Source organism: Streptopelia decaocto (assembly GCF_964273445.1).
Source record: "Streptopelia decaocto genome assembly, chromosome: Z".
Taxonomy (NCBI): Eukaryota; Metazoa; Chordata; class Aves; order Columbiformes; family Columbidae; genus Streptopelia; species Streptopelia decaocto.
In genome coordinates this window covers 58,791,507-58,922,332 of record NC_138657.1, presented here as the reverse complement: position 1 = coordinate 58,922,332, position 130,826 = coordinate 58,791,507, and the positions used below count along the sequence as shown (strand labels likewise).

Sequence of the window (130,826 nt, the reverse complement as noted above, 5' to 3'; positions counted from 1 at the left end):
GCTTGCAGACAGACTTTAGGCTCCTGCTGTTTGCTCTCCATACTGCACACATTAGTGGAAGGGCATTTCAGAGAGGTGTCAAGGGTTAGTCATCTTTACAGCTTACAGGATGAGATATCAGCCTCTCAGATTTTCTGACAAGACGGGTGTTTTTGTTGTTTAAAGAACAGCTTCCTCCACCTCTCCTTGCCTGCACATATGTAAAGGCTTTTAATAATACAATAAAAATATTTAAGTGTTTTATTTGTGTATTTAAGTGTTTTATTTGTGGAAGAAGGTCACCAACATTAATGACACAAGAAGTGTCATGAGTATAATTGAAAAGCTCTGCCTTGCAAGGTTGAATCAGGCTCATTATCTTTTGTCTTTGAAATTATTAATGGTGTTGCTGGATTTTATGTTTTCTATTGCCCAAGGGCTCCCATGGCTGAACATGTCTCCAATAGGGAATGATCTCCTGCAGATTTTTTCCTGCTTGCTAATACCATCTTGAAAATAAAAAGTCACTGAGCCTTAAAAAAAGAGATCATATGTCAATAATTTTTATGACAAATATTAACATTTTGGTGTTTGATTTCTTCTGCTCTAGCACAGAAATATATCTTGTGAAAGGGACTCCCTCCACCAGCTCAAGGACAAGCAAAGGTATGTGTCTCAGGGATTTATCTAGGATATGAGGGTCTCAGGACCAAACCCCTGCTTCACAGTGAGCACAGCAAGGACGCCTGTGTCCCAGTCCATGAGATAATCTGGGAGAAATGGCAAGACAGTCTTCTTCCTATTTGTTTTGGTTAATTTGTGTTTCCTAGCCTGTCAATCATGCTGTTCCTTAAGTAATCGTTTAGCTTAGGAGCGCAAGAGTCATAGAGCATGAAAAAAAAAAAAAATAGAAGCAGGAGAATCAATTTCAGTTCCTATAAGCAGGAGATGAGAAATCTCTTTAAAACTGTCTGGTAAGCAAGAAGGATGTGTGCTCTGCTCCCTACAAGAGTGCTCACTGAGTGCCGGGGTAACAGACGCCAGCAGAGCTGGAGCAGGGAGCTGGAGCAATGAGCTGGAGCAGGGAGCTGGAACAGGGAGCTGGAGCAATGAGCTAGAGCAGGGAGCTGGAACAGGGAGCTGGAGCAATGAGCTGGAGCAGGGAGCTGGAACAGGGAGCTGGAGCAATGAGCTGGAGCAGGGAGCTGGAACAGGGAGCTGGAGCAATGAGCTGGAGCGGTGAGCTGGAACAGAGAGCTGGAGCAATGAGCTAGAGCAGGGAGCTGGAACAGGGAGCTGGAGCAATGAGCTGGAGCAGGGAGCTGGAACAGAGAGCTGGAGCAATGAGCTAGAGCAGGGAGCTGGAACAGGGAGCTGGAGCAATGAGCTGGAGCAGGGAGCTGGAACAGGGAGCTGGAGCAGGGAGCTGGAGCAATGAGCTAGAGCAGGGAGCTGGAGCAGGGAGCTGGAGCAACGACCTGGAGCAATGAGCTGGAGCAGGGAGCTGGAGCAGGGAGCTGGAGCAATGAGCTGGAGCAGTGAGCTAGAGCAGGGAGCTGGAGCAGCGCGCTGGAGCAATGAGCTGGAGCAATGAGCTGGAGTGGTGAGCTAGAGCAGGGAGCTGGAGCAGCACGCTGGAGTAATGAGCTGGAGCAGTGCACTGGAGCAATGAGCTGGAGCAGGGAGCTGGAGCAGGGAGCTGGAGCAATGAGCTAGAGCAGGGAGCTGGAGCAGGGAGCTGGAGCAATGACCTGGAGCAATGAGCTGGAGCAGGGAGCTGAAGCAGGGAGCTGGAGCAATGAGCTGGAGCAGTGAGCTAGAGCAGGGAGCTGGAGCAGCGCGCTGGGGCAATGAGCTGGAGCAGGGAGCTGGAATAGGGAGCTGGAGCAGCGAGCTGGAGCAATGAGCTGGAGCAATGAGCTGGAGTGGTGAGCTACAGCAGGGAGCTGGAGCAGCGCGCTGGAGTAATGAGCTGGAGCAGTGCACTGGAGCAATGAGCTGGAGCAGGGAGCTGGAGCAGGGAGCTGGAGCAATGAGCTGGAGCAGCTTGCCAGGCAGCTGGAGTCCCCAAAGACCAGCCACACCATCCACTGCAGCGTGCAGGGTCTGAAAAGACAACAGAGCCACGGGATTTCACATCCAGAGGGAAAGTGGAAGAAAGCAGCTGGGCCGGCAGTTGCCTCCTCAGCAACCCAGCGAGGAGGACTACAAATAATCATATGGCGCAGGAGGATTAATTAAGTGTTGAACGTTACCTGTATTATTTCCCTGTTGCCCTTTGCTTTTCTCTCTTTGACAGCGTACTGCTTGTGAGGCCAATTATTAATAATTGTTGTTTGCAAGTGGGAGTTCAGCTCACTGAGCACCACTAAGTTTAATTTTTTCTGGGCGCTCAAGACAGTGTGGGTGACACTAAAGTATGATCTTCTGTTGTCACCAGTCAGCTCCTGGCAGAAGGATTACGTGGGATAAAAACTCAAGGAAAGGTAATCATAACTTGAACTTTATCTGAGGTTGCCAGCTCTGCTTTTTGGAGAGGTCTAGTCCTGTGCTTCTTTGGGGTCTACTAAACTAAAATAGTTGACAAGGCCAGCACTCCCATGGAATGGCTGGATATTACAGAAGGTCTCAGGGTGAGCCAGCTGTCTCCTGAACTCTTCCTCACCTGGTTACTCAGGTATCTGGCTACCACCTCTTGCTTTCATCCAACTTCACCTACTCAGAAACGTCACTTCCTCTAATTGTCAGATCTCAGCCACCTGTACTGCACTTTATAGTGAGATGTAGTGCACTATGTTAGCCAGTTGTTCACTTTATGACTGAAAATTAAGAAATATTGATATACTTTTATAGCTTTATAAAGAAATATATCCACAAACTCATATAAGGAAAATAAAGCAAAATTCTTGATGCATCCAGGTGGCTTTATGAATATCACACTGGCCACTCTCGACAGACTGTCCTTTTACAGGGAACTTAGCCAACAGGAATCGCATCTTTCTGAAACTTGTTTATAATTGCACTTTTAGACAGCACTTCTGTAACTAGAGTAGCAGTTTTAGAGTGAATTCAATTACCTGACACTCGGTTAATCTTTGGAGCATTAAGCCACTGACATCTAATTCATGCAGCTATACAAAAATCTGTGCCTCCCAGCATGAGAACATGCAACAGACTGCATGTGAAACTGGTGAATACACCAACAGAAAGCAGATTGAAATTTTGTTTAAATGTGAGTAAGGTGGTGCTTAAGATTTTGCTAAAGAGGCAAAAGCATTTCTTATGGAGTTTGAGAGCCTGCTAGTAACTTTTTATTTGATGCATGTGCCTGGAGAGGGTCTCTTGCTTTCACAGATTTGTATGGGTGTTTGCCTTGAGGAATTCTGATCTGCACTGTTTTTTTGCCCAAAAAAAGCTGTCACTTTTAAATATTGTTCTTGTTGTTATGTGCATGAAAGTACATCTACAATACGGAAAATATAAATTATCTTTGAATCACAGATGAATACACGGCATCAGGGTCCTTTTTGTCAGACAATATGAAAGTGTCATCAGCAACTTGTTTACAGAGGTACTTGTGAGAACTGGTACCTTTTTACATGGGAGTCAGTTTTAAAAGTTGTGGTGTTTTGTTTGTTGGTTGATTTGGTTTGCTTTGTGTTTTTGTTTGTTTGGTTTGGTTTTTTTTGTTTGTTTGTTTCCTTCAGTTCCTGAGTGTGAAGAACAATTGGAGCAGTGAGCCAGGGAATTCCTGTATTTCCCTAGAGCCCCTGGAGAGGGGATGCTGCTCTCCCGGAGCACTGAGCCATCCTGCCCACTCCATTGCCCAGTCCGTTATTACAGCACAAAAAACAGTTCTGGTGGAACAAGACCTTTGTGAGTACTGTTCATTATATATGTCGTTATGCTTCTGTTGATCAGCATCAAGTCTCTTTAATGGATGAAAGTTTATTTTTTCCGATTACTGTCTCCTACCTGGCCAAACTCAGTCCACAGAAACTTCTCTCATCCTTTCTGCTTTACTTTTTTCATTGTCCTTCTCAAACTTGAGAGGCTGAGAAAGCTGAGGAAGGCTGTGTCATCTAGGGTTCAGGCAAGAAATATTAAAAGCAATTATTGGTGCCTGCTCAGGTTCTGAGGCAACAAAGAACCTGTCCCTCTTTTTTTCAGTGTCAAGCAGATGTTCTCAGGTTTACCTGCCTATTTAGGGAAACTGCAGTGCCTGATGAAGAGCCGTTCTGTGGCACACAGCAGCAGCAGCCCGTGGCTGCTCTGCCGCTCTCTGGCTGTGGTTTTTAGGCAGGTAGGACTAGGTTAATATCTTGATATGGGCAGGGCAGACCACTGGTAAGAAGCAACACAGCAGTTCAGCCAGGCTTTTCTGTAGAAAATTCAATGTGACAGTGCAGCTCTTTTCCTCCTGGAGGGGGGCCAGATGGAGAAAAAAGGGGAGATGAAGCCTCATGGAAATGGTTGGTGAGTGATGGTGCCATTTCCCACAACCCTGTGCTTGCTCTTAACTACGTTTGGTGTAATTTTTGCCTGTTTGACTAAACACAAGAGGAAAAGCTGGGTTCCAGGTGACAACAGTGGGAAAGGCACTTTTGGTCCCTTTCTCTCTGCTCCAGAGCCAGCCCAGCTGCCTTAGGCAGGCCTTGCACAGCCCTTTTCCTGACAGCTGTCACTCCAGCAGTCAGTGTGTTGACCCAGCCCTTGGTGGTCCCTCCAGAATCCCACTGGCAGCACAGAGGAGCCTGTCAGTACTGCTGGCAGAGCACTTGGTTGACCTTCATGAACTGGATGTGACCCATGAGCTGCTGAACTAAAGGCCATGCTGTAGACATTATACGTAACCAAAAGACTCCTAGAAAGATAGTTCTTGCACTTACACAAACTAAGGGAGCCCAGCAAAGATACATATGGTCATTAAGCAGAATGGGTTCCCCCAAAGCACTGCACGATTGGAGGGACAGCTTCTCCTGCACAGTGAGATCCACCAGCCTGAGGCACTTTCTCTGTCTACGCTGAAATGTGAGACCAGCTGCTAAAGTGCCTTGAGTTCAGCATGAACTGATGCTGCTCTGCACTGGTTGCACAACTTTGGCACACCTGGGGCTATTAGCAGCAGGCATTAGTGTTTCCTAATGGAACTATTTGGTGGTTACAAAGTAGGCTCTGTACATTTGGGGGAAAAAAAACAAAACAAAAGAAAACAAAAACAACACAGAAACACCCACAAACCTTTGCATCGATTAATCGGATTAATGTTTTGCTTAGTCAGAACACAATATGTACTGAACTGCTCTGGTCTCAATACAGCAATTTCCATAGGTAAGTTTCAGCTCTTAATCTGGTGTTGCTGGCTTATGGACACAGAATCCAGGCTCTGTCCTTGGAAGGAAATTTACTATCACATCACCTATGCTTTAAGTTAGCTACTGTAAAGCAGCTCATGTAGTACTCATTCGCTCACGAAGCTGCCAGAAAATGTTCGTTTCACCTAAAAAATTCTTGAGGCTATTTTAAGAGTTCAATACCTCAAAGCAGGTCTGTTCCACCTAACCTACAGCAAATCAATAACTATTTTGTTAGGCAGAAGGCTCTGATCTTGGTTGACAGGTGAACAAAGCAGGATGATAGAATCAAAGAATAACAGAATGTTAGGGATTGGAAGGGACCTCAAAAGATCATCCAGTCCAATCCTCCTGTCGGAGCAGGAACACCCAGATGAGGCTACACAGGAATGTGTCCAGGCGGGTTTTGAATGTCTCCAGAGAAGGAGAATCCACAACCCCCCTGGGCAGCCTGTTCCAGTGTCTGTCACCCTCACTGAGAAGAAGTTTTTTCTCAAATTTAAGTGGAACCTCTTGTGTTCCAGTTTGAACCCATTACCCCTTGTCCTATCATTGGTTGTCACCAAGAAGAGCCTGGCTCTATCCTCCTGACACTCACTCTTTATATACTTATAAATATTAATAAGGTCACCCCTCAGTCTCCTCGTCTCCAAATAAAGAGACCCAGCTCCCTCAGCCTTTCCTCATAAGGGAGATGCTCCACTCCCTTCATCATCTTTGTTGCCCTGTGCTGGACTCTCTCCAGCAGTTCCCTGTCCTTCTGGAACTGAGGGGCCCAGAACTGGACACAATATTCCAGATGCTGTTTCACCGGGGCACAGTAGAGGTGAAGAACCTCTCTCGATCTACTAACCACCCCCCTTCTAATACACCCCGGGATGCCATTGGCCTTCCTGGTCACAAGGGCACAGTGCTGGCTCATGGTCATCCTGTTGTCCACCAGGCCCCCCAGGTCCCTTTCCCCTACGCTGCTCTCTAACAGGTCATTCCTCAACTTATACAGGAACCTGGGGTTGTTCCTACCCAGATGCAAGACTCTATACTTGCCCGTCCTCGGCAAATGTAACATAGCTGTACTCTGTAAAAACAAGGAGGTTGCTTAATAGCTGGAGATGAGAGGGAAAGTCAAATACTGAAAAATGCCCTAATGCATCTTGCTATTTTAACTGCATGGCAATATACAGAGTTAAAGCATAATTCTGAGAAAGAGACAAACAAAAGATAGAAGGGATTGTAAGCTATAGCTGCTGAAGTGGTGGAAATAACCATAAATAAAGTATAAATCGTAATATATAAATCATATAATGTAGTTTTGTGGCCAAGAATAAATACGAATGAAGATATGCAGTGATGCTTTTCCTGCTCTGCTCTGAGGACGGCTGTTAATAGGGACATTTTCAAGGCTGGAAAGCTGACTGGAGATGAACAGATTAGTATGTCATATAGGTCATGATTTTAAAATGAGTCTTTGTCCATCAAATCACTAGCACTAGTTTGCGAGATGTCTGTACCCATGCATCATCCTTGATGCTCCGGCCTACAGAGTATCAACAAAATGCAGGATGAAAACTGGCAAAACAGAGTGGTGTGGTCAAACAAACACTGGCATCCAGTACCTTATCAGTGCCTTATCAGAAGGTGAAATTTCTGCTGTTCCTAGCAAAACCAAACCAGATAATGTCCTATACGCTAAGATGCAAAAAGCAGCTGTCATGAACACACAACTATTTTTTTTTATATATAAAGCAATACTATTTGGTAAGAGGGAACTCATATCCCACACCGCACAGATCATCCTAACTCTGACCAGACCAGTGTTACTGGAATAATTTCACTAGGATAACTCTAGCTAACTCCTTTGGGAGGACCCGAAGAGTCTTATTTAGTTGTTATTCCTACCCTGTACATTTAACACTTGTTTTGGATGTTTTTACTGTATAGGTATTACCAAATTTCTCTCTTCATATCTTCAAGATGGAATATATGCAGGAGCTTCTGAAAGAGAACTTCAGCCTTCTCAAACTAAAACTCAAACCAACCACCTTTCAAATAAGTTCCCTTGTCCAACCTGCTGCATACTTTGTCATGTGGAGCTGCCCACTTCACTGCAGGTGTGGCAGCACCTGGCACCCTGTAAATCCCTGGCACTCAGATGATGGAAGAACGCCAGAAGTTTTTAAAGTAAAATTGCAAAAAACTTCTTTTGCATTATATTACTTAAAACCAAACCAAACCAAAACATCACCACCACCAAGAAGCAAAACAAAACCCAAACCCAAAAAATAAACCAACCACATAACAACTGTGTCACACACTACAAAATAATCTCGATCTCCTCATTTGCTGGCACTGCTTGGGAGGGCCGTGTCCCTGCCTGTGGCTGGCTGTACTTTTGGCCGTCAGATGGCTTTCTTGGCTTCTGCCAACAGCTACCAATTCACATCCACAAGCAAAGGAAACTTCTGCAAGTTTGCATGTAGCAGCCCAAACCTTACTTTTATATCTGTACCATGACCCTGAAATAAATGGATGCATAATGGCCAGCCTAAGAAGCCTAACCCTAGTCAGGGTTAACCCTAAATCTGGTTCAGATCAGAGCAGGGTGTGCCTGTATCCAGAAAGCCACATTCAGTTCTGTCCATTTTCATTGTGGGTTCTTCTGTTTGAGTATTTTTGCTAAGTATGGAGCACGTTTGCACGAGGAAAGTTGGGTGATAAGGGTATTTCCCCTTTGCCAGATCGTGTAGTGTAAGAAAACATGTTCTAAGAGAACCTTTACTTTGACCTGTGCGTGTACGTGCCAGTCCTATTATGCAAGACCTTGCCGACTGGCCAGATCATAAATCTAATAGAACACTTGCAGAGCATTCCCATGTCAGCAGGTGCAGTGGTCATTTTAACAGGATAAAATTTTAAGGCAGATTTCGTCCACATTTTCTAAACCCTCAAGGAGCTCCACAATTCCTAGTCCTACGGAAGTCAATGGATCTTCAGAAAGGACTATCTCAAAGGCTGAAGTCTCCAAAACTTGAACTATCTTTTCTGTGAACACAGCTTATTTTACACTAGAAAATTACAAAGAAGAAGTAAGAGTTCAAGCACAGCATTGGCTGATTTCTTCTGAAAATTTTTCTATTTTGGTGAAAATGCAACAAGACAAAAGCAAGTGTTATTAGATCTTTCAAATCTTCGAGACATGCTTCACTGAATGTGGAACAAAGCTGCATGCAAAACTGCTTTTCTGTAGAGACAAGTCAGTTACCTGAAGTTTGTCATAAAAAGTTTTTTAAATCATTGCCATCCAGGGCAATTTAACTTTAAAGGAAAAAGACCAAGCGATTTTTTAAACATATTACCTCTTGAGAAGGTTGGAAAGGAGAAAATTGCAGCTGAACGAGAGAGATTCCTTTAAACAAACAGTGAAATTTTATTAGGTGTTCCCTCAGGAAATCACTGCTTTGAAGTCTTACGCTTCCAGCAGTTAAAAATCTCTCAGCTACGATGTTTTTGATAATGTTTGCTATGACAACCCACTTGGCTTTTGCTTGCTTAAGCCATCTTACAGAATCAAAGTCCCCACATCCGTTGTGGAAACGTCAAGGAAATTCTCAGGTGAAGCTCCTACTTCAATGAAACAAATACCAATTGTTCTGTGCAGTTTAAGACAGCCAGGTTTCACTGCTTAAATCTTCCCATGCTACAGCACAGACCTGCAAACTATCGTCTGTTGTCCCGTATAGAGCTGCAAAGACTCAAGCAGACACAGTTCCAGGTAGACACTCTCTCTGTCTTCTTTTTTTTTTTTTAGGTGAATAAAGTATATAAATAGACAAAGGACAATTTTACTTACTCTCAGACGTCTGACTAGCCACAAGTGCTAGAACAGCCAAAACAGTGACCAGTTTCACATCCATTCCTCCCAGATCTGCAGGCGCACAGCCACGCAGCAGCAACGAGCTGCAGGATCTGACGCCTCACGTTACCTCCCGTCTGCTGGGATGAAGGTGACTCGAAGCCCCACCCTGCGTCCCGTGTGGCACTGTGGACTTCAGGAGGGTTCTTCTTCTTCTCTGTAGACGCGTGGCTAAGTGTTTTGCCAGATGGGAAAAGAGGCTATTTTTCACTTAGTGCCCCAAGACGGTACAGCCTTACAGCCGCCTCCCAGCCCTCCTCGCTGATGAGGCTCTTCAACAACAGAAATGCTGAGAGTAGAAATACTTCAGAAACAAATATTTGTGGGATTAAAGTAAAAGAAAAAACCCCTCCCCTGTGATTAAGTATCATCTCCATGAAAGCTAAGCACGTGAAGTCGTGGGCCAAACCTGCTGCAGTATGAACAGGCACGACCTCAGGAAGAGCCAAGCCATGCTCTCACCATGCATTTGGCCTGTGTGTTTTCAGTCTGTAAAGACCCCGAGCAAGGGCCGTATTATTCAGCACGTCTTGGTCCCTTACTCCCTTTTTGCCCACTGGTAATGCAGGAGCCATGTTGCTCATGAAAGAGCGTCTGCAATGTTTTTGGTGAAAAGCAGCTGGAGAGAAACTGCAGCTGGTGTATCTCCCTCCATTTTTTTTTTCCTGATTCTTTTTTCTGCAGCCTGTTTCAATAATTTCTTCTGTTATCAAAGGAACGTTTGATTTGAACAAACATGTAACTTTCAGTTGGGGGGGGTGGGAAATGCATATTTGGAGGCTGATAACACTTCTGTGAGCGACATAAAAAAAAGTCTTTTTCTGACTCATGTAGGAGATGGGGAAAACTGTCTCTGGGGAAAACAGCTGCTCCCATTTCCTGCTACACTTGACTATGTCACTGGTTCAAATCTCCTACGCCCCAAGAAGATAACTTGGGTAACATGCAGTTACTCCAGCACTGCCACTGCAGTGCAGGCTGTCTGCTTTGACCTTTTCCAGGGCTGACCTAGAGAAATCTGTCTGAGAAGACCCTAAACTCTTCAACCACCCTCACCTTTGCTCTGGCTCATTACAGCCATTTTTACCATTCCTAAATTTCCAGAACATGAGACAGCAGAACTTGCTAACCTCAGGGACTTTAATCTACATTCACACTGTCCCAACACCAGTTTTGCAATTCCATCTAATAATAAACTAATACAGTGCAATCAAACTTCCTGGCTATCACAGTTTTACTTCATAGCTGTTGGTTGCTGCTTGGCAGTGTTATCTATCAGGATAAGAGAATGAGGCAAATACAGAGTACTACATCTTTGAATGGAAGTCTACTGTTAAGAGGATAAAAAGTAGTAGATTATTATATATGCTGTTTAAAGTATGATTTCAGGGAAGTCATTTATGTTGAAATCAATCTGCTGATTCATTGTCACCATTTAGTTACAGTTTTATAGGCCAGATACAGATTACCAAAGTCTCACTGCAGCAAGAGTATGGAGTACGGGGAGCTGTGGCAGTGATCGGGATGGGGGGAGAAACCAAGCACTCCAATTTTTAAGACTGGTTCCTGCAGTGACAAGTCCAAAGTGTTCCCAGGTGGTTATTCAGACACACACATTCTGTGCTCTCAGAAACACAGACCCAAACCAGATATCCACAGGTGTTAATTTCTCTGCTGCTGTCAACCAACTACAGCATGCTGAATAAAACTTCTTCAGTCACATTACTCAGTTTGAGTTGAAGTTTTACATTGTGAGTTCCCTCAGAGTTCATTATATCGTTTATAGGTCCAAAATAAAATAAATGTCAACTTGTTTCAGTGGGAAAGTGTAGTAAGGAAGCTATGATTATGTCAGACCTGGAACATGCTTTCTACTTTATGATGGCTATATAATGTGTCAACACTTTAAAATGCTAAACCTATTAGAACAGGACAAAGCGTAAACTGAGGAAACAATTCTGTTTTATGAGACTGAGAAATTAAAAATAAAAACAAAGCCAGGGAACAACAGCAAATATTGTGCTGTAGCTCCACATGAATGTGCAGGCAGTCATCCAGCTTACAAAGGAAGAACAAGTTAGACAGAAATTATTTTCCAAGAATTGCACTGACATAGTTGACAGTGGCATTAATTACAAGTACAGCTAAAGGAAAGTGAAGTTTTATTGACATATTGACTTGGATTGCATTCAAAATGAAAGTGCAAACCTGCAGGCAGAAAGTGTTGCAAATGCGAAGGTAGTCATTCTTCTACCTTGAGAAACAAAGCAAATCCTTGTTTTAATCCTTTTTGAAGTTCTACTGTTTATTTGTGAATGTGGGACTGCTGGAAAGGCTAAAACTGACAGCTCTTCTAACATAAGCTTTCAATTTTTGAGCAGAGGTTATGGTTGCAACTTCTACATTCAGATGCATTGTAATCTAATGCCTTCAGTTATACATATAGTTTTCCAGTTAGTCAACCAGAAGCTTGAGTAAACTGTCCTCCTTTAACCCCCTCCTTGCCCTCAGACAATCTTCTTTTGCGAGAGCAGTGCTGATTACTGAAGATGACTAAAACTACTGGCTAAATTTGTTAAAGCAGGATAGTTCATGTTAAAACAATATGGGATCATTTTTGTCTCCAGCAGGACTTGATTTGACAAAGGCTTATGACATACTGATAGATGCAATAGACTTATCTGTTACTTCAGTACTTCCTATTATTCTATAAATGATCATAATAATCAACTTGCAATAAGAGATATATATATTTTCCTAGACTGGCTTAAATCATGAATGGACAGAGGACATAATTTACAATTATACTTTGGGCTTCCTAGAAGTGTCTCCAATTGTTTGTGCAGGTATCAAAATCCCAAACTGTGACCTCTTCAGATGTCCCCTATTCTAGCCTGCATCAGCTGGCCTTGTGCCTACAACTCCAATACATTAAAGTTCTCAGCACAACTCTCATTCAGCTTTCTGCATACCAGAAATTTATCTGCAGGTAGTTTCCTTTGGGGAAAAAAAAAAAAAAAAAAAAAAAAAAATCAGATGAAAAATTTGAGCTGTGAACGTTTTAAATGGTTAATGCACTTGACATGAAGCAAGCCAGCTAGACTCAGTCCTCTGCCTGAGTGGGAGGGCATAGATACACCCACTTCTCAGAAAAGCTCCCCTGACAGACAGCCAAGGCATCAGCGGGGTATATTCTACATTTGGTACTAAATCTTATTGATATATAAAACAGAGAAGAAACTTGAGGAGGGACGGGACTGCCCTTTTCACTCCCATCAGGTGAATGTCCCCACAAGCAAATAAAGCTGTCACGCTCCTGCAGTGCTCAGCCTCCCCAAGAGCTGAAAGGCTTGTCCCAGCCTGAGCCTCCTGGCACCTGGGGCTTGTAGGGCACGGACTTCTCACTCCCTGACCATTAAATTATGATAGAATAGGCTGAAAGTTGAGTTGTCTGGAAGAATGCTGGTTTTTATCTCGAAGAAGAGGCTTTACACACGAAGAAAACAAAGGTGCCAGCTCTGGCTGCAGTGCCAAAATTGGAGAGAAATACCTAGTATTTTCTACTGGCCATTTCAACAAAATTTTCATTACAGGTATTTTGAATTCCATTTGAAGAAGCTGACTCCCTCCCGGCACCCCTCTCCGCCCCCCACTACCTAAGAGCCAGGCATTTTACCTGGAGGCGCATTTACTGCATTTTAGCTGTTGCGGTAGTAGTAGCTATCATCACCAATGGAAACAGCATGGAGAAAGCCACCAACACTAGTACACAGCAAAATGGATCATTCCTCACACGGCAGCACTTCAGAGGCCAGACCACAAGAGGGACAGGTGTGAGCACAGACGAGAAGCTGACTGGCATTCAAAAGAGAAGTGAAAATCTCTCTGATGTGAGAACGAAGTGGAAGATTTAGGCTGATAAGTTCTGTGATTCTGTTCCTCTGTGAAGGCAAGAAACAGAGACTGCAGGAAAGATGGGCATGAAAATTCTGCTGGCTAGAGAACAAGAGGCAGACACACAGAAATCTATTACTGAGGAAGCAAGGAGTACCATTTGATAGAAGCCATGCTAGCAACATGTTGCAGATTTTGAACTGTTGTGGGAAGTAATCTCTGAGCAGAGCCCCAGGATTCACCTCAACAGCTTTCTTTGAGATTGTCATGGAGCACATCCTTGCTGATAAACTGGAACGCTTGTCTTCCAATGGCATGTTCCTATCATTTGAGATAGCCAAACTATAACCCCTTCCCTATCTCCAATACAACATTTAAAAGTTGACATAATGTAGCATCAGGAAAAGGACCTCATTGATTGCGCAAGTGAGCAAAAGGAGAAAATGAAGAACCTTCCCTTCTCAATCTCTGTTTTTAAAAAGTTAATCACAATTTAGAGAAGGACCACAAGAGGTGTGTTGAGAGGATCTGCAGGTGCTGAAGCGAAAAAGTGGCAGACGTCTTCCATGGCTGGCTTGCTCAGGAGAAAACCTCATGCTGAGATATACGAGTGGGAAATAAGTACATTGGGATTTCTAGAACAAAGGCCACTAATTCTGCATGCTTCCTTATTATCTAGAAAATAAAAATATTTTCTTGACTACATAGCTTAGTCATTCTTGCAGACCATGTAAAAAATGTGATGTCCCTTCTACTCTGCCCTGGTGGGACCACATCTGGAATATTGTGTCCAGTTCTGGGCCCCTCAGTTCCAGAAGGACAGGGAACTGCTGGAGAGAGTCCAGCACAGAGCAACGAAGATGATTAAGGGAGTGGAGCATCTCCCTTATGAAGAAAGGCTGAGGGAGCTGGGTCTCTTTAGCTTGGAGAAGAGGAGACTGAGGGGTGACCTCATTAATGTTTATAAATATATAAAGGGCGAGTGTCATGAGGATGGAGCCAGGCTCTTCTTGGTGACAACCAACGATAGGACAAGGGGTAACGGGTTCAAACTGGAACACAAGACGTTCCACTTAAATTTGAGAAGAATCTTCTTCTCAGTAAGGGTAACAGAGCACTGGAACAGGCTGCCCAGGGAGGTTGTGGAGTCTCCTACTCTGGAGACATTCAAAACCCACCTGGACACATTCTTGTGTAACCTCATCTAGGTGTTCCTGCTCCAGCAGGGGGATTGGACTGGATGATCTTTTGAGGTCCCTTCCAATCCCTGACATTATGTGATTCTGTGATTCTGTAATTGTCCAAACAGCCTCTTCCCAATTCTGTAATTGTCCACACAGCCTCTTCCCAATTGTGTCTCCCAAAAGACTTCTCATGACAGAGCTGAGTGCCAAAGATCATGTTCCCCTAAGATTTGGAGTCTTTTTTTGTCCTAGGCCTTAACTGACTTTTTGAATGAGGAAGTGAGTCTGTTATTTTTATTCCAAAAGACAAAAAAGTGAAATGAGGACAGAAGGTCTATTCATAAACACGTAGTCAGTGAAAGCTCATGCCCTACAGAGGCAATATCTGACTAGAGAGATCAGTGGTCTGGTTCAGCATGATGCTTTTCTTCTAACATGCTTCTCCACACTCCTAAAAAGCTTGATGTTCACATGTATTCCAAGCATCACTTTGGATCTTTCTGTCTTTTAAAAATCAACATTGTATGTATGGAGCGATAACAAAAGTGACAAGTGTTCAATGGAAACTCATTAAGTCAAGATTAAAAAGAAGGTTGGTGCTCTTTTCTTCCAACACAAATAAATACATAAATGTTCTTGTCTTACGCTTTGGCTGAAAACATGTTTATGGTCACAAGAGACTTACGCAGGGATGAGTGCAAACATAACCAGTGAACGAGGTTATACTAACACAAGGCTGCGTGGAGCACATGCAGCATGTTACGTCAGCGCGTGAGGATCAACAGTCTTGCACCAATTTTACAGGGAACAAATGTCATTCTCTCTCTTTCCTGACCCAAATTCACTGACTGTTGCAGTGGTTTGTGAAGTCATTATTAACCCTGAACTATGATCTCTTGCAGCCCTTATTTACACCACGAAATTAAATTTTGCCTTATAAACCATCCTCCCCATGTTACATTTTCATTATTTAGCCAGCACTGAGATTTTTATACAACTTCACAGGATCTCACGTCTGCCAGGTAACAGGTATCCCCCCTCACAGCTCTGAGGCTGATGTACTCTTTAGTCTCATGTAGTATACTCAGTTTTTTATTCAGAGAGTTGAATTCAAACTTTCTTTATGCCCAACGTAGGTGTGAAAGGTGGGGAAGAGGAAAAAGAGCTCCAAGATTTCTTTTATGCTTCTCATAGCCTGGGCTAAGAAATAAGAGGGTAGCTCTAATGAAGGATCTTCCCTTTCTGAGTGGACCCTATGGCCCGCTGACTGCAAAACAAGAGCAGTGTGTTTTTACCCCAAGTCCTTGCATAAATTTTCTATCAATGTCCATTCTGGACATCCTGGGGAACAAGATGCTGGAAACAGAGAGGGAGCTGGGGGTTGCGGTCAACAGCAAGTTGAACATGAGCCAACAGTGTGTCCTGGCAGGCAAGAGGGTCAACCGTGTTCTGGGTGCATCCATCACAGCATTGCCAGCTGGGCAGGGAGGTGATTGTCCCACTCTGCTCTGCACTGGTGCGGCCTCACCTGGAGCACTGTGTGCAGTTCTGGGAGCCACAGGATAAAAAGGACATAAAGCTACTGGAGAGTGTCCAGAAGAGGGCTATGAAGTTGGTGAAGGGTTTGGAGGAGAAGCCGTATGAGGAGAGGCTAAAGTCACTTGGTTTGTTCAGCCTGGAGGACACTGAGGGGAAACTTCATCATGGTCTACAGCTTCCTCACAAGGGGAGGAGGAGGAGCAGGAGCTGATCTCTTCTCTTTAGTGACCAATGACAGAACCTGAGGGAATGGCAGGAAGATGTGCCAGGGGAGGTTTAGGTTGGACATTAGGAAAAGGTTCTTCCCCCAGAAGGTGGTGGAGCACTGGAACAGGCTCCCCAGGGAGGTGTCACAGCTTGACAGTGTTCAAGAAGTGACTGGACAACACCCTCAGACATGTGGTGTGAACTGTGGGGTCGTCCTGTGCAGGGACATGAGTTGGACTTGATGATCCTTGTGGGTCCCTTCCAACTCAGGACATTCTTTGATTCTATGATCCTGTTTCAGGAGCTGCCAGGTAGTTTGGCAGATGTGGGGAAACTCACCGTGTAAGGAGTGTTCACCGAAAAAAGCTTCTTCCCTGTGCCTTTTTGATTTTTTTGGTTCTTTTTTTCCCAGAAGGGAAAAAAAGAATGTCAACATATAACTCCGTTATATGTTACGATGAAACACTACTGCAACTGGGTTAATTTCTACTGCCTCGTTTGTACAAAATCCAATATGCCCTGCTTCTGAAAAAGGCTACACTTTAACAACAATGGGAGACATATATAGTAAATTTCTGAACAGTAAAATGATTCGTGAGTTGGCTATAGATCCCCCTTCTCCTCCTCCATGGTGTCACTGTCTGTGGACAATCTACTTGAGAATTTAAAGAGAAAAAAAAAAAAAGTGTGGGGCTATTCCTGGCAGTTCTTTTTGGAATACCAGATGTATGAGCTTCACAAGACCAAGGAGTATGGGAAATGTCAACATTTTGAAAAAAGGAGTAGTAATTTGCACTTATTACTTCTAATTTGCATTTATAAAGTCCATTACTTGAAGCTAAACAAGATCAGAATCACTTCCTCTATTTTCATCTTCTTGTAGTTAAATGTTATCTACATGATATAAATCAGATTATTTATACTGTAAGACTACCTGGGCAAGGACTGTCTTACTGTTACACAACAGCTAACACAAGGGGTGACTGAAAACTTCCTGGAATACGCAGAACAAATATATTATTAATAAATTTGCCTGCTTCTGCAGCTCTCACTCATACCAGGAAGGGCTTTGATTGCTGGATTTGGCCTGCTTTTCTTCTGAATTCCACTAAAAGTAATGCGATCACCAAACATTCCTGATTTGCAATAAAGGTTACACTATGAAACTTGCTCGTTGAACCAAGCTAATCTCTCTTCTAACAACTGGAGGCTGCACAGGTGTAACAGGGTAAAATTTGATCCAGTAAAATTCACAGGAACAATTCTGCATTCAAATCTCCTTCAGGTGATGCTAACCACCTGAAGTTGGGCAAGTAAATACTCTCTTTAATTTAATCTGTCTTCAGGTACCACTGGTATGTTGCCAGTTAAAGATGGGCCACCCTGATTTGTCCACTGCTTCAGAGATCCAGCCTTTGGGTTGCAGAAAGAAACAGACAGGAACAAAAGAAAAATCTTCGCAGTAAGTGCTGACTGTCCTTCCCAGGGGTGGTTCTGTGCCCTCCAGGGGACATTATACACACTCTCTCCCTGTCATTTCTTTCACTGCCTTTTTTTTCAAGTTATCCAGTAGTTTCCAGTCCATCAAATATTTGGATGGAAGATGAGTCCTGCACATTTGTATTTGTTGGCTAACTTGGGGCAGGGAGATGATTTACTTTGGCAAGTGAACATGGTACCTTAGTTCCTCAGCACTATTCCAAAGCCTGTTTCCTGGCATTGGAAAGATGCTTGCAATGCTCTCTTTTTGTAGTTTTAAAACCTGAACTATTTCATCACTCTAGCTCAGCTAGCAGGAAGTGACTGATAGATATCATTTAACCACGAACCTGCAACCTATTATAGTAATTACAGAATTTGAAACAAGCTCCTCTCTGTAGCAGTCTTTTTGTTGAAAAACTGCATTTCATCCTAACATTCCCCAGCCAGCTCTCCTTCTTTGGCTTTGAAAAATTTATCTTTGAACACACTTATCTGGCCCAGCTTCCCCACTTGTTCTCATAAGACAATAAACCCTTTCTTTTTTTTCCCTGCCATAAACTAATTAGGGACCTAGTGAGATTGTGTAATGCTTATAAAGCACTTTGGAAATAAACACAAAATGCTACCACCAGGAGAGTCATGGAGATAGGAATACTAGAGGGAAGAAAACAAATGTCAGTTAAGAAATTTTATGTCAATAAATTATGAAGGGATATAACATTTGATAGCATTAAAATGTATTTTATGCATGTCATAGAACACTTCTGTTCAACTGTACTGATTTTGAAAGCCAGCAGTTACCTCCTTGGGAAGACTGTGCTTTCCTTCTCCATAAAGGATGCTATTCAATTATTTCTAAAGGCCTGCAAGTATGGGTTACTTTGGGATAGAAGGTAAGTAGAAATAGTAAATACCCTTTGTAAATGTGACAGGAGAGTGTTTTCAAACAATGCCTACAACACAAAGTATTCTGCTGCATTTTTTTTTTCAAGTCTGGATACAGTGCATACTTGGAAAATTTTAGCAGAAGCTGTTCTAACTGCACAGAGAAATGTTTGTTACCTCCGTGGATGTAATTATGTCAGTGTCCCAAACAAGCTGGAATCTCAACTGAAAACCAAAGGTTTTACCTCCATCAACAAAGTAACTCCTGCCAGGGAAACTGGAGTGATACTCTGGCATAAGGAAACAACACCACTGCCAGGGAAATAAGCGTTCTCTATCTTCAATCAATACTACTCCTTTTAAGAGATGCTTCCTGCTCCATTGGTATCACATATCAAGAATAAGCCAGGAACAGAGCAACTCACCTTCACCTGTGAAACCTTTGAAACCTTTCGTCTTTCATGTAAGCCTGGAGTACGTGTACAGGATGTGGCAACACAAACAAACTCGCTGGAACACCAGTCCTTCTGCAAGCTACACAGGTAGAATAACTGGCTGAAGAAAAAAACTGGAGCAAAGGAACTCTGTCTTCAATGCTTTGTTTTTCATTAGCCTATTTTATGACATCAGTTACCTTCTTCCAGAGGAGATGCATCTACAGCCTGTTGTGTAGGCAGTCGGGATGGATTCTGATTAAATACTCAGTGTATGCCTAGTCCAAAGCATTTTCCATATTTTGTTGAATACCTTTCATAACCATGATAGGTGAATGTGAATGTGTGCCAAAGGCAAAAAAGTCGTATTCAATGTTTCCAAACCTTTTTTTTGTTAGCTATAAAGGGGGAAAATGCTCACGCTCTTGATGACGAAGAAGATATTGCCTTCTTTTGCAGAGCTAATTCATGCAACAAAGCAGCAAAGAAACGTGTCAACATCCATCCCATTGAAATAGACAGCAAGAATATACTTTCTTGTAAACCAATCATGGCCTAGCTGATTTTCTCATCTGAAATGAGTTTTCAAGAAACTTGATTGTTCAACAAGACTTTCAGTGGCAGAAGTCCATTGGGGGAAAACTTCTTTTGAAACTCAGCATTTTCTTTTTCACGGAAGCAGCTTTTAACACCCGTGGAAACTGCTGAAGCATGGAGCCCCGTACACCCCATACTCAAGACATGGCTTTCCCTAACACTGCAGCACTCCTCCTTTGCACCGAGCATGCACATGGCAGCAGCAAGTACAACCCACATCTCCTTGGTAGCACTGGAGAGTTATATCAGAGGTTTCTAACTGCAATAAACATTTATCATTACAACAACAGGTGGTCAGCTTTTATATGTTGCCATTCAGAGAGACTGATAGTACCTAGTCCAAGCTCTGCTGTGGGATACACAAGCAGAGCCTCTTGTAAGTCAAATTTCAAGGGAGAAAGACATGCAATCCTTGAACAAATTTTACATCTCTAGACGTGGAGCTAGAGCAATTTTTTTTTTTTTCGAATAAACGTAAACTGAAGGAAAGATTTAGCACTGAAAATTTCAGACATGATAAATACGCTAACTGCAATTGTTAAATCGTTTAAAGAGAAACTCCTGGCTTTGGACAGATTTTTATTTTGAGAGAAAAAATAGTCTAATTTTACAATGAATGTTTGTTCTGCATTTTAAAATTACAATTCATTTTTAAAAGCTGATCACTGCTCTACTGAAATCCATCAGTCTTGAAGTGGTGTTAAGTGCTTTGTGAGGACTGCCTTTAGTTGTTCCATTTTTTCATGTTTTGCTACATGTCACAGAATCTCATTGAAGAGATTGCTTCCTTCTCCAGAAATAGGAAATCATGATGAATGCTAAGAAGACAAGTCCAACCTACAATCCCAATTTTAGTCAGCTGCCATCTAGTTAGTCCAACCTATGGTGACTAGAATGCAACTGCGTGCACCAGAAGAAGACATCTTTTTCAGGAAGAGGTAAATCACATTTTAAGCACCACTGAACAGACTCACTAGCTGCACACTGAATATAAAGGGACTCTGTGATGCTTTGCTGTGAGACAGTCGTGCCATTCAGCCTGCTGAACCCAGCTGAGGCATCTGTGTCAGGTACGTTGATGCAGAATCATTCTTTTCATCCAACCTGATGTAAGTTAAGCACCAGAAGGGTGCAGAAAACACTGCTGATTTCTGTAGCCATATAAAATTACCAGCAATACCACCTGGTCAACATTTACATGGATATGTAAATGTAAGATGCATGATCCAAGATGTACAAGCACGTTAAATTGGTTTTACTTTGGGAAAAAATTTATAAATAAATCATGTTCATACGTTTTTATGGTATGGAGCTCTAAGTGCATTTGCTTTGCTTATTTATGTTTGATGTACAAGGACAGAGAACATTCAGTCAAAAGATGCGGCAAACTACTAGAACTTGCACATTAACAACACACGTCTAGAAGAAGGGAAGATTTCTCTCTCTCGAGGGACTAATGAAACAAAAATTACTTGTGCTAGAAGTTTTTCCTAGCTAGAGTATTCTGTATCAAAACTCCCCAAGCCCCAACCATGCTTCCACAGCAAGACTAGGAAATAACAGATCGCTTGTGTCAATATCTCATATACAGTTAAATGGACAAAGACACAGATGGCTTTGTTGAAAATATATTGATAAAGTAAATTACTACTTGACCCTTGCAGTAATAATTTGGCCCAGAAACACTTCATATTTTTAGTGCAGTCATTACAAAATTTGCTTCTAAGTTGTTGCCAGTACTATATAAAGTTGGTTTTGTTTGACTATCAATAATTTAAATTGAAATGTAAAAGTGAAACTAGCAGCCTTACAACCCTGTAAATTCCTTATGCTACTGTTATGTCTGCTATATTTGGTTAAATTTCTTTCCCATAGTTCCTGTACCAGAACTCAGACCTACCAGCTTATTCAGTTCATCTGTAAAAATTGTTGTAGAGGAGTGGATAGCAGATAAGGAAACTGCCCCACACCAGTTCAGGAACCCTTGGCCAATGTTATGCAATTTTTAATGGAAAAACTACTAAGATCAAAGTAAGACTGAATTCCTTTGTCAACATGAGGAAGGCTCCGGGGACATCAGTAACATTCCTCGAACAAAAGAATTGTTTTTGTGGTGGATATGGCAACAGTATATGGTCTGACTTGGTCAACTACCCATACAAAAGTTTCAGCATACAAATCCATTTTCACACAGATTGTTAACCCATATTTACTAATACAAATGTTTACAGTCAATTCATTTTGATTAAACAAATCTGTTTTTACAAGCTGCCTAGAAATCTACTTAACATTTCCATCAAAAGGAATACAACATAATTTCTTTTCTGGTTTTCAATATTCTGAAGATTTCCCTAACATGGCATTACAACATTTTGCTAAGTAGTAGCATACTTGGTTTTCCTAGTCATTGAGACAAAGACTCCCTTCCCCTGGAAAATTCAATACAAAATTAGGTTAAGCAAATGGAAAATGAGTATATAAACATCAAAGGAAATATCAGTGTGTGATATAAATGAGTACTATTTATCTTTAATAGCGGGCTTATAAGTAATATAAACCAGTTCTACAATACAGCTTTGAAGCTGTAATTCAATGTAGAGGATGTAAAATTTGGGGAATTTGAATAAATGACTGAAGGCACCAATTTATTATTCTGAGGAAAAGTGTTACTACTGTTTGGGTTGGGTTTTTGTTTGTTTGTGGCTTTTGTTTGTTTTTGTGGGGTTTTTGTTTTGTTTTGTTTTTTTTGTAATGAATGCAAAGGGTACTTTAATCTGACAGCTCTTGCGTTGCTTCAATGCAAGGTCTGCCTGTAGCAGGGAAAAATACCCTAACTTGTGGACTCAAAATTACCAAATGATCAAAGCCCGTGCTGTGTAACACAACACAAAAATTCTTCTGCCCTTAATAAATTTGCAAAACTGATGGAATTTAGATTGGCTCAGTTACTTAACAAACAATGTACTCTTCTGATGCATTTCATCATTTAGCTTCATACTGACAGTGGCTGATGGAATAAAAATACATGAGTTCAAAATTCAGTATGTAGCATCATTTCCTTTGGACTGAATTTTAACCTCTTCCCTCTCTCTCTCTCTCTTCCTGTAACTTTACTTACATTAGTAGAGGAAATGTTCTTCTGATAATAAGCTAATACCAATGGCCTGGTTGTTAAAATTATTTCAGTTTAATTCAAATTCACCAGCATTTTCCTTGAAGCATGGCATAAATTAGGAATAACCAATTAAAGGCACATGATACCATATACTGTAGAAAAAAGTGGTACCAGTAGTCATGTGAAAATGCAGATTACATTTTAAATGTCTGAAAACCCCTACGCTTTCTTCAACTTTGTAAGTACAACTTGAAAACAGATGGAAAAAGTTTAGATTAGCATAGTAAATGAACCACTGAAATAAATAATATTTAAGTGATACGTATCACACATTGTGCACAAAATTATTAGCTTGAGTTTGTTAACCATTTTTTGTGTAATTCACATGCTTTTCATACTTCACATTTACTATTTATTGTAATGCATGCAGTAAAGCACAAATTCATTACGTTTTCAGTATCTTGGTTTATTTTTGCCATGGTTCTGCTACACATGGCAGGTATCAGTGCATAGCTGGAAATACCAATGAATTTGAAATGTACATGAAATAGTGGTAAGGAATTGTCAGGCAATTCATTCTAATAGGGAGGTGTATCTTGTAGATCACATGGGCTGAAAAAAATCCTTAACTTCTCCCTTGTTCTCTCATCTGGCTACCCACAAATTACAGCATTATGTGCAACATGTCCGTTTACCTTGAAGAGTTGTCAATGGCCTGAGCTAAAGTTGCTTAAATCTCAGGATGAAGCATGAGACTGCTATGTCTGTTTGGAGGGAGAGAGAAAGAAGTCATGTCCCAAGTGCTTGCTACTTTCCTTAACACATTTCTAAGTGGTGTTGACATATTGCTGTGGTAGAACGGGTAAAATTACCAGAAAAATATTACTTTGAAATATAGCTGAAAATTATTGTAAAACAGTCCTCAAAAATGCTAGAAATGCAGAGAAAGAAAATACATGTTTTTAAACTACTGACGATGTACCCACTAACTGATCCTTAAGCATAACTAGAACAGTACAGTACCAATTGTAAGGACTGTTGGTGGACATACAGCTACCAAAAATGATACAGCTACAGTATAAAAATGAGACAGTGCAATTCTCCACGTGTTCCTATATACATTTCCCTTTGCAGAAAATCTGGATAAAGGACAAAAAATATAAAAAGAAACAAGAATACTGAAAATTTTCTACATAGATTTAAGTGTTCCCTTATTGCACAAAACATATTCACTATTGGCATTTCATTATCTATAGCTTAAAACACAGGTTAGAAGTAAATGAACGAGCAATGCTCCTTCTCTACTAAACCATCACGTCTTTGGGTAAAAGCCAGTTCCTGCTCTGAGGGCTCTAAAGCAAGGTATTTCTGATGTAGTTTCTGGGAAACTTTTACGTACTGTAACAGACAGAAATCCATGCTATGAGGATAATCCTTTAAGGAATGTTCTGCACTTCCAATCTTCTTTCCAAGAAAAAACCTTTTATTAATTTTATAACAAAAGCTATATAGGTCCAGTGTACTGTCAGACAAGTTTCCATAGGCATACACTTCTAACATAAAGAACAAACAGGTCAGAGACTACTCTTGTTGTGGCAAGGCACATTTTTAAAAGGGTGAAACACATCCCCAAATTAGCTTACTGTGCTGCAGAGACCTATTAGTACTTTGCAGCTGCAGAAGGTCTCTGGTACGCATTAATCCAGTCATCTCAGTTAATATTTTCTGTAATTTTTTTGTACTTTATACTAATATACATTTACTAATGTCAATGTAGTATGAACACTTCCCCTAATCTTTGTACCCTTCGGTAACTTAAGTTCAGCACATGCTACTCTATACATGCTCTTCCATAAAAATAATCCCCTTTAACAGCGATTCATCACAAACTGGAATAGTTAAGGCCCCATCTCCTTCATGGGCAATGGAGTTCAATGAATACAAAATTAACAATTATTAATAGACATTTCTCAGCTTGTATACTGAACTAGACAAGAGCTGAAATTACTATGTTATGAACCTGCAACATAGTAACATTTTTCCTTAAGCAACTTATTTATGAGGAAATTTCTATTTCTGTATACTCATAACAATGCATTTCATTTTATAATAAGGATGATATTGCACTTAATGGAAAATGCTGCTTACGATTACAGTAGTAAGGTCTTTAAGCAAACTCACATCTGGAGGAATATTGATTTTCTTATATCTTCCTGAATCTTCCCTAAAGCTTATGTTTTACTGTAATAAGCACGTTTGCCTTTACACAATCCTTAAATATTTGCTAAAATTCCTTAGTTCCACATTAAATAATATTCAGAATTAGTATATTTTTTAAATTAAACAATTTGGCCAACACACATAATACTGTAACCAAACTATTTTCTCCCTTCTAACTATTTTCTCCTTTCTTATCTGCAAATTGAGTATCAAGCAACTCTAGAGAAGTAGAATTTAGTGGAAACACTATATGATAGCAGTGTTAAAAGAGGTGCAGATACACAGTTCCACATTGTGAAATACAAACAGCATTTCTTTTAAAACAGTTGAATACAAGAGTCCAGCAGGAAAACAAGAGAATGGTGATCAGATGAACACCACCATGACAGCAGAATGTAATGTAATTACTACAGAGAGAGACTAAGTACTTTATAAATCAGCTAGCTATGCATGAACTAAAATGGAAGACCATGTATTTTACAAGGGGAATGTACAGATACAAAATTATTACCATTCATTAAATAGGTTTCTGTGACCACAAAGAAGTGACACAGGAGCTATAACTGGCTCCACGGGCTTAAGATGCATACCTTGGAAACATAAGGAAAACACTTCAGTGATAAACAGACAGCTTATTTCAAGTGCCAATACAAACAACCTTTAAGAGCCATAATTCTTATACATCAATGTGGATTCCATGCTTTATAGACATTAACTCCCTAGTACCTGTTAAATACATAATAAATGAACATAGATGAGGTAAAGATGCTGTAATTGCCACATACAGCCAATATGGCAAAGGAGGAGTTTTTCCAAATGGGCAGATCCAGAGGCCATGACGAATCCCGTCACGGACATGATGAGAAGTCCAGGATATGAACAACATCCAGGGAAGAAAGCACCATGAATCCTTAAGCCTGAAAAGGTGCATAATAAACTTTAATGTCAGAGCCACAACAGGAATCACAGTAGAACAATGAAGAAGTGGTCTCTGTGGAAGAGTCAGAGCAGCCTGCAGGAAAGAAAAATAAAATTGGCAATGGCTACAATCATGACGAGAAAATAAATGTTTAATGGATGTTTACAGTGCACTATCATGTGGCTAAGCAGAAGGACAAAGGCAAACAAACTGTTCTTTTCCAGTGTAGTAGGTCAAAATCAACAATATGATTATTTAGATGTATGAGAGCTGTGTGCTGCCCTGTCTCTACATTGTGTGATATGAGCCATGCATCCTATATGCATTACCGATGGCAAAACAGGGAGGGAGAGGGATGAGGCAGCTATTTGTCATATTGTCATGTGGCATACAGGAACTTGTATAGTCTGCTGCACTGATTATATTTAATTTCAATATAATGAAATTGAAAACAACCATACAATACACCTGAAATATTTAATATGCTTTACTTGAAATATTTCATGTTTTAATGGCATTTATTTTCAAAAATACGTCTGGTGTTATCCTACAGTTAGCAGCCGTGAAGTTGTTTTAGTTGGACAGTATTGAAAATAGAACACTAATTTCCAATACAACAAAAATATTATCTAAGTTACATGTATTGTGGTTGCCTTGATGAAGTATTCTTTATGGACAGGCAAAAGACAAGTTCAGAAACCAACACCTGAATTATTTGTCACTTGCGCTTTTATATCCACAACTTGTTCAACATTAACCCAGTGAAAGCCTGATATTTGGTTTTAATTACGGTGAATGTCTAGGCAGTGACATTAAATTTAGCTGTCTTAGTATGTTAAAATTATCAATTTAATATGTATACTTGGACATATATTCCTGATGTACCTACTAACAACAGCTAGAACTATCTCCACAAATTCAAAGATAATAAAGAAGTTAAATAATAATATTCTGGATTTCTAAACAACAAAAGTACATTCTTGTTTCTGTAAGCACAGGAGAAATGATAGCACATTACAAAAGCATCTATACAGGTGGTAATGTAATATCAACTGGCTCAATTCAAATACCGGTTAACATTTGAAAAGACTGCAAAAGGCACCAGAGATGCACTCTCGGCACTTGATAGTGCATCTGATTGTTATGCTGAACACATCCCTCACTCCCCCTACTGCAGGAAGCAAACAAAGCATCACCACAAGACACCAGCCAGTAACCCGTTAATACTTCAGTTGTGTTAATTGTTGCAGGGTTCCATAGTTACGCTGACAGTGAGACTCTGTAATAGCTTCAGCACGTTTTCACGGATAATTTAGATTCCTTCTTGGAACTCTATCTTCTCTGTAAGAAACTCTGGTGTAGCCTTAGCCTGAGATGGAAACTGTGCTTTAAACGAAAGCCAACATAAAAAGGGCTGCAGTAAGCTTTGCTCTGTTAGCTTCCCACCATATGCTTGTCCATGACTCCTTCAATTGGGTGACAGGATTGAAGAAGCTCACAAAATGTCTCAACAACTTCTAACTCAACTCCCTACAGTTGGTGCAAATGGTACATTTTCTACAACGTCGTTTCTGTTTCATATAAGCAGATTGTTCACAGATTGAAATAGAAAAATCTTGTGATGGTGGAACTGTTTATCACCTACCGTACCAAGACAGATTTTTGTTACTGTCAGCGAGAGCCTAGAAAGTCCATATTAGACTAATTTTGAAAACCATTTTGGCAGATATCCTATTACCTGGTTACCATTTGTGCACTTTGAAAAAATCAGCGACAAAGTCTGAGCAAGTCTCTTCCCTCTGCCCTATGGAGGTTAGGTGCCAACAGGAACACAATGAGTAAAGAGAATTTGAATGGAATTTATCAGTATTCGTGCCAATTTTCATCCAGTTTCAGGGAGGTGATGTGTATTTTTTTTCATACAGAATTTTAGATGGCAGGCTTGTGCATACAACAAACCTGAGAGCTAAATTTTAGCAAAAGAAAACCCTATTTTGTAATTGCAGTAGTCGTTAGGCTTCTGAAATGCTGTTACCCAAGTTCTCAGAGAAGAATAGTCTGTTTTCTCTTTTACATTCTGTAACTAGAAGAATATTTACATCTTTGAGTTGCCAAGCCCAAGAGTAAGTAGTTCTATTTGGCAATATAAACTGTTGTCCTCTTTCTCCTAACAAGCAAACTTGTTTGCCTTCAGAAATCACTAGATATAAAAAACAAACAAACAAACAAACCAACCAAACCAAAATAGTACAAGCCTCTTCCGCATTAAACCTCCTGGAAAAAGATGATCGTGGTTTGGGTAGATTTAGGGGGATGTCCACCATAAGAGATCAGGCTGCACTTGCAAGCAGAATTTATTCATAATACAAATTAACTTTCCATTTGCCTACATGTTCAATTAGGTGCAAGATCATCTTGAAGATCCTGCTCCCCCAGCCCCTCTCATAGACTACAGTGAGCAGCTGGAGACAGGAGACAACAATCACATGCAAAAGAACCCAAGTAAACTCTGCTATAATGCTCAAAGTGACACCACAGAATTTATGTAAAAACATGGCTTCCCTCACTCATGTTCTGTGATGCCTAAAAAGCCTGAGGTCCTTAGTTCTGAGGCTGATATATAAATTCAATGTTAAATTAATTATGTGTGTGCAAAGCTTATTCTCCAATTCCAGAAACACTCCAGTGCATCCCAGGTCAGTCACCAGCGGCACATTAACCAGTGATGTTACATGTTTGCTAGCACAATCTTGTTTGCCACCGACTGCATTCTCAACATTTTTAGAAGTTGCTGACTCTTAGGTAGCAAGCTAGCAATTTCTGCATGTCTGTTCTGCAACATGAGTGTTTGGGCTATAACCCTGGGGGACACTGGGAGCAGCCCATCACACTGTTCTTGTTTATCAGCAACACTGAGTATGATGGCAGGCTGCAGTAACTTTCACCTTTAGCGCTAGTCAGTGAGACAGATTATTCAAACACTGATTCTTAGATTCCTCTACACTTGTGTGTATATAATACACAGTAAAAACCACATGGAATACAAAGAACTAGAAATCCTAAGTGGCAAGGTCTTTGTAGACTTTATACTTGTTGCAAAAATTATGTGGGCAAAAGGGCAGATCACATGCTACTCGGTACACAGGTATTTATCAGCGTAAACACATAAATACCAGAGGTGACTATTTACCCTGAATACTCCAGAAAAAATAATGATGACACTGTTAAAAACAGCCCAATAGCCAAATAATCCAAGCAGCAAGCTGTGTCAGCAGGAACAGGAGTAGATGACTGGAATAGTGCGAAGGTCAAAACTGGAGGTAGAAGGCAATACTGCTTCAAAAAAGTAACCCATCATCAGATTTAAGAGTGATGATGAAGAGCTTTACAGAAAATTGTGTAGAGTCATGTGAAAAATACTGTTGTTACAAATTAGTAATAGTTGTATGATTAAGTAATTAGATTTCCTAACTTATTGGTTACTTAGTAATGTGTGGCATAAGCAGTAAACATTGTAGCCTCTTAAATCAGTTTATCTCAATTCCGCAATCTAAAGAGGAAGATTGGGGCTGGAACTAATAAACACATAGTAAAAAAGTACCCCATGAAGCAACAAATTACATAGACAACAGCATCAACTTAGGAAACAAAACTGGAAGGCGTATCACATTACACTGAGGAAAGAAAAATCAGACATTAAAATCAAGTCTAGCTAGCCAGGTAACAATGCATTAGAAAAGCTTATGGGGATTACATTTTATCACAAACTAGAAAGACTCTGATGGCATTGCAAGAAGATATAAAACAGTTGGGTTTTTTTCCTTTTTAAAAAGGCAGAAGTGTTGTATGCATGTGACATTAAAAGGAATTAATCTAAGCTATTTGGCTCAAATGAAGTCTCACCTAGAATACCATATACAGTTTAGGACAGGACTCTCTAAAGATAATTTAGGCAAAAAGCAATCCAGAGGAGATGAGAAAAAAATAGTAAGAGGTTTAGAAAACATAAATCCACACCCTTCACATTTTTTTTTCTGCAAGTTATTTAGTTAAGAAGAAACTTTTTATACAGCGTAAGGGGTTTCCAAATTGTAAAAGTAACACTGTTACTGCTGTAAGGGTCAAGAGACATAAACAGGATGTGATTTACAGGGAAACAACCTTTATTAGCCCAGTTAATATATTGAAGGGAGGTGAGTTTGCAGGCAAACAACTATGAAAAAGCCTTTGTGAATCTTGCCTTCTCCTCACCTCAGCTAAGTAAATCTGTCTACTAAAGGGCTATTCTACCTGCAAGATCTTTTCTTTCTGATTTGAAAAACGTTTTTGGGGAGAGCACAGCAGTCAGCTGCCTTTCACAGAAGGATGTCAAAGCGGTCCTAAAATTACACTCGGCCCTTTGAAGGCAATTGCGAGGCTGATGTGGCCCCCGGTGAAAATTAGTTTGACACCCCTGCCCTAAAGAATAAGAAAAGCAAGATCTAACTGTCAACAATAATACTTCAAGCTGGATATTAAAAAAAAACAATTGCTAGCTGCTTGGGAACTGAAACAACACAGGAATAAGTTAAGTCATGAAATTGCAATAATTTACTTTGTTTGGGATACTAGGGACAGGCTACACAAACATTCTCCATCATGGAAAGTGTAAGCATATTTAATCTTGCCTCATGGAAGGCAGTAAAAAGAGGTTACCTGCCAGTTCTACGATACAACACTATATTCGACTTTCTAAACATACACTGGCGAGGAGTGTCATCTAGTGGTCATAATCATGAAAAAAAAATGGTAATTATCTCAAATGCAAGAAAAAGTAGCAAAAAATTTTAACAATACTTTCTAAAAACTAGACATTCATTACTTCCATTTACCTATTTTAAAATGAGAAAATACACATGAGCATAATTATAAATTGAAGTGCCATACCAAAAAGTTGACATTATAGGATACATTAATCACCCAACTATAATAACTTCTCTTTATATAGTTTAATAATTTTACAGTATTTACATATGCAAAAAGTAAAGAAAAGGGGAGAACTAGAGACTACATAGGGAAGAACAATGCCAGGCACCAGTACATGATGGAGGCTGACTGGTTGGAAAGCAGTTTTGAGCCAGCAACATGATCCTGTGGCAAAGAAGGCCAGTGGTATCCTGGGCTGCATTAGGGGTGTTGCCAGCAGGTTGAGGAGGTGACCCTTCCCTTTTTCCTCCTCAGTGCTGGTGAAGCCACCTCTGCAGCAGCACGTCCAGTTCTGGCCTACCCACTACAAAAGAGACATGGAGCTACTGGAGATTTAGTCCAGAGAAGGGCCACTAAGATCAGGAAGGGACTGGAGCCTCTTGCATATGAGGATGGCCTTCCAACTACAACTATTCTGTGGTTCTGTTAAATGCCCTCTTTCTTGTAGACAAAGATAAAGGGGAAACTAACCAAATGCATAAATAGGCAAAGGTCTTTTTTCTCCAAGTGATACTGTATGTAAACAAAAGCCATTTCCCCATCTGAAGTCCGACTTTTACATCTCAACTACAAGCAATAATGATTCTTGCATTTAGCTGTCCCTTACATAATTAAAAAAAAAAAAAAGGTAAACGATTTTATATTGTTCTTCTTTAATCCAAGGAATACAAAGAATGGCAATTTTCCATCCACCTCCTTCCAGTGCTTCCTAGGAGCCATTTCCTCTGTCATCATATGAAGAGTGTAACACCATTATGTTACATAGACACAGGGAGTCAAACAACTAAGTTACACTTCAGCTGAATGGATAAAGGTTGGTATATTCCCCTTATGTGCAGGGCCATCTGTAGGTGGGGGTGTACATTTTTGGGGATGGAGGACTAAGTACAGTATATGTATAAGTATGCTAGCAACAAATACTAGCATGATCGAACTGTGAGGAGTTGTGTTGCTGAGCAGACCAAATTCCTGACAAGGAGAGAGACGGGGTTCTAGCTATGGGGACCAGGGCTGGCTGGAGCCTGAGGTGTAAGATCTGGAGGACAGTGTCAAGAGAACTGTGGCCTGGGCTGGCACAGCTGGAGCTTAGAGAAGGTGCAAATGTTCTGGAGAGTACACAGATGAGACTGCTGTGGTCATTGAAACCTGGGTATAAATGTCTGGAGCAGGCAGGAAGACAGGTATATATGTACGATATATGTGAATGAGGAAGCAGGAACAGGACACATCTAAACCACTGGAGAACCACCAAAAAAGAATGCTATAATGTAGTGGTACCAACCCTATTGAGAAACTCTGTCCTAACAAGGAGCTCTGCAAATGGATAATGATAATATATATTCCTTAACAGGGGCCAATTCACCTTTTTACGTTTACTAAAACGTCTGACACTTTTTTTTTTTAAATGAACTATATTTAAGAGCAAACTCTGATGGCCTTTTTAAAGGTGACAGCTCATAAATAGATTGCTTCTGGGAGAAATATTTAGGGCTGGCTAAAATCAGCTCACTAAGACTGAATTAAATCAAACAATAGCTGGATTATCAACTTTCCAGATATTTCTGCCCCTTATTCTAAACAGAAATGGAATAATCCATTTTGTTCACAAAGTATGTATAGCAATACTTAACTGCTTAGATTTGATAACAAAGCCTATGTGATACACGTAGGATATAATGCACAAGGGCCTTCTGAAGTCTTTTTTCAGAGTGTTGTAATGAGCAGAACTTTAGAGTATATATAGAATATTTTAAGGCTTTTAAAATCAACACAACTGCATACAATTATAATTCCCATACATCTATTAGAAATGTATCTAATTAAAGTATGATTGGAACTTTTTTGTTTGAGATATGGTGTAAGAACAATAAAGTAAATAGTAATGAAGAGAGAAAACAAAAGATCACTTACCTTTAAGGACAGGGAGCCAGCAAGAAAGAAGTGGTCCACGTCAATGACAGAGGCAAGGAAGCCAGCCAGAGTGACCTCAGTGAAGTCACTTTTCTTCCTGAGTCCAATCACTATTGCCCAGGACCACATTCCTAGTATACCGTGCACAGCATTATCAGAGAAGGCTCGGAGCCAGTCATTTTGCTGAATGAAGGAAAACTGCAGAAGTCTGTCTGCTACAAAGCAGAATATTCCCAAACCTAGACTAGAAATAACTGAAGCTGTGCTGAAAGTCTGGAGAAGAGCATGGGCCTTTTCAGTCTCAGATGCCATGGCAAAAACCACGTCACAGAACACAAAATGCCATCAGGATATACACTGTGCATTGTCCTTTGTATTGTCAGTTGTTCTGTAAATGTCAGAGGACAGAAAGAAAAATATTAAAGAGAAACATCCATTAGCACAAAGTGTTTGTTATCACATCTACAACTGAGCACAAAACATGCAAATTCAATGTCTGCACCTAATATTCCTACGGAGTTTTTAATTTCAGTTATGTTAATTTGTTGACTTAAACACTACAGCTCTGAATTAAAGCACTTGTCCTGTTTTAATTAGAACAAGCACCTTTGTAACATGGAAAGCTCTAACCCCATTTTCTGAAATCTTAAATTTTATAAAATACCTTGAAATATGTCTATGATAATACATGTAATATGTTTCAAGATTCCTTCTTGTCTTAAATAGATGATATTCATGAAATTAAATCCTTTGCACCATAACAACAAAAAAAGATTCAATTTGGAGGATTCTTAGGACTGACTCTTGAAAACCCCAAATCTTTCTCTGCAACAGCTGTTAAAACAGAGATCTTAATGTTCCCCCCACCCTACTCCCAAGAAGCAATTATAGAACACTCAGGTTATGAAGAGTACTCATTTCTGTGGTAACATTAAAAAGAACACCTTTGAAATAAAAATTCTCAATAAATGATGTATTTCCTAGCCTTGATATGTTAAACACACTTAAAAGCAGTCTTTGAATGACATTATCAATTCTAATTGTCCCATCTGCTCTTCTGCCTTTTCAGAGAGACAGACCACTTTTTCAATGCCTGCATCCTATCTAAAAACAGATTCTTCCGAAGAGGTTGCTGTTTCTGTGCAATACGTTAAATCTTCATAATTCTTCTTCAACCAATTCTATCAGGTAAATTTTTACTCTAAATGGGCTTTTTGTGAGTGTATTAGACTTCCTTTAAAAATGAATACTTCTAACAATATTGACACATAATATTTATAATTTTATAACTTTAAACACATTATTTATCATAAGGCCCTGAAAATACGCTTCTTCCAGATTATTTACAGGCCTGTTTATTGTGGAATTATCCACAAGACATGACTACCGGTATCCTTATAGAAAAAAAGCCCACTGAATCATTTATTTGGAAAACATTTTTTAAAAAAGAGAAGAAAACATGAATAATGCATGGACTTTGCACACAGATTAAAGAAACTGGGTCAAGTTTAGAGTCTGTTAACCATGACTGCACCTCTTCTGAATTAAAATATTGACATGAAGTATTTCCTGGAACACTGGAACTGCCATTTTCTGGTGAGTGACTACAATATACACTACATTTCTGAATAATTCAATTTTAAGAAACAAACGGTGATCTCTTCACAGATGTTTCTTCTATATAACCATCATGTCAGACTGGATTTTATTTAAAATTACCATAAAACCTGTATAAGAATCCAACCCGTGAAGAACTGATGTATCAACACACCTTTAAAATGCACACCAATATTAATAATTAAACTTACCCTGGGACTAGGAGAACATATTTTTTTCCATTGCAGCTTCCTTATTCCAGTAGCAAACGTGGTCTATGCCTCTGTGTTTTTTCAGTCCACTCTGCCCAGTCAAATGCAGGAAAAGCCAAACACCAGTTGTTCCATTCTAAATAAAATGAACCAGGCAGCAGTAAGCACTGATGCTATGCAAAGATCTTCAGACTCTCTACAAAACATACACGATACTGAGCAATAGTAAAAAATACAGAAAGAAGCAACACCTTTTTAATTAATTCCTCAACAAAAATATAATTGAGCTAAAATAAACTTCAGCTGGGGCTTAGAAGCTCTACTAAAGAAAGCAGGAAAAAAAAGACAATAAAACAAGAGAAGGGCAGAAATACAGATGGAACAAGATAATAATTGAAAGATAAAAACCCCAATGTCACAGAGTCAGAAAAGGGCACTTCCAGCCTTCTGGTTTAAGTAATTGCATTTCAAAACACACAGAGATCCATTTCAACAGATTCTTCCTTATGCCTGTGTGCCTGAAAAATGCCCAGATTCCCATCTAAAGAAAAATTTATGAGTCACATTCAGGGACCTCTCTTTAATTTAACACCATCAATTAGTGACCTTGGAATAGATAAGCAGAGACCTATAAATTCACATAACAACAGAGGTCTGTGTCAGTTCTGTCGTAGGCTTACACTACTTTGCTACAGATATTATTAACATGCGCATAAAGTTCACAGGAAAAGTATCACTACAGACTTAAAAAAAAATCCCAAACTTGTATGATTTGAGAATTACGTATTATAAAATGAAGATAACAACGCAAACTGGATGACAAGGACAAGTGTGAATGTGTGTCTTTGAGCCAGAATAAAGAACAGAAAGCAAAAGTGTGGCTTCAGATTACCGTTAGTCAAGAGCCATGTCAATGGCATAGGGGTTCTTTTTTTAAACAGTCTATTTCTGCTGTCTTTTGTAGACAAAAATGACTGCTGTCTGTGTAAAAATCAAGTCACATTCCCAGGTACAATGGCACAAGTATAAATATGCTTCAAATCAAGAGTGAAATCAGAGTAGAAAAAGAAAAGTTTGTTCAACCAAACAACTTAGGAAATTACAATTTCTAATATAAAACTAGAAACTGTATGTTTTGTCTGAAAAGTAATGATTTTCAGACTGTTTACAAAATATCACACAGCCTGGCAGGTTTTTCTACCCTATAAATCTCAGAAAGAATAACTGTGGAGCTTACAATCTTGTTAAAAGAGAAAAGTAGGAAATAAATGTATTACACAAGAATGCTTGGAAACTTATCGGTGGTCAGTCCAGTTAATATAGTGAAAGAAAGATTTAGGTTGGGCTTACATTAAGCACATGCACACAAGAGCTGGCAGACTAACACTGTTTAGAGTTGTGATTCCTCATGACGTTTTTATTTGAGATAAAGCATTATGCATAACCTCTGCTTATAAGAGGCCTTTCAGCTCACGGTATAAAAGCAAAACAAAAATCCAGTGGCTAAAATTATAATTTTGAAATATCACACTCCAAAATTTTTGCCCCAATTTTGCAAGAAGTTATCAGGTATATGAATACGTATACAAATTTAATACATAACATTAGGACAATTATGCACTTTATGCAAGAAGTCAAAAGATCACAGTAGTCCCTTATAATTCTATAATCTCCTAAAACAATATTTTATATTGGATGTTAATTTATATAAAAAACTCTATGAAATACAATTACCATTTAAGATACAAACTCAAACATTTAATGTATTATCTCATGGAAAAGCAACTCCAAGGCTAAAACGATCTGTGAAGAACTGATAATGTAAATATTTTCGGGTCAGGTAATTATAATGCATTACTGGGGTCGGAGGGTGGAAGGAGGCAGAGGAAGAGAGTACAAAAGCATGCAAGAAATCAGTATCGTTTTACTAAAACACTGAAGAACAAACTGAATTAAACCAACAAAGAAATCAAGTGAAAAAAAAAAGCCAAACAAACAAACCAAAAAAGCCCCAAACCATAAAATCAAGATTTAATTAAATTGTTTATTTCAGGGACCATAAATGTGTTTGAAGAGATACCAACAAATCAAAATACAGACATCCTCAATGAGTACTTTGGAACGGAGACATACCTAAAAGAAAGAGTTGAAAGAAATATCCTATAAGTATTTAGTAACTAGAAACAGACTGTCCAGTGGAAGGAAAAAAGAATCATTTGACATTTGTCAGGAAAAAAAGAAAAAAAAAAAAGGCAGCATGAGCAGTTTGTGTATTACCCTCATTAACTTCAACAGCATTCGGATCATAAACAGCTAATCCAATTTAAGACTAAAATACAATCAGTAAGAGAGGGACAAAGGGAAGACGAGCATGCGGCAGACAGGTAAAATTACAGAGATCAGCAACAATTTTTACGTCTTGAGGAAAGGGTACGGTTTGCCTCAGCACCCAGCAACACAACCCTTCATCGGCCATCTCCTCAGTCAATAAGAAATAAAAACGTGCTGTCATCTTCACCGCAAAAACGGAACCAAGAGCGTGAGGGAGCCTTTTAGGCAAATGACACGCCTGGCTCTCGGTGCAGCGCATTGCCGCGCCTTATGTTAGGACCTGACAGGACGTTCAGGCATATACTTATATTAATAAAACAGGAATCTGAGGCTGGCACCTGTCAGACCTCTACGACAGTCTTGCTCCGCGGCAGCTTCTCCTCAGTAACACCCACTGCGCTGCGAACGCCTCGGGCTCCCCTCACCAACCCACCTCCGACGCCCCAGCCCCGCGGCCCAGGCAGGGCGGGCTGCTTCCCGCCCCCGCGGGGCGAGGGGGCTCCAGCCCGCCGCCGCCTGCGCCTTGCCCGCCCGCTGCCTCCCGTGCCCTGCCCGCCCCGCCGCGCCCACCTGCAGCGCGGCCGCCGCCAGTCGGCCCCTCGGCACCATGAGGTGAAGCGAGGCGAGGCAACCCGCCCGGCCCCGGCGGCGCGGCGCGGCGCGGCTGGCGCGGGAGGAGTGCGCGGAGCATGCTGGGGCGGCGGCGCCTCTCTCCGCCCCCCGCGCCGGTGCCGCGCTGGGGTGAGGGGAGCGGGGCTGGGGGGAAAATTTCTCTATAAATATTAATAACAGGGTTTAGGTGTTCGCAACATCATTAAACGAAGTGCTGGAAGATAAACCAGCGGTAAAAGGCTAGTATTTTATCACTAAGGATACTGTGGACCTCGGAGTGACAGTCCACACACCAGAAAAGGCTGAAGATGCTTCAAATAAGTATTTATTTACTACAAAACAGTAGAAAGCATTTGAAAAACTTTTTATTCAATTATCGGACTATTTGGTGTAAGCTTCTGAACAAGAGCACATTTTCACAGTTGAAACTGCTCATCCCTACCCCAGCCGCTTGAGCAAGTTTCTCACACAATCCCCTATATGATTAAACGATTCAAACAGACATTCATACATTTAAAAGCAGCACTGTCATGTCAGCCCTGATGAACTTACACAGCTGTGCTCCATTATTTCACCTGTTCTTTTCGGCTATCTCTAAAATACAATCACAGCGTGACAAGGGCTACCGGTGGACTTTGCTGGTCAGAGGTCACTCCTCTGCCTTCAGCCTCCATCCCGTGGTTGCTCTGGCACCTCAATGCCTCCCCAGACGTGGCTGGCGCAGCTCCTATGAAGATACATAATGCAGGTCTCCATGTTCTCTGAGGCTTCACCTCCCAGAGGCTGCAAGCAAAGATTCAATATCCTGAATTACTTTGGAAGTTTTTTCCAAAGCCTCTAAGACGCACCCTTCACCAATCTCTTCCAGCTTGCTTCCATTTTCCGTTTTTCTTACAGTAATACCAGATGGATTGGTTTTCGCAGCAGATGTCCTTTCCAGAACATTGCTATGATCCAATAAAACTAGTGTTATTTCGTTAAGAAAAAATATCAAACTCTTCCTCCTAATGAGAAAAATGCTTTTCCATATTTGTATTCATCATTCTGCACAGCAATTACATAAAGCTAAAAACCAGAAGAGCACATTACTTAAAATGTCTAACATTTATCAAAAATGTCTTTAACTAAGACTCCAATTTATCCAAAAGTTATTTTAAAAATTAACCTACCTATCTGATGTCACACTGCACAGTTTAACAACATGCACTTCGCATACTAATAAAATTGCACACTTAAAGACAATTACAGAGCGGCTTTAAGCACGTGCGGCATGGTACACTTTTTTTAGCTGGCTGAAAACAATGGAACAATACTGAAGCAGCTGATAAACAGAAAAGTATTGTACTGCAACAACAAGCCCAAAGGTATTGTCTGTCTTTCAAGAACAGATCAGCAGATGAGTGTTAGCAAAACTAATGCAATACCCATTAAAGGGATTCCTTTTTTGTGATTTTTTTTATTTTAGTTTTGTACTGTGCCACTGTTTTTGTTTGTGGAGCTGTGATGCAGAAGTTGGACAATATAAATGACAAAACAAGAATGATAAATAACCAAAAATGGCTTAATAAGTTAATTTTAAGAAGACAGTAAAAAAATGTGTGAACAGGATAGAAAGCCTTTGATGATATAAAATGCAGATTTGAATACGCGGATGAACAACAGAATATACAAGTGAAAAAATATTTACAACTTTCAAAAAGATACAGTTAAATCTCTGTATTTTTTCGAGCTCAGCTTCAGCAGACCTGTCCAAGAAAACAAATATTATTAAGCAAATTAGTATCATAAAAGGTTCTCACATATATTTTCTACTTGAGATTTTAATTTTTCAGGTTCCAGCAATACCGAAAATTAGATGAGCAAAATCCAAGTGAAAACAATGCTCTATTTTTGTCCTTCATACCACTAGTGAACAGTTGCCATTTGTCCGTCATTTGTGTTTCCAAAAATCAGGGCTCCGCTCTAAGAATAGTCTCTTAGCTCTAGGTGTGTATAAAAATAGATAGAATTTTCGTTTCATCAGCTAATTAATCTGCTATAATTTGAATAACGAGTGCAATCGATTTCAATTAACACATTTTTAGTACCCGAATATGTTTGTATGTGATGTCACCAGACCTTTGGTCAGTAGCGTGTATTAAAAAGGACAAATATGTTAACAAGAGATACAAGTGTTGTTCAGCAGTTAAAAGTACTATTTTGAACTGCTTGTTGTTCTGTTAAAAGGTGCCTTTCTTAGTCTGGTTGCTATTTTTCACCTTGAAAGATACTACCTCTCCAACATTAATCTTCCTTTGGCAAAGTCACCACATTTCTGATATTTAAGTAAGGCAGGCAGAAGTGCAATGAAACAAGCTTCACTCAGAACTCAACTTACCTAACATTTTAAACACTAAAAGAAAATATGGAACCATAGAAAACAAATAGACATAAAATTTTCTTTTTTGACCCTTAGGAAAAGCAGTCTATAAAATTCAGTTTATAGTCTTTTTGAGATTCATTTTCAACATTGTTTGTAGTCAATTATTTAGCATAAAGATGAATACCAATATTCTTCCGTTACAGAGTTTGCAGTATATTCAGGAATCTCCTTCATTTCATTCAAACTTCTGCACCATTCTATTGCTGTTTTGATATACCTATGTGAACATGAAAATTCACAAAAAGTAGTTATTTATATGAGAAATACACCCTATAAATTCAAGAAAAAAAAAAAAGGCATTAAGCAATACACCTGGATCTGAAAGAAAAAGGCATGATACAAAATCTAACTTTTTCTCTAGGTTTCCTTGCCATTATTGGATTCCCACGTTTTGACCAGAATCTCCTTCGTATTTAAATCAATGTAATTATGGAAAATCATAACCAACCTGTACGATTTGTAATGCACAGTGTGCAAATGTCTATTTTTGTTTGTGAATATCTGTATGCTAAAATGCAGCCGAGTAAGCTTCTAACAATTCCCATAATGATGGTCTAATTAGAGCAAGCAAATTAGAGAAAGCACTCTGCAGGCAGAGGTCAATATCTGTAATGAAGCATAAACTGGATCAAGTGCTATTCAGTTCTACGTACCAGGTCTACAAAGGACAAAGATTGTTTTCCTTATCCACTGATGTAAGTGCCAAGCTGTACCTCTAGTTTTGCCTTTTTTTTTTTTTTTTTAAGACATTACTGTAACAATTATAATGGAATGACTGCATGCAGTGGTCCTGAGTCACACAGGTCTCAAATCTTTGCCAGATGTAAGATGGAGTTTAACTGTTTGGTTCCTCCCCCTCGCCCTGTATTTTCAGTAAATACCACTTCTTCATACAAAAGGATTTGTACAGAATTGTTTTATATTTAACTTTATATTGTTTACATTACTTATACCTTTCATAGATTCCAGGATGACTAATTTGTATTAGCTGCTGTACCCCATCAGGAGTAGTTAACTTACACCAGCCTACATCTTCATTTACCTTAGAAGAAAAAAAAAAAAAATTCTGCTGCAGTTTGAAGAAAGAAAAGCGAGTATAATATGGCAGTTTAAGAATTAAGTATCTATGAACATTCCACTTTAAGCACTTAGAAATTTGGTTTTTGCTAAGTATAGAATTTGGTATAGTCTGCTATGACAAATGCAGGTAAAAAAAAAAAAGCATACCTAACCTGGCCCCAACACTCATTCTATGCTACAGAAGAATAAATTATTTCTAAAAGTGTGTAGAAATGTTTCCAAACCTGTAGAATTTTCAGTTCTTCCTCCTTTTATCGTAACTGAGTATACAGATTTAACCTAGCTCACATCAGGAAGTTATAGCATGTCTTTTGAGACATTGACTATGATATTTACATTATTTATAATAAATACATCTTCAGATACTTTAACATCCTTTTTGTGTCTTGTCACCTTAGGGTAATAAGTAAAGACACAGAAGCCAGAAGTCTCAGCAGCCAACCTGGAATTCCATGTTCACATAATTTTCTCTGTAGTGTCATTTTACAAAAATCAACATAATATTTTTACTTCTATATTAAGTAGATTTTAAAATGTGTATGGAATAACATGTGCAAGATTACTTTTCTGAGTGATTTTTTGCTATCCATTTGCTCACTTATAGAAAATTTGAAACATAACCAAACACTTCCTTCTTTGATCAACATGAGCAACTTCTTAAAAGGATAAAGTTTCATCTCCCTCTTTGAGCATCAGTTACGTACTAAAATGTTTTTCCCCCTCTTTTCTGGCTAAAATACTGGCAATACATTAATGGCGGTGCTTGCTGATAGCTCCTATTTTCATTTAGACTACTCTACAAGCTCAAGAGTAAGCCACAGCAGTTTGCTGCTGTGAGTTATCAATCTCTCAAAGGCTTCAGTTTGTATTTTACAGGCATCAAAACTTCTGTTTCATTTCCACATTAGCTTCCTAGTAACAGTTTTTTATGAAGGGTTTTAAGAATAGTCATTCCTCTAACTCATGAGCTACCTGGATCTTATTACAGGAAGAGCTGAAATCCCAGACCATATTCAAGGTCATCCCATCCCAAAAAGCAGCATAGACTTTATGATCTGAGTACACAACAAGTCTTCCAATGCTGGGAATAACATTTTCATACAGCAAAATGGGCAACATTTCTCGTCCATCTGTCTCAGGTACCTAGAACAAAACAAATACATTAAAAACTTGAGGAAAGCTTACTTTCATCAATACAGCTGTTTGTATCACTCCCAGATTTTTAATTCACTTGTTTTTGCAGACCACAGCACCTTTATCAACCAATTGCTTTCTGCTTCACAAATATATATCTTTACACTGCATGCATTTAGGTCCCATATGTATACATTTTGATCTTTGAGAATACACTCACCATTCTTCCCTATATTTTAGGTCCTATTCCCTATAGCAAATATAATCATCCTTAAAACACTGAAACATTTATAAATCTCCAGCTACATACCATTTTGTGGCAGCAGAGATAATAGTTATGAGTTAATGATAGTTTAGTCTTGTAGCAATACTGAAGTATTCTAAGGAGAAAAACAAACAAACAAACTATTAAGCATTTTGTACTTCCTATGTTTTCTGAACAGTTGTGACCTTTGTTCTGTAAGTTTATAGATGTCCTCAGTGTTAATACAAATTCCTTTAATTTTTATACTTAATGTCATAATAAGTATTATGTGTAATTTTAACTACTGTCCTTTCAAAGTTGGAGGAATTAATGTAATGAAGAGAAAGCTACCTGGTTGCCTGAGTAATAATGGAGGATATAGAGTATGGACTTCCTGGTACATCAGGAGGTAGGCTGTTTACCGAATACATCTTTTCTTCTCTCTGCAGTAAAGAGCAGAAAGAAGATGAGTTAGTTACAGGTACCGTAGCATGAAAACAGTATTAAGAGCTTGCAAGATACAAAATTTCTGACATCTCAGAAAGCAACTATAATCACATTTAAATTTGTCCCAGAACACAGGTAAGCAGCTTGAAAAGAAAAAAAAAAAAGATCTGTTGCGTCCTTTAAGCCTACTTCTGTGGGAAGAAACATTCAAGAGTTTCCACTCCCGCAGTAGGAACCAACAAGTTCTCTGAACAGAGACTGTAGTTTGTTACTGAGTAACTATGTTTGGCTACAAGTTAAAGGCTAGGTTCAACGGGTACAAACTCAACCCTTAATTTTGCTTTAAAAATACAAAGCAATGCATAGGCACTTGTAAGGATCTGTACTCTGGGAAACTTAACAACAGACAGAGGGGAAAAAACATTTTTCTAGCACTGAACAGCTGGTCTGTGGCAAAGCCAGAACAGAATCTGCATCTTCTAGGTTCTGTCTCCATACAGTAAAAAACAATACAGAGCTCTTAGAAAAGATGGACCGAAAACAGCTTGTGTTGTGATTTCAAACTGGGTCCATCTTTTTTAAGCATCCTGTACAATGCCAAATACATAAAGATTCAACAAATATGTTTAAACACTAAACTTCTAAATTAGTGAGAAATGGTTATTGTGGAATCTTACTTGAGCTTGTGAAATAAGTGTTACAATGAACAAGATTGTTCTTCTTTTGTCTATAATTTACAAAAATACATTCTGAAACAAAAAATCTCATTTTTTGTATGACTGATTGCTTGATTCAATTATTATAGAAATTATCTATGTAGGGACTTGACTGTACACTGCATAGCCAAATGTCTTAAAACTAAGAAGACTGCTAACTTGAAGGAATTTGGAACATATTTTAAAATAGTTTAATACCTTTTTTGTTCTTTTTTGGATGGCATAATGTATGAAATAGTTTCCCAAAAATGCTCCCTCTGACTTGAAAAATGAGTCATCACCAGGATAAATTTCTATGATGTTTGTCCTACCATGGATAAATCTGAGAGAAAGAATAAGATTTTTAACAACTATTTAAAACGCTGTGTCACTAGACAAGCAAAACAGGTCAGCATACTTGAAGAAGGCACCAAGCAGAAACAAATTTTCAACACAGCTCTCACATGAAAAGCTTCTACTTTTTCACAAAAAGCAGAGCATGCCAATTACCTCTTTTAACACCAAAGATTCACATTACCAGGCTTTCTCTAATCTGCTTGCTCTAATTAGACAGTCATTCTTTGCATGTGTGCAGGTTTTTTTAAACCATATGGACGAAGTGATTTGCCAGGAAAATCTACACTTCAGCTGTTTGCAACATGCAAATTACATAGGTCACCAAGACAAATGTTTCTAAAGCACGACATCTTCAGCATCAAAAGGAGCAATTTGCAAAAAAAAAAAAGCACTATAATTGTCAGCAAAGTCTGTGTGAGCTCCAGCTGTCCATGAAACCTTTAAGAAATCAGATAATCAGATCACTCATTTAAAAGCCTTAAATATGAGTTCAGATTGTTTATTTCAGATATACCAACTTCCAGACCTGGAAATATACTGTACTAGCAAATCTGAGCTCCAATGAAGAAACAACTGAAATGAACACACTCTTAGATGAAGATTCTGTACAATTTATCTAAGAGTGAGAAAGGGATAAAGTAAGACATTTCATCTTAAAGCTTAATTCCCATAAAAATGAAGTCTTCCAAAGATGAAATGCATGATCTCCTACATACCTATAAAAAACACCCTGGCACCATACAATTTGAATTAGCTGAGAGCATGAATATTGTTCAGCATCTTGATTCTGAAAGAAGTCACAGAACATCCACCTGTACAAAATACAATGAAAGCTTCAGTAAGTGCAAAGGTCAGGGTTTTTTTTTGGGGGGTGGGTGTGTGTGTATGGGTGTGTGTGTGGGGGTGGGTGGGTAATAATCTCTGTACCAAAACCAAATGCATGTACAACTATTCAAAGGAAAAGAGGCCACATATTTTCAGAGTCCTTCGATGCCTTGGTTATCTACACCAGTTACCAAATTAGTTTTCTCAAACCTGCAACACTTATTATTGTTATTATTATTATTATTATTAGTAGTAGTAGTAGTAGTAGTAGTAGTGCTGACAGACAATGTATGCCACAGGCTGGCCTCAGAAATATTATCTCAAAAATGAAAAACCCAAACCAACTAAAAACCTGTGTTCTTTTTTCAGTATTGTCTTTTTCGTTTACATATTTATAAAGCATGACAGAAAACAAAATTTATTTTTCTCTGGACTAGTTATTATATATTCATTTAAATAGGATACAGAATGCTGGTTTCACAAATTTCAAGTTTCAAGATCCTTAAAAAAAAAAAGAATACGGTAGTAATTTTTAATTTTTTTTTATAGCTAGAATTCGGTTATTTTAACAGAGATTGAAGTTCCACACTGCAGAACTGTAAAATATATGTTAGCAACAATGAAGTAAACAGCTTAAATTACCTGTGTAAATGTGGGGCTCTGCAGCTGAGTGGCAAAGCTGTAGGTAAATGAGAAACTGTTTCATGTGTTTTGGGGTAAATTAAAACATCACCTTCCATAGATGTATGGCTGTTTTCCTCACGTGTCTTCTTTACATTCTCAACAGTTTGTAAGTTATAGCACATTAGTGCCAATGACAATGGGTATTTCCATTCTTCTGGATAGAAAGAAACAGACCAACACTGTGTAACCCACGTGTACTCAGAAGAACAATTTGTGTAGAACAAAGGGACTCCATCTCTGTCTTCATAGTCCTTTGGTTTGGTTGGTTCTCTGTACTTAACTTCAGGACAACCCTGTTCATTCTTCTTATTCTCTATTCTTGTTTGTTTCAATGACATCTCTGCAACAGAATTTTTACTTGATTTTCCATATTGATATCTGGTTTGATAGTTGCTGTTCTTTTGAGAGGAAGACTGGCTGACTTTGCATAAGAACTCCACTGTAAATTCTTGCTGCAACTTTGACAGGTAAAGGTGAGCATAACCATCTACTGATGAGATCTTCACACGGCCATTCTCTATACATCTTGTCAGATCAACCGAAGCAGGGTCAGGCCATCTAATTTCTAAGATATCACTGAAAATAATCTAATATAAGAAAAAGAATTGGAATGTGCAGCAAGATAAAAATGACCAGCTTCCCAGAAATTACAGCGGGGTATTTACACTTGGCTGTGGTTTAACCCGAGTCAGGAATCAAAACCACGATAGCTTCTCGCTCACTCGCCCCCATCCCCAAGTAGGGGAGAGAACTGAAAGGGCAGGGAGAAAGTTTGCGGACTGAGATAAAAATGGTTTAATAACAAAATAATAGTAATATACTGCTACTAATATCCATAAAATTTTTTTTAAAAGTGATCCTCAATGCAATTATTCACAAACTCCATCTGTCCTGAGCAGCCGATCCCAGGGAGAGAGCAACAAAGGCCAAAAAGGCTGAAAGGCCCGAAGGCCAACAGCAGAATGAAAGAACGGCAAAAGGCCTGACTAAAGGAATTCCTGAACAGAACTCAACTGGAACAGAGCTGAACTGGAACAGTTCGCACCATCCGGAAAATCTGACTCTCCTTGAATACAGAACATGATGCTAATGGTACGGAATGCTTTCACTGATTGGTCTGGCTGTCAGTCAACATCTGTCCCATCTATGCCCACCCTTCCTTGCTGCCTCACACCTGTGGGCCGAGCGCCCAGAAAGACCTTGGTCTCCCAGACAGCAGCTAAGATGTCAGTAAGTTATTATGTTCTCTTCATTCCAACTCAAAACCACTGGAAAGTTACTTGAAGAAAAACATTAATTCTATCCCTGGATGCTATCTAATTATTCTCAAACTAAATCTAAATGACCATGCTAACTATGAGAAAGAAAAGTTTCAAAACGCATTAAGAAAATTAACTGAATTTCAGTTAAACCACCACAATTTAAATTAATTCAATCCTTCTGCAAGGTGATGCATGGCAAGAAACTTTATTCTGTATTTGTTTGCATACTTGAACTCAAAAGGAAGCAAAATATCTAACCTTCATGTCTGCTTCCTCCTGTTCTAACAGAGTTCCGTCCAGGAATAATGTTTTCATTTAATACCCATTCATAAACTAGCAAGGTACATGGCCAACTGAGCAGGCACAACTGTCCACAGACAGCAGATAGTTTCTGTTTCCAACTGCTTCTTAAGAGACATTGAAGAGAAAGCCTAAATTATGTTGACTATATCTGTTTTCAATAGACTTCATGGAAAGCCCACATTAAACATTTTGTATGTTATAACCCCCATGTGCTCTGAAATCTTCTTTTTATTATAAGATTAAAATAAGCCTGTAAAATGCCATGAAAAATGCACTTACGTGTTCTTACCAAAACAGAAATTTGTTGAAAATGTTTTGCAGCTAGATGGGTAAAATTACTTAATCCTGTACCACGAAAGATCAAATTACACAGCTATCGCTACGATCTGAATAAAACATATTTGTAAAGAAGAATTTAGAGCTTTAAAATACAACATTTGGAAAGTCCCAAAAGAATAGCCTTATCTTACTGCAGTGATATTCAAGTACGGATTGCTGCTTCAATTGGCACTTTTTTCGAAACAAACAAAAACATTTTCACAGCATATGCTCTTGTGCTACCCCCTCTACAAAAATGAAGCAGATCATTCCCAACAAAGTACTTCAAATAACCACTGCATCTACCTCAAACCCCAGGTTAAGGCGTTTCCCAAACAGAAGGTAAAGTTATAGTTTAGAAAATGCACTAATCATCTCCTGAAACTAGAAAAATTCTGTCAAGCTAGAGATTGCCTTTCTAGCCATCTGCAGAAGTTGCCCTAAAATAAGGTATTTTTGTTTTTATTGTTCTTGTACCTGATCACCATACAGCAAATATCCTTAGTTTGCTTTTGATTGAAGACTCTAGGTAAAGCACTGGATCCCAAATAAACACAAAATACAAACCCTCTCAGTGTGTGAAAGAAACTTACCAAATGAGTATTCATACTCCCCATCATTTATTTTATCTAAATTTAATTAGCTTTGTCTCATTTGACTGACCTTTAGTCAGGTATGTTTCAAGTCTGATCATACTTTGGCCCAGCACAGGAAAACTCTGGAAGTCCAATAAAAATGAGACACGGCAGCACTAGTGTATTAGTAAGGCGGAAAAGTCTACTGAAGCTATTTGGGCCATTAAAGTGGAAAATTTACCATAAAGAATTGCAAAAGGACCCTAAACAAAAAAATCAAGTGATCAGACAATAAAGCTGTAGATAAAAATTCAGTGGAGACAAACATAATGTCATGTAAATGGGGAAAAGCAATCCTAACTTTACATATAAAATTATGGTCTCTGAACCAGTTACCATCACCCAGGAATAAGATCTCAGTGTTACGACTGACAGTTCTATGAAAATGTACTATGTATTCAGGAGCAGATTTAGCAGTGTATCAAATGTTTGCAAATTCTATGAAAGAAACAAGAACAGAAGATACAACCATAGTGCTGAAAATATTAATGGCTGACGTTCGTTTTGAATACTATTTGCAGTTCTGACAGGACACAACACTGACAAGATGCACCTCATCAAGCTGTCTAGACATGCGGATGCTTAGTGTGGCCCAAGCAGAGGCTAACCAAATTGTGGTACCAGGCTGTTTTGAATTCAAGCATAAGCAAAGTAGTGCAGTATTAAGTGTAGAAGTGGTTTTGTACCCAGTGGCCTAGTGAAAGTATTGTCACTGCGAGCAACAGGCCACAGGCCTCAGCCTAACTGTGCCTTACAGGAACTGAGCGAGGCCTAGGCTGGCCTGTCAGGCTCATCATCAGCTTGCCACCAGAACATGCTGAGTGAACTGGGGCTTGATAACTGTTATCTCATTATAATGGATTGTTGAAGTGTAGGAAATAGCAAAGGCCTTGAAAATTTGGGCACTGGTTGAAAATTGAGGCCACGGAACAATAAACTGATAGTAAATTACTGAAGAAGTACTATCTGAAGAGCTACAAGAAGACTGCTTTTGCTTCCCTAAAATCCTGAAGCAGGTAGTCACAGTGGAAGCTGGAAGTTAGAAACTGTCTAGAAACCCAGCCATGTTCCTGAAGAACAAGAGGCTGGCCTGGGGGAGGGTCACCCGCTAGTGCTGCCAACAGAGCAGCAGCTCTGTGCCGCTGTGCCTTGCACAAGATGTACAGCGCGACTGTGAAGGCCTGACTGCTGTTAAGTATGTCATGATAAGGAACGACAGTGTTTTCAGCAACTAAACGTTAGCATGAAGTGTGTTACGCATGACGTGCCAGTCTAAAAGTTTTAAAGCTTCTGTGATTTATCCATTGTCTTCAGACTCCCACCACACTCGCATGCATTCAGTGGGAACACCAGAGGGAAGCTGCTGAGGAGCAAAGCTCTTAGAACAGTAAATGGGGTCTCTGGATGGACCTTCAGTGTGACGTGGTGCAGCCATTCCCACAAAGTGTCACTGCCCAGTCCTCTCACAGGCCCCTGTAGCAGACTCACACTGGTACTTCAATGGGGAATTCTGAACCTGACAGCCCCTCGGAAAACACTGCCATATTTCACTGAGCCTTCCTTGAAAGGTTTCAAGTGCAGAAAAATGACACATAAAACAGCTCATTGTATCATATTACAGAATTCTAGGTTTTAGTCTTACTAAGAGTAAACTAACTCTTTAGTGTTTGGCTACAAAGGACATACATAAATAGAGTAACTGTAATTTAAAATGGCAGTACTCTAGTCAAGTTGACAAATGCATTAGCCAAATTGCACACTATAGATCTTCACGGCCTATACTCACACACGTGCATGTAAAGTTATGTCAGACTACTAGGGAAGCTTATTTAATAAAGTATTACACGTGTAACTCTCACCTTTTTTCTTTCTGGAGGTATAACATGTGAAGGTAAGTATGGGCAAGAAGAAAACTTGTTTCGGAAATCCAGAGCTCGCAGAAGCTGTTCCTATAGAAATGCGATGAAGAACAAAACAAATCAACACAGCCCTGAGTTTTTCCATGGAGTGGTAAAATTTTAAGCTGATTTCACCGTCTTCTTTTCTGCAGCAGAGGCTAAGAAACCCCCCTCCGTTGCACAGAGCAACTACGATCCCGTTTTAGCGGTGGAGCAGAGGATGGGGTTCCCGCCCCCCGAGCGGCCGCCGCTTCCCTCCCGGGCGGCAGCCCCGCCACCCGCCATCGGGGCGGCTTCCAGGACAGAGGGCCCTCCTCTCCCTCCCCGCAGCGCCGGACAGCCTGGCCACACACCTTGTAGGCACTGACGGCGAAGGCGACCCGCTGGCGGGTGGTCTCGGCCGGTCGGAGGGGGTGGGCAGCGGCGGGGAGCGCCGCTTCGTACAGGTACTCGCAGCCGCATGGAGACAGCAGCAAGCGGGACCCGCCGGCGTAGTGCACCTCCACCGAGTCGTCCCCGTACAGCACCATCAGGCTTTCCGCTGCCATCTCGCCGGAGAGCGCAGGCAGCTCCCACCGTCCCTGGCAGCGAGGCCGCCCCGAGAGCTGCGCGGCCGCCGCCTCCGCAGGGCGGGAAGCCGGGGCGGGACGGCCCGCTGGGCTCCCTCCGTGCCGGCCCCCCCTCCTTTGACTGGGGGATTAACCTTCTCTTCCTGCCAGCAGGGAGCGGGTTGGTAACGTGGTCTCGTTTACAGACACATTTGTAAAACAAGCTATTGAAAAGTATAAAAATGATATAAAGCTACTGGAGAGTGTCCAGAAGAGGGCCACGCAGTTGATGAAGGGTTTGGAGGAGAAGCCGTATGAGGAGCAGCTAAAGTCACTTGCTTTTTTCAGCCTGGAGGGGACTAGGGGGAGACCTCAAGGCGGCTACAGCTTCCTCAAAAGGGGAGAAGGAGGAGCAAGCACCGAACTCTTCTCTTTAGTGACCAATGGCAGAACCTGAGGGAATGGCAGGAAGATGTGCCAGGGCAGGTTTTGGTTGGACATTAGGAAAAGGTTCTTCCCCCAGAGGGTGGTGGAGCACTGGAACAGGCTCCCCAGGGAGGTGTCACAGCCCCAAGCCTGACAGTGTTCAAGAAGAGACTGGACAACACCCTCAGGCACATGGGGTGAACTGTGGGGTAGTCGTGTGCAGGGACAGGAGTTGGAGTTGGACTCCATGATCCTTGTGGGTCCCTTCCAACTCAGGACATTCTCTGATTCTATGATTCTATATGGAAATACACACGTCTTTTTATTTTTAACTTTTTTTTTTTTGTTATTGTTGCTTTTATCTGCTGGAAACAGGATGTCTTTTTTGCTGCCCCAGGAACAAAAATTAGCCGTACAATGGCCTAGATAATAGAAAAAAACACCCCTATTTACCTGTAATTGTGCTTCTTTAAGATATGCCTCATTCGGCAGGTGCCCTGACACAGAGCACGGGAGCCCCAAAAGCTGCCGCGCACCAGCGCTCCCCTCCAGCCGCCCTGTGCAGCGCGAGAGCAGCTGTGCAAGGGGGTACTTGTCAGCCTCCCCACATCTGCACCTCGGGAGAGTGGGGAGGAGGCTTAGGGGTCAGAACTGAGAAGGCAGATTGCTGACCTACCGCATATCCTGAAGAGATGATAGGTAAATAATTCTCTTATGACTGCTGCTTTATATTAATGCATTCATAGGGCAGGGAAATCTAACAGCTGCATACTGAGAACTGGGTCACAGAAGCCATGGAAGACTGAAAGATTAATTCCCAAAGGCCAATTTAGAAATAATGCCTGGTTACCTTTTTGGAAGATATATATACTCTTCTTCCCCTCCACCCCAATATTTACATGTTAATCAAAGCTGTTTTAAGTGGAATGACAGTTTACAGTTAAGTGACAATTTATTATCAGTTCCTGCTTAAAGCACTAGGTAAATGTAATTCAAGATCCTTTGCTATACAGGCCACACTAGATCGCACGGTCTCATCTGACTGGACCAATTGTTCCCCACCTGTAGTGACATAGGTTTTTCAGATCAGTGTGCAATCATGGAAGAAATGCACTTAGTACAACTTTTCCATTCTCTACAACTGCTTTCTCAGCAATGCGGAGAGTAAATCAACATCCAGTCAAGTGGACATCCATTAACATAAATCTGGTTCTATTTGCAACATGCTTTTAAATTAATATTATTCTGCATAGGACTTGCCTGAAGCAAGTTTCAAAATACATATTTGGATTATGAATCCTCCTTTTGTCACTTTTATTGCATATGAATTTAGCAGTGTAAAGATACTTGGTTTTTAAGCAAGCAAGTATAAATCTTTATAGAGCTGGGCTAGGGTTTAGAAATGCAGATTCTAGTCCTGTCTGGGTTTTGAAGCATTTACATTTAATCTGTTAAAAACACAAATAATGGTAGTTCTCTGCTTTATTACTTTTTATTATTTATGGATGATGCCTTATGTTTTGTCAGCAACTTCACTGCTGTAGCTGGAACCCAAAGAGTAGGAGCTAGGGTAGCTGGTCAGGGAGGCTGAAGTAAAAGAGGCAAAGCAGCAGTTCATGAATAGTGCAGTATCTTCCCTGACTTTTGGCCAGAATGTCGTTTCCTGTTCCTGTATCAACTATGGGGATCCACAGGCATAAACTGGTTGGTTTGAACTATAATTTAGTGTACTGGATTTGCCTGGGAAAATTTTGGTAGCGGGCAGCTACAGAGGTGGCTTCTGTGAGAAGCTGCTAGAAGCTTCCCCTATGTCTGACAGAGCCAAAGGCAGATGTCTCCATGATGGATCTGCTGCTGGCCAAAGCCAAGCCGATCAGCAACAGTGGTAGCATCTCGGGGATAACATTTAAGAAGGGGGAAAAAAAAAAACCTGCACAACTGCAGCTGGAGAGAGGAGAGAGAATATGTGAGAGAAACAGCTCTGCAGTCACCAAGCTCAGTGCAGGAGGGCGGGAGGTGCTCCAGGCACCGGAGCAGAGATTCCTCTGCAGCCCCTGGTGCAGCCCATGGTGGGGCCGGCTGTCCCCCTGCAGCCATGGAGGTCCATGGGGGAACAGATCTCCACCTACTGCCCGGGGAGGACCCCATGCTGGAGCAGGTGGATGCTCCAGGCAGAAAGTTTTATTTCTCATTATCCTACTCTGATTTGATTGGTAATTATCATAGTTTAACCTGAGCTGGCAATACAACTATGATAGCTGCTCTTCTCACTCACCCCGCTTCCCACCTTTCCAAATGGTGGAAAGAATCGAAAGGGAAGGGAGAAACTTGGACTGAGATAAACACAGTTTAATAAAATAATAAAATACTAATACAGTACTAGTAAATATTACACACACATTATATATCTATATACACACACACACACATATAACATAGAAATAGAATGTAAAATGAAAGATACTCAAGGTAATTCCTCACAAACTCCATCCAGACCGAGCAGCCAGTCCCAGGAGGCAGCACCTGATCCCAAACAGCTGATCCCAAAGAGAAAAAAAAGGAAAAAGGGCGGAAGGGCCCAGCAGCCTCTGCAAATGGCAGGATGGCAAAAGGCCAGACTAAATGTCCTGAACAGAATTCCCCCGGCTCTGCCAAAAGGAGCGAAGAAAGCCAAGAAGCGAGAGACCAGAAGATCCCGACTCTCCTTGAATATGAAGCCTGACGCTAATGGGATAGAATACTCTTATTGATCAGTCTGGATATCAGTCAAGCTCTTGCCAATCCACGGCCCCTTCCTCGATGCCTCACACCTGTGGGCAGAGCTCAGAATGTCCTTGGCTCCCTGAGCAATTAAAAGCGTCGACTGTGTCCTGGGGTGTTATCTGTTGTTCTCAAAATAAATCCAAACAATGACTGTACTAGCTATGAAAAAAAAGGTTTTTAACTGCATGAAGAAAATGAACTCAGCACAGTAATAAATTTAATTTCTCCTAGTCAAGGCTGTTTTGCCTGTGATGGTAATTGCTGAGTGATCTCTCCCTGTCCTTATCTCATCCCATGAGCCTCTTGTTGTATTTTCTTACCTGTTCAGCTGAGGAGGGGAGTGATAGAACAGCTTGGTGGGCACTTGGTGTCGAGTAAGGGTCAACCCACCACGTTCAGAGAGAAGTTTCAATTAGCAATAGTTCAAGTTTGCGTGAGTTCTGTGCAGCAGGAAGGCAGAATGTGATAAGGAAGTACTGTCCCAGAGAAAAATAAAAATGGCTGTTCTAAACCAGACTGAGCATGACTAATACTCAGGGTCATGTTGGATTATTCTATTAAAAAAAAAAAAATCCCAGCTATTTGTGATACCTGATGTAGGTCAGCCAGTCTTACTTCTTTCTGTAGTGCTACAATTACACTTAAAACCAACATTCAAAAACTCAGTGACCAGATTTTCTCTAAAAAAAAAGACCAGTAGCAAAAAGTTCTTAGTGGGTTTGAAAGGAAACTGAGAAAAAGCTGGCTTCGTTTCTCAATATGTAACTCTCATTCAAAAGCAAAGCACATGCAAAGCAGCGCCTCTTGCAGCCCAGTTTTAAATTACTATAAGCAAAGAGTGATTTTCAAATACTACAGTTTGGTTAACTCATAACTGACATGTCAAGAGTGGCAAATATTGTACATACTTTTTCTGATGTGTGAAACTTCGTCACGTTAGAATTCAAATACCAACTATGGTTCTTTTCAGAACCAGCGCTAAAGAGGTTTGCTTCAGATTTGCTTTCCACACTTCTGTGCCTTCACTGGCTTACCATTATGTTACAAAGAAAATAAATATTTTTTAAAAGGTTGTTTATCTGTAAGGTATTGTTCAGAAACCTGTAAACGAGAAGCATTTTTACACAGTGCACTTGAAATATCTAAATGCTAAAATTAATATGAAATAATCTTTAAACCTCTCAAGACTAATTTCTACCTTACACAGAACTATCATAAATTAAAGGCAAGCAGACAAGCCACAAATGACAATTATGGCAGTGCAAAACCTGCTGATTTCTCTCACATCTCATTACACCATCACTAATTTATATTAGACCTGTGAGAATTAAGACAAATAGGAAAGATTAAGTGTTTATGGCAAATACTATCCTGTCTTCCTTACTCAATAGGACAGGAGTTACAACCAATTTTTTCTTATTGCAATACAAACCTAAAGCTCTTGGAAAGCTTCACACGTGCAGAGACCACAAACTTCTCCACTACTTTGAACAAACGTATCTCTTTATGATTTTTCAGTATTTCTGGTGGAAGACAAAGCTTATTTTGCAAACTGTGATCTGAATTGCTTCATATATACAATTCCTAGTTCCCACAATTTTTGTACAGGATGACTTACTTACCCTATTTCTTGTCTACATGTAGATATCCTGTCTCTGCAAGCTGACAGAGTACATTGGGAGTCTGGCAGCTACTTCACAGAAAAAAAGACACACTACAAAAGATGCAGAATTAAAACAGGTAAAGCAGAGTGCCTTGAAGACAGTATTACTTTATGATAATGTATATATGAATGCTTCTTCCTTGGGACTTTAAGGTTTGAGTAAATAGGCTTTCTGCAAGGCATCTGCTTATACAGTCAGCAGGAAGTCTGGCCTGTATTTGAATTAAGGTTTGTATGAAAAACACGCTCAATGCTTCAGAAGATGATGAAGGGAGTGGAGCATCTCCCTTATGAGGAAAGGCTGAGGGAGCTGGGTGTCTTAGCTTGGAGGAGACTGAGGGCTGACCTTATTCATGTTTATAAACATGTCAAGGGTGAGCGTCACAAGGATAGAGCCAGGCTCCTCTCGGTGACAACCAATGGTAGGACAAGGGGCAACGGATACAAACTGCAACACAGGAGGTTCCACTTAGGAGAAGAAACTTCCTCATGGTCAGGGTGACAGACACTGGAACAGGCTGCCCAGGGAGGTTGTGGAGTCTCCTTCTCTGGAGACATTCAAAACCCACCTGGACACCTTCCTGTGTAACCCCATCTGGGTGTTCCTGCTCCTGCAGGGGACTGGACTGGATGATCTTTTGAGGTCCCTTCCAATCCCTGACATTCTGTGAATTTGTGTATGAAAATGATCTAATTTAACTTTCACTTTTCTAGTTTCTGGATTTTAGTCTGGAGACTTCGGAATGCTAATATAGTTCTTATCACCCTATTGCCCTTTGATAGATTTTATTTTTCCAGTGAGTATTAAAGGATAATACAGTCTGCAAGTGCGTACTTTAAGAAAGAAAAAAACAGTACTAGGTGAAGGGAAGACAGAAGAAGGATAAAAAAATTTCTTTTTTTAAAAGCAAAGAGACAAGTTAGTGAAATTATACCAAAGGAAGCAAAGCTAGTTAAACTTTATTTTCCAAAACTCCAACCTAAACAAGTATGTTAAATAAACATCCAGAAAACAGTCAGTGCTCACTCTATTAGCAGATGCACAAGTTATTTAACCAAACAAATAACAATGAAATATTAACAGAATTATTTACATGCATATTTACAACATGTGTCCTTTACAGTAGATAACTTTTCGGAAATATTTCTATTTCTTTTGGTGAGGGGTTCTACTCAGTCTAACCAGTAACAGATAACAGAAAACAGTAAAACTGAGTTTGGCAACAACAACAGACTATCCTAGGAAAACTAACATGATTATATGGGATCAAAAAAACAGTAGTTGGCTTCAGGATTTAACATTTATGCAAGATATGAATTTACTCCAACTACAAAATTAAATCAAACTACATAAAATTAGAAGAATGGAGAACGTTACAAGGATTGCTGGAAGGTCAGACATGTTAAGATACATTAAAAAAAACAAAAACAAAACCAACAACCAAGCACTGCACATATTCTTCAGAAGCATGGCTTAAAACATAACTATATTCATACAGTCTTCAAGAACACAACAAATTATAGTTTTTGCTTGTAAAAATTGAAAATAAGCTTATCTGAACCAAAGATCTGGAAAGCACCTGACTTCCAAAATACTGCTTGCTTTTTCACATATCAACATACATCATGTTTATTCCCGGAAAAAAAAGTTCAGAACTCAGCCATATGGGTTTTGGAAGAGGAAGAAAATAAATGAAACAAAAAATCCACCACAAAACAAAATCTTCACAAGCCATTTCTCATTATTGTGATCTACACAAAAAACCTCCAGATTTGGATCATACTCTCATTAGCAATAAAAAAATAATTAAAAAAACCCCAACAGAATCAAATACCAGATATCTTTCATACGGTAAGAAGTCCCAATATATACCAAAACAAGCAAGCAAGCAAGCAAATAAATTTATATCAAGTTATTCTTCCTTTTTCAACCTCAAGGGTTATTTTATTGGATGATCCCCATTAAATTTTAATTTCAATTATGATAACTTTTAAATCATTTTTATTGCAGCCAAAAAATTGTTCATATACCTGTACATAAAATAAACTATTATATATACACAACATTTTAAGTTACACGGCATAAGTTTACAATTTTTGGCAGATTCTGTTAAACAAAACAGAAATTGTATAAGTTTAGTACTCTGAGAAACTCAAGTTCCTTATTTTGGTACAAACGTTTTATATCCCCTTGTATTTTAAGTGTACCTAAACTGGTTTAATAGACTAACATTAACGTGTAACGTCTCACTGTTTTCTCTTATGTTCTGATTCTATACAGAACTTTTCATATGCTTCTTCAATTTCAGGATCCATCTCATCATCAATGTCATCAAAATACCTAAAAAAAAAACCCCAAAAGAAAACAAATCACTAAATATGTTATGTTTACATATAGATTTTCAGAAACATTTATGTAGATGTCAAGAATAAAACAGAGTTTTATAAGTAGCAGTTGACAATGACATTTTCTTAAAGAGAATGAAGAGGAAAAAAAGACATGGGTACCAGGAAAGCAAACAGAACCTTGAATCAGCATAGCTCTGTACAAATAGCTGCAGTGTTTGTCACCATTTGAGATCTTACATTGTCTAGTTTAAAGGACAGGAACAGTTCCAGAGATGACAGAAAACGAAATAATGCAATGCAAACTTCCAAAAATTTAATAATGCATCTCTAGTGACATATTTTCAAAAAACATAATTAGCATAATATTAGCATAATTTTTGGTTGGTCAATATCCTAGGTCAAATACTGCATCAACTGTGTTGGTTGCACAGTAGTCAAATAATGTATTTGTAAAGAAAACCTGCATTCCTATTTGTTGATATATGTAAGAAGGGAACCTTAAGTCACCTCATTGCATCTGCATTGTATTACCTTCTATTCTACTGTAACCAGTCTTTTGTAAAAGACTTTGTAATAAGACTTTGTCTTATTTAAGTAATGGAAAAGACTAGATCTCATCACTGATAGTAAGTATTGCACAGAGTGGAGACTATGATAAGAGCTTCAAAATAAACTGGGAAGCAATGGGGATCACTTCAACTTTCTCCCCACAGTCATTAGGAAAAAAATTTCAGTGTTCCTTGTTTTCTCTAGGTTCAACTGGAGTGTTCAGCAACATAAAATCACCATAAAATGAAGTTATAGCTTGAATGTGATAATGCATATAGTTCTAAACAGCCTTTAAAAAAAAAAAAGGCCTGCAGCTACTAACTCTCAAAAAGTGTGCACTAATTTAAGGTTCTCAGTTCTATGACCGAGTTCCAAGCAAGCAAATAAGCGCATCTCATCTGCACAGAAGCCATAAATGGTATGTTTCACACAAAACCACAGTAAGAGCAACAGAAATGTATACAGAAAGTATTTTTTCTTCAGCATCGTGCATTGAAGAAGCAGTCTACATATTTATTTGTTCCTCCTTTCCTATGTAAGTGTAGACTTGAGAAGGGACTCAACACAGAAACTTCTTCCTGAGGTCAGCCATAAGAAACAGCTGACAGAGGATCAGGATACCTAAGCCTTTCTTAAGCCCTCAACAAAGGGTCCACAGTCACCTTGCATGAAGGTTGACTCTGTCTTCCACATGTCACTCTTTGGATTTGCTGTGGTTTTTAACTGCTGTCTCCATTTAGCATTTAATTTGTTGTTCTAAGCACTGTAGTTCACATAGGTATTTTTTTCCCCATAGTATGAGACTGTTGATTTTTTATGACAGGTCTAATTTATCTTTCAAAGTTCTTGCCACTCCCCTCAGCTAGGCACCACCTGAAAGTTTTCTAATTTACTAACAAAAGTATCAATCCAGGCCAGCTCTCGTATCACACATAAACACAACACTGAAAATGTTCCTAGGTACCAAATGATCTGAAAGTCCTTCTTCAAGCACATGGGCACAAAGCTCAGAGCAATTTATTTTATACCATATTTCTTTTTACAAGTTACCTATTAAATTCCTATAAACTGGTGTCAGAAGTCAGACTATATTCCCATCTACTGCCTCCCCCTTTGCCACTGGGTTGCTGGTTTTGTTCTACAGGAATAATGAATAGTGATTTAATTGAGGGAACACTACTTACTCCGAGAAGAGAAACTTCAAAACCTCCTCTCTTTGAAGGACTCTGAAAATTCTGTAATCATCTCTAGTTAGAATGCATATGTGCATCAGTCAAATGAATTCAGGCTGCCTTGTTACCAATACTTGAAGATCTGGTGCTTTGCTTTACTTACATTTTTTTTTAAATGCAGAAGGGAGTGTGTTTGTACACGTGTATACATTTCTGAAATTTAATTACCCTACTGAGTCGGATAATATAAAATTTGTTTCAAACTTGTGTGATTACAAACCAACTTATACCTGAACAAATACATAACTTCCACTGTAGAGCTAAAAAATTATTATTTAGTTTCATTTTTATCAAGATTGGATTCTTAATTCTGCAGTAAAAATAACTAGTATTACAAAAACCTATTACTCAAAAAGAAAACATACGGGTCTCCAGATCCTGATAAATCTGTTCCATTTTCTTCATAATCTGGAAACAAATCCTCTCTTTCAAGCAGCTCCTGGTATTTTTCTTGGTAATCTGGCAAAGTAAAAATGAGTCTGAGTAATATGTAAGACTAGTCCTCTAAATTAGCATACTTCTGTACAATTTGAAAATAGCCTATGTAATAAAGCCATAAATGGCATGAAACATGTTATAGAAAAAACAGAGTTTTCTCGGGACATCCATTGTCCTCCAAGAATGGTACCTATCTTCCCAGAGAACTGTAGTCACAGATGTCTTTGCCTCAAATGATGCTATACCACGTTGTACCCAGGTTATAGAAAACAAATTAACTAAGGAAGAAGAAAAATCTTTTGCTACTAACAGTAGACGAACAAAACAAGACTTGAAGATTTCTGCCTTCCTGGAGATACCAAGTACTGAGGACTGTAGCAAAAATTCTTATGAACTATACGAACTCAAGCACATACTCTCCATTTCAAACATTTACCTTCTTTTAATGAAGAATACGGCATGTGTTATACAAAGCCAGGAATTCCAACATCATTTTGTCTTTCAAGTTGTACAAGTTTCAGACATCTGAAGAACAACTTTATGTACTTTGACAGGACATAAACTTAATTACAACTTTTTAAAGAAGATAGAGAAGACAGATGTACTGAACTTGTGACGTACCTGGATCTGCTGCAGTGAAAGGAGTACCATCAGGAGTGTAAAATGTTGGCTCATTCTAAGAACAAATTTATAAAGAATGTTAATATGCATTCAGAGGTAACAGCTGTTTGTAGTTTTCAGCAATGGGACCATCCACGAATCAAATTAAATTCACGTTAAATTAAGCAACTTGAGTGTCTGTAAATTCTTACCATAAAATAGTTTGGGTCATTTTCAGGGGTAGCTTCTGTAAGTGGAGAAGTTCCATGAACTCTACCCCAGTTACTTGATCGCAGTTCTACTAGTTTCAGAAGCATATGCTTCACATCTCTGAAATAAAGAGAAGCACTACAGAAGTTAGAATGTTTTGTGCTAGGCAAGATATATGTGGCTTATCTTGCAAATACTAGATAGTTAAATCCCCCAGACTCTAAAAAGCACAAAATTTGTTCCAGTCTGCAAATAATTTTTAGTGGTGTGTGTTCTTCCCCCCTCATCCACTTGCTGCAAATCTAGATGCTTTTTTGTGTTAGTTATGAGATAGTCACTCTCTCCGTTTCCTCTGTGGTAAAGTGAGAAGCCCACAAGAAACAGAATTTGCTGTAGTTTTTAATCAAGTTACCAAACCTGCAGCACAAGTTGAGGAACAAATCCTTTTCTGATAAAAGGACAGTAGTGGGAAAACCAGGAGGAGGATCTTCAAATTGCATTTTAATAATCTAATTTATGCTCCCAAATTTAGCCCTCTTAATCACATTGAAATTTTGCAGTCAACTGTGAGAAGCAATGACTCAAATTCACTAGATACCACCACTCATTTCACCCCTAAAATAAGAGAAATGGCTTTCTTCTTGTAAGCAAGTCCATGGAGAAGAGTCTCATTAAGGAATAAATAAGTAAATAAAATCTTTGGTTGTTTTGTGTATTAAAAAATGTTTGTTCTTCTATGTCTTTGAAGCCTCAGCTTGTACTATCAATTTTCTCTGGTTAGTGAAGCAAAATTTTCCTCATCTTCCCTGAGGAAGCTCAATTACGACCCACAAATGCTATGAGCTGCATTGCTGGCCTTCCTCCATGTGGGAAGAGATCAGGTCACTGTGTCTGAACCCTCTATAGGTTTTTAGTAAGTTTGCAAGAAGCTGAGAATGAAGTGCAGCAGAAACAAATAACTTCATGCATGCAGTTCACTGCAAATTAAACAGCAGAATATATTAACCAATCACTCGTTTTTTCCAGACTGTAGTAAAACCCTGCCAAAAAAGTATGGTCTTCAGAAAAAAAAAGCCAAAGCATATTCCATTTTGCCTTGATATTTATAGTGATCTCTCTATATTTAATACTGTTTGTATATATCTAATACTGTTAAATTAGGATTTTAAAGTATATACTGTGAGGTATCGTCACTATTGTCTCTTTGTATCTATACTTGCTCTTAGAGCCTAAAGCACTTATGGAAGAATTCAAGACCTGAAAGGTTAAAAAAAGAAAAAAAATTAGAGTGGAACATGCATCTCTATTAAAAGATTAAAAAAAACCACCACCACCACCAAAATGCAACCAATAAACCCAAACCCCCTCTTTTTTTTTTTTTTTTTTTCCCTGTGGGAAGTGACCCAAATATCCCCTTACTTTTCAAAAAGAAAAGTTTTAAATATCATGTTTTGGACATGTTTATTATTCTTGAAGATTTTAAGGTGTTATGTTTAGTATAAAAACAAAATACTACACATAAATTTATCTTCTCACCTACTACAGTTTGCATCCAACACAACATTTTCAATTCTCTGAATCATTTCCTCCATATCATTCTTTCCTTTTTCTTTCCAGGCATCTTCTAAAACTGAGCCCGTCAACTAAAGACAAGGGATTAACATTTTTTTAAAAGAAAATTACAAAACTTTAATAAATTGTCAACAGAAGAGATTCTATAACAATTCAAAACATTTAGATGCAATGGTGACCACCTGAGGGCTGAAGCTCCCAATCGCCTGCTCTTTTTGTTAAACAGACTAACAGATCTTATAAATAGTTTGGTTTAGACTAGAGACAATATGGTAGCTCTATGTCCAATGTTTATATTTCCTAGAAGTTCACAGCGACTTCTTTCAGTCTTGAAATATTATTTTGAAATAACTCTAGTGACTGGCATTTGTCAGATCTTACTTAAGTATATGCTATGAAAAAGGAGACCTTATTTTTGCAGATGATGCCACCAGCTTACCTGAGAATAATAAAGTTTAATAAACTTTAGAAACAACTCAGTCAATTCAGCTAGCATCAGACACGCCATAGAATTTCATCTGAGTATACGTAAGATCAGCCAAAATTATCTGACTGAGCCAGCCTGAATTTTAATTCATAAAATCTGTGATACTGAAGCTGCTGCTGAGAAAGCTTTAGTGGCAGTTTAGAACTGCTGTGGAGTAAAGCCTTTCATGTTAAGAGTAGGTACTTCATTGCCCAATAATTGCACAGTAGTTAAATCAGAAAAAAATAGTTTGCCACTATGATCAAAGTTAGTAGCAGTTCCTGATGTACTCAGCATAAATATGACATGATCCAGAATGCTTGGAACGGTACCTGATGATGCACAGGAATAAAAAGCAAACATAAAAGCAAGCACCTCAATACTTGTTTGGTATTTCTAGTTTTGTACTGCAGTCCTACCTTGATTCTAGATAATAGCACCAAGAAGGTTTAATTAAAAATAAACATATTGCAAAGCAAACGGGTGAAAAACCTGTATCTGTCACTATATTAAATGGAAATGACAACAGGAGACATCTACTGCTTCAGCAGTGAAATCAAGGTTTCACGAGGTAGCCCAAACTAGCTGCAGATACACTCCAGTATCTGCAGATACTATAAGACATTAGAAAACACTTGTGTTCAAAAAAACCCAAGTCTCTGTTCTGTAACACCTTTTAGATTTAGCAACGTATCATAAAATAATTTGGATCACTGTCTTTCATTTTAGAATGGATGTTATGAACACAAATAAATGTTCCAAGAATATCCATAGAAATAGTGAGACCTCCATCTTCTTTGGAGAACAATCTTAAAAGAACAGCAGCATTGGAAAGCTTCCTGATTTCTGTACTGCCTTTTTGAAAGGTCCTTCAGTGGGCCTTGCCTCAGAGCACTGCCAACGTAAGGATTTACCACAGAAGTGAATGTGCTTGTTGAACACGACCTCACACTTGCTATGAAGCAACCTGCTTGAACATCCAAATTTCAAATGAAGGGCTTAAATTGGAAGGTGTAAAACCTTTCTTGCTGTTCCCTATTTACCATACGAAAAGAAGCTGCCAGAATTGGAATTCAAGAGAGAAAAGTCTGAAAAATAGTGAAGTGGGAGAAATGGGGAACAATGAGGAAAACCAAACCAACCAACCCTCCCCCAAACAGAAACAAAACTCCACAGAAATACTGCTTAGCCTTTTGTCTTAATTCCTAAAATAAAGAGTGGTTTCCCAATTATGCATATAACCATGGCTAGTGAAGATAATTTTTCCAAGAAAAAGTGAAATGTAAAAGCAAAGAGGTTTGTTTTGATCACAAAAGAGAAATATATAAATTTCTACAGTAATAATGATGCAGACAATATAGTATAAAATACTGATATCTAGAACTTTTTGCCACAGAAAGTGGTAGACCTTAGCTGCTGAGTGTCCTTCAGAACAGACAACATACCCAAAAGCCCCTAATTCATTCAAGTTGGTTAGAGATTTCTCTCACACCAGAAACAGCAAAATGAGACCTGAAGGGACTGCTGCTGACTCCTTTGTGCCTTGGTTTCCATTCTATTGCTCTTGTGTGTACACAAACAGCCTCACTTTTTACTTTTAGAGCAGCATGTTATGTTTTTGTTGACTCAATTTCGCAATGATACTAAGGGAAAAAAAAAAAAAGTACAGCTTGCTCTGCTAATGATATAATGCATAAAGCCCTATAAACACTTCCTCATTTGCAGTTTCCTCCACTGCTCCCAAAGGTAGGAAAGTGAAAAAAACTGGTTTTGAAAACTACTGTCTCACCTTCAGCAGTTTCACAGCACATATCAAATTACTGTCCACAGGATTAGAGAATAGTGCATTTAGTAATTCCCGAAGGCCTTCTTGAAGAATTTCTGCTCGTGTCACCTGTCCCTTTGTTCCTTTAATCTGCAAAATATATACAAACATTTAAAAGACTTAAGCTTTAGAAATTAATTTAGTTATATTTTATCTCTTGAATACTGCATGATTTTGTGATCAACATAGTTGAGCTCTTTAGTTGGAAGAACATGCCACATACTGTAACTATTTTAGAACATAGACTTTGAATAATTACAATTCTGACATGTACATAACAATGCATGTCTAGCATTTTTTTTGTCTGCTAATAAATTGCTAAGAAAAACTACCAAATGCCTGGCAAATGGCCCATAAAATCCCAAATTGTCAGAATCCCACGCTCTTTCCCATCCTACATTATGTATTCTCTACAGCTGTAGTGGCTTATTTCTACAAGGCACTCTTTATGTATTTAAAATTTTATAGAAAATTGTTTAAAAATAAATGGTAGACACCACAGAACTGCACAACTCCCTCTCCCCCAAACCCTTTGCAAATCTTCCTTTTTACTTCTAGCAACTGAAAAACAGATTTCGTGGCCCACTTATGAACAGAAATGGAAGAGTCTGAGAATTATTTTCTTTCCTCATGTCAGCAAAGCATTTTTACAGTGTCTGTTTAAAGCAAACCACTGAAATAATCCAGACAAAAATATACTTCAAGTACATTACTACAGTAAATGATCTTACTGAACTCATGGGTATAACAGTCAAGTAAGTTTTGCTTGTCCATACACTTTTTGTACACTCTAAAACAAAGATTTCATAATTCATGCACTAGCCAAAAACTCAACCTTCAGAGGAAATATTGTTAAAAGACCTGCATTTTTAATTGCTCATTTTGAGGATTTCCATGCTTTCCTCAAGGGTTTGATAATAGCTCCTATTAGTGGCTGAATATTGAATTACATGGGTTATTGATCCTGACCGGCTTCTCCTAGGTTGTAACATTTCCTGTGTTGGTTAAATGTAGTCATTTGGGGGTTTTGCCAGACAAAATACCAAAAGCTTCATTCCAAAGGTAGTTTATGGCTGGTTCTTTTTATGAAGTCTTACACTATTTAAAAAAAATTTTCATCTTTATACACTTCTGTTTCTAATGATCTTGTCCTTTTTTTTTTAATCTGTTTCTTGGGCATGTTATAACAAAACTGTTCTAAAGTTCTGTTACTTTATTCCCCTCTCCTTTAGAAAAACACCTCAAATTATATCCCATGTCAGTGTTTACCTAAACACAACAAAAAATTTAATGAAAAACCACTTGACATACAACTTCCTTCTTACCTCTAGGTTAAGGTAAAGTTCAGCTAAGAACAGCACAAAAGCATGAAATTGTTTTCGAGTCGTCTCCTCTCCTTTGGTAGCTTCATCTCGGTTTTCATACTCTGTTCGACATCTATAAACACACACAAAAAAATATCATCTGCAGACAGAATGCTAAGAACTGATGAACTTCATTAAAACTGTTAAATGCTGAATGCTGGGAAGTATGATATGTGAAGGAAACACGAGGACTTCATAAAAACACTGTGGTTTTGTGTCCTTTGGGATGAATACATGTGATTGCATGATTACGTTTTCAAGCACTGAGATATCTGAAACAGCAAAATGAAACAGTGCAAGGTCCTGCACTTGATGCAGCGCAATCCAAAACACAAACACAGACTGGGTGAAGAATGGATTGAGAGCAGTCCTGAGGAGAAGGACTTGGAGGTGTTGGCTGATGAGAAGCTTAACGTGACCTAGCAGTGTGCACTTGCAGCCCAGACAGCCAACTGCATCCTGAGTTGCATCAAGAGAAGTGTGGCCAGCAGGTTGAGGGAGGTGATTCTGCCCCTCTATTCTGCTCTGGTGAGACTGCACCTAGAGTCCTGCATCCTGGTCTGAAGATCTCAGCAGAAGGACAGGGAGAGGGTTCAGAAGCAGCCACAGAAATGATCAGAGGGCTGGAATAGCTCTCCTTAAGACGACAGGCTGAGAGAGTTGGGGTTTTTCAGCCTGCAGAATAGAAGGCTTCAGGGAGAACTTATTGTGACCTTTCAATACTTAAAGGAGGCTCATAAGAAAGACAGGGAGGGACTCTTTATCAGGAAGCGTAGCGTTAGGATAATGGGTAATAGTTCTAAACTGAAAGAGGCGAGATTTAGATTAGATATTAGAAAGAAATTCTTCACTGTGAGGGTGATGAGGCACCCGAACAGGGTGCCCAGAGAACTTGTGGATGCCCCATCCCTGGAAGTGTTCAAGGACAGGCTGGACAGAGCTATAAGCCACCTGGTCTAGTGGAAGAGGTCCCAGCAAGGGGGTTGGAACTAGACGATCTCTTTAAGGTCCCTTCCAACCCAAACCATTCTACAATTCTATAATTTAGATATAAATACAAATACAGAGGATTAGGATAACATGACAAGGGGGTATTTTTCCAGTATCCAAAAACTGTGTCAAAAATATACGTTTACATAGCAGTTCAAAAACAGAATTTAAAAAAATATTTGAGATAAAAGGAAAGCCAGACAACTTATAGTGTATTCTCAGTGGTTATTTAATGGACTAAGAACAACCAGAGAAACTGAAAAAAAAAAAAATCTAAGGAGCTGAAATAGAAAATTTAAGGTACACACTTGGGCTGAGAAACAGAAGAGGAGCTCTCTGTGGTCATACTGTTAGGTTGTTTGCCCCCCCTTCCCCCTCAGTTTCATCCATATTCGCAATGAAAACATAAGCAACTTTAAACTCATGGCTTCAGGGTGCTAAAATGAATGTTATCTATTTGGCTGGCTTTAAAAAACAGGAATCAGACAATCCAATGTTAACAGAGATTTCCTTCATGTTCAAGTAACAAACATAGTTAAAAAAACCCACAAAAGACAAGAGTGATCATTTTGAAAGCAAAAAGACTCATCTGCTTTGGGACAAGGGAAAAAAATATTTTCATCTTCTCCATAAGGTACCATTCCTGATGAAAGGTCATCTGAATGCATGGCTGTTAAAGTTTATGATGCTTTTGCTCCTAAACATAGCTGGACTATATGAAGCTTTTAAAATAAGAAGTCGCCTGAAGCTTTTAAAGCCTTAAAGAACAAAGGGCTAATTCCTAAAGAATTCTTAAGTATTACAGTGTACTACCTGTTCAAATGTCACGCAGTAAAATTTAAAAGGAAATATGTCCATTTAAAAAGGTGGCATTTTTGTCAACTACCAACTCTAATCACCATTAAACTGTAAAAATAAAAAATAACGGAACTGTATTCATTAGAATATATAACATAGGAAAATGGAAAAAATAATTGGCAAGCTATTACTGTTAGTAAATGCCTCGAGCAGAAACACCAAGGATTTATCTGTGAGAGTAATGACATTAAGGCTAGAGGTATTTATCTTGATACTGAACAAAGTATCTGTCATTTTGAACTGCATCCTGATGAAACCCCTGAAACTGTATTTGAGCACACTAGAAAGGAATGCATTTGTATGAGAACGCTTTGTAATTCTGTATTCGTAGACCATGTGCTTGTGGATATAAGCAATCACTCAAATAATTCTATCTGTAATTGTACCAAAATTACAGGCTGTACTTTTAACGATTCAGCCCTTGTAACCTCCCACCAATTGTTACAATCTAACTATACCAAGATTTACTGCCTGTACCTATTGGAATAAACCTCACACTAGTGAGAAAATTACTGCAGTATCATGAGCTACGCCAAGCACTGAAATGAGTAAAAGAAAGTGGACAAAATGCTTTGATCACTGTCCAGCATGATATAAAATAAAGACACAGTACAATTGAAAGACTTAAAGATGGAGACCACTACTAGTGGGAAACCCTTTTGGGGTAGTCATGCATACAACTGGAATATACAACCACATGTTGCATCCTTTAGTTGTCTTACTAGGTTTAACCTTACTGTACCTCATACTAATAACCATTTTGTATACAAAACTTAGAAAGATGATAATGTATGTAGAAAAACTTCACGAACTCTGCTTCACATATTAGCAGCAATGCATACCAAAAACAAAGCGAGGATTAATAGAGAACAGACTGGCTTAGCTTACTGAATTACTTGGTATACAGCTTTTTGTAGAACTTGTTTAGAAACTGCTGGTATAGAATTTGCTTAGCATAAGTAATTTTGCTGAGAATAACTTCCACAAGCTGTGAACCTTTGAAACCTTCTGCTTCTTAAAGTACAAAAAGGCCTTAGAGTCTACAAGCTAGAAGAGGAACTGCATCCCTGGAGATGAGGAACAGGACCATGACTAACAGAAGACGAAATAGAAGAATGTTTTGACTGTTGTCAAGAACTTGTTTTTTCCAGCTGCAGATGCAAAATAGCAACTGAAGGAAGGTCAGAACATTAACTGACAGCCTTCCTGACAAAAACAAACAGATCCAATAAAGAAGGGGGACACCCCAGACTCTGATTTTGTAGATGGCCCAGCATGACATGTACAGGCTGGGGACTTGGATTGTGGGGGTATAACTGTCTTAATTTTTTTTCCTGCTGAGTGTCCCTCTCTAGGAGGTATCCAGCTTCAGTTGCTCTATGCTGTACCTTGCAAATAAATTACTTATTTTAGAAGAATTTCTGGAATCCATGCTTGAGTCTCTGTTATGGGAAATGTATGGGAAACGAACTTCTCAAACAAGTAAGCCATTAGAACACTGTAGTAACTGGAAACTTAAGAAACTTATCCTTCTGGATTTTATGTACCTACTTTATATCTATAAAAAACAACTAGCTGATCAATGAATAAACTTTACATAGCGACTCCAGCCAGAAAAGTAAATAAACAAAAAAACATAATTAAGTCCTGTCAAGAGTCAAAGGAAGACAACAGTACATGTATGTGTATTTAGCATTCACTAATCTTCAATTTATCCTGTAATTTGGGATTAGTCCAAGATAGTTCAAAAGAACCTACAGAACTCTGAATGGAGTCCTACTTTCATATTTTCAAATATTAAAAAAATATGTATTTAATATTCAGTATGTACATGTGCTTTAACAATCCTCAGCGTAAATTTCTATTTTAAATATATACCTCTTTGCACACGACATTAAGAGTTATACACAAAATAGGAAGACATGTAACCTGAGGAAGTAACAGGCTTAAAATTACATGGTGATACTGACCTTTGAAGTAGCAACTGTCGGAAGTTCCCACTTTGTGGACTAATGGTTAGATGGTGAGATAGATAGTTACACAACCGTGCTCCCATGTAGGAAAAATTTGGGACGGACGTGGCCTTCCAAAAAAAAAAAAAAAAGTGGAAAAATAAATTATTCATTAAAAGTCATGATTAGGCTATCATGAAGTATCTTTAAAAGCTTTTTTGAAAGTTGTGTTTAACAACACTTTATTAGACAACTGCAGAGCAGAAAATTAATATTACTATTTGCCATGTTTATTTTTTCATCTCATCAACACTTTTCCATATGCACTTCAGCACTTGAAAAAAATCATTATACCGTGATTTTGTGGCTTTAAGAAAACAATCATCATTATGTCATGTGTCCTCAACTCTGCTTCTGCATTGTGACTTAATCCAAAGAGTGTCTGAAGGTCACTTACAAACTGTTTATTAAAAAAACAAACAAACAAACAAACAAACAAAAACCCAAACACAACAAAAAAAACCAAAACAACGAAAAAAACAGTGGACATTAAGACACTTTTTCAAGGATGTAAACTCTCTCAAGGACCAATGAGTACATTAAAACAATTTGAATAAAGACACCCTCATTCAGTCTACGAGCTATTTATCCCAGAATCTATTTTTGGCAATACAAAATGCCCAGGGAAAGAGTACAAGAACATGGCAAGCAAGGAAATACCTTCTCCTGTATGTGCTCCAGCAATGTGCAGAAGGCTAAAACTGTATCATTATAGTTAATAGGTCTTGATGAGTCCTTTTTTTCTAAAACAAGTCCTGCTACTGTTGAACAATTACACTTTTATAATTTAAAAACTGGTGGTAGCAATGAAATTACACAATTTAAATTGAGCACTTCCTTAAAATACTTTAAATCTGACACTTCAAAATTTCAAGAGGTGGAAAAAAGTAATTGAGAATTCAAAGTCTACATTCAGCGTCTCACAGAACTTAACACAGAACACCCCCTTACTTTGACAATTTATTACTGTTCATTTCTTTTAAACTCTCTTCTAACAACACTTGAATTTAAGATTATTTTTCAAATATAGCTCCAGTGAAAAGAGGTTCTGGTGTAAATAACTCCATCAGCTCCACCAAAAAACCCCAGGAATACTAAGAATTCATTAAACTTCTCCTGTGGATTTATCAGCTTGGAACATTCCTTTTGCTTCTGCTTCTAACATTTTTCAAAAAAGCATCTTGCCATCAGCATGTCAGTGCATTACAGCTAGTTACCTTTGACAGGCAGAGAAAAATACACACTCAGTGTAACTGTACTGTGTGCATAAAGTCGCTGGAGAGAACTGAAGTGCCTTTGGAAGACACAAGTTTAAATAATTAAGATAGTAAAATAGAATTCAGTTTTTATTTATAAGCAGATGTTTAAAAATACACTTCTGCAATTTTAATTGTTTTTTGATAAGCCAGGAAACACAAATACTTGAGCCTCTGCTCAAGACAGAAGAATAATAAGCTTACTTGAGATACACTTGAACACTATCCTATTCCGACATGCAACAAAACTAAAATCAGATGCTTTGGCACACTAGCACAGCTTTTTTTTGCACTAAGTTTTATTTTTCACCTGATTTCAGACTGATAACACTCAGTGCTTCTGAATTAAGGTAGGCACAGCCAACCCTAACACTGGACTTGTTTTTACATAGGAGGTGACAGGAAGAAGCAACATAAACACTTATATTAAACGAGAGTCAATGTATTTAACATATATGAAATTAAAAATGGTATAATTTCTTCTTTTCTTCTTTCAATAAAGTTCTATGGAATATGCTAATATTTTTTTAACTATCCTCCATGTGTTCAAATAAAGGACAGGAAAATGATGCTGCCAAACACAGCATAGACAATCTTAACATTTAACTAAATGGTTCTGAATTAAATGTGCAGCAGTTCTGTAGGATAAAATAAGAAACCTGAGTCTCCATAGTTCTTTACAATGATCAGTCATGCAGCTTTAACATACCCTAGATCATTTTACAGGAAAAATATTCTGCAAGTATCTGCACTTAATGGGTGAACAAAAATGTGCATTCTTCAAGGTAGAATTTGAAAACAAACAACCCAGGAAAGTGAGGTATACCCAATGTAATAAATAGCAAGCACAGATGTGACTTCATTGCAGCAAGCTCAAAAGGCAGTAACAGCAGTTCCTTTGCTAAGCAACAAATATTAAGCTGTTACTTCCAATGGCTCTCCCAATTAGTACAGAGTTCAGCTCAAGGTCTCTGTCCTCATTACCATGGCCGTCAATTGAACTGGACCCAGTTACCATTAGAAGAGCTTTCCTTCCCTCCAATTACGCTGTTCTCAAATACGTATATTGCAAAAGAAGAAGAAAGCGTGTTAATAAAGGAGCGTTTCCCAAAGGGCGATGTGTGCAGTAGGTATAAATTTATTTTTTTAAAAATACCAAGGAAGAAAAAGTATTTAAGTGTTATGAAGAAATCTTTTTGCAGGATAGTATAAAAATGTACAACTCTGACATTGCTAAAGACTTCTTCAATCTCTACTATATAAATACAGCAATTCAAATACAACTCCCTTTAAGTGCTGTAATTTCAGCTCTGGTATGTGCCCCAGGAAATCCAAATACCCAACAAATGAAATAGAGTAAACTGCAAAAATTTATCAACCATCCAAGTATCCTACAGTTGAGTTACCATTTGAATTTATTGAGCAAAATCTTTCCTTATATGTTTCTATCTAAAAAGAAAAATTCAAGCCATTATAATACTATGTAGATACAATTTCATAAAAATTATGCTTATCTTGGACATTATGTAACAGAGGCATAACATCCACATTATAAGACAGAATACACAGGCTACCTGCTGATAGATGAGTTCAACAAGTTCTTGTAAAGCTTCATCTTCAGTGACCCAGCCATTCAGTGTTTCGGCAAACTGCGCTATTTCAGTTTCAAAACAACCTGGTTGCTCGGTGAGGTGATTTAGGAAGTCTTGCACATATTCTGCCAAAGTCAGATAGCCATCATATCTATCTTCAAAGGAAGAATCCTATGGCAATGAAAGAATATACCAACTCTTTTAAATGAACCTAAAAATCTATTGTTACACTTACTGTCTCCAGTAAAAAACAGCCCTCAGTCTTGAGTCTCTGCATACTTAATAGTGGTGTTTATTACACAGTTCAACATTTTCAGGAAGGATGGACCTCAATGCATCAGAAATCTCCAGTAGTCCTATCATCTTAAGAGGTAGGTAATGTTTCTATAGCATTTAGGGTCTCTCAGCAAAATACGTGAAAAGATAGATAAAAAAACCAATCACATAGTTTGCCAAGTGCAAGATTAACTACCAAATAATTAAGTGTATCTGTTAAGAATGAAACTAACAAACTGAGGCTCAATATCCACCCTTGATGTGCACACAAGTTGTGCTGCAGCTATACAAAATGTAGAAGGAAAAATGATTGAAAACAAAATATTTAGGCTTAGTGTGTATAGTGCTGCAAAATATTCAGAAGGGGGAGAAATTACAGAAATACAACAGATACAGTGCACTGTTCCCATGTAGAATATGTAGCCATGGAAAGTGATCTTTTAAAGTCAGCAAATTTGCATCTCTTGGCAGTGGCTGAAAGATTACAAGGCATTTACGCTACCACTGATGGAACAGAAGGCTGCTAATTTTGTCCATTCAGAAATGACTTTATTTAACAGCATCTAAACAATACTGTTCTGGATGATTATAATGCTCGCATATGAGGTGAATGGTTAAGGAAGTAATATACTTTGTGATGCCATCTAGCAATAACAGTACAAATAATTCACTTTGTCACACTACACAAAGGATTGTGAAAAGCATCTGAGATGTCAGAAGTGCAAGCAGGAGCCTGAAGACAGACTGCTAAAGAAATTACCTATAATTAGTGATTGAGTACATAAAGGTAACATACAGAATAATGGAATTTTCAACTGATCTACTATTTAACAAAAAAAAAAAAGTTTTAAAATATATCTAACGAAAAAATTGAGCTACAAACAATAACACACTTCATGGACACAAATAAATTGATAAATTAGATAATTGTATTCTTCGCCTCCCCACCACCTCTCCCTTGATGGGCAGATATTGTTTACTTTCTGTCTTTACAATGCCTCAGTCCCTCCTCAATTGTGAAGCAATATGGACTTGTGAAAGATTTTTATCTGGATATGAACTGCAGAGAAAGACAGATAGGCATTGCTGAAAATCAAGTACTGACATTCATTTCATGACCTATGAAGAATGTGTGAGGAAAAAATGCAGATTTACCAAAATGTTTCAAAGCCCCATGTTGTAAGTGTATACAACTTAAGCTAATGGCAGACATCTATATAACCAAAAAACCCTAGATATATTTCCTGTGATGTTTAACTACGTAGAGTATTTGCCCAGCGAATAATACTGAAGGCTGTTACTTAATGCTGACAATCAGAAATAGGAAAGAAATACAGTTTTACAAAAATGGTATCAAATTGTTAATATTTATAGCCTTCAACAGCCTGATCTGAGTTGGTTTTTGCATTGAATTGGAGGTTGGAGCAGAGGAACTTCAGAGGTCCTTCCAGCCTAAAGTATTCTACAATTCTAATGGTTTGGAACTTATAAAGCCAAAGCAGGAAGGGTAACAGGCCTCTGTGTAACTTGCTAAGTGTTCTATTTCTCTAAAGGAAGTCAACTTTTACTAGGAAATTTCAACTGGCCCACTAAAAATTCCATACAGTAACTTAAACTATTTTGTTCCATGGAACAAAATGACATTGTACAATAACTGCAGCTTAGTCGTATGCAGCTGAACTAGCATCTCTCCAAATAACCTGTTAGAAAACTCTCCAGCCAAGTTGCAGGGAATGCAATTGCTATAGCTAGTAGAAATAGCTGCTCTTTCTGACAGCCTTCAGGTTGTTATGACATCCTCATTCAGCAGTGAAGAAAGTATCTTCCTTTCATCCTCACTTGAATTAAATATTGGAGGAGAATGTCCTTGTTTTGGAAGAGGCCCCAATACCTTCTGGTATAGTGGTGCCCCTGTATTCATACTCCTCTATCAGGTTTTTTTTTTCCGTTTTGCCAGGTCCTGCATTTGGGTCACAACACCATCATGCAAGGCTACAGGCCCAGGGAAGAGTGGCTGGAAAGCTGCCTGGCAGACAAGGATCTGGGGGTGTTGATTGACAGTGGCTGAATATGAGCCGGCAGTGTGCTCAGGTGGCCAAAAAGGCCAAGAGCATCCTGGCTTGTATCAGAACTTGTGTGGCCAGCAGGACTAGGGCAATGATCATCTCCCTGTACTCAGCACTGGTGAGGACCTAAAAATTTCAATGATTTCCCAGTCAAGACAACACTCTCTAATCCTTCTCTGTTATGTTTCATAGCTGTAGGATGGGATCCTGGATTATCCACAACAAAAGTGTCTCCAGTTTAAAGATTACAGATTTGCCTCTCTTTTACTAAGGGTCAGTTCATGAGTTTAAAGACATAGCAATTTAAAGGCTAATCAGGTACTAAAACTCCTCTGATTTACATAAATACCAGAAAATCTATAGAAAAGATCTATGAGTCAAATCTACTCTTGGGCTCTGTTTCTGTACGTGCTAATTACCATTTTCCTATATTTGATAAGTATTCACAACATTTTCACTTAGGAATTTACTCACTAATAATTTATTTGATTACTCTGCAGACTTCTGAAGAACAAGCTTTTTTCCCCTTCAGACTGTATGTGCTCAACAAGTTTACAATAAAGTTATTGCAAGCTTAAGTACAATGACTATAGCATATACAAAATCACCTATCCGTTCTGTATCAAAATCACCTATCCACACTTAGCTAAACACGTAAAACCAACACTGGTGCTTCTTAGCCTCCTTCCAGAAATAAACTGAAGTTTTTTTTTTTTTAAAAAAAAAAAAAAGAGAGAAAAAAAAAGAAGCAGTGGGGGAAGAATTCCACCTAAGCAAATACAAAACTCACTCCTAAAACTATGAAGTGTGAACATCATTATGCCCTTCTGATGGAGTGATAGTCATGACATTATCTTACACCCATGCCAGAGAACAACTCTGACAGTCTGTCTTCAGGCTCCTGTTTGCACTTCTGACATTGGCAATCCAAACCTAAATCCAGTCACCAATTCTACTGCAGACATCCATAACGTCTGATGGGATGGACAGTTATATGCAAACAGAGAATTCCACAGAGGTCTTCCCTCCCCAAAGTCCTGGTAAAGTTCTTCTGAAATTCTAGCATGCCTTGAATACTGTAGCCCTCAAACTATCTTCACAGGTAACTGATAGTTTTGAGTATCTGAACTACCAGAGATTAATTAATCTAATAATCAACTGTTATATGGGTGTGCGTAGTAATTACAATAATGTACAACCAAACAAGAAATCAACACTTTATTTCTAAAACAACAAAGGCTTAACAGGAAAAACACTGTGCATTTTGTAAGAGAAACGAGAATTTTCAGATCCAAAAATTCCAAGGAACATTCTAAATGAAAACTAAAATGTATTAATTTTAAGTCAAAAACCAGAAGCTTCTCAAAACTTTGTTTCAATTCAAATTTTAAATCTCACAGTCAAAATTTGTGTAAAATGTGCTAAATTCCTTATTTTTATTGCAAGTGAGCCCAGTTTATGAAATAAATTCCATCATTAAAGTAAATAAAACCAAACTTCATAGTCGTGAAGGACTAAAGTCTGAAACATGACTATCTTATACCTAGCATATTCTGATTTAATTAGGGTCCCTGCAACATACTTCCAAATAAATGTTCTAGGTTTTGCTAGCATTTTAAGAGTTATTTTTATTAATAAATGAGTCACTTATATTCATAGCATTTTCCTACAACATAGCAACCAGGAACTCCTACATGCTTACGTGTTTTTGCAAAACAGCTGAAAAGCAACATTGCGGGCCTCAAAACTTTGTAATTATAATAATGCATTATGTATGCCATTCCAAATGGCTTTTTTTTTGGTCTTGAAACTGAAATCCTTTATTTATAGAAAACATGTAACATGTACTGAGGCAAAGTAGTGATTTCCCCCCTAGATTATATATTCACTAAGGCAAGTTAATGTTGGCATTTTGTTAACAGTTGTGTACTGGCTATGGGCTTGTACTATCCAGGACAATAATTCCATTCAGCAAGCTGGCAACATTAAGATAACATCAATTTTACTGGTGAGGAAAAGGCTTCAAAACACCAAACCACCATATTTGGCATTCAAATACATAATTTAACTTACAGAAAAATAAAAAAAGTTTTTTCTTTAAGTTATTAAATATCTGTTTCAGTGTAATTTTTTTTTCTGACTTGACTGTACTTGTAAAAGTAATAGTTCCCACCTGTTGACATATAGTACCAGAGTTTGGCTGCTTGCATAACAAAAGGATATTCTAAGAACTCACACAGATCCTCCCTGGAGTAGAATTACTGAAGCAATACACAGAAGACAAAGGAATAGAAAATAAGATGTACCAGCTTTTATTACATGGTGCCTCTACCATATTGATCTGAGCTCACACTTAATCTGGCTGCAAATATAGTTTGCATTAGGTATGTGGATAGGTAACTGCTAGGAATGAGCCTAACCCTACTTTTTTGCCCTTTGGAGCTACACCACTGAAAGAAAAGGCACATGATGGTACATCAAGTTAAGCAGCCATAGCAAATCATACCCATGGCACAGTAAATTTATGAAATTTAAACCCTGTGCTCAGAAAAGCTAAAGTTCAAGCTTCCTGTCACATTTGCTTAGAAAACCTGTGAAATCTGTATAAAAGTGCAGGTAAACCTTTACTTAAAATGCGGTGAAGATATAACTACAACAGAGGTGGTCACCAAAAAAGACAGCTTACTCTGATGTTGGGTGTCATCAGTGCTTGGTGTAATCAAGAAGAAAAGTGTTTTATTTGCAGCAAGCTTTACCAAAACATCCCATGCTAAAGGCTCTCAGATACACCATAATATTCAGTCATTATCACTTAACATTCTGACTGTGACTCTGGAGGTGATCATCAGAATTTTGTAAATCTCTTCAGCAAATGCAACATTGAAGTTACCTGATATACAAGACGTCAAGAAAACATTTTAAATTTGAATATATGTAAATTGACATATACTAAGAAGAGAAGATAAACACTTACTGTGAAGTTCTGATTGAAGTTCTGGTTGTATCCTGATGGATAAAACTCAGGTGCTTTAGCAGACAACTTTGATGTTACCACAGGAGCCACAGTCACCTGAGCTTCACCCATTTCTGGTCCAGAATCAGGAACTGAAACTTTATCTTGTGATCCAGATGAAATTCCTGTCTGTTGCAGGTGTTCTGAAAAGTTTGTTAACAGCTTTTCTTAGAAATTCCTAAACTTTTATGTATTCACAGAGAATACATAATGTTCTGGACTTCAAATATACTTTTACTATAAATATACTTTCAAGTTTCCTTCAAATATATTGGTTTTATTGTTTTTCTTAAAAATTGATAAAGTTTTCACTGAAGCAAACTCTAGATGACTTGCTACGTGACCAAAAGTGAACACAATGTTCAAAAGAAGGTGGCCAAAAAAGGGGAGGTGAATAAAAAAAAAAAAAAAAAAGAGAAAAGAGCTCTCCTAGTCTCTCATGCATGTTTTCTAAAAGAGATAACCTGAGAAACTAGTAAATCTTCTTATGGTATGCTTGCTCTTCTTGAGGGGTTTTCAGAGATTTCAGATATACAAATGCAAAATACAAACATGTATATGCAAAACTTTGAAGGTCAATAAAGACCTCACTCATTTTTAACACCACAATTTTAATGTAATCCTCAAAGACACAGCTCTCATACACCATTTGCCAAAATTTCCAAAAAAACAGTGTTTTAAAAACTGCTATTTTCTATGTTTTCCAAACGTATCTTTAAGAATAGCTCTTAAGTTCACTGAAAACAGAACCTGATATCTACTTGAAAAAGCTAACCATCAAACCATGTTTTGTGTTGCTGTTGGGTTATTTTTTGGCAAAGGTTTAGGCTGGAGTTCTTCAATAAGGGGAAGGCTGAGACCATCTGTGGTCAGATTAACAGACGGATAAAACACACGCACAGATGTGAGGGCACGGAAAGGGGGGGATGGACAGAGATGTGTTGTGGGCGGCTACAATACAAGATCACACGTTTACCTACGCACAGGCCCATACCCCAAAAACATGAGCACTCTTCTTAGGACACGTGCAAGTACCCCTATGCAGCTTATCTCCATGCGGTGCCGAGAGGAGCCAGCCAGGTGCCTGGGGTACGCAGAGCGCTGACCCTCAAGGCTGAGGTAACTCCCTCAGCCCCTACATGTGGCGGTGGCGAAAAAGGACGCGCCCCCGTGGCCAGGCCGGAGGAAGGTGGAAAGGAAGCCCCCCGGCCCTAGTCTCAGTGGGACGACGAAAGGAGCCGGGGGGGGGCAATCGGAGACATAAGCGAAGCGGGAGCAGAGCGGTGCGGGCAAACGAGCGGAGCGCAGCAGGTTACAGGGACCCGTTCCACAACACCCTCAATACCGGGGGCCTCCGGCGGGGCGGGGGCCGCTGCGCGGCGGCCAGTACCTGCGTTTCCGGTGCCCAGCGGCGCCGTCTTCGGAGGCCGCAATGGTTCCTGCTGCGGGAAGAGGCCGCCAGTTTGATGCCGCTGCTCCTCGGCCGAGCCTGAGCTGTGGGAACCGCTGCCCCCGGAGCGGGCTCCGGAGCGGGCTCCGCCGCCGCTCTCCGCCGCGCCCTCGCCTCTGAGGAGGGCAGCGACTCCTCGGCCCCGGCCTCGGCCGGCACCGGGCGCTCGGTCGAAACTCTCCGACATGCTCAGGTCGGGGCGGCTCAAGCGCTCATGGGAGAGAGAGGGCGCGGGGGAAGGCCGGGGCCCAGGGGAGCCGGGCGCAGCGTGGTCCCGCCTCGCCGCGGGCCGAGCCCTTCACTTTCAGTTTTACCCCCACACGCAGCGCCACGATGGTCGCGGCCCGGCGCGGCTGAGAGCGCCCCCTGGCGGCTTGGTCATGCCCGTCGCCACAGTAACCCGGTGCGGGGCCGCCGCCGGGGTGGGGGGAGGAGGCCGCGTCCCCGCCCCAGGCCGGGTGTCGGCAAAAGCTGCCACCTCCGGAAAGGCCAGCTCGGCTGTCACGGGTTAAAGGCTCTCACCGCGTTGCGAACCTCACGTGTTCAGAACTGATGAGTCAGCATCGTCCCCCCCACCACGGGACAGACTCACAGCTACCAACCAGCACGCAGCTTGTTTGTGTCAGCGACCGGTTCTGGGGCCGTGGGAGGTACCCGTGTCACACCTTCTTCCAAACACAGGAAATCTTGGAAACGGCATTTTCAAAAAGGCAATGTTCTGTTGTAATTGCTTCCCCACAGGAACAAACAGCGTGAGCTGACGCAACAGGACCAAGACGGCAGCTACACTTAGTAGGAGACCTGTAGCTACAGGTGTCTGCCTTTAACAGCATCACGCAGCACTCTGCATGTACAGCTGTTTTACACAAGAAAAGGGTTTGTGCGGAAAAGGTGCAGGCTAAAGTCTAAATTTAAGGAAACCAAGTTAAGCCTCCAATGCGACAACACTGTATTTATTATATATGGAGACTGTCCATGTAATGTACTTTGCTAGTATCACATTAACTGCAAATGATTTGATTCACCATTTAATTCACCTATTTATGTTCAGAGCCTTGCTCTACTTGCTTTGAACTCCAGATAACAAGCTGATTCAAGACGAGGAAGGTAACTGGGATCTAGGATGCCCAGCATAGACCTCAGCTGATGCTGCAGGTGATGTTTGTGTTTTGTCACCCTGAACAGCCTGGCCTGTGCTGGCCCGGCCACCTGCGCCCTCCAGAGCCAATGGCAGAGGCTGCTGTAGTGTTAGGTCAAACTCTATTTGTCACCCATGAGGAGATGAAAAATATGCAAGTATGTGTGATGCATTATATCGATATAAAAAAAATCAGAATAGCACTGTCTTGTATTTAAAAAAAAAATCCAATTGTATTGTAAAATGGTACCTTTAGAAGTTATACTTCTATTTGATTTATTATTACATTTACCATTTTTAATTCTTAATGGGGGAATAAGGTATAAAATATTTGTTACTTCCCTGAGGCATGAATTGGCTGATTTTTGGTGAGAGACAAAGTTGGCCAGACAGTAAAGGTGACACAGTTAAAATTAATTAGGCTCATGGGAAAACTGTTCCTAGGCAACCCTCACCGAAAATAAAGACTGGTAAACTAACAAATCTGTACTCTGCAACTTAAATGAGAGCAAATGTAGGAGATTTTGATGAGTTTTCAGAAAAACTGCAAGACTTCCTTTGTGTAAAAAATTGTCAAAACTAGACTTAAGCAGTATTACCAATCCTTTAAAGAGCACAAATTAGCTACTAAAACAAATATATTAAAACTAGTCAGTGTTCTTGTGTTATTTCAGCTTCAGTTTTATAGCCTATATGGTGACCTTTGGTCACATTTCTAGACTTTACCTTACTGCAGGAGAATTAAAAGCTTACATTAATGTGAAAAAGGAAGCTGAGATTCTCAATCTGGTCTCAGGAAAATCATCATGATATACTGGCATCCTTTTTTAACATGCCAGTCTTTCAAGAAAGCAGATCTGATTCATCTGATTCTTCAAGGTATACAACTATATAAGTATTTAAATGCCTCAGGTTACTATTATTGAACCAGACAACTTTTCATCTTTAGTCACTAATGTGACTTCTTTTCACTTAGCCGACTTTCTGCATTATTTTAATTTACTGACTGTATGGCAACTACTTACCTTTTAAAGTGGAATGTGATCCCAGATCCATCTTTACAGACGCACTACTTAAGTCTGCATGAGAACACTTGTGTTTGATTTGGAATCAATCCTCGCCAATGTAGACACCTAAAACAAAAATTAAAAGAATATTATTTCAGGACGTTAAATCCAAAATTATAATCCCCAAGTACTACCTACAATAGTCAACCCCTTTAGACAATGCCTAAAATTCTGTTCAGAATTTTCTGGCCTGTGTAGCTGAAGTCCTGTCAAGTACTTCCAGTCCCCTGAGACCAAACAGCAGGAAAGCTAAGCCGGCAAGACATCCTAAGCACCCAACAGCTGGATTAAAACTTTCACCAAATGCAGTTATGACCACTTATAAATATCCACTAGAGGAATTACCTACTTTGTCCTAAGTATGTTACCTAATAGTCTAAAACTTAATTCAGAAGCAACACTGCACACTTCTGCAGCACCTCGTGCTGAGAAACCACACTCTGCAACTTCGTCACTATTCAGAACACAAGCACTTTCACATGGCTGCTTTTTTTTTTTTTTTTATGCTGACAACAAATTTCTAGTTAGAAAAATGGAGAGGACTGGCTCTAGCCGTATTATTAATAATTGGAATTATAATGATCCCTATTATACTGATGAGGCATATTGTTGCACTAGTTAATGGTAACTGGGCCCAAAACACAAAGCACATAAGACATAACTTTAAATGGATTCTTTCTTGCAAATTTATTTAAAAGCACGGTAGCCTACTAAACATCTAGTAGTGGGGTACGCTGTTAATTACTCTCGGAGATGTATTTTCACTGCTTAGCTTCACTTCTAGTCAAAATTCATCAGCTGTGAGACTAGAAGCTGTGTGACACCTCCTGCAATGCATATTTTGCAAGAATAATTACACAGATATAAATAAATTTTTAAAAAGCCTAACACACAGAAACTACAGATTGTGTGAAAGAAGCCAACCTATACAGGCAATGAACGAGCAAGCGGCACGTTGTTCTCTGTAAAGTGCCTCTTTAATAGCATGGTTTTTAATAAATTCATAGATTATTTACAATTTCCAGAGTTCCTCTTTCTGTTATTCTCCCGTACTGCACCTACCACTCAGACACCAGATCACTGCTTTATTACACGTTTCAAAAATAATGACAAGAATAAAGAAGATACCACCTATATGCTGTGGCGTTTGTCCACGTGAGACAACCACGCTGCAGGGAGTCTCTTTCCAAGTCGGCTGCCTCGACCTTCGCCTCCTCTCCCTGGTCACTGGCGGCCCGCCACGGCTGAGGGACGGAGGCGCCAGCGGCTGCCCGTGCTCTCCTGGTGCTCGCGCCCGGCCTCCACCAAGGGCCGCGACGTCTTCAGCTCTGCCGGCGATACCTCAGCTTCCCCCGGGAAGCCCCTCGGCGGAGCCCTGGTGTCGGGCAGAGCGCAGGATCGGAGGGCGAAGCCGCCGCTGACAGATCCGCCCGGCCTCCCCTCAGCCGCGCGCGGGCACACAACGCGCGGCCACGAGCGCGAGCCGCCGGCGGCACGCAGGCACCACGTGACGAACACCCCCCGCCCCGCGCCGCCGCCGACCCCTCCCCGATCGGGGGCGCCGCGTAACGCGCCCGCTGCGACCTCCGCGTTCTCTTCACTTCTTCCGGGTTGGCGGGCAGCCCCCACCCCCGCCCCCCTCCCGCTCCGCCCCCGTTCCGCCCCGCGCCGGGACTGCCGCGCCGCCTCGCCCCAAGGTCGGTCAGTGCCGCGGCGGGGCCGGCGTCGGCGGCACCGCGGGGGTGAGGCGCTCGGCGGGGCGGTGGACGCGGGGCCGGGGGCACCTCCGCTTTCTCCCGGCGCGGGCGGGGCGCGGCCGTTGCCGAGGGGAAGGAAGGCTGCAGTGTCCCGCTCTCGCAGCGCCTCGGAGCGGCGAGAAGGAAGGACGGGCGGGAGGGACGAAGGGAGGAAGGACGTGTGTGTAGGGAAGGCAGGTGGCGCGGGAAGGGGCCGCCAGGGCAGTCCCTGGCGGGGAGCGGAGCGGGGGCGGCTGCGGGCTTCTCCCCGCGGCGGGCGCGGCGTCCGCCGTGGCCGCCGGCTGTTGTGGCGGCGGGGGCGGCGGGCCCGGGCGGCGGAGGGCGAGCCGGCTGCCCAAGGTCAGTCAGTGGCCGCGGGCTATAAATAGCGGCAGGAGGGGAACGGGCCGCTGGCTTGTGTGCCGAGCCGGCCGGGAGCGGTGTGCCGCCGCCGACGGGAGGGACGGCACGGCACGGCACGTTAGAGCCCGGCGGTTGGCGGCATTTCGGGTGAAGAGCCTTTCCCTCCGCCGGCAGCCACCTGCTATGGAGGGCGGCCTGGCAGCCCTGTTCTGCTTGCCCCGCTCCGAGTGGCTGCTTTGGCGTTTGTGTGAGCTGCTGTCCCACTCAGGGCAGCTCCTTCGGGAGCTCTGTCTGGGGTTTGAATTGTTTGTCTGGTTCCCTGGGGGCGTGGGGGATTTTCGCGTATCAAAGTTGCTTGTTTAGAGCAACGGTGTGAAGAGAATATGGCCTCGAGTTGCAGAAATGCGATTTCTAGGTCAGCTTGTAGTGTCAGTCCTGTCAGTCCTCTCATGGACTTGTTACTTTATTTCAATAGTTTTCTAACTCAGTTTGAAAAAAGTGATTTTGTTTTCTAGCTGGAAAGAGCAGGTGGGGAGCAATGGCTACTGGCAGTTGACCAGGCTTAAGCTGCAGAGTTCACATACCTTCTGGCTAGTGTCATTAATAATTCTTGCTTTGTTTTTACATGTGCAGCAGGGATTCCATACGTGGCAAGGAGTTGGCTGTGAGGTCTGGGAGAAATGGCAAGCCTTCTGCGTGTTGCTGTCAGTGGGTGCTCAACTCCTGTTTTTGGCAATGTGTTACCACCAAAGGTGCATTCTGCAAAGATGCCATGTTTGCGAATGTTTAGGACCCACCAGATGCTCAAGTCTCAGGCAACTCCAAAGCCAGGTAAATGAATTAAACTTCAAAAAATATTTTATTTTAAAGCATGAGGATAGCTTGAATTTCTCTCTCAGATATGCAATACTACAGAAAAGACTTAAAATAAAAAGAACGCTTTTAAATTGTGTCAGCTGCATACTTGAGTCAGTCAATTGCAGTACAGTTTTACACTGATTTTAAAGGGCTGGTCCAGAAAGTGTTTGTGTTTATTATGAATACTTTGGATCGAAATAGTTTTTAAGGGTAGGGCATCAGAGCTCCTGCTGACACTTACCCTGATTGAGGGAGTTATCTAAACCAATGCTTTTCTTAGTTAAAAGCCCAAGTTCCCTGTGAGTTTTGGTAGTGCAATTCTTTGTGTGTATACGGGGGAAAGTATAGCCCTCACAAAGAGGGTGTCTGCAAGCATGACTATATGTAGATTTAATTATCCCATCTAAAAAAAAAGTCTTAAATTGTTTTAAGGAACTCTTGCGTTGTATCACCTTGAAGAACTTCTGGTCTGCATGTTCATGTGTAGGGTTTAGTGGTATATTTACGTTATTTATCTTTTAGTACAGATAATGGACAGGTTCAAGTATTTTAAGGACAAAATGGAGGGAGGAATGGGAGCATCCTTTGTGCTACTTTATGATGGCAGCCTGGTGTGTGAAAATCAGAACTGACATTTTTTTTCTCTATCCTGTACTGCACGTAGCCTGACAGCTAGAAGACTGGAGAATATATAAACCTGGTTTAATTATATTTTTCCCAATTATCCTGTGTAAGTAATGTCTCCCTGAAGGAATTTGGACACTTTGCTTCTGTTCAGAGTTAGGGTCTTCTAAGTCTGTGACAGATTAATGTGGAGAGTTAGACTGTACATGTGATGTTTGTTTCTTCCAAACATACACAGTGGACAACTGCATTAGATATTTTGGGGTATTAGAAAAGTGGTGCTGTTTCTGAACAGCACTGTATCTGATGGTGAAAACACAGGATATAAGATGAGACTCTGTAACTCGAAGAAGCCTTTGTTATGTAGAATTTCTAGCAATACTACTAGTGCCTGGTGCATTTTGGTGTCCTTTTTAATCAGTGACCCAGTGTTTTGGAGCTTCTGAAGAAATGTGATGAGAGGAGGTTTCTTTCCTCAGAGTGCTCCTGATAATCTGGATCGCATGGCTTTTTACCATAGTTGCATGGTACTTTTTACACAGTTGCATACCTGAATTTCTTTGGTCTGACTGACAGCCGGGGGTCTGGGGACTGTCAGAACTAATCAGATAATAGTTTTGCCATCCTATTAATTTGTGATGCTCCAAACTTCTTATTTCTGTATTGGTATCTGAATGAGACTTCTGTTTGTCTCGAGATGGCATTGTCCCTTGATTTTTAGTGTTAACCTGGGACATAGGAAACTAGGTTCAAAGTTCTTTCTCAAATGCCCTAGGTAAGTGCCCTTGTTGTTGTTTGAATTTGGAATCAATCTTTTTATTTGACTTTGACCACAAATTTGGTCACGAAACTGAAAGATCTTTTCAGTTTTATTGAAATTGGTATGCTTGTCTGTGTGTGTTTACATTTTCTTGTTTTTGTGAATCACTTTTCTGATTTTTTTCACAAGGACAAAGCATTCTGATTAGTGTCATGTGTTTAAGCATTCAGTGCTGTCCCTTCAGATCTGTTGTGTGGAAGCACTTGTCTAAATGTGAGTAGTATTTGTACCATGCAGTTATTTAATGCTGAGAGTTATAAGTTTGGCAAGTTTTTTTGGTTGGTAATTAAGTTGTCCTCATAGTCCGTTTTGTAACATGAGATTTGTTATTCAGTAGAGGACAAATCAAGGATAAAACAGGCATTGAATGACAAATTAGTAGCAGTACAGTTGCCTATGTGTACTTTTAAAGTGCTCTTGGATCAAAATCTAACAGCGTGTAAAATAACAAAATTTTATTCTTACTTTTAGAAATTATCTTTGATTATAGTGATACTTGATGAAATCACCGTAACACTAAGAAGAGTAAGTTTTCTGAAAAGTCTAGCATCACAGTAATTATCTTTAAACCTATAGTTGTTTCTTCCATTATCTTGGATTAGCTTTCATTTAGTCCAGGATATGTTATGTACAAGAAAAACACCTGCTTGAAGTGTGAAGAAGTTTTGAGTCAGTTGAAAAGTAAACTTGGAGGGTGTATACTTTTCTTATCGTTATATATTTTGCTGCTATTTTCTTTGCTTCTTAGAAACATAGAAATTTTCATACAGGAGTAAACAAGTGTTCCTGGAACTTGACTTAAACAGTTGCTAGCACAGGGTGCTTCAGAAACATGCAAAACTTTCCCAAGCTCCCCAATGAGTGACTGACGCTCAGGTTTCCTATGTACTTCCAAATTGATTTGTCCTACATCTCTGTGACTTCTACCCCTCTCTATATTGGTATTTTTAACGTCCTTTTTATGCTTAACATTTCCTGTTTTTTTTTCTCAGTCTTGCAGAATTTTTAAACCTTAACAGTTTATTGTCAATTAATTGTCTAGATAAGCTGTACATTATTTGTAGACTATAGACATTCTCCTTTAATGTCATTTGGTTTATTGTATCTCCTGCTTGTGTAAGTAGAGGGATCAGGTGTTTGTTTAATCTTCTGTACCGTTTTTTTTCTTTTTCCAACTTCATATTGCTGTTCTTTGGAATATGTCTTCATCTTCAGAACAGGTGAGATGGTTTGTTTAAAGCTGATATTAGAGTAACTTAGAACTTAGGCTAGTTGTGTATTCTATTTTCCCATCCCAGAACATATGGTATATAGTCAAAACTCCTTTCTCTGAAGTCAGTCTCTAATATTTGTTGATACTATTTTGCTACATACTACTGCCTGAAATCAGGTTAAGAAGATAAAAATTTGTCATTTTCTCTGTTTCTCTACATAAAATGTCCTGAGTTTTCATGATAGTTTTAACTTAGGATCTTCTTTAAACACTCAGTTCATAGATGGAAGTTAAATGGAGAAAATAACTTTTGGAGATGTAGACTACCTACTTATTTTGTTTACTTGAAGGATGAGATTGTGCTTTGAATATGTCCTCATTACACAGTTGAGATTGTGTTAAGGGGATAGGAAAGTGGCTTCTTACTAGTTTTTATAGATTCTAATATATGTACATTCTATACTAAGATTCTGAGGCTTGTGAAATTTAATGTTTCGACTTTTGATAGTGGCAGAATCCTTTTGGTATTAATTGTTTGTGTCAAAAACAGTATTGTGTATCTCCTATTCAATGAACAATACATCCGAAGTCTTCATGTGACTCAGAAAGGTGCTCAAGGTATGTGTATATTGGTCTGGTTTTGGAAAATATTCTTGATGTCATAAACCAATAAGTTACTAAAACATACTCGAGGCAGTTCTTCAAGAGATTATCTGATGTGGAGCCTTAGAAAGGCAACTTTGAAGCTTCACTCTCTCATGCACTTTTAAACCCATGGCAAGGGGTGCTTTCTTAAAACCTAAAAATCAGATCCTAAGTTTAAGTATAGATTTCAAACTTCCAAAACTAGTGACTTTGAAATTGCTGAGTTCAACAAACCAAATCTGTGTTCATAGTATAGATTCCTTTGGTCATAGTAGTTGTTATACCGTGTCCTGAAGTTTTAACGTAGATGTTTGTTTTGCACATGTGAACATCTGCTCCTTTTTTGTGAGTAAGGGTGTGATAGCTCAGGATAGTCTGCTTGAAAAATGTCCTATACCTGCTTTAGCTAAAGGCTGGCAAACCAACATCTATTTGCTTCTGTATTCATTTTATTCTGTATTCACTGGTTACTAGAAATGTGTTGGTGGGACAGGGGAGAAAAGAAGGTGAGGGGCAAATGAGATGTATTGAGTGTTTATCTTGGATTTGATCTCCCAAAGCAATGGAGGAGGGTGTAGTCCTCAGTATTGGTATCTGATCATTCTGCTTAGTAAATAAGGTACAAACACTTTGTATCTGAAAAACTTTTACCTGTTTTTATTGTGGGCAAGATGTAACAATACGAAAGAAAAAAAAGGGGAAACATTTGGCAGGTAGCAGGTGCATATTCTGGTCCCATCCCTCCTAGCCAGTTACTCTTCTACTCTGGCACCCCTGCCAAAAGTAGGTGAACAAAAGGAAATCAGAAGCATTGATTGTCATTTGAACTTGGGCCTTGGGCCTTAGGATCTAAAACAAATAAAAACCACACCCCAAAATAGTAAATTTTTTGCTTGAGAAGTGTATGAGTTTTAGCTGAGTGTTTATGTGCCTTTACATTTGCAGTCATGCTTCCAGTCCCTAATTCCTTCTTTCTTCTGCATTTGTGTGCTGGAAAATCTTCCAAAAGAGATGAGGAGAAAGTTCTGTTCAAATGACAGGGGTAATCTGTATGAGTGACAGCAACAGTTAGTGTAACTTCTGAGTGGTTAGTGCTGCTGTGATAGGGATGCCCTGACTTGCAGGGTAATGTTTGGATGTGGTGCACGCTGATGAAGCAAATCTTCGTGAAGCATTGTTACATTTTTGGGTCTGTTGTTTTAGGTGTGCTTTCTTTCTCACTCCTGTTGTCACTTTATGTTCATTTAAAGGATGTTTTTCTGAATTTGATTTTTGTCTTGTAATCTAAAGAATTTTAGGTGTTTTCTAACATAAAATATCAAAACACTTGTGTTGTAAAAGGATTTGTTACCATTTTATTTGTTTAGTTTCAAACAGAAAGCTAATATTAAAAAAAAATGTAAAAATAATTAGAATAGTGATCTATTATGATCTTTCATACTCTCTTGTTGGATGTATTAAATCAGGTCTTTTCAATGGGTGAGAAGCCTGACAAGCAGAGGTCGATATTTAAGTACCAGTTCTTAGGAACTCTGTATTTCATTTTCAGAACATTTTAAGTTCATAGTATCTTGAAGTTGTTAATCTAAACCATTTTCAGCTGTTCAACTTTAAGCACATTACAGTCCAAGCTTTATTTTGTAGATGGATTTAGATTTAAAAATATCAGAATAATTCAGTTCCTCAAAGCTCTTGTGATATGGTATGTTTTTGGTTTTGTTTTGCTAATTTATATCGTAAGAACCAGGAAGAGTGTAAAGGAACCCTTTCTGAAATGTGCAACATATTACTTGTCTGGTACAATTTTTGTAGCACAATACATAGTATTGGTGGCTAAATTAAAAGCAACTTTGTAATTTACAAGAGCTGTTTACTGCTTCCTTTTTTTATTTTATTTTTTTTTTTTCATGGTTGCTTGATGTGAGTGGTTGCTTGATATGAGTGACTACTTACGGTGCTCAAGTTATATGTCATTAATGTATATGTGGTGTAGGTGTCTTGTGTATACATGTCATACTGCAGGTTTAGATTGTTGATAGAAATCAGTGAAACTGGGGTAGAACTGGGCCTGTGTGCTGGACTGCCTGCAGTCTGATGTAATTGAAGAAATTTGGTAGTTTGATATATGATTATTCTGCCTGAGTCTGTGTATTTATAAATAATGTATTGGTTGTATTGGAGAAGTTTAACTCTCAGATATTAAACTTGAAGCCTACAAATTGTACATGAACAAAGTCAGATGCTTGTAGCTTGAAACCTTAAGGTAAAACTGATAAATTGTAGCTTTTGCAGTTTCCTTGTGTTATTTAGTAGAGCTTGGAACAAGTGAAAACATGGAGATGTTACTGAAGGGAAGTATAATTGAACAAACTAAATAAACCAGTAGACAGATATTCCATTCTTCTTCAGCTACTCCTGAATTCACAATTTTAATTTCTGTATCAGCTTTTGGAATACGGTATCGATGTATTGTGCCTTTCAATGTACTTTGTGGTATGTAAATTACATTCATTGATAGTGATCTGAGACAGCTATAATTTGATAGACATTAAAAATGTGTTCAGTTAAAATGCAGCTTAGCTGTTCAAGCTTATTTATTTCTTCATTATAAAGCTGAAGTGACTAGAGAGGGATTTAAATTCTTCTTAACCCAGATAGAAGGTGTTATCACCAGAGCACCATGCATTGTGTAATTGATATTGTGATTTATACAATCAGAACTGTATAAATACAGGTGGGTAATAGATGTACCAAACACTCATGACTGCTAGTGTGGCTGATGGTGCTGACCTGCTGATTCTTGAGAGAACAGGGATCTCTAGCGAAATGGTGTTATTTAGGGAAATGTAAACTACACTGCCAAAAAATATGATTCTTCTTCCCCATCTCTTAGGAGGGAGGATGTTTAAGTGTGAGATGTCTGCATGTGTCTGTACAACATGGAGGAGTACCATTGATATCAATTTGTTAATCTTTAGTGCAACTAATGCTGTCTTATCTGCTACTGTTACAGGAATTCCTTACAAACAGCTGACTGTAGGTGTCCCCAAGGAGATATTTGAGAATGAGAAGAGAGTGGCTCTATCACCGGCTGGAGTTCAAGCCTTGGTTAAACAAGGCTTCAATGTTGTGGTGGAATCTGGTGCTGGAGAAGCTTCCAAATTTTCTGATGACCATTACAGAGAAGTTGGAGCAAAGATCCAGGGGACCAAGGAAGTCCTGGCTTCTGATTTGATTGTTAAAGTAATTGCTTGATTAATGTATCTCCTATTACAATATTTTTAGAGAAACATATAGGTCAATGTTTTCTAATAGTCTTCTGAAAGTTCAATAAGTAAGCTCCTTTAAATGAATATTTTTTGTTCTAATTCAATTTTAGTCTGTCTTCCCTCTTTTTTCTTAATATTTAATAATTACAATATAATACAATAATGTATAATAATATAAAATGACAATACTATATAAATTACATGAATATAATAATAGATAATACAACAATATAATATTTATTAATAATAATACCTCAGGTGTACATCTACAGTAATAAACTACTAAATGGCAGCATTGAAAAAATGGAGGATAATTTCTTACCGAGTTTTTAACTGCTTTGGAGAATCTGTGATTTCTAGAGTTCCAGACTGATCAGATAAGATCCCTGCCTTAAGAAGCATTTGCTCCAAAATTACTAACATACAACTCAAGTTTTACTTTTCAGAGAGAGTTGCTTGGAATTGTGAAAATACAAGTTTCTAACTTTTCTGAATCAGACATCCAGCAATTCCACAGAAACAATGTGTTTCAGAAGTGTTTGTAACTGTTGTAGTTGTTCTGGAAAGATTGCTAGAAGTGAAGTTGCTTGATCGGTGTTAGAGTGTGCAGAGGCCTGAAGGAAAAAATAAGACCTTAAACTTGAGGTTGAGGCTTCCTTTAACTGCTCTGTTTGAAGTTAGCATGTCAGAATTGAACACAGAATTTCTGTGAGCTAGTTTGTGAAAAACCCTTCTAAGTATGTTTCTTTTTGAGGAAAAATAAGTAACTGAAAAGAAATGAGTACAGACCACGATGAGTATCTGCTGGATTTCATGCTTGAAATCCCCTATATCTGATGGTGCATTGCAACCTCACTAGTGATTCTTAACCTGTAGAGCTTAATTGGCATATCTGTTCAGTAAACATTTGCTTAAAAAAGTCTGATTTTTGGGAAGCTGTCTGTCATAAAAGCCAGTAACTGCTGGTTAGAAGCCATCAAATCTTTCTGAAGGTGTGTGCTGACTACTACTGCCCTGTCACCAGCCTACCTATAGCTAATCCTAATATGTAGGCTGCAGTTAGGCAGTGCAGTTACTAAGTTCAGCTGTGTAAACAGCCTTTGATATACTTCCTTCCTTGTGTACTGTCTGGGTGGGAATGGACAGACTGCAAGCTGGGAGCAATAAAGTGGAGTGTGTTCTATTTCCTCTGATTAATTTGGATTCTGGTTAATTATTTCTCTCTTTCTTCAGGTGAGGGCTCCTATTTTTAACTCGGACCTAGGTGTACATGAGGCAGATCTTTTTAAACCGGCGGCTACCTTGATTAGTTTTATCTACCCAGCACAAAATCCAGACCTCCTGAAAAAGCTTGCAGAAAAAAAAACTACTGTCTTGGCTATGGATCAGGTTCCACGGGTCACCATTGCTCAGGGATATGATGCACTTAGCTCTATGGCCAACATTGCTGGGTATGAATCTTACTCCTTTTTTCCCCTCTTTTTTTTTTTTTTTTTTTTTTTTCCCCCCAGCTTGAGTATGTATAGTTGAATTAAAAGCCATGTGCTTTGATATTAGGTACATCTAAAACTGTTGAGCATCTTTATTTTCATAGAGCTGTTTCAAGCAGGATGAAGCTGTTGGAGGTGCCTTAACTTCCTAAGTAAATAGACAAAGAAAATTAAAGGCAGTTCTTCTAATTACTGGGCTACTTTGTCTGGTGCCTTTTTGGTCTGAACTAGATCAGAGCAGGCTCAAAGGTATCCTTAAGACGGCTTGAACATGAATTGTCTGTCATTGGGATCTGATGCTGCTGGGAGCTAACTATCCCAAACAGCACTCAGTCTGAATGTGATTGCCATGGCAGATATCGACCAAATACTGTCGGACATATTCATGCTTTGTGACTGGTATTGTAGTGAATTACAATGTTACTGCTGTCAAGCTGACTTCTATTATTAGGTTGTGGGCTGTTTTTTGTTTTTGTTGTTGTTCTTTCTTTGACCTCTTACACAGATGATGTCTGTGAGGCATAATAAGCCTTGCAGAAGGCTGCCAAATTTTGTGCACACCAGAGGTATACATCCATGTCTGTGTTTGGTTACTCCTCTGTCTTTTCTTTCTGTGTGATTTTACTAAAATATAGAAATTCATAATAAATTTAAAGGTATAAAATCTACAAGCTGTATTCCAAATTAGAACTAATTTTATGACCCATAGACCCCTATATGTTCCTGATAGGACAGAGAGATAGGAATGAGAGTGGAATGAGTCTGCTGAACCACAACACTGTTAGGAAAAATGCAAGAAGATGTGCACTGTTGTTAAGAAAACATATAATTGCATATTAATCTGCATTTTTAGATAGCTCTACTGATGTTAATTTGGTATCCAGCCCTCCATTCTCAGATGGCTACAAAGCTGATTGAGCAAGGTTAAGTAGCAAGGTTAAGCTATTTGCCCTAAGCTGTATAGCTCTGCATTTAGGTTCAGAGTATCTTTTTTGAATGTGTGCTTGCTTGTCTAAATGAGATTACTGCAAAACTATGGTGGGTTTTGCAATGCTTGTTCACGTTTCTGTCCCTAACAAGCCTACAGTTACAACCTTTGAAGGTAGCTTCGATGACCACGAAGTTAACTTCTGGCAAGTTATGTGTTTGTTACTCAGGTAAAATTTTGAGAAAGCAAATAGTTGTGGACATCCAGTATACTGCAGTCCAAAAATTCTGTCTGAAAATGCATTCTGTGATTTGGAAAAAAAAAAAGGCAAGAAATATGAATGAACAGAGGCTGTTAAACTTTTACTCAGTGGTAAAATATTAAACTTTGTCCTGCTCATACTGTGTTCAAATGTTCATCCTTTTGAGTGCTGTCATGAATGTAATTGTACTGATCTTGGGAAAATACTGATATGTGTGTGTGTTTGTCCTTAACTTACAGATACAAGGCTGTGGTATTGGCAGCAAATCACTTTGGTCGATTTTTCACGGGTCAGATCACAGCTGCTGGTAAAGTTCCTCCAGCAAAGGTATGTGCATACTGTTGCAGAAGAATATGTGAGTTCCTGAGCACAGCTGACCACTGCTGAAACTGTGTTAAAAGGCATTTTCCTTGCCTTGAGACTAGTTCTAGAGACTTTAGAAATCCCTGTAATTATTCCCATACCAGTTTTTGTTCAGTACCTGTAATGTAATTTTTTTTGGGAATAATAGAATAATTGGAGTTTTATTTAAGCTTGGTTAGTTGTAAACATTAGAATATCTATACATGGATGGATTTTTTTCCAGATGGGAAAAGGCAAGGGAATCAATTAAAAAAAGTCAGATATGTTGGGATTTCTTGTGTCTTGAAGGCTCCAATGGAAAGGATTGCTTGAGTGGAATTGCAGGTGGATTGAGTTGAAGAGAAATGGAATTAGAATTAGGGAAGAAAAAATAAAGAGAAATAAAGGAGAAAACATGCACTTATATAAATGGATAGCTACAGATGAGTTTATTCTTGGATAAGAGAAATTAGGAGTTACAGCTTTTAAACTGTTGCATTTACAGGGAAGTTTTTCCAAAGTCATTTTGGGTTCTGTGTCCTAAGGTAACTTGTTTAAATGGCTGATTAATGAGTTTTATCTGTAGTTGTGGAAGTGGTACAATGCTGATGCTTTTCTAACCAGCTGTAGTTTTAGTTTATGCTCCAAGCACGATGATGGTATCGTTCTAGGTCTTGATCATTGGAGGAGGAGTTGCTGGCCTGGCTTCTGCAGGAGCAGCTAAAGGGATGGGTGCAGTGGTTCGTGGATTTGACACTAGGTAGGTGTGTGACAATGGTAATAGCAATCTGAAATTATTTGAAGATTAAGTAGTTTACAGCTGTGTTACAGTGAAAGCACTTATACTGCACCAAATCAAAATTGCTTTCCTACTTTTTTTATTTCATCATTATTCCTCCATTTTTTAAATTTCAAAACAACCAAACCTTCCAAAGAGTCCTTCACATTAAATCATTCAGAGCTATATGAATAAAAAATTTGCTACTTTATGAAAATGAGGAGGGTAGGGCTTTTATTCAGAATTTCGTGTCTCTTTTCTTCTTGAGGACACAAGGCAAATAGTAAAGAAGTAATCTTTATGCCCTCATTTATAGCTTGCTTTGATCCAGGTTCATACCGCATATTCTCATTCACCTGTTCTCCTGATCCCAGAGGGGCCAGCTAGGAACTCTTGGAGGGATACATTTTTTACTCTGCTGAAGGAAAGATACCAAGTTATTTTATTTATGAAACTCAAGATGAAAGAAGAGAAAGTGCACCTGAAGCTGCTTTAAATGCTGTTTTCCTCAAATCTTCTTTATGTTTGGAAGGATTATTTTGTCCTGTAGCCATTTTTAGAGCAATAGACTGGGAAAATTACAGATCACAAACAGTTTTCTTCTTATAGCTACAGGGACTGCAAATGTCATTAAATTTTTTTTCTATTAAATGGCATTCTTATATTGTATTTGTATGTGCTTAATATAGTGTTTACATTAAAACTATTTATACGTGTTTGTTTTTATGCAGAAGTGGCATCTAGTGTTATACCTGGTATAACAGCTATATCTAATGTGAAAGAATAAATCATCCGTATGTTGTGAGTGGTCACCTAACACTGAAGTTTATTCTCATTATTTACTGTGATATCATGTGATGCAAAATAAATTACAGATTTACAGGATAACATAAAAAAACCCCAAACCATAAACCAATATACCACCTCCACCCCTCAAACCCTCCCAAACCAATTTTCTCAGTGAAAATAAGACTTCCTACTATTTCCTATTTCACGGATTATAGACAGGGCCACAGGCTGTGTGTTTAACACCTGTTTTAGGCATAAAGTTTGGGCTGTAGATTTACATAGTCATTACAAGAGCAATGCATGAGTAGAGTTAGTCAGCAGTTAAGATCCCAGCTTTGAGACTTTTCTTGGAGCAACTGCTGACTATATAGGAAACTGCAAGCTGTATTCATTCCTTATTGAAGTGTCTTCATTAGGGACCTAAAATTTGTGATGCATTTCCTTTTTTTCCACTAAATGAGAGCTTGAGTTATGGTATCGTTAATCCTAGAAAAGTTTTAGATTTCTTGTCTGATAACTGCTACTAAAAAGAACAAAAAAAGTGGTGGATTTTTAAAGTAATGTTTGTTTCTTTCCATGCAATTTTCTTTTCCTAGAGCTGCAGCTCTAGAACAGTTCAAGTCTCTTGGTGCTGAGCCTTTGGAAGTAGACGTAAAAGAATCTGGAGAGGGACATGGTGGTTATGCTAAAGAAATGTCCAAAGAGTTTATTGAAGCTGAAATGAAACTCTTTGCCAAGCAGTGCCAAGATGTTGATATTATCATCACTACAGCGCTTATTCCAGGTATGTTTTGTGTGTAAGATACTAATTTTCATTTATCTTGCATAAGTTGGCATGTTTTGGAGCTGTGTCTGTAGTGAAACAGAGGTGTTAGTGGATTACGTCTGTGTGTGCATGTATCTTATTCCTTCCCTGATAAATACCAGGTTTTAAAGTGTGTGCCTTTTTTCACAACTTCTGTTTTCACAAACCATCAGTCTTTGTCTCAATATCATAATGTATTCTTATTAAAGAAGGAGTAGATAAAGTAACAATATATAATTCTTGTGTGTATTTATTGGATCACTTCTGCTGTGTAGCTTGTGCACTGAAACAAGTCAAATTGAAACAGTACTGTCTTTTGTAATTGAAACATGGTAAGGTAGAGCTTAGGTTTTAGTGCTTTCTATTGTTCAACATCTGTGTTTTAATAACTTATGATGTGACATTTCTTCTTTTTTTTGAGTGTGTGTGTTTTGTTTGTTTGTTCTGGCTTACTGGATGTTGTCAGTTTACTGAGGGCAAAATTGGACCTGCCAGCATCTTTGGTAGACTGCCTGTGCATACCTTTTTTATATGCTTGGGAGCAAGATGGTCTAGCATGTCTTCTCTCTGCATGTATAAACAAACTGTGACATTTCATCCTAGGTACCAATTACTTGAAAATTTTGCTTATGAAAATAAGGTTTACAGAGAGAGAAAAGGGGAGAACTTGTATCCTGAGCTCTGCAGATAAAAAGCTGCATTTTGTGTTTGACTTACTGTGTCTTATCTTGTCAGGCAAAAAAGCTCCTGTCTTGTTTAAGAAAGAGATGATTGAATCAATGAAGGAAGGTTCTGTTGTTGTGGATTTAGCTGCAGAAGCAGGGGGAAACATTGAGACTACAAAGCCTGGAGAACTGTATGTTCATAAGGTGAGCATTTAAATCTGCAGAACATTCTCAGTTTGCCTGAATTCACATTGTGTTTTGTAAAGTGTATGCTGAAAATGAGTAGCTGATTTTGCTATTTGTGTTAAATTAATCTTTTAGATTTGCATTTGGTCACTAGTGATATCTCTGTATAACAGGTTGAAGATTTTTAAACAAAAAAATGTTGATTTGGTTGTTAAGTATGGAAGTGGTACTGCTTAGACGTCCAAGTCCAGTGATTTGCCTCCGCTGAGTTGAGGGTGTGATTTGATGTCTATTTCTTGATCTATCTAAAGAGACAGCAGTAGCAGTAGCTTCTTTAGCTTGCTTATCATCTCCCACAGTTGGAGGTTAATAGTCCTGTCACAGATAAGCTAAACAGCTTCAGACTATGTCAGAGTTTAGTTCAGTGCAAAGTCTCTGGCTTAGCTCAGAATAATTTCAGCTTCAGGAGGTTGCTCTCTTTGTATGTCTTTAGCTTCACCAGCATGTGTGTCTGCTGTAGAATATCCAAACCACTTGTAGTGCACACTAGAAGTAGCGTGAATTGGATCATTAAAGTAAGCATGTTGCTCTGAACTGAACTACTTGATTTTGCTCCAGCGTTCATTTCAGTTGAGAGCTTGTTTTTCTGCTTTTTGGGTTTTATTTTTGGTACTTTTGAGAAATCTACCAGCAGTTATATGTATTTGGGTGATGAGATTTAAAGGAGCAGATTTTATAAGGCTGTTATTGGGTAATGTGTGGACATAATACTGTTACTAGGGAAGCCTGTAGGGACACATTGCTGCTAGGGTTGTTATCAATCTAAGCAGGTCTATGTGTGTATATGTCATGAGTCACACATTGTATTTGGCCTTGTGGTTTTCTAGGGCTTTTGATGTCATTGCTTAAAAGCTGAAATTAGAATATGTAGAACACAAATAAGCAGATATTTGCATGAAGAATTAATATGGAGCACTTTCGCTCAGAGGAATATTACACCTGCATATAGTGTACTGGCACTGATTTGTGGAAAAGGACAGCAGTGCTGAACTATTAGCAGTGTGCTGGAGTGTTGCATTAAGAAGCCACAGTTCCCAGAAGAATGCAGGGATCTTAGCTGTAAATTGAGGGAGCAGTGTTTTAACACAAGCCTGTCTGAAGAGTGTATGTCAGCCTCAGCTTCCCATACCTTCCGAAAGCTCAATAGCCTGATAGCCATGAATACTCACATTTGTTCTTCAAACAGTGTGGAGATATTATGTTACATCTTTACATAAATGTGAAACTGAGCATACTACTTGCACAGCTAGCTAATTCTGAGGAAGCTCTCTTCACTTCTCTGTCATGTAGAAAGCTGACTCCAGAGCATGCCCTTGCAGAAGTACTGAGAAGATGCCAAAGCATCGGGCAGGATAATCTGTTACCTAGTTGATTTAGGAAGCTAAGTTCTGAGGGAGTAGTCGGATTTGGAGAAGGCAAGCTCTTGCACCAATACATCTTTCTCTCTGTGTAGGCTTGTTGCTAATAGCATTTAAGGTGTTGGGTTTGATCACGTTGAATTCTGTAACTGTTGTGAGTAATCCTCCCTCAACTTAATAACAGTAGAGCTGCAGGTAACAGTTTTAGCTGGAGTTAAAAATAGAAATAAGTGAAACAGTTTGAGTATATATTTCCAGAAGGATACATTGGAAAAGATGCTGCTTTTTCAGAGATTGAACTAACTCTTAATATTTTACTTGAATCTTTTTCAGGGTGTTACACACATTGGCTACACAGACCTGCCTAGCAGAATGGCAACTCAGGCCAGTACTTTGTATTCCAATAACATTATAAAACTCCTAAAGGCTATTAGTCCTGACAAAGAGAACTTCTACTTTGATCCAAAAGATGAATTTGATTATGGGACTCTGGATCATGTTATTAGAGGAACTGTAGTAATGAAGGTAATTCAGTAAATATTCTCTTCTTAGTTTGTGAATTCATACTTTTACATTTATCAGTGTTGTCTCTTTAAAATGCATTCAAAGATACTGCATGCCAATGGACTTCAGATGTGGCTTGATGGACAGTGTGAGCAATTGTGTTTGTATTCAGCTCGATATTCCTCTATCCCTTTTTGTTAAGGGAAACGTTTTTGCTTTTTGTCTTCTTGTCATGGTTAAACAAATACCTAACCTCTACTGTTGAAAAACAGGAAAAAGATTACGTTTGCATGTTTTATTCATGTGATAAAAACACAGTTATTTAAAACATGTTTGAAACATTACTACAGGACCCGAAAAACATTATTCTTTTTTAATACTTACATAGTTTATTTTTATAAGAGTAACTTCTGAAAAAAGTGGTGGAACTAGTATATACAGGATACTTTAAGCCCTATTAGGAAATAATCGAATACAAAGTTAGGGCATGGGCCAGTATGGGCTCTCCTCCTGCAAATATAAGGAAATAATAATTTGTAGTTTAGGTAGGAGGTATTCACTTCTGTTGAGTTTTGCTGCTTAATGTTGCCAACATTTTGTGATGCTTATGATATCTACCCTGGAGGAGGCTTACATTGACTTCAGCTCTCCCAGACCACTGAAGTGGGAGAGATGAGGAAGAGAACAGGAAGAGAGGCCTGGGGAATGGCAAGAAATGTGAGATACCATGCTTGGTACCCAGCTGAGATTTGGGCAGGCTCTGATTGGAATTCAGATCTGTAGTCGATTTTATGATTACCAAGACCCCGTTTTATTTTACATAAATATTTTCCATGTAAGGAACTTTACCTCTTTGTTTCAGTTCCTGCTTTCAAGCCTTGTGCTGTGTTACTCCCAGTGCTCTTGAACACTGATATTAAATCTTGTCCGAAAAAATGTGTAAACCAGTATGATTAACTTGGTCAGGCCGCACTCATCATCCAGCCTTGCAAGCTTCTGCTGATGCAGAAAAGGAAAATGTTCCTGTGGCATGGCTGTAGGATGATGTAGGCTCCTCTAAGTATAAAGCATCTGCCATGTTAGGGATAACTGTAAATGTCTGTTGTCAGGATGGCAAGGTGATTTTCCCAGCACCACCACCAAATAACATTCCTCAAGGAGCCCCTGTGAAGCAGAAGACCGTAGCAGAGCTGGAAGCGGAAAAAGCAGCTACTGTCACACCTTTTAGAAAAACTATGACTAGTGCATCTGTATACACAGCAGGTATGCAACTTCCAGAGTTGGAGAATCAGTGTAGAGTGTTCCTCCTTTGGCTAATACTGTTTAGTGACTCCTCATCTTACTGATTCAGTTTAATAACTAGTTGGGAGAGCAATTGATTGGCTGGTGTATCCTAGTGCAAAATCAGCGTAGTGTAATAATTGCTTTTGAGAGGGAAAATAAAATTTTACAAACTTAACCCAAAGTGTTAACATTTCAAACGGTACTGACTCACGCTGTGTGCATGTATGTGTGTTTGGCTTTATTTAAGTATCAGTAAAATATTGAAAATTCTGAAGGGTTCCTTTTGGGGGCCTGTGCTCATACTTTGCAGCAGAATAAATTCAATGCCATTGCTTTCTTCAAACTTTAATGTATCGTATGAGACTTACATGCCCCCAGTCTACTGAAATACTGAGAACAGGACATTTGTCTTGACAAACCAATATTTGCTGCTCTTTTCATTTGGTATTCTGTGCATTAGAACTTCTGCATGATGTAACTAATGAATTGAGTATTCTTAATTTTAACTTTATTTCTTCATATTGTAGTATTTCAAAATTATTGTGACTCTTCCACATTTTTGCTATAGGAGAGTGATAGGATTTAGTGTTGGTGTAGACACCTCTCCTTGCTGCTTTGTGTGCATGCATGACAAAGATATGTGTATTATACTTATGACTTTATATTCTACTGTAAAAGAAACACTAGCACTGAAAGAGCCTCTTAGTTGACAAAGATGATCCAACTCATCTTGAAAGAAGTCTGTGCACAAAACTCCATTTTGCTTTTAGCTCAATACTGGATTTCTGTTGTACAAAGTTTAAATGTAAGAATCACTGGAATGTCATAGAAAAGTTTTGCTGTGCTTTTCTTCTAGGTTTATCTGGTATGTTAGGACTGGGCATTGTAGCTCCTAATAATGCTTTCACGCAAATGGTGACGACATTTGGCCTAGCTGGAATAGTGGGTTACCATACAGTATGGGGTGTGACTCCTGCTCTTCACTCTCCACTCATGTCAGTGACTAATGCTATCTCAGGTAAGCAGCTGTCACACAATTGCTTATCTTCTGTTTGAAGTATGCACAGCTCCTTTACTCAAAATTTAGACAGAAGTCTTCTGATACGCCTTTTAAAATGCTAGAGAGCCTAGTAGTACTTTGCATGTCTGAGTTTACTTGCATAAGTAGCTGACTCTGAGAGTATGTTTTTTCAAAAGGACAAATATGATGATGTGTGTAAGTAATTTTCCCCTCTTAACCTGTTTGCTTTAAAGTTTGTTTTACTTGGAGTGCTGCAGTCTCTCCTTTCATAGAATACGTTTTTCTTCCCATCTCTCCAAAATGTTGCCCTGAAAATAACTTGTCATTCATATTTCCTGCATTCTGTTTTTTACTCTCCTCAAACTATGTATTTTGAGAGAGGGGAAAAAGAAAAAATTCCTAAGATTCCTGTAAGATTTGTAACTGTGTAAGTATGTAAGATTTTATGTATCCCTGTGTGTATATATGTGACAGGTCATGTATGAGTCTGATCTACTCTGGCTGTTAAAAGCAAAGTTTCTTTTGTTGAACAAGTACTTGGAAGCCAACTCTGTGCCTCAGGCACTGAACTTCAAAACTATGTTCATGTACACATTTTTTTATTTTCTTTTGAAACATGTTTGTATTTCTGAAAATGACCATAGTAGTCTTCGTTTAAATACTACTGTGTAGAGTTGACTGTTTTCTGTTTGACAGCTGCAAGGAAACTTGCTATAGGTATAGAGCTTTTGAAGGTTCAGTAACACTTTTTTTCTATTTTAAATAGGGCTAACTGCAGTTGGTGGGCTGGTATTAATGGGAGGAAACTATGTCCCTGAAAACACTCCTCAAAGTCTAGCAGTGCTTTCGACCTTTATCTCTTCAGTCAATATTGCAGGTACAAATGCTATGTTTTCACTAAAGGGTAACTTTAAAGCACTTGTGTAATTCATTTATTTCTTCTAGCTCTTTAATAGATTTCAGAAATACTATTCTAGGAAAAGTATCTGAGAGCATCCATCAATAAAGAGCCACCTCCCCTCGCCCCCAGTTTTCCATATTGGTTATTATATCTGGTTTGCACACTCTGTAACCCTTTTTTTAGGGAAGCATTTAAATGTATGTTTTTGTTTTACAGTATCCTTTAAATGTTGATTATATGAAATATATTTTCCTGTAAGTCCAAAGACAGTACTGCATTTGATCTTGTATTCCTTTTCCTAGTTGAAAAATATACCAGTGTCATAGAACAAAATTTTGCTTGCTCAAGCTTCAGAAGTCCCAGCTTCACAAATAAAAAAGATAAGAAAGTGAGCAATGTGACTTACAAATACTGTTTTTTGCTAGCATAGATTGGGAAAGGACACAGTCATAAACTAAGGTGTATCCTGCAGTCAGTATGGAGCCAGAGCAAGTCCTATGGCTTTCCAACTCATCCTTTTATGAATTTCCTGCAAAGGTTAAAAAAACCAACAGGATCTCACCCTGATTATACCTTTGTTTTCAGGTGGTGTTCTAGTCTACTAGCTTTTCAGAGGCTTTATTGTTGTCAGTTGCTGACTTTGGTAATATGGTTTAAACAAATACTTCTCTTATAGCTTGGCATATGCTTAACTTCAGATTTTATATTTGTAAAATTCTTCCATTGCTTTGGACAGGTGGGTTTCTAGTCACACAGAGAATGCTGGATATGTTCAAACGTCCCACAGATCCTCCTGAGTACAACTACTTGTATCTACTTCCTGGTGGTGTATTTGTAGGAGGCTATGCAGCTGCTCTGAATGGTGGCTATAATATTGAACAGGTAAGAAGATGACTTTGTGGCTCATAGCCCACTGTTCACAGCGTGATATGCTGCTTCACTGCTTATTCTGTTGAGGAATACATAGCAAATCGGCCATGGTCTTTTTATGAGCTATGTATTCCCACAAGGCCAATCTGAAATTGATTAACTTGAAGCTTGTAATCTTGTAATTATACCTCAAATGCTGAATCCGCAAATTTTAAAACTTTTTTTTTTTTTTTCTGCAAAGTAGCAGGTACTTTATTTAGTGGAGAGTTTTCCTAAATTACAGCTCAAATATTAGACCAACTGTAGAAATCAGTCTTTGGTTTAAATGTTTCTGAAAATTCAGCTTGGTGTCACAGTTGAAGTAGGTATGACGTCTGGATGGAATGAGATTTCAGTATAGTGGGATGTACAGGAATTGTACCTATGGTTCCTTTTATGGTAAACTTTTGTTTCCATTTGTTTTAATAGTAAGAAAAAATCAGTATGCACTGCCTTCTGTGTTTGGAAAGGTGAATACAAACATACCTTTATGCCATGGGCTTGTGATATATTTGACTTTCTTCAACTGTCTGGATATGTACAGCTCAGTTCACTTGAGTTTGTTTATGCTTTTTGAAAACAGGAGTTCAGATGTGCCATAAGCAAATTCTGAAACTATTCCTATAATGAACTGGACAGTTTTGCATTGGGTTTGTACTAGGAAAAACTTGCTTCTGAACTGATGAGGAAAATTTGATTGACTCAAGTTTAATATTCACAGTGCAGATAAGCCAAGGTCATAAAGTGAGTAAAGTTTTACTAGGTACCACATTTTAATTGGCCAAAATCACAACCTGTACCACAGTTTCTCATAGTCAGGAGTTTTGACTTCAGTTAAGAACTGTGACTTACACAGATTCTGGAGAAATCGACCCTTTTGTGTAATAACCAGAAAGATTTTTATAATGATTATGCAATTTTTCTCTACTTCATGTATGCATATTGATGTTTTTTTTATTTTAAAGATGATGTATCTGGGCTCAGGCTTATGCTGTGTTGGTGCCCTGGCTGGTCTATCTACCCAAGGAACAGCTCGTCTTGGAAATGCCTTGGGTATGATTGGTGTTGCAGGAGGATTAGCAGCTACTCTTGGAGCCCTTAAACCCTCACCTGAATTGTTGGCACAGATGTCAGGTGCAATGGCACTTGGTGGTACCATAGGTATGTGTATGATACTATAAGCTAACAATACATGCTCTATATGTGCATTTGTGCAAGCTGCATATTTTGTAGCTGACAGGTAAATTGACTAACTTACATTTATGGCTTGTATGTATTATTCTGTAAATACGTGAAGAGAGAATCTTAAGTTCTAGGGCTTTTATTAATGCATCAGGATGTGGCTAAGAATGGAGGAGACCGGTGGAAAAGTAGGAGCACATCATCACTATTAGGGAGACTGGGTATGCAGAGGTGAATGAACTGCCCAACTTCATGCTTCTGTCCAGTGCCTGACTGAACACTGCCAAATTCCCTTTTTCACACTGTGCTTTCATCACAGAAAATGTTGAATTTCTCAATATTTAGTGACGTTTCTAAGAACATTATATGTTTTAATCTTCTCTCTAATTTCTATCATATCCTCTTTGCACAAAATACACATACAATTTCAGTTAAATGCCATAGCAATTTCTAGGGTAGAACAAATTTTTCTAGGCATGTGTGTGCATTGCACACTGAGCCATGATACATCAATTTCTACCTGCACATATTGGTTGTGTTGTGTAAGATTTCCCTTCTGTCTTCAACTCTCAATAGGTTTGACGATTGCAAAACGCATCCAGATTACAGATCTGCCTCAGCTAGTGGCTGCTTTCCATAGTTTGGTTGGTTTGGCTGCTGTGCTCACCTGTGTAGCAGAATACATGATTGAATATCCTCACTTTGCTACTGATCCAGCTGCAAACCTCACCAAGATTGTGGCATACCTTGGCACGTACATCGGTGGAGTGACTTTCAGTGGCTCTCTTGTGGCTTATGGAAAACTACAAGGTGAGACCTTCTGTTCAGAATTAAGTATTTGTTAAAGGTTTGTTTTTTTTTCTTTTTTCCCCCTGGGGCTTAGCTCTGCCTTTACGCTGCTGTGTAACTGGAAAGACACCCTGTATTTTGCATCAGGTAAAAATTTTTATGTTTAATTATGATGAATGTACTTTTTTTATTTTCAGTTCTGTTTAATTTGTGTACAGCTTTAGTTATGAAAGGTTTGTTTTCAGTGCTTGGACATGCTACTGGTATTAATTATCAAGTCATGTAAGCATCCCACAGTTCATCTTGTCTAGAAGTAAGTGGTGTTTTAGTGTTGTCAAGACACTACACGACACTGTTTCTGTAATTGGTTTTATTGAACATATATGATTACAATTTTATACTCCTGAGCAGACATTTTAATTGAAAGCCTGGTGTTGCTAGACTTAGTGAGCACTGCTGATATTTGTGGGATTTTGTTCTTGACATTGCAGGCTTCATTTAGGTAGGTATTGTAGTTTGCAGTATCAGTAAAGACTGCCTCACTTTAAACCTTTCAGTTCAGCGTCTGTTTACCTATTGTGCAACCTCCATGCTCCAGACCTCTTGCTGTTTTAGTAAATATGCTGTCTAAATTAAATAATAATTCCCAATCCTTATGCATCTGAAGGTTTTCTTATTGCATTTATTTTTGGTTTTGTAAGCACACGGCTTTTAGGAGACTGAAATAATACCTGTACTAAGAGGTTCCAGCTAAGAGCTTCCTATTACTAATCCTGTTATTAGCTTTACCATAGTTCCTCTGGGAAACATCTGTTTGCTTTCTTCAGTGTTTATGAGACCAGCCATTGAAGGAGGAAGCATGACATGGATGGAAAGCTGTCTTCTCTAATAATCTTTTGAAGGATTTGTCAGTAGTATGTATTTCTGATATATTTCTGCTAAGTAGTTACTCATTTATTTCTTCTCGGTTATTTTTTTTTCTTCTCCATCTTATCTCCTCAGTGATTTGTGCGCATGTCCTTGGTGAGCTTCACTGCTTGTTACAGCCCGCCCTCCTGTTTTTATTTTTTCCTCCCTTGCATTTTCATATCAGCATGATCTGAAATAGTGAGCTTATGTAGACTATTGAACTAGAAGCAGCAGGTCACACACTTTGACTCCTAGTCCTGAAGCCATCAGTTCATGCTGTCCATTGAATTCAGCTGAAATTAAATGAGACACTTGATAAGTAATTACTTACACCAAAAGTAACTGATAAACTTGCATTATTTTTACTCTTTGCTGTGTTGTTTGGAGAGAAAAAAAAAAAGGAAAAAGCCTAGGGTGAAAATAAATGTGTTGTCTTTTTAAACTGAATCACACAAATACCGAACCCTCTTTTCCCCTCAAGTCTCTGCCAATGTGAGAAGCTGTGTGAAGTCCGTGTGACTGAAAGTCTTGGTGATATTAAAGCATTTGAAAGCACGAGTGTTTATATTTGGAGTTGTCTGCATAGGCATATTTTTCTAAGCACAGAGCTTTTGAGAGACTGTGATAATACCTGTACTAAGAAGTTCCTGCTGAAAGCTTCCTATTACAGTGTCCTACACAACATGCAAAGGCTTGGGGCCGGAATGAAATAAGGTGTTTATTTTTTTTTCTTAAGAAAAACTTTTCAAGAGGAGAAGAGATTTTTGTACTTATTCTAATGCCCTTCAGTGAGATTATGAAGTAAAATGAGTTTAAATATGAGTATTTGAGAGTTTAAACATGAGTATCTAGAGTAAGTTTAAATTTGTTGGCAATACTGAGTCAGTACAAGGTCTCAGATTCAACTAACTTGTGTTATCTTCTGCCCCTTTTTCTTTTTTAAATTTTTCTTTTGCTGAGGTATTTGGTCTTCTCTGAAGGCAAGAAACAGGCTCTCCTACATGTATGTGCCTGTCTCTGAATATGCATTTGATTGCAGGTATCCTAAATTCTGCACCACTGCTGTTGCCTGGCCGACATGCATTGAATGCAGGATTGCTGGCTGCCAGCGCTGGTGGAATGATTCCATACATGCTCGATCCAAGTTACACTACGGGAATTACTTGCTTAGGTTCTGTGTCAGCTCTCTCAGCCATAATGGTAAGTTGGAGAATTGCAGTGGGTGGAACAAATTAAACAAGCAGTTTGTTCCTCAGCCTTTCAAGTTCCCTCTTAATGATTGTATTTTACCATCCTGAGTCACAATCGTCCCAGTGCCTGTATGCTAATTTGCAGTAGCAAGTAGCAACTAACTTCCCTAAATCTATTTGTAAAACCAGAGCTGTTCCAGAGAACAGGCATGCACGTATGTAATTACTTTTTGCAGCTGTGACTTATTGGAGCCTTTTTATATGACAAACTGGTATTTTAAAAGACTATTTGGAAAGGTTATCCTTAAAATATAGAGCTCTAGATCTACAGATTATTGTGGTGACTTAGTAAGATTATCCCAATGTGTAACTTCCCCCATTCACTCACACAAGCGGTTGCAATATTTACCCTGGATATTACCATGCTGTAAACTGAGTTTTGCAAAGTCTGCTCAGTATGAATCCTTTAATGGTATGAACAGTTCCTTGGAGCTGTAGGATACTTTTGCAAGTAAAAATATGAGACTAAGCCCAGGATGAGGACAGTGGAGTGACTTTGTCCTCTCTCAAAAGGTGGAATTGGTAAGTCCAATTTGCAGGCCACAGCTTGTTGTCTCCTACATTGAATATACTTGAATAGGTTATTAAGTAACTTGATATTTATTTTCAGTGCTGGAGGCAGACTGTCTTCTCTGTGTGTTCTCCTTAGTTGTAGCTTATACTGAAATGTTTTATTTCCTTTTCCAGGGTGTCACTTTAACAGCAGCTATTGGAGGTGCTGACATGCCTGTAGTTATTACTGTCCTGAACAGTTATTCGGGATGGGCTTTGTGTGCTGAGGGCTTCCTACTGAACAACAACTTGCTGACCATTGTTGGAGCACTCATTGGCTCATCTGGGGCCATCCTATCATACATCATGTGTGTGGTAAGAAGCTGGCAGAAGTTGTGCTTGTTTTCAAAGTAATGAAAAACCCAATTCAGCATGTTTGCTAGCAAGATAAGCAATTGGAAGACCAAACTACTAGGGGTTTGCAGACTAGAAAATTCTTGATTGAAGCTGTTGGACTAGATGTCAGTCATCTCTCTTCTGTTTGGGAAGATGCATACTTAAAAACTGAGCCTATGCATTGACTTGGGCCCTTGAGGTTTGAATCTGGGCTTAAAAGAGATATGGTTACTTGTGTTCAGATGTGGGTTTTTTTTTTTTTTTTTTAGTCATATCACTCTGCAGTGTTGTTAAATTTAAGCTGAATTTAAAATTTATCATCAGGAGATACTATTAAGTAGTGAGTTCTTTTAAAAAAAAGTTTGGTTCCATTAGAGAGTAATTTAAATTTTGTTTTCTGGAAGGAAAGTGTGCTTTCTTCGGAGCAGATACTTCAAGTACCACGAGGTGGCAGCAGGCTTGCGTTAATGTGCTGCTGATCCTGATGTCTGTCAGCTGAAACTTCAGCGTCAACTTTGTGTGTAAATCGTACCGCATTATTAGTAATGGTCTCCTTTTCTCTAGAACATGTGTACAAAAGTCTCTTGTTTTCCTGTGTCTCTCTCTTTTTTGTTTTCAAAGATGGAGAGGTAATGACTTAAAACTGTTCACAGTGAAACAGCTGCCAACCTTGTAATTCTCTGTTGTGTAAATCTGTTTCCCTTCTGCTCTTATTCTTGTATGATCAGTGTCACTGTTCTCCTCTCCTGATGTTTTCCTATGATCAGCTCTGGCTGTCTTCTTTTACTTCGTCTCTGCTGATAAATAGTGTTGTTACCATGTTAGGAGTATTCAGTATCATCTGTTTTCATCTCTCTTGAGGAGAAGTTTCAGAAAAGCTTAAAAAAGTATTTTTGTGCAGCTTCCTAGAGATGAGTTAAAATGAACAATATCAGATATGAATTTTAAAGAATCTTGTTGTTTCTTTAACATTTTGTCTCCTTATCAAAAGGAAATTGGATTATGTGGCTCATAGGACATCTTTTTATCTGTAGATGTGTAAACATACATATTTGTATGTAGTCAGCAATTTAGTCGATATCAGTAGAAAGATTATGCTTATAGACAGCGCAGATATGGAAAGTATGTTCTTTTAAAGATCAAATTCATGTAGGTCTTGGTGAAAATATGATCTGTTGGGTACGTATTTACCAGTAGGCATAATCACTCTATACCTTCATTTTGCTTTTACTGTCCTCTTCCTTTTTTAAAATTTATTTTATTGCTAGCTCTGCTCAGCACTCACAGAAAGTTTTAGGATACTTGCATCTGCTGGCTGGAGGATGCCTGGGGAGGTAACTAGCAAAATAGTTATGCAGTGTCAGAATGGCTTTCCTCTACGTATTTCTGAAATTTCAGGAAGTTTAGGTTTTGAGGTAGTGCTCTAGAAATCTTGTGCTGGTTTATGTAAGCTTAGACAATTGATCAGCCAGTAAAATAAATTTATATTTTATAATTTCTGCACTATAACCAGAATAACTTGTTTGTAGCCTGTAATTTTTTTTTTTTTTCTACTTTACCTTCTTTAATGGAAACCGTTAGTTTAAAAAGTATTTGTTATAATCAGGGGAATTAGTATCGTCTTGAGCATTTCTAAAGAGTTTCAATAAACTCTGCTTTAGGCTCTGGCAACTTGTTAAAATGAAGCGACAGTTCCCCTTCCCCCTCCCCATATGACTTCCATCCAAAGCAGTGTATTTATTGTTGTTTGTGGAAACATCTTAATGGTTGAAACCTTCTTTTTGCAAGGTTTTTGCAACGTTTTTTGTGACAAAACTGTAGCTTAGTCATCCAAGGCCTATCCAGGTAATCTCTTCAAACTTGAATTGATAAAGTTGGCCAGCATATTCAGGTGACCACTTAATTTTTATCTGCTTGATTTTCCACTCATTCTTCTTGTGTGCCTGTTAGTAGGGTGAGTTAAGGGCAAATAATTTAACTTCAAAACAAAAAAGTGAAGACCTGTACTGTTCACTCATCCTGTGAACTGTGGCTTATTTTAAAACACTTACCACAATGTGTCTTCAGAACACTTGATTGTATTAGCATGTCCTTTTGTCTTTTTTTCTTTTTTCCAGAGTGAATACTTGGTGATTGCAACTGTAGTATTAGAATCGTTATGTGTGCAGATGGGGAAAATGCTTCAGGTTGAAGAGAAACCATTAATTGGGGTGATGAAACAGACCAAGAGAAGGGACAGTTTGTGTTAGTCTTCCAAGTGGTATGCTGTCTCATCATCCGTACTAGGCACACAGTTTCTGTGGGCACAGTGGAAGGACTTGGAGTTCTCAGGGATCAAGAGTTTGGTTTTCTGTGGGCTGTGAGCTCCTGGCCAGTATCACCTGTGTACACACAGCAGAAAGAGCTTTTTCCTGATAGCTGGAGTAACTGTAAATAGTGAACCATACACTTTATTCATATATGCTTGTGGTCTGTGGTGGCACAGAAGGTGAAAGAGGCTATAGAAGAGTTTCCACACTGTTCTTGTGCTGAGTAGATCTTAGCTGTATTGGTTACTTGTTGCTTGATGAGGTCTTGGCTCATTTTGAAGCCTTCCATAGCCGTCCCTTTTTTTGCCAGACTTTCCTTGTCTCTCTGGTGCAGAGCCAGGCAAAGGTGCTTTGATCTCATGCTTGCTTTGTGTGGATTCTCAGATTTCTAATAATATTTGAACTTCTTCCCTTGGCCTGGTCTTAGTACTGTCTTTTGGTTTCAGCGTGTGTAGAAAGTGCTTTGCTGCTTGTGAGCTTAGCATGCACAGCATGTGAAAAGGACATTTTTCTGTCTGAAGTGTCTTACCTGATGCTTAACTGCTGGAAGATACTAAGCAGTCTGTTTTCCTGTTTGAAGGTTTAGTATTGTGATACATGTGAAAGGCAGTGTGTTCTTAGAGGATATGAACTACTGCACACCGCAGACTGTAGAAAGATGTTGATTTCACTGCATTTGTGCGCCTTCCTTACAGTGTCTGAAACAGTGATGATTTTTAAGGATAAACAAGAGCTCTTTTAACATCTTCATTGTGCTTGGTTGCTAGATGATGCATTTCGCAGAATGGCATATCTTCTCAGGCTATAGCAAAAAACCCATGGAGTTGGAAGATTTAAAATGTCAGTGGAAAATGGACACTTGGAAGCATACTTTCGTGTGGGTGTTTCCTCTCACTTGTATGTGTGCCTCTCCAGATCTATTCTTAAATTTTGCTGTGGTTTCTGAGCTAGCACAGCAGATGTATGACACACATGTTTAATTAAAGAAGCAATTTATCCTGTTCCTTTCCTGCTTCTAAAGTTTTGTTTACTGCAGTTACAAGTTTCGCCTGCTTTCAGATAATGCTTTGGGACCACACTCACAAGGAGACATGCCAGTGAAAGCATTTAGCCAGTGGCTTTTCCTGGCTGTGTATCTACAGAGCTGAATTTTCAGGATGCGTTCTCCTCTTAAAGCTCCTAGTTTCAGATCTCTTGTTCCCCTTTGGTACTCATCCAGTAAGTTAATGGCCCCCTTCAGTTCATTACAATTTGTTTTGAGTTAGCATTCCTTTAATTTTGTGTGGCTACTTAGCTTTGTTGTGGTTTTTCCTGTCTTCATGCTGTAGGAGCTTTGCTTCTGTACTACCTGTAAGAGCTGCGTGGTTTCCATGTTGCCATATAGTAGTTCTGTGCTTATGTGTTGAATTTCTCAAGAACTTGAGAAAATATCTTGCAAAAATTGTGTATGTGTATATATATATACACATATATATATGCATGTCAAAAAAATTCTGTCATCAAATACACATTCTTTTATATACCCCCTTTTAAGAACAAAAAGAGAGCATTATTTGCTATTTGTGTTGTTTTGTTCTTGGTGTTGGGGAAATGCTGATGCTCTCTCATACATGTGTAATATAATGTGTTAGAAGCTGATGTTTGGCTATTGTTGTCAATCTGAGTCTGTTTTAAGGAGCCAATTTTAAGAAATTTTGAGTTGTAAGCAGGCAGAACCAGCAGATAAGGACTGTTGTCAGGAAGGCTTTAATATTTTCTGAAGTTTTCTTTGCGGACATCTATCCTTTATTTTTGGATTTCATCTTTAGCTGATCAAAAATCTCTTGTCTTTCAGGCTATGAACCGTTCCCTTGCAAATGTGATTTTAGGGGGCTATGGCACCACATCAACAGCTGGTGGGAAGCCCATGGAAATCACTGGAACACACACAGAAATCAATGTGGACAATGCAATTGAAATGATAAAGGAAGCCAATAGTATTATTATTACTCCAGGTAAGACACTCTTGACTCATACAGCAAGATGTTCAGAAGATGCGTTAGTAAAACATGACAACCAAAAAAACCCAACAAGCCAAACAAAAAATGTAGCCTATCTTGGAGTTGCAACATAACAGCATTATGTGAAATGTTGACTGGGTCTGGGGGATCTATTTTTGTTTCCAGGTTACTCAGCATTCCTCTGTGTAGAGATGTGTATGCCACTTTATTTGTCCTTGTGTGTGTTTCTTCAAGCTTGGTCCTATTTATTTAGATTTTCAACTCTTCAGGGCAAAGACTGTCTCTTATAAATTACATTTACAGTTAATTTTGTGTACAGCTGTTGCGGTGTGAGTTTCTAAGCACTACCAAAGTACCAGTGGTACCAATAACAAAATGTCTGTCGGGTTACTGAGAGGATTTTGTTTATGCTTCTCATCTACTTGCATAATCCTGCATTGTTTTATTAAAAAAAAGGCAGAAAAACATATAAAACTTAGTTTGTAGTTTAATTCCAGTATTTATTGTATACTAAAAGCCCTGAAAACTGAAATCCTCACTTGTGTGAAGCTGGTGAGGGGCAGCTGAGGGAACTGGACCTGTTTAGCCTGGAAAAAAAAAGAATGAGGGGAGACCTTATCACTGTCTACAACTACCTGAAAGGAGGTTGTAGCATGGAGGGTGTTGGTCTCTTCTCCCAAGTAACAAGCAATAGGATGCCAGGAAATGGCCTCAAGTTGTGCCAAGGAAGGCTTAGACTGGATATTAGGAACAATTTCTTCATGGAAAGGGTTGTCGGGCATTGGAACAGACTGCCCAGGGAAGTGGTGGAATCACCATCCCTGGAGGTGTTTAAAAGACTTACAGATGAGGTTCTTAGGGACATGGTTTAGAGGTGGACTTGGCAGTGTTAGGTTAACAGTCGGACTTGATGATCTTAAAGGTCTTTTCCAACCTAAATGATACTATGATTCTATTATGTTTGCTGTAGGCTCATATGATTCAACCCTGTTAGGAGAGGTCAGGTAGGGAATAGCTCCAGACTTGTTTTCCTTCAACTGAATGGCACAACTGTTAAGATTATTTTCACATTGGAATGGGAAGAGTGCTAAAAAATAGAGTTCTCTTTCAATTTGTTTCAGCTTAAATGAAATAATCAGTGAGGTAGGTTCTATTTTGGGAAGTTACCTTTGTTTCTAACAAAGTTTGCAACCAATTTCAACGAATTTGCCTCTTGTTCCTGTGATCAAACCTTGAGGTCACTGTTAATAATCTGTACTTTCCATGTTCTTCCTGGGAATTACTGCTCTGATGAATTAATTCAAACAGAAGCACTGAAAAGTTTATTTGCTGCTAAAGGCCATATTCAACTACTGGATTTGCCTTATGCAAATACAAAATTTCGTTGAGGGTCGGGGTGGTAAAGTGACCTGATAGTAGCCTGTTCATTTTTTTTCAGTATACCTGTCTGAAATGTCCTTCTCTGATAAAGGAACATGTATTTTTTGTGAAGCTGAACTAAGTTACTCATGTAGTTTGGCTGGTCATACCACTACACTGTTACTGGTTAAGTGATTAGTTAAAGTGGTCAGACTGAGAATATCTGATTATCTGATGTGTGTGTGTGTATACATAATTTTTTTGTTTAATTATGAGAACTCCTGTTTGTGTGGAAGGTACACTTACTGTCTGTAACTGTTCTATATGCACCGAAACAGAAAAGGAGCTTAAAGTTTGGAAATTCTTTCAGGTTATGGTTTGTGTGCAGCAAAAGCCCAGTACCCCATAGCTGATCTGGTGAAGATGTTAAGAGAACAAGGGAAAAATGTCAGGTGAGTACTTTCCTTGATGAGAAGTATTACAGGTTTTTGATTTTTTTTTTTTTTTTTTGTTTTTTGTTTTTTTGTTTTTGTTTTGTTTTCATCCATTTCATTAAAATCCCTTTACAAGTCTTTTTTTAGGTTTAATTTTTTTTTTCAGCAGTCATTATTATGCTGGGCTCTTTCTCAAAGATACTAGCTGGAAGAATGTTCTAATCTTACTAACCTGCAGCTGAATATCTAGAAGTTTCGTGCTTTAGTGTAAAAGATCCTTTATTCCCTTACATGCTTCTTGTTTTTTTTGAAGTAGCCTCAGCAGCTGGAGAAAATTTTTTTTTTTGTGTGTTGTTTGTTTGTTTTTGGTTTTGTTTGGTGTCATGCTGAAATTCAGTTAGAAAGAATGGCTTTAAAATTTAATATTTCTTTATTGTAGTAACTTTTTTTTAAGGGTAAGTTAGCTCCTTTAGGTACATACACTCTGCCTTTGGATATCATGATATTTTTCTATGAAACAAGCAGTGGAGCTTTTTGTAAAATAAAACTTTAAGGTAGCTTTTTGTATTGTGTTCAAGAGAATAGTTAGCAGACTTTTCTGAAGGCGTAGGTTGGAGAGCTGGTGAAAACATCCACTTTGTGGAAATAAGTTACTGTGAGGAGTAATCACAACAGCTGACTTCATTGCAGGGAGAATAGCTTTTCTTTATGCTTGTAGTTTGTGGGTAGATAGCACAGGCCTAACTTAAGTGCTTATATTGCCTCTTAGAGAAACCTGCATTAAGGGGGACTATTTATTAGGCTAAAATAACTTCAATATTTTTTTTAAATCCTGATTTCCTGAGGAATTGGGCGCGTCTCCTTGGGGAATAGTTAAAGGCCTGCAGTGGGAATAGTTGAGACCTCTTGCTCAAACCAGAGAGTCAACTGGAGCAGGTTGCTTAGGATCTTGTCCAGTTGGGTTTTAAAAATTTAGTCTCCAGAGATGAGAACTTGACAGCCTGTCTGGGAAATCTGTTCCAATGTTCAGTCACCCTTAGAGTAAACCAGGTTTTTCCTGTATTTCAATCTGTGACCGTTGCCTCTTGCCTGTTCACTGCATCCTACTGGGAAGAACTTGGCTCTGTCTTCTTTGTTCCCCTCCATCAGTATTTATACACTGTGATAAGATTCCCTTGAGCCTTCTGTTCTGCAGGCTGAACAATCCCAGCTCTCAGCCTCTCCTCTTGTGACAGATATTCCAATCCATTAAGCAACTTAAACCTACGCCTGCTGGGTTCCTGTGAGTTTTTGCTATTGGAAGCAGCAGGGGTGCTATCAGAGTTTTTTGAGTGCTGCAGGGAAAGATTATTGGAGTGCACCTGGCCAGTCGCGTGGATTTATGCTGCTGGAGTGCTGCTCCAGAAAGCAGAGATAATTCTTAGGTGCCTCAAGTCCTTCCGTTCTTCAATTTTTCATAGACCTTATAGATGTAGAAAGTACCAGAATGCTAACATGCCTCCTTTGCTGATTGTTTGGAAAATTGTTTTCTGCTTATGGGAACTTAAAAATATTAAGTTAGTCAAGTCTTGGTTTTCATTTGAAAGTAGATATTTGGACAGATGCTGGCTAGCCAGACCCATTCTCTGATTGCCATGTGCTTATTTCAGTTAGATGGTGACTTTCCTTTGGAATCAGTACTCTAGCAATTACTGGTTTTTGGTTTTGTTTTTCTTCTTCCACTATTTTTCCAAGCTTATTGAAAAATCACATAAGTTTTTGTAGTGTTTTACAGCATGTATTGTGATGGATAACAGCATGGTTGTTGTAGGTTTAGCTGCAATTACATCTTTGTTTTTACCCAGAATACTGCAATTTTGCGTATAAAATTACCTTATAGATGTCTTTTTCACGTATATATAAGAAACGAGGGCATGTGCTGTTGCATCTGCTTCCTCTAACTGTTCTCTTCACACTTTATTTCTCCACGTTCAGCAAAATCTCTGTGTGTGTCCTAATTGAATTAAAATTTTTGAAGACCTGTTAGTTGTGCAACAAAAGAACCTTTCTTGGCTAATGTAGTGAGAATGTCATGAGCTTCTGGCTTTCCTTTCAGCGCTTCTGTGGGGGAAAGCTTTATTTTTTCATCAACCTTGGTGAAACAAAAATTTGTTGGTTTTGCCTTTTATGTTGGCTTTGTGGGGCAGAAACGTGAATGTGTCCTTAAAATAACTGTTTTATACTTGAAATGAGTCAATTTCAGGAAGGGATCACTGTAGTGATTACCTAGCATTTTAATGAAATAAATCTGTATTTACAGTTTGTGGTAATTCAGGCCTTTCATCACTCTGTGGAGCTCCCACGGTGTTCATTGAGTGCAGCTGCTGTCCCTCTGGTTTTGGTAGGCCTGGAGTGCCTCGGGACCCTGGTGCGCTCACCATCCAGATGTAGTGACACTCTCACACATCCGCTGTGGAGGCATGCCAGCATGGACATATGATTGTCATCAATTTGCAATGCCCATACCATGCCAAGAAAAATTGCGTCTGTCATACAGTCTTTTTTTGGTTCATGGCTCACAATTGATCCAGAGGAGCGGTTGTTTTCATTTACTTTGCCTATAGTCATAACATTCTCAGTGAAGAGCACAGATTATATAACATGATGCGTAACCTTTGACTAGGGTTTAAATTCGGAAATACGGGACAGTACGGAAACTTCAGACTGTTTTAGTTATTAAATTGCATAGCTAACGTCATCACTTAGTTGAGATGGTCTTGCAGCAGATCACATCTTTAATGCATTAGTAGGATCACACAGAAAGCTGAATATTGCTGAGCCTTCACTATAGTTTTCCCATCTTATGGATGGGTAAAAAAACCAAAACTTTTCATAGACTAAATCCTGTAGCCCGCAGAATCCTTTGGCTGTGGAGAGGAAATGCCTGTTCGACAACTGGTGCCGTATTTCTGCAGAGTTACAACTGAGTAAATTGTTGAAAGTTCCCACCTTACCAAAGTTCTTCAGCTACATGCTGTGTTGTTTGTAGGCCTCCAGTTGTGGAATTCTGATGTCTTCTATATCATTAAATTATTTTATATAGTAATTCTGTATATAGATATAGAATTATTCTGTAGTATAGTACAGTTAAAAACTGTATACATTCTTACATGTACATGGGTAATTGATACTATCCCTGTCTGTCTAAGCTTTTTCCACAGTATGACTTTCTGAAGACTTTTTCTATGAATATGTTTTATTTTCCTACATAGTAAGAAATTCTTGATAAGAAAAATGTACTGCAGGGTGAAAGGACTCTTAAAATGGTGCTTTGTATAGACTTTCTAAATCTAACTAATAATTAAATATGGTGCTTTCTGGTGACCCTCATAGTTGAGAGAAAAGCAGATTACCTGTTTAACAGGCATTCAAATTAGTTGCCAATATGTTAGTGTTTGGGTTTTTTTAACTTGATTTTTATAGGTGGATGTCTTGAAGGACTTAGTTTTTTGTCTTCTCATGCTGGATAATCTAATTACTTTTCAGCACACAGAAACATGGGTTTCTTATACTTTGGAAAATGTGATAGCATGAATTTAGTGCTGGATCCACATTTTACGGTTTTGATTGTTACCTCTCTGGCTGAGCTCTAGCCAAATGTGTTTAGGGTTCTGTTGTTTTCTCCATTGTTCTATTTGTTTGTGAATAATAGAACATGCAGATGGGTGCCACTTCCACGTTTATCTACAAATTAATAAATAAAACTGATTAACTTCGGTTGTTCAGTTTTATGAATTTACAGTCATTACTTGTTGGTCTACAAGAAAATCTGCAAGAATTTTGAAGGATGAGGTGTTAAGATGCTGTCCCAACCAGTCTTAACATTGTATAGCTCGGGCGTGCATAGGATGGAAATCACTATCACTGCTGAATGGCAACATAAGAATAATGTGTGTTGGCGCAAGTTTCTAGGAAGCTGATGTATGCTTAGTAGGAGGACACCAAGTGTGTACATGTGTGTGAGTTCTCAGTTTGTTTCTTATGGTCAAATTAACGGGGTGGGTTCTGAATTATTAATGCTGCACACAAAGAGACAAATGGGGTCCAACAGATTTATCAGCTCAAGACCTGTATTGGTGTAGTTAGAGAGAACGAGCAAACATTGCTGTACCTGATCGGCAAGGATTCAGCTACAGCTGTACGCTTCTGGGGTTGTATTGTAGGCGTGCCATGGGTTCCATATGGGTCAGCTCAGTTCTGGGTGACCTTACTAGGTCAGTCGTGATGCTTTGTGGATACAGGCAGGCTCTTCTTCCCTGCACTTGGGTTCTTCAAAGGGTTATTGCATTGAGCTAAGGTCTATGCTGTGTATTTGGATCTTGCCCCTGTTATGATAAACCATAGTGGTTGGAAATAGAGAGCCAGTACCAACCCTAACTTAAGTATGCTTAATTTAACTAATTTGATTCATTTTAAATTTAACTGGCCTGACCCCAGCAGAGCCACTGAGCTTAGTCCATGCTGAAGTATTCTTTCTGGGCACATGGTTTTTTTGCCTCTGGCATGACACCAGGCCTAAGCTAGCTAAGCTAGCTCTGTGCTTTGATTCTAATAATCTACACAGTAATCTGTAAGTGGGATGGGAGCACTATACTGTGATACAAGTCATGCTGTGCTTGCAGCTGTTCTTATGTGGTAGGATTCAAGCTGTGGAATATCTCAGTGGTGCACTTCTCAGTTCATCTAGGTGGTGGTGTTTTTTAAATTTTCTTTCTCTCCTGTTACATTGAATAACAGATTGTTGTTTGTACTGGAAACAGAGGTGGAGAGGCGTGAAAACATGAGTAAAGTGAATGGAGCAGAGGGAAGAGGAGGTGAGGCAAAACCCTTGGGCAAATTATTCTCTGTGTATACAGTCCCTAAAGTGTTGAGAAAGCTAAATTGGGCACTGGCCAGATGTTACTTACTTACATCACTCTGTCCAGCTTTGGCATAATGACAGGAATCCTATCTTTACATGGATGAAGTGATCTTGAAACACTTCTGCATTGGGTTAGGTAGGTGCTAGCTCTTTCAGTATTGATTACAAGAACATTATCTAGCCAGTTGTAATAAAGATAGATGCTGACTTTATGACCTGTATAAAAAGTAATTTCCATTCTGGGATTTTTCAGTAATTTTTCATGCAATAGTTGTCTTTTTCATACTATTATGATTAACTTCGTACTACTTTAAATAACTTTCCCTCCCACCCCCAAATTTAAGTGCTTTCTGTGCTGAAAGTGCTGTCCTAGATATGATGCGTATGTCAGGAGTTTTAGATGTTTAGTCTAAATTTAAAACAAAGTGTTGTTCTCTTTGTATTGCAAAAAAAGGTTTAAAGTATGAACTCATTTTGCAGGGTACTGTGTTGCCTTTCTAAAGCTAAAAAGTGTCTGAAAGAGGTTGATTGAAAAGGCTGAATATTGTGGCCTGGTACTCAATGCTGTTTAAGTGTGAAGTGTTAGTAGCAAGGTGTGTGCTCACTTCATTGTATCTGACAACTGGAGGTGATAAGCTTAATGTTACTTGGTCAAGATCAGGAGAAAAAATTCCTGCTGAATTCTTTGTTTCAGTGAACTACCAGGATAATGTTTCAAGTCAGACACAGCATGATTATGAATCTTTGTTATGGGTACAGTATATGTAGACTGAAAACTTAATGTCATCTAAACAGAAATTCAGAAAAAGTGAGAGTTATGCTTGGTTTAAAAACAAATCAACCAACTTAAAGGAGTTATTGCATAACTGATATTAAAAGCATATAAAAGAAACTTGGCAATTTTTCACTTTAAAACATTTTTACAATAAAACATGTCTCTGTTTTAAAATAATTTGTGTTTGAATTTTTGAATAAGAATGAGGTTCGTATTTTGAACATCTGGGGGAGCTATGTGACGTTTCTGCCATAATGTACATGGCATTGAGGAACTGCTGCTTTTGTGGGTCAGGAGCAAGATACATAGCTTTTATGTGACGTTTCTGCCATAATGTACATGGCATTGAGGAACTGCTGCTGTTGTGGGTCAGGAGCAAGATACATAGCTTTTATGAGACATGTTGTGAACCGTCAAGGATTTAAGCTATCTCTTTTTCATGCTTACTTGAATTCTGCTGTCTATTGGACAGGCTAATTTCACTCCAGATATGTGTAGATCTTACCTTGTGAAGTAACGCAAGCCTTAGAGAAGTACACATTTCTAATGATTCTTTTTGACACACTTGCACATCTAGTTTCAAGAGGTACTGGCAGGCTACTGTCATATTTGGTTAACAGGCTCTTAAAAGCAGACTTCAATATTTGTCCAAAAAGCATTTGTATAAGCAGCTTTCTCAAACTTTGTGAATACGCAGTATGTGGTTTCACACAGTCTGTCAGAAGTCTAACTACTGATCGTTCATGCCATAACTCTTCCTGAATAAAGATAATTTGTCCCTTTCTTTTCTTCTTTCTTTGCATCTTGCCAGGAATGATGAAGTCAAAGGTGAAATTCATTTTCTTGGCAGCTTCAATTTTGGCTTTCCAGCCCTTGAAATAAGATTGTATGTGTATATAGTATTTAATAGAAACCTCATGAGTATTTTGTTTTGTGTATTGCCAAAGCAGCTTTGGTCACAAAGATGCTCAAATAATTTTATTAGAAACAAAAGAGAATTTTGTTGGAAAATCTATTTTCACTGCCAGAGGAGTGATGGGTTTTCTCAAGTGTACTTCATAATAAGAGTTCTACTGTACTGTAAGTGATTGAATTTGGTACACTTCAGCACTAGCTGCAGTACTACACGTGGCTTATATTACTGAGTGAGTGGTGTAAAACGTAAACTGTTAATATTTTGTCCTGTAACTTCGCTCTCCTTTTTTCCTTTGCGACAGGATCCAAAATGTTTACTAGATTAATACAATATATTTTCTTAGTTTCTTTAAAAGTGTTCCTTTTAAAGCTAGCTTTTGTCCTGCTGTTTGACCAAGAGCTTAAAACTGTAGTGTATCTGGTATTACGTGGATTAATCATGTATCCTTAATTTTGTTGCTGGAGTTCCAATTGTCTCATCTTTGCATTGTCTTAATGTTGTCTTGCTGATGGAGCGCTTAGTTGCCCTTTTAAGGATGTATTTGTACACGGTTAAATTCACAAGTGATCTGTGTTTTGATTGGACTGTGACTTGTGGACCATCAGTGTTAGCCACTTCCATCACAGCAGATTAGAAAATTGAAATATGTGACAGTCTGTCTGTCATGTCAAGTTGATTTATCAGTCTTTCCCTCCTTTCTGAAGAAGCCTGAATTGTTTTTATTGCATTCCTGACTCCCTTGGATTGCTGCTCAGAAATTTCTGTTCAGAAACCCAAGAATTTACAGTTTTCTTCTGGATATTTTCTGTCTCTTCCAAAGTACATGTAGGCTTCCTTATTAAACAAGAAAAATTAACTTCAGCTATATATATACCGTTCATCTGAGGCATTTCTGGTGTGCTTTAGTCAGCGTTACATTTGGTGGTTGCTGCAGAGCTGGAAAGACAAAAAAATGCACAGGACAGTAGACCTTGACACACTTAGTTTATTCAGGGCCAGTAAATGAGCAGAAGAGTACCATCTGCCCACAAGAATGAGAGTTTTTTCTGTCCAAAATAAGTCTTCGGGAGTTGCAGCTAAACCTGTTCAGCGTCTCCATTCTGAATTTTATAAGGTTTTTACTCTTGCAGAACTGCCTGTGTGCCTTAACAGCTCCCACTGCCACCCTGTGTGTTTGCCTGAATTTTAGTAACTCATAAGCAGTGCATTTTCTGTAAGTTGGTTTTGAGCTGTTCTGAAACAATTCTTAAATTTTTATGGTTAAACTGGTACAGCTTCTTAACTCTCCTCCACCTTCTCACTCCCCCTTTTTTTTTTAATTTTTTTTTTTCCTTCTGAGATCAAACATGAGACAAAGGGGGCATGTTAACTTAATTCAGCAAAGCATTGTTTTGTGCTTGAAGGAGAGTCCCTCTTAATTTTTCTCTTGGACTGTTAGACTGTGATAACCATGCATAGTCTAGAGATACCCGAGCCAATGAGATCATTTGCCAAGGGCATTTCTGGGTCTGGGAGTGGGTTTACTTCAGGAAGTCTTTTGACCCTTTCATAAAGAGTGTTATATTGTGGCTGGTTCATTTACTCTGTGGTGCTTTCACTTTTAAATTATACGCAGGGCCTGTAGAGCATAATAATGTGGGGGGTGGTTTTGCAGTGAAAAGGCTTATTCATTAAAAAAAAACCCAAAACACAAGGGTGGACACAAATGCTTGGTGTATGTGATATTGATCAGGCTGATAAAATGGTAAAATAGTCTTATTACTTTCAAAAGTAATTTAAGCAAAGCTTGTTGGTATAAGCTATTGCTTGATGGAAAATTTACTTTGTCGGTCCATCTTACAGTGATATGTTCCTAGGCACTTCTGGCCATGAGTACCTTCTATGCTGTCACTAGAAGTCTCCAGCAGGCTCTCCAAAGCCACTTTGCAGGTGCAACAACTTTCTGAAAGCCTTCTTGTGATGAAAAGATTGAAAATGTATTCCTAGCGTCCTTAGATTTACTGGGAAGTGATCATATTTTTTTGCATACCAGTTGTGTCAGTCATACTTTTAAGTTTGCAGAAAAGGAACAGCTGCTGTCCAGGTGAAGAGTCGAATCTATGGGCCTTGTTCCTTGCAGCGCTGGAAAAGTAATTACGATATTGTTAAGGTTTAACCATTTCATTTAATTAATTGCCTTGTGCTTATACTTAAGAACTTCTCAGCCTTGTAGGTCATGGGTGGCAATTTCGCTGTATAAAACAGTGACCTGTACTTATTAATGTGGTTGAACTTTCTTTCCTGTTAGGTTTGGTATACACCCTGTGGCTGGCCGTATGCCTGGTCAGCTGAATGTACTCCTAGCAGAGGCTGGTGTTCCCTATGATATTGTACTGGAAATGGATGAGATCAATGAAGACTTCCCAGGTTAGCATGTGAGCTATAACTTTCCAGTAGATTGGATTTGATCTTGTAAATTTTTATTTTATTCTGGTTTTATATCGCACAAGGATTTAAAAAATAGAGAATCTCAGGCCATTGTATTCAGTTTCTCTTTGTGCCTGTTGCGATACCACTGTACAGAAGTGGAGGTCTTTCACTTGCAACCTGAGTGCTCTCCCACCTGATAGCAAGTAATCACAGAGGAATACAAGAAATAGCCTGACTCAGAAGCAGAAAACTGAGAAGCAGAGAGTACAGACAGGTAAAGCAAAGGGAAATATTGAATGCAGGATTATAGAAGAGTAGATATTGAAGGGAGGTTAAATCGGTCTCTGAAACTCGTTTCCTCCAGAACTAAGAAAGAACAGTTTTTTTGTGGTGTGTGTGTGTTTTTTGTTTTGTTTTTAGTTCCTTGTAAGTGTGAAATGAATGACAAATGCTGTGTCTTTCGTATTACTGTTACTGCTCTGTACAGGAAAACTACTGTTGATTCTTTAGGTCAGGTGCTGTGGGTAACGTGACCCTGTCGTGTCTTGCAAACCACTATGGTATTGTACAGTCAACTTTTTGCTTTCTTACATTGCTTTCTTTTATTTAAAAATCAGAAAGTTGCTGGTGAAAGGTTTTTGGAAAGAATATTCAAAGCAAATGCCAGGCACAAAGAAATTTGAAAGTGATGATACTACGTGTGTATGAAACCACATTTAAGAATCAAAGGATTTAATTTTTTGTGGTCTAAAGAGTCCCTTGGAATGAGGTTGGGGATAACTGCAGTTTGCTGGCGGTAGTTTGTAGCACACTTTGTCTCTCACCTATAACTTGCCCGATAAGTTTCTAAAGTGTTTGTGAGTGAAGGCCTCATAAATGTTTGTATAAAGCATTATTAGCATAAAGGATTCTTTTGCCTCTGAAGACCACATTTAACACAAAAATGAGCACCAGCCTCAGTGTTCAAGTTTCAGATAATTTTTCATCAGTTTTATTTTCTTTGTCTTGCTGCAGAAACTGACTTGGTCCTTGTAATTGGTGCGAATGATACCGTTAATTCAGCAGCTCAGGAAGATCCGAACTCTATCATAGCTGGAATGCCAGTTCTTGAGGTCTGGAAGTCCAAACAGGTGAGATTAACAGAGCTGTCTCAACACCTACGTTGGGTGGCATATTTTTAAAAACATAGTTTATAGCATAAGCTAACAAGATTCTCCTACTTCTCTGGTTTCCATGAAGCTTTTCTGCAACCTGTCCAACAAAACAATCACTACTTTACAACTGTGATGCACTCTTCATGATTTTATAGTCATCCACAAGTGCTTTAGTGAGACTAGTGATGACTGCAGTAGAAAAGACTGATGAAAGTGCTTCTACTGAAATTAGTATAAATGCTCACATCTGCAGCCCTGAAGCATTTTTGTACAAATACCTGCTTTTTTAAGTTTATAGGAAATTTGATTGGCAACTTTAATATTGAAGTGGAAATAACAAAAATTAATTTTATGCTTAAATTAAAAAACAAACCAAAAAAGCGAACATCTCCCCCTCCATACCAAAAAGTGAGTGGCTAGGTTGGGTATAGAGAGCTTAGTCTGTCCAGATTGAACTGACAGTTCAGTTACTGGTTTTACTCTTTGAAAGCAACATCGTCTGATCTATAGTATGTATACTTGAGTTTCCTTAATGTGACATCTTTGATCTCTTGTTCTGAACCCACTCATAGCCTCAGCAATTTTGTGCATTAGCTGTTCAGGTACTCAGGGTCATAGGCACATACATTTATCAGTGTTTTGTGAGGAGCTGTGTGTTGCAATTTGAAAAATAAACATGGACTTGGTTAAGGTTGATAAAGCTTCATGGTTTCTCTGCTGAAGGTGCCATGGTTAACTAATTTGACATTTAATAGCTAAGACTGGCAGAAATTTATTTCAAGATTTTTTTTTAATCCCGTATATGAAGTAATACAGAATGATAGTCTAGGGAAGCACCAGAGAACATTGCACCGACTGTTGATGTGAACATTCATCTGAATTGTGTTGCTGTCAGGATTCTTAAAATATTTAAAAAATGAAAAAGCTTCAAAAAGTTTCTATGTTAAAACCATCAGTGCCCATGTTGCTTTGACTTTATTACATGGAATAAAGTCAAAGCATATGCGTGTGTAGTGTCCACAGTCTCTTCATCCGACATGTAATATTGTGTTTAGCAATAAAATATTTCTGAAACTGATCCAGATATGAATTTGTTTGCTGTATTAAAATTTGAGATACAGTTTTGTAGCAGTGAACGTCCTGTTTTGGCCAGGGGTCTTTCTTCTCCCTGTATGTGTGGAGGTTGGTTTTGTGTTTTCTTTGTTTGAGGGGTTTGGTAGTTAGTTTTTGCTGTTTCAATCATGAATTCTTTATGTGCAGGTCATTGTAATGAAGAGATCTTTGGGAGTTGGTTATGCTGCGGTGGACAATCCCATCTTCTACAAACCCAATACTGCCATGTTGTTGGGTGATGCGAAGAAGACTTGTGATGCCCTGCAGGCCAAAGTCAGGGAATCGTATCAGAGCTAAATACTGATTTATATTCCACTTGTGATTGTGACTACAGTTTTGTCACAGAGGTGATGGAAAACAAAGAGTTAGAAGAATCTCTTACTGTCACAATGCAGCCAGCATTTGGAGAAGACTGCATTGACTCCTAGGAGATCTAGTTCAGGAATGTAGGCTTTTATGAAAAGATGGACACATTAGCCCTTGAAACTAAATCTCCCATGAGGCAATGCATTAAAGAACAAAAATGTGCTTTTTAAGGTTAGCGTGGAGCTGTTAGAAGCAGACACTAACAGCTCCTGTTCCTCTTTCAGTAGTTATTGGCTTCTTCCTCTTAACTGTACTTCTGCCATAGACATTCACTAAAAAATACTGTGCCAAATTTGTATTCTCTCTTATCAAAGCTGTTCTTTAGCCAATGTGGACAAAACAACTATTTATTTCATCAAAATTTAAAGCAAAATTACAAACAGATGCAAGCAGATGCAAATAGATGCTTACATGATTTGAGATTCTAAACACAATATTCAGTTTATTTTGTGGATTGTATGGATGCCGTGAATCAGAAACATTTTAGGAAACTTAATTTTCTTTAAAATACAGTTCCACTTTTTTGTATTGCTCACATTATGTATAATGTAACACAGGATTTCAGGGACCTACCAAGTGATCTTCAAGCCTGACAAGGAAATGTACAATTACTTGCACTGCTTAAGTGTTTTGAGCAGCTGCTAAGTTCTCCATCTTTTCCAGTTGTTGTCTTTTTAAGTGTCTTAGGAAAAATATGGTCCAGTTCTGCAGAGGCAGAACGTCTGGTGTACCTGATCTGTTCACAGAATTTGGGCCACAGTGTTTCAGTTCATGTTCACTTAGACTTTTAACTGTATTTGCTACTTTAAAATTTAGTGATGCTTTCTTAATTAACATTTTTGTGATGCTGGAAAAGGCACTTTTGAACATATTTAAGATGCTGGAGTCTATTAGAGTTTTTCTAAATAAATAAGCTATTGTTTGGATAGCACAGACACATACCAAACTTAAAATCCAGTGTTTTGATTATTTGACTTCTTCCTAATCTAATTAAAGGCACTGTTAAATTCTCATAATAAGTTCAGCAAGGAATTAAATTATGACATAGATTGCTGTTTTGTTTTCCTTAAGTGTACTTGAGTGGAACTCAAATATTTGCCCAATAAAATTAATTTATCATTTTTCCATAATGATGTAGCAACTGTCCGTGGTGACAAAGGGTAAACAGAAATAGCTGTATTTGCATTAGAAAGCATTCATATCTGGGGATAACAAACTATTATGAAGTAAGCCTTGAAATGAATCCATTTTGATTGCTAGAACAAACATTTTTTATTATAGCGTGTATAGAGACCTCATAAAACATAGTATTTCTACTTAGCTACCTCTGTTTTTATCTGAAGATCACTTAAAAAATCACTTAAAACACAGGCTTTGAACAGGTAATGCATTAAGAAATATAACAATGTATGAAAGAAGTGACCCTTCTTGGAAATCTCTTTAATGTAATTTGAAATAAAAATTATAATGTAAGCATTAATATGTTGTACGCTGCAGGAAAAGACTTGTAATTGAATTTTAATTTGAAACATTGCGGCAGCTATATTTGAATTTAGCATATATGGCCTCTTAATTTCATTTTATTCAACTTTTCATTTACGTCTGCAAAAAATAGGTGGGAAAGGGAGAAGGTGAAAGACAAGGAAATAGTCTTCTATCTCTCTCCCTCCCACCTAAGCAAAAAGGGGATTTGAAGGGATTTAACATCCCAAAGCATTAATTTTTGTCTTGTCAAACTTGAAGTATCTAAGTGCGGTATGTCTCTGCTTATAAGTAGCTATTAGAAGACTTAGCTTTTCTTAAAGAAAACACAATGGGGCAGGGGTAATAAATTTTTTTTCTTCATATTTGGAAAAAACCCTATGCTGTTACATTGCATCAGAGTTACCCATGTTATCTTTGAAACTGTGCTTTATTATGGAGCATCAGGTAACTGTTGAAGTGCTAATAAAAAGTCAAATATTTTTCTTTATTCATCACTGTCTCTTCTCTCCTGTTGTGTTTCCTGAGGAGGTAAGTCTGAAATTATTTCTGTGAGTTAGAAGATCAAAATGCCACCCTAAGGTTCTTAAGATTGAACAACGTAGTGAAAAAGAATCATAGTGAACTATGCCTATTTTTTTTTTTTTATTTGCATGTTCTCTAAAATGCTCATTCTAGGTATGACTGATGTCACCTGACTTAAGCATCTTCACTATGAGCTTTTGAGAGAAGTTGATCCCGATATGTGTTTTCTTTTTGACTTTTAAAAAATAATAAAAAAAAAGTCTGTAAGAAGTAACTTGGCTTAAGTAGTTCATTTTCCATTGGCTGAGGTGCAAGATGAATCCTGTCTCTTTGAAGCTGATGCCAAGTAAGTTTGCTTTAGTTCTTAGTTATTTGGTTTTACAAGGTGGTCAAGTTGATTGCTGTGAAGGTTTCGGTTTCTGACTTCAGAATGAATGACAAAGGAGTAATTCTAGCTATCTGATAGTCAGGTCAATGGTATAGCTGCACAAGTCTCACATGCAGCTTTCATGTTTTCTTCAAGCTTTGGTCAAGCTGAGACTTGAGGTTTCTTTCAGAGGCTGCAGCCTGATGTTGATTCATAAGGTGACCTCTTCCCCCTTGGGGAAGCAGCCCACCCGGGGAGCATGTACCCACAGTGTGTGGATTTTAGTCTGACAAATGGTAAAGCCATAGTCTCTGTCCCTTTGTGGATCTGACTGCTAGTCTGAAGATTTTATTCTTTTTACCCCATGTCCAGCTGCTTGTAAATACCGAAGAAGTATTTACTCTAGCCTGCCTTAAGCAAGCTATGAACATCTGCTCAGGTTGTGGCAATGCAGTGAAGCAAGAACAAAAGGAGAGGATGGAGAACACTGTTCTCTTCAGCTGGAGGAACTGAAGACAGTTTGCAGTGTGTGTCCATGGCCATGAGACACCTTGGATTTTTTTTTTTTTAATACAAGTTTTTGCACTCCTAAAGTCACAGAGAAAATTAGTTTTAAAGGGTCCTCTAGAGATAATTTTATCCTGTCATCTGCTGAAAGCAGATCCAGTTTGCTCAGATTGCTACAAGCTTTGATTTGAACATCTCCTGGGTGGAAATCCAGGAGTTTGTTTCCCTGTTCCAGTGTTTGGTTCTTCCCATTATGAACAGTTTTTGTTTGTTTAATATCTAATTGGAATTCCCTTTGCTGTGAGTTGTGTGCATTACCTAGCCTAATCCTGTTACTGTGCCACTCTTGAGAAGTCTGTTTTCATCACTGTCTTATGGAAAACATCAGGAAGGTTCTGCCCATAACCTTCTAAGGCTGACAAACCCAGTTCTTTCAGTTTTTCCTTGTATGTCATGTGTGACTGATGGCTCCCAGTTTGGCGTGCTTCAATGTGTCAATGGTTTTGTGTACTGGAGACTGTAATCCAAATGCAACCTCACAAGTACAAAGTGTGGGGGAGTCAGGGCTTCTCTCACCTGCTGGCTGTATGCTCACTGATGCAGCCCAATATGCAGTTGGCCTTTGCTGCAAGGTTATGCTGCTCTGTCTTGGTGGTCTAGTGCAACCATCCTGTTTTCTACAGAGCTGTTTTCTAGCTAGTCAGCCTCTACTCTGCTGCTGTTTTTTGGATTATTACATTTTGGGTAATGGAGTTTGTATTTGCCTTGGAACTTAACGAGGTCCCTATCAACCTGTTTTTTAGCCTGCTGCGATGCCTCTGGTTGTCATGCCTCCCAATATATAATTTGTTCGTGCAATTTGCTAAAATCTGAGAGGTTGTGAGTGCTTTCCTTCAGATTGTCCATGTCAGTAATAATGATATAAAAGAGTGTTGAATTCAGTACTGACCCACTAGCAGGGCTTCATACTGTGATCACAACCATCTGTGCCCGGTGAACCAGCTAGTTTTCCACCCAGTCAATATTCCGTGTATGCAAAATACGTGTCTCCAGTATGCCTGGATACTGTGGGAAACCTTGTCAAAAGCCTTGCTAAAAGTCAAGGTATGCAGCATCAGTTTCTCTTCCTGTGTCTGCAGGGCCAGCCACCTCGCTGTAGAAGGCAGGTTGGTCGGGCATGATCTGCCTCAGTAAAATCGTGCTGCTTGTTGCTCGTTGCCTTGTCTCTCCTGAAGTTCCCAGTGGAGCTGGCTATGTAGCCTTCCCAGGGTCAAGCTTAGGCTGCCCGGCCTGTTGTTTCCCTGTCCTCACCCTTGCCCTTTTTCAGCCAGCAGCTTATTATTCAGATCAGAAGTTCTAATTTTGTAAAAGCTGCTGTTTCTAGCAGATTCACTGTTTACTTTCTGTCCTGAGAAGTACAATGTTATGTGCTGGTAAATTGGCTTTGTACCTTTTTGGAAGGGAGGGAAATTTCACACATTGCAAAGTGGTGAGATTGCAGTTATGTGATCTGTTAATCTGTCAATCTGTTTCTCAAATCTTGCTTTACTTTGGAATTTTAGAAACCATATAATAATCTAATGAGTCATACATATCTTGCTATGTTGGTTCCTTGTAGCAAGCATGTAATTCTGGTTCATTCAAATTGGGCAGCTGGGTGCTGAACCTACTTTTGTATTTTAGTTTGAATATTGAGCTGGCTTTTGGAGTGAATCACAGTTTTTTCTACTTGCTAGATTTTGTTTTTTGTTGCAGGGCCGTCCCTGAGCACACAAACATGGATTCTAAGCTAAAAGATGCCTTAGCGCTGTGAATGAACATTCAGTCTGTAGGACCAGGTTAGAGGTATTCCACAGTAAACACCCTCAAACATACAGGAGTGGATTTCAGATCCTCAGCACCAAGTGTCTTGTTTGCCAGGTTTGATTCTGTTGTGCCAGAATAATCACTATGATAGACTTCCAGATCTCCAGAGCATAAGACAGAATGAGATGATATAATTCACT

The 130,826-nt window shown here is 38.9% G+C and overlaps 4 protein-coding genes across 8 annotated transcripts; 1 reads left to right on the top strand and 3 right to left on the bottom strand.

Moving 5' to 3' along the window:
* Positions 1-20,093: 20,093 nt before the first annotated feature.
* TMEM267 (transmembrane protein 267) lies at positions 20,094-37,416 on the bottom strand. The gene is made up of 4 exons (XM_082074513.1): positions 37,308-37,416; positions 34,407-34,542; positions 32,599-32,986; positions 20,094-25,815 (listed from the first exon to the last, which is right to left on the bottom strand). Exons 3-4 carry the CDS (start codon positions 32,908-32,910, stop codon positions 25,480-25,482), a joined length of 648 nt encoding a protein of 215 aa, XP_081930639.1. The 5' UTR covers positions 32,911-32,986; positions 34,407-34,542; positions 37,308-37,416; the 3' UTR covers positions 20,094-25,479.
* A 280-nt stretch (positions 37,417-37,696) lies between these two features.
* LOC309451301 (uncharacterized protein C5orf34) lies at positions 37,697-50,587 on the bottom strand. The gene is made up of 12 exons (XM_082074897.1): positions 50,007-50,587; positions 49,615-49,704; positions 45,196-45,824; positions 44,445-44,540; positions 43,591-43,714; positions 42,581-42,672; positions 42,296-42,365; positions 41,824-41,994; positions 40,725-40,813; positions 39,896-39,988; positions 39,054-39,094; positions 37,697-38,312 (listed from the first exon to the last, which is right to left on the bottom strand). The coding sequence occupies exons 1-12, from the start codon at positions 50,199-50,201 to the stop codon at positions 38,119-38,121; spliced, it is 1,884 nt and encodes a 627-aa protein (XP_081931023.1). The 5' UTR covers positions 50,202-50,587; the 3' UTR covers positions 37,697-38,118.
* Positions 50,588-55,997: 5,410 nt separating this feature from the next.
* Positions 55,998-82,922, bottom strand: PAIP1 (poly(A) binding protein interacting protein 1). Of its 3 annotated transcripts, none has more exons than XM_082075381.1 (12): positions 82,508-82,922; positions 81,335-81,442; positions 77,683-77,864; positions 72,349-72,537; positions 69,477-69,589; positions 65,620-65,731; positions 64,259-64,384; positions 61,968-62,074; positions 60,434-60,551; positions 60,243-60,297; positions 59,549-59,642; positions 55,998-57,394 (listed from the first exon to the last, which is right to left on the bottom strand). In XM_082075381.1, exons 2-12 carry the CDS (start codon positions 81,363-81,365, stop codon positions 57,301-57,303), a joined length of 1,221 nt encoding a protein of 406 aa, XP_081931507.1. In that variant the 5' UTR covers positions 81,366-81,442; positions 82,508-82,922; the 3' UTR covers positions 55,998-57,300. The 3 variants fall into 3 exon arrangements, with proteins under 3 accessions (XP_081931507.1, XP_081931508.1, XP_081931506.1); XM_082075382.1 differs by lacking the exon at positions 82,508-82,922 and adding an exon at positions 79,112-79,163 and having other exon boundaries at positions 81,335-81,351; XM_082075380.1 differs by lacking the exons at positions 81,335-81,442; positions 82,508-82,922 and adding an exon at positions 79,112-80,402.
* A 112-nt stretch (positions 82,923-83,034) lies between these two features.
* Positions 83,035-127,915, top strand: NNT (nicotinamide nucleotide transhydrogenase). Of its 3 annotated transcripts, none has more exons than XM_082075377.1 (22): positions 83,035-83,118; positions 84,109-84,306; positions 90,649-90,878; positions 92,138-92,355; positions 93,824-93,911; positions 94,598-94,686; positions 96,090-96,277; positions 97,034-97,167; positions 98,901-99,092; positions 100,181-100,334; positions 101,212-101,373; positions 102,143-102,253; positions 103,014-103,159; positions 104,152-104,347; positions 104,945-105,178; positions 107,106-107,266; positions 108,004-108,183; positions 112,348-112,507; positions 114,243-114,324; positions 123,185-123,303; positions 124,321-124,436; positions 125,721-127,915. In XM_082075377.1, exons 2-22 carry the CDS (start codon positions 84,156-84,158, stop codon positions 125,868-125,870), a joined length of 3,261 nt encoding a protein of 1,086 aa, XP_081931503.1. In that variant the 5' UTR covers positions 83,035-83,118; positions 84,109-84,155; the 3' UTR covers positions 125,871-127,915. The 3 variants fall into 3 exon arrangements, with proteins under 3 accessions (XP_081931503.1, XP_081931504.1, XP_081931505.1); XM_082075378.1 differs by having other exon boundaries at positions 83,048-83,118; positions 84,112-84,306; XM_082075379.1 differs by having other exon boundaries at positions 83,053-83,073.
* The last annotated feature ends 2,911 nt before the right edge of the window (positions 127,916-130,826 follow it).

Coding starts and splice junctions, on each gene's coding strand:
- PAIP1 (XM_082075380.1), bottom strand. CDS start 79,358: ATGTCGGAGAGTTTCGACCGAGCGCCCGGTGCCGGCCGAGGCCGGGGC. Junction 65,732..69,476: donor CGACAGTTGCTACTTCAAAG/GTCAGTATCACC, acceptor GTGTGTTTATAG/ATGTCGAACAGAGTATGAAA. Junction 57,395..59,548: donor TTATCAGGATCTGGAGACCC/GTATGTTTTCTT, acceptor TTTTTTTTTTAG/GTATTTTGATGACATTGATG.
- TMEM267 (XM_082074513.1), bottom strand. CDS start 32,910: ATGGCATCTGAGACTGAAAAGGCCCATGCTCTTCTCCAGACTTTCAGC. Junction 25,816..32,598: donor CTGGCTCCCTGTCCTTAAAG/GTAAGTGATCTT, acceptor TCTTTCCTGCAG/GCTGCTCTGACTCTTCCACA.
- LOC309451301 (XM_082074897.1), bottom strand. CDS start 50,201: ATGGCAGCGGAAAGCCTGATGGTGCTGTACGGGGACGACTCGGTGGAG. Junction 40,814..41,823: donor CTTCCTGTAATAAGATCCAG/GTAGCTCATGAG, acceptor TTTTCTTCTAAG/GTAAATGAAGATGTAGGCTG. Junction 38,313..39,053: donor AAAAATACAGAGATTTAACT/GTATCTTTTTGA, acceptor AAATAACACTAG/TTTTATTGGATCATAGCAAT.
- NNT (XM_082075377.1), top strand. CDS start 84,156: ATGGCAAGCCTTCTGCGTGTTGCTGTCAGTGGGTGCTCAACTCCTGTT. Junction 100,335..101,211: donor TGCATCTGTATACACAGCAG/GTATGCAACTTC, acceptor CTTTTCTTCTAG/GTTTATCTGGTATGTTAGGA. Junction 101,374..102,142: donor AGTGACTAATGCTATCTCAG/GTAAGCAGCTGT, acceptor TATTTTAAATAG/GGCTAACTGCAGTTGGTGGG.